This window comes from Alosa sapidissima, chromosome 7 (assembly GCF_018492685.1).
Source record: "Alosa sapidissima isolate fAloSap1 chromosome 7, fAloSap1.pri, whole genome shotgun sequence".
In the NCBI taxonomy this organism is placed as follows: Eukaryota; Metazoa; Chordata; class Actinopteri; order Clupeiformes; family Clupeidae; genus Alosa; species Alosa sapidissima.
In genome coordinates, this window is record NC_055963.1 from 22,713,397 (window position 1) to 22,814,813 (window position 101,417).

A 101,417-nucleotide genomic window follows, 5' to 3' on the forward strand; every position below is an offset into this window, starting at 1 on the left:
CCACATTAAAATGTAGGGTCTGGGCACTCACCGTTCGCAGTGCTCAGTCCGAGGGGCGGGATAATCAGTTGTCTTTCAAATTCCCTCTGCACGCAATAGGACAGCGGCAGTCCCATGCGTTTCCCACCAGCGGAGCTAGTTGGCTAGTTCAAACGTTTGCCAACATAATAAAAGCTTAACTCATGTCACACTGTTCACCAACAGCAACATCCATCTTATTTGTTTTCAAGTAGCAGGGAATTCAAGCCAAACCGTTGCAACTCTGCCATCTATCATTATGTTAAGCCCACCTAACCACTCTATACACGATTTCATTGGCCTGATTGAGTTTCGATTTCTGGAGCTCACAAGCAAACGGAGAGTTGCTAGACTAGCCCTGGCAGCAAATGTAATTTGCTGCCGCTAGGGGGCGCGTCTAGATTTCTAGGCTAATACCGGCCACCATCTAACTAACTCTCTGCGTGTAACCAGTCTAAATGTGTATAGTACTACGCAAGTTGACCTGCTGACAACCTTCTCAGAGTCACAGTGGACAAACAAGCACACACACACACACACACATATATATATAAAAACACACTCAAACACGTGCACACGCACGCACGCACGCACGCACACACACACACACACACACACACACTCACACTCACACTCAAACACATGTACGCACGCACACACAGTTGCTCTGTATGTGGTTGCGGTAGTCATTAAAGGGCTACACAGAGTCACAGATGTCCATCCCAGTGGTCCAATGGCAGTGCATAGTCTTTAATAAAGTTAAATCATCGTACACGGACATGATCTGGTCAGACCCGGTCACCCCCGGTTACCCAGACACGTTTCATTGGAGAGGGACAATCTTGATAGGTCATCACTGGTGTTCTGACCATGTTCCTTTAGGGTTGTCCGGCCCGTTGCCTGTCATTAGCACTCCATAGGCCCTGACCCACACAGAGCACACACTTCACCAAGGAGCGAGAGAGCGAGAGGAGAACCCCCTGCACACTCCTCTACCTCTTTCTCTCCCTCCATCTCTTCTCTCTCTCATTTCCTCTTTCTCGTTCTCCACCCTCATCGCTTGCTTGCTGTCTCCCTCCCTCTCCCCACCCCTCCCTCTCTCCTCTTCTCCTTGTTTCAGTCTTTCAGCAGCTCTCTCCCCCTCTCTCTCACTCCCTCCCTCCCTCCCTCTCTCTCTCACTCTGCTTGCCCTGGGCGCATCTAATTGAAAGCGATCCCTGGCCCGGCCAGTTCCGCTGTACCTCTAATCCTCCACTGGGTCCAGCTCACATGGTCCCAATTACCCAGCCTGCTGGCCCACCTCTCTCTTTTCTCTTTCTCCTTCTCTCTTTCCATTATTTTCTCTCTCTTTCTCTTAGACCGTCTCTCTTTCTCTCCCTTTAACCGTTGTTCTCTTCCCACTCTCTATCCGTCCGTCCATCTTTCACTCTCTTCTTTCCTTCTCCCTCTGTCTTTTTGTCTGTCTATTCGTACCTCTCTCTCTCTCTCTCTCTCTCTCTCTCTGACCTGCTCTGCCAACTCTTTAACATGGAGGGGGGGGGGGGGGTGGAAGGTGGGCAGGGGGGTCTAGGGGTGGAGGGGTTTATACTATTAACTGCACACTGCCGAGATCCTGTCTGTCACGGGGGCCTGGAGATGTTATCGGCACGGCGACGTATACTGTTACCCCGAAAATATTCCATAAATTAGATTGGGATTGGCAATTCAGAATATGGAAGCAGGGAGGCGGCCGAAGGGTCTGGAAATAGGTGGGCTGGGGAGTCAGGTCTGGTGGAGGGATGGGGGGGTGTTTGTAGGGGAGGGGGGCAGATGGAGCTTGAGAGGATCTCCTGGTGTTTTCGTTGGCCCCAACTCCGATGGAGGTATGTCATCGGCGAGTGAGAGCTAGGTAACACAGGAGAGGAGGAAAGTGCTTTAGGGCTTTGAAACGTCTTTTCTTGTCCGGGGAAAACAGGAGAGACAAAATACATTTTTTATTTTGACAGAAAATTCTTATGGCTAAGAGCTGACAGAAGAGACGTGAAGGGCTGTGATCGCAGAGCCTCAGCGCCCATGATAACCGTGCATCCTAGGGGATTGGAAAACACTGGCTCTGGACAAGGAGCTCTTCAGCTTCAAAAATCAAGGCCCCCATTTCCATCTCCCTCTTAGAAGGTCTCGTCACTCATTCTCCATATCCTTCATTTTCTAATTCACTCCTTCCTAGTGTTCTCCCTGTTTGTCTTGCCCACATTCTCCCTTCCAGGCTGCGTGCACTGAGCACAAGGACCTACTGCAGTTCTGGTGGAGGATCAACACCCACACAATTGTATATTTTCTCAATCGATGAAGTGCTTGGTCAAGAAAATGCCAGAAAATGTGAAAAAAAAAAAACATTAATCAGTGTTTCCCAAAGCCCAAGATGGCGTCCTCAAATGTCTTTCAACACCTATTGTTTTTTTCTTCATTCTTCTTCCAATGATCATAAGGGTAAAGGGGGTGTATGTATATCAATATTCATAGGCATACAACACACAAATTATACCACATACACTATAGCCAAGTATGAAAATTGTGCATTTTATGTTTCTGAGCGCTCATGGTGAGATGTTAGCTTACATAAAGATAGCACTGTCAAAAGACTTGAGATCCAAGCGAATATTTGGTGATGGGAGAGCATTGTTTACATGCTGAGTTAAAGCAGATGCATTCTAGGAAGAAAACTGCAAACTGCAAAAATCAGACCACCAACACTTAAATTAGCATGCTAATCAATGGTTCTGGTGCATTGATTCCACCTCATCTCCCCCTACCTATAGCTCTGGTCTTTATTTTCTTCATTTTCAAGAGAAAGCAGACGATCTGTGTCTACTTGGCTGGGTTAACAATGCACTGTACGGTCGTGATGAGAAAAGAGACGAACAAGGCTCCAGCAGTCCAGCACTAACACCTCTAATGCCAGTATCCTCCTACGATCCTGATTAAGTGCCGAGAAGCCCGGGGACTTGCCGTGTGATGAAAACTCCAGCGAAGTCGAGCAAGGGCCAGCAAGCATCTTCCCCTGGTTAATTGGCTCCTGCTCCATCTCCACACATTGGAAGGGGGGGGGGGGGATGGGGTCAAGTAGTCACTCCCCCCACCCCCCCCCCCCCCAGCTCCTGCCAGTGAAGAGCCCCTTATCCCAAACTTCAGGGGTCGTGATTAAGAAAGCCTAGACTTGGCTAGGCCAGCGATTGCCAGGTGGGGAATCTGTGTTTTTCAGGGTGGAACTCTATGCCATCCTGTGGAGCAACTCTGCGACAGCCAGGTACATCATTTCCTCGTTATCTTGACTCATGGCGACTCCCCTACTGTCTGAGTGAAGGCCTCACTGCTGGCGTGAAAGGACAGGTGTGGGGTCATACTCAACCAAAGCCCGCAAATATACAGAGGGTTACTTTCAGTAGTGATTTACCTGCACGACTGTTGAGGTTAGTAAGACTAACTCTAGGCATACCAAACGAATCTATGTTCCTCAAAAATAAGTTGTGACCTGATCTGAAGAAATTAGTCACAAGTAGCACATTCTAATTTCGAGATGCATGCCGATTACTTCAAAAAACAATCGATTTTTCTTTTTTTGGTGTTATATGAAAGGAGAGGCGCTCAAAATGAATTTCCCTAAGTTTCATAGTCAAGACATACCTGTACCTGCCTGTAACCTGTAACTTAAAATTTGATTCTCAGTTTTTCAACTGGAAAAAGATGTCAGGAGGCCATAATTCAAAACGCTGTATCTTGGAAATAATTCAAGATATGACTTTGACCATGATATTGTTTTAAAGCTCATTGTGTCCTCTCTCCCTGTTGATACCAAAATCTCAATTTTGAATTTTTTAGCCAGATCGTATCCAGTGCTATGTCCATTAGCATAAGTACGAATAACTAGTATGCAGACGTAGGCTACACCATCATGCATGCTGCTCTTACAAGAAGGCCTCCACCAGACGACCATGTTTAGCATGCTTTCATGGCACTTTACAAAAAGACAAGACACAAAGAAGACATGTTTAAGGCTCTATACGTTTACAATATGAAATAATTGTGAATTAGAATAATTCCTGTGTGTATTTCTTATTGTTCCTGCTCTGGCACTCAAGACCACCGTTAGAGATGCTGGTGAATCCTTTGGGTGAAGCTTGTGTCCCTTAATGCGCATCAATCAAAGAATAAAGCCTGTTTCCTGATTGACCATCATCATGACTGAGTTTCCAGTTAACTGTGGCACTAGGAAAATTTGCTATCAAATAAAAACAAAATACTGTGTGAATCAACTACATTCTCATGTCATGGATTTTCTTCTTTCAAAAATCTGGTGGAGTTAGTGAAAAAGCCATGACCTCTAAAAAGGTGAAAAAGCCATGACCTCTAAGACACTGCCCAGTGCCCAGCCATTTAAACCCAGGGCAGTAGGGTCTACATAGCATTCATGCTCAGGGCTCTGGGTAGCCTATACATAGCACCACAGAGGCAGACATACATTACCATTTAAGTCAAGGACCAATCAATACGAATTTTAGATTTGACAGAAAAGCATTGATAATTCAGCGTTTGAGTTGCACTGTCAATCCAACATTTTGTAAAACTAAAAGAGGAGGTCCAAACTCAAGACAAAAACACGTGGTCTCTTGAGGTATGACTGTCAGGAAATCACAGAACGATACACACCTTTGAGTGCGTCTCATCTCCAGGTTCCAGGTAAAGGCGGGCACATACTAAGAACTTTCCTCAATTGCATAAGACTTATTAACGTCAAATACATGTCTCAATTGGTTGCAATGGGGAAAGCTCACACTGTGCAAGACAGACATGTACTAGTAGTCAGGAGACTGACATTGATTGTTGCGTCTTTTTAATCAGGCATTGTTGTGACTAAACTCCATCACAAAGAACTACGAATCTTACAGGAATCTGGCCCGATTCTAATATTTGTCAGGTCTGACTGAATCAGGGTGAATATTGAGCCAAAATTATACTGTGTATTTAACGGATTAAAGCATACTACATACCACAATACAGACACAACAACAATAACAAGGTGTCTGAAAACGTTGAACAAGGCACTATATAAAACCTGCACAGCATATTTCCTACGAATCCCACTAACCAAATCTTCCAAATATGCACTCTAAACAAATAAATACATTTCAAAAACACATGTTGCAGTCGTTCTTATGTGTCGTGTTTCGGCATAAATAAGCTACTGTGTGCATGACCTGTGCTGTCGGCTGCTCGTAGTTGTTTATCGTACAACACGGATGCATTTTCCAGGTAATTGAAACCTTCACAGAGAGCAGACCGCTGAAACAAAGTCCATGCAGCAAACCACAAGCTCTCACATGTGGCCCAGAACTGAAGTGGTTTTGCCACCCCTTAACAATCGCAGGACGCTCCAGCCAACCCCCTTTCATCAGGGATCATCTATGGAACACAAGCACAAGACATAGGGCCTCATACATCAACGCTGTGTACACACTGAAATCACAATTTTCTACTCGTGAAAAGGTATTTATGAAAATATACTCGTCAGGAAAACATGATTATCTCTGCGTAATGTCTCGAGATGGCGTATGCATATTGCAGATTGGTGACAACAAGAGGAACTAACATTGGTCTGTGTATCAAATGGTCTGTGTATCAATCATTGTGCATATTGTGACAGACATATGTGACCCTGCAAGGCGAAATCAGTCTTTTTGGTAAAATTTACAAAATTAAGTTAATGTGCTCACATGAACGGCCATTGACTAAGCTTTCCAACGACATGTATATCGAGGGTATTGCAACAAATATCGCTAAGATAACCGCATCCAAAGTTGGCATGGTTCTCCCGTCACGATACGCCAGAAGAGGAGAAAATTAAGTAAATACACGTAAATTGTCACATGCGATAGTGTGAGGACACAGCTATTATTAGTCTTACGGTAGCGTGACTTTGAAGCGGATGACTGACTGTCCAGTTTTATCAACCGACAAACCGAGTGAGTGTCTTTTTCTGCCCCCTAGTTAATACCAGGGACGGTCATAAGGTGTCACTATAGAATATAATTAATGTATTTCGGGGGAAGTAAGTGGAGAATAAGTTCTATGTACACAGATTGTGTAGGCTATAGCAAAGATGGTTGATTACGAAGATACTTCATGAGAGGCCATTTCCTGTCCCTGGACATTTATGCAAATAGGGTAGCAGTACACGCACATGTATGCAGTGATCGGCTCTCTTTTTAACATTGAGGTCTATGGCAGAATCCAAGAATTTCCCAGAATTTGTCAAAGCCTTATTTTTCTGAGCAATGGATGCACATTTCGGACACGGTATCATGATCTCCAAACCCTCCTCCCTATTTCAGTAGAATGTCGTGATAGTATGACCCTCCACGACATTCTTCAACATTAATGAAGGTGTACACCAAGTTTATTTTGTACTCCGGCTTGTCTGGCGTGGAACCGAGCCGTTCAAACGTAAGTCATAAGTCAGTGACACGCCCCTGTGCAGGCAGGAACTGAACCAAAGCCCGTCTCTGACTGAACTCCACTTTGCCCTCATAGATATGAACTAGGACGACCCATCTTGCTACGCATTCATCATCTTTGGCTATAGGCCCACTTTTAAAATGTGCTACTGCTACGTCAATGGAAAACTTCTCCTGGTCCGTAAAATGACGCCAGGATATTTCTAAAAGTTCGTGCTTTTGACCGTTCGTGCCCTGAAAGGCAAGTCTTTCACATTCATATTCGGTTACATCTGCCAAGAACGATAGAGAGCTTACACATTGAGTAACGAGTAGCCTAATGAGTAGGCTACATTTTAGCTCTACCGTAAAACCTTATAGCGGTGTGGACAAATGGAATGACTGCTAATGTGTTTAATCTTCACCTAAATAAAGTCAGGGTTTAACAGTCAAAACGTATGTTTATCCGTGAAATTTGTTCACAATATGAAAGTGTAGACTGTATAGGCTACTGTTGAATTATGCAAAAACGTGAAATTCAACATTTTAACTAGTACGTTTGTTTATTGTGGATTTTCTCAAAAAAGCACTGTGCGCAAGATGACTGGTTTCGCCTTGCAGGGTCACATATACCGTAAGTGAACTTCACAGCTGGCAGTTAAGGGAAGTGACAAAGACGGTTTTTTTTTTTTTTTTTTTACTGTACACTCACTAGGGGATTTACAGTATACTCACTAGGGGATTTACAGTACACTCAGTAGGGGATTGCAGTATACTCACTAGGGGATTACAGTATACTCACTTGGGGATTGCAGTATAGCCTAGGCCTACTCACTAGGGGATTGCAGTATACTCACTAGGGGATTCTGAGGACCTATTTGCTGAGTACCTCCAGCTCCTCCAGTGCCTTTAAGCAAGAGCATGTGCGCATGATTTGATGCTGATTTCATTCACTTTCACATATGAAGAGAAGTGTGTATTTTCACAAGTAGCCTACGTTGTGTTTGAAAAACCTCCATACACAAATCCTGGGATTGTGTGTACACACGGATTCACTGCAAGTTGTACACAAATGTTGACAGGCCTACATGTGGCCCATAGCCTTCAGTCCAATAATGCTGCAAAATATGGGAAGGGAACACTGATGGCTCTATTTGTTGTGAATGACCTCTTACACGAGTGTGGTTATCTTACGTCAGATTAGAACCCTGTAATAAGACTTTAGCCATAGCTAATAACATAATGCTTTGCCTATTTTGGTACCTTTATATTCTTATTACATACAGTACACTTTAAATTTCAGTTTTCAATTTACATGTAATGCAACACATTATCTTTTGTTTATTATTAAATACTTATTATTTACTGAGTCGTCCCTCCAAGGCCTTTGTTTAATTTATTCCCAACTAGCGCAGTAACGTGCAGACACACCATCAAAAGATTGCAAATTTCTCTCAAGGCTAAACTCCATAAACTCTGCTTAGATTAAATGGAAGACCATTCACAAGAGGATTTTGGGAGGCATAGATTTTACGCAGATCTTGTTGAAATGGTCAAATACATCCACACTACTGACATTATTTTAAATAAGTAGCCTACCAAGCTCAAGTACAGTGTTGCCAGGCAACAGACTAAAATTATCGATACAATAATAATATTTTAATCTTTTCACTTATCAGCCAATAATATATTGACTGCTGATTGAAAGTGTTGTGAATCAGCCTCATTTCTGTAAATGTACATACTGTGTACTTCTTATGGTCATCTGTGATTTTTGCACCCATGTGTACCCTGTGTGTGTCTCTGGTCTGTATGCAAGCATCCTTTGTTTATCCTTGAATTCAATGAAAGCTTTAGGCCTTTGCCTATCACCAGGTGTGAAATGTTAATGTTTGTAGAACAGCATGTGTCCAGGCCTCTGAAGGACTTCCCAGGAAAGGGGGTAGTTTTAATTAAAAGACAATCGAAGCTGGCCAAAAGGCCACATCCCCACACACCACACCTTTACCTTGCATATTCATACTAGTAGGTCACTCCTTCTCTTTGTGTGTCACTTAAATTTGGTAGACTGTTTCTGTATAGTCAGAGAAGTCAGAGAATACTGAGAAGTCAGAGAATACAGAGAAGTCAGAGAATACTGAGAAGTCAGAGAATACAGAGAAGTCAGAGAATACAGAGAATCTGGTGAAATCCATGATGGGGTGAAACAAACATGTACTTCTCTCCCTTGAGGGCCACTGGCCCCTCATTGAAAAGAATAAAGCCTGGATCCTGATATTGCATCGTCCTGATTGAGTCTTAAGAGAAATATGGTAGTAAAAATATACTATCATGATATATTGTGCATCCCTAATTATGAGTCCTCTAGCAGAGTCATGCACACTATCAAATGAATAAATGTCAAAAAGTATAATGATAAACATTAGTAGTACCCCTAACCCACAGCCACCGTACTGACGAGACTATCCTCATACCCACACACCCTGCCCAATCACAGGGCCTGCTCAGCTCTATCCTCATACCCACACACCCTGCCCAATCACAGGGCCTGCTCAGCTCTATACCCACACACCCTGCCCAATCACAGGGCCTGCTCAGCTCTATCCTCATACCCACACACCCTGCCCAATCACAGGGCCTTCTCAGCTCTATCCTCATACCCACACACCCTGCCCAATCACAGGGCCTGCTCAGCTCTATACCCACACACCCTGCCCAATCACAGGGCCTGCTCAGCTCTATCCTCATACCCACACACCCTGCCCAATCACAGGGCCTGCTCAGCTCTATCCTCATACCCACACACCCTGCCCAATCACAGGGCCTGCTCAGCTCTATCCTCATACCCACACACACTGCCCAATCACAGGGCCTGCTCAACTCTATCCTCATACCCACACACACTGCCCAATCACAGGGCCTGCTCAGCTCTATACCCACACACCCTGCCCAATCACAGGGCCTGCTCAGCTCTATCCTCAAACGTGACCCCTTTTCCTTCCCCCTCCTCTCCCTTTTCTGCTGTGTGTGTGTCTGCATTCATTAGGGCTAGCGTGTGGAGAGCGGATCATTGTGGGAAGAGTGACTCTGTTTCAGGGTTTGGACGCAGCATCAGGATTGGGGCCGTCTGCCTGTGAGGTCAGCCTGGCTCTCTCTGCGCTGTACTAACAGGCCCTGGGACTGCTGCTAGTGATGGTTTCCCTGTGTGTGTGTGTGTGTGTGTGTGTGTGTGTGTGGAGGGAGTTGGGAGTGTGTGTGTGTGTGTGTGTGTGGAGGGAGTTGTACAGAAAAAGAGTGAAGACAAAGAGAAATAGATCTTCCTCCAGTTAAATACTAAAATACCACATAGCACTGCTCACAGAAAATGTTCTTCCAAGAAGTGGCAAATGATTAAAACTGAAGTGAAGCCTTACTACCCCCCTCCCCTCACTGCATCTGTGTGTGTGTGTGCGTGTGTGTGTGTGTGTGTGTGTGTGTGTGTGTGTGTGTGTGTGTGTGTGTGTGTGTAGAAGCTCTTCTCAACCCTCTGTTTGCTAGGAAATAAGAGACATGGTTTTGCCAACCACTGAGTTTAAGTCACAGTTCAGGGGTTCAGTAGTGGCCCCAGGCAACGGCATCTTAATTCCAAATTCAGTTACCTGCTTGCCTGTAACACAGCGTCCACCTAACAGGACAGAGTGGCTGTCCACGCCTCAATTACCCAGACCCCCTGCTGAGCCCTGCATCTCAAAAGTCACCCTCTTCTGTGGAGTGTGTGTGTTAGCAGCTTACAGTAAGAACTTTTTTTACAGTACGAGTGTTTGTACAACATACTTCTGCAGAGTAGTGTCAGTGGACAAAAGCAGTAAAAGTGTGTGTGTGTGTGTGTGTGTGTGTGTGTGTGTGTGTGTGTGTGTCCGTATGCATATACATACCATATGCAACATCAGCCCAACATTCTCAAACCCTGATCAGTTATAAGAAGGGATTTCCAAACAAGCTAAGCCCTCCTCATGGGTCGTTTCTGTTGCAGTGGTTTAATGGCTGTTAAAGGAGAAAAACACCACTGGCTAACGCTCCCGCTTGTAAAACAGCTGGCATTAAGTAGGCTTGGGAAAGCAGTCACCTCCAGCGCGCTCTGCTTTCTAATAAAAAATCCCCCAAATATGCACAGTCGTCACAGAGGCCGCGCAACACACAAAAAGAAGCTGGCAGGACACACCAGAGCTGCTCATTTGGTGAATCACACACACACACACACACACAGTTTAAACAGCCAAAAGAGATGAGGGAGAAAGAGGGGGGGAGAGAGAGAGAGAGAGAGAGAGCGCAAAGGAGGGCAAGAGGGGAAAATTTGCATTTAATTGCTGGTGACCCCTGTTTGACGGAGGAAGTGAAATGTGGCTGTGGTTCTCTTCCTGGAGGGCATGGGGCCTGCTTCTTGTCCCACAGCGAGCTGCAGGAACGAGCCTGCATGCAAAATAGCTCCACACACACACACACACACACACACACACACACACCAGCACATTCACACTCAGCACTTGGACAGGCTCCCCTATACTCTTAACCACAGAGAACAGCAGTCCCCATCACCACAGGGTCATCATCCACCCGTGCTGTTCCCATACCGGACACTGACTGCGTTCGAATCAGGGATGACCATAAAAACATGGTTGGTGTGTGTGTGTGTGTGTGGGGGGGGGGGGGGGGGTCTGGAGAAAATGTCTGCTTCTTTACAATACCACAATGGGTCAGCTGGTAAAAGCTTTATGGGTCTAATAAGCAGTTTGTGCAGATGCATCACTGAAGCCAGGGGGCCAGGGAACCAGTCTGGGCCAGAGCTACAGATGAGCTGGAGGGCTGAGGGGGAAGGTTTTTTTTGTTAAGAGAATCAAACACTAGAGAATGTGAGGGGGGTGACAAAAAAGGCACTGTGGCGAAATAACACAAGGCTTTTAACACCAAGACACAATACGACTTAAAAGACTTTTTAACACCAGTTTAAAACACAATACATCTTAAACTTGTCAAAACATTCAGTAGAAGAGGATATGTGGTCAATTGTGCTTCATATGAACAGGGCCAACCGTTTCCCCTCCTCCAGTACAACACCCCCCCCCAACACACACACACACACACACACACACACACACACATAGCCCTACACCCCACCCGCCACCAAGTGGTCTGGTCCCCATTTGGGCTTCCTGATCCATATGAAATCACAGCAAGCGCCAAGTACTGAGCATGGGGGTGTGTGGCACAGTTTCTCCAACAGACTGCTGCCTCTGACACGGGAGGCCTCTCCTCCATGGCAAAGAGAAGCCACCCCCCACCCCTCCCCTCTCCTCTGCCTCCCAACTCCCCACTTTGGAACATGTGGTTTGGGTTAGGGAATGTTTTACTGCCGAAACAATGTTACAGCCTCGGAGCACAGAACAGAGAGACGACAAGGTAGATGATGACAAAGGAAAAGAAGAAGAGGAGGAAGAGGAGGAGGAGGTGACTGAATATGGCTAAAAACAGCAGACCACAGACGTGCATCAAGACACGTCTGTTGCCGCTCCCCACATTTCACAATGATTTAGACTGTCTTTAGCCTACTGTGTTCCCGTTTATTAACAACTGCAAAACTGATAGGATATTCATTGTATGGCTCTGACTATCTGACTGTAGGCAGTTATTGTGCTTCATTCGATCAGCAATAGACTTGGTATCTGGACAAAGTCCCATATGGTGTGGACCCACAGTTGTGGGATGCTGCTGTAAACTGCATTGAGTGGACTGTGTGGTTCAGGGCTGGACTCGAACCAGCAAACTTCCCGCACCTCAGGTTGGGAGGCGGCCATGTTAGCCAGGAGGCTAAATCCCACGGGTGCGAGTGTCGGTCACTGGCAGGTGTCAGGAGGGAAGGACACTTACTCACAGCTACTGTGCCCGCAGCTCATGTTATATTGCCCAGTTGATTAGACGAGTGGACATTTCTGAGGGCCAAGATTTCTGATCATCCCTGAAGGACTAGCACACTTAACACCAGCCGTTTAAAACCATCAGTTCCCTTTGTCTCCTATGAAGCTATAAAGCTCAACAGACACGACAGCACCTCCTCTGAGTTACCTCAGCTTCTCTCTTGGAAGAACACCCTGACCTAGTGCTCGGTGGGATATGATGTACATATATGATACGATATTGCTTTCTCTAGATCTTACCAGATGCAGTAAGTCACCTCCTATCTCCTCTCAAACACCTGCATCTCCACCCACTGCCAGCTGGTGTGTGTGAGTGTGTCCTTAGGCGTTCTGCAACCTCTGGCCAGCCAAGGCTTGTTAAAACACAAGAGATGTGAAATGACCAATGATGACCAATCTGACGGCCATGAATGATTCACAGGATCAAATGTGGGTGAGCGAAAACATGAGGGAGAGAGAGAGAGAGAGAGAGAGAGAGAGAGAGAGAGAGAGAGATGCAGTAATCAGTCAAAGGGCAAGAGCGGCGAGCTGAAACTATTAAAGATCAGAGCTGCTGAAGTGCAGGATCATATAAAAAATAATGAAACAAGGAGACTCGGAGGGGGGTGGACTGCAGAGCGAGGTGGACTGGACCGCGTCCAGTGCCATACAGACAGAGCACACCAAATAAAACTTCAAAAGCGCCATGCCACTCCAACAGGCACCCATGCCGCACGCACATGCTGCTGCTGCATCTGAACACTGATGCCAGAGATTTATGGAGATGACAAAATGCGGAGTAACTGTGTGTGTGTGTGTGTGTGAAACCAATATTTACTAGTAATATGATCAAAAAGGAATTGATGCAGTATGTCTGTGTGTGTATGTGTGCATGCTGAATTGATGCTCTTTTTATATGATAACACACTAAGCCAAGGGATCCATTAATTTCAGTCATTTTAAAGGTCCGGGAGAGTCAGCACAGTGTCAGTGCTCCCAGCTGAACGGAGGTTGAGCCACCTCAGGCTAAAGACCTTGCTCGAGGCGGTTAACGCACTCGGGGTTTGAGCTGACAACGCTCCGTCAATAGTCTATTTCCCAAACCAGTGATCCCCATCACCACCTATGACCTCCCGGTGCAAACTACGTAGCCTAAACTACACAAATCTGTCTGAGCATCCCTTTCATTTCACTACTCCCTTCCGGCAGTAGGCCTACATTCACAGACGTCACACCACATATGATGATGCTATATTATGCTGTTCATTTATTTTAGTTCATCTTTGAATGACCACGCGTCAAGAAAATGAAAAACTGTTGGAATTCACTGAAAATATATTTAAGGACTTTGCACTAGGCTACCTTGTGCAAACTTTTTATGGCAGAATGAAGCACTCTTTTCATATCCAAATTCAGACCACCCCTCATATATCTGTGATAGTCATACTTTAGACATAGGCCTACCCCTAAAACACATGATTTATTCAGTGGAGAGAGTATAGGCTACCACATCGGCTAGTTTAATTATTCTTTCAGAATTACCCCTTCGATCTCTGACCAAAAGGAACGCGTTAAAGAAAATGGAATTATCTTTCAATTAAACACCAACTGTTGGTGCAATAAATCCAATTAATGATTAAATAAAATCATTACTCACTGTCTTTACCGTGGCGACCCAGTCTCTAATGTGTGCTTGTTGTCATCGCAGTCGCCCTAATTTAATTGGGGAAAAGAAAAGAATGTGTCTCCGCTTACTCCCAAATCCACCATGTGCGGATTAATCAATTATGTTACCTCAGCCTTTACATTTTAATAATTTAGTCGATTCGTGTCGCTCATGAAGGTAAACAGGATGTCTCACCTGTGCCGCTTACATCACCGCGGCGCGGTAAATCTGAGCAGTCAAGTAGGCTATACTTGGCCAGGGCTGGCTAGAAGTAGTAGACTAGTCGTGGCACCGGATGTTAATTAATCGAAGTAGACCTAACTGTTAATTAAGTGTTTTTGCCATGTTTGTATAGCCTGCCATTGGCAACGGCACGGTTGAAAATTTGGGGTAGGCCTGCTTCCAGGCAAACGTCCTGGTATTTCCGACTAAATGCATTCGCCTTTTCGGTGGTTTCCCGGTTTGAAATGTCAGCAGGACTGGTTGAATCGGGTAGGCTACATCTGGCTGATAAACCAGCTAGGCTACTGAAAATGGTTTTAGGAACTCTAAATTCGATGATTGTAGCCTATGTCTTTCTTAAAACAAGAGTGTTTAATCTTCCTCGGTTATAGTTAAAATTCAGTAGCCTATTGTTGTGGATTTCACAAGGTGATACGGTGTAGCCTACAACCCTAAACACAGGTGCATGCCGTTAACCTGGTAAAAGAGACCTCTACCTGACTAGGCCTATATCTAGCTCTGATCACCATCTGTAAAACTTTGTCGCCCTCTAGTGAGTCTTAGGGCCTTCTTGGTTTCAACATTCAACAAGAGAGGTTTTGTGAAATATCGCCTCTGAGAATTAGGGTTTTCCATTTACGTAGGCTACTCTTGCGTAAAGGTTAGGTTAATTAAAAAACAAAACGCGACGGGATCCAAATGCAAAGTAAATTGTGATCATACGAAGAAAGACACTTTGTGTTTTCCTCCTGGAAAGTAAAAACGACCCTCGTCAAGTAGCCTACCGCGATGGCTTAACATCTTAAGGATGACCGGCTACAAATGAAATAGTTGCGGAATAGACTGCATATAAGCCTATTTGCAATGTTTTAAATATGAATCTGTATGACATCTGTGAATAAGGAACTAATTTAATCTGATTTACAAATAGTTTTGGTGGCGTTATTGCATCCCTTACAGACTGCACAATTATTCCCTCGCGACTGAGATCTGTAAGTGATTCTGCATGCGCATTTCACATGGGCTTAACACATTTCACATTTCATAACACTGTGGTGTGGAATTATACAAACAGATGGTTTAGGCCTATGACTCTTTGTGAATTAGGCTTAGGCCTACTCTTATTAAAATAAATAATAATAAAAACAATAGGAGTCCCAACGTTAAGATTGACACACATGCCGTTTTTAGGATTACATCCTCCATGTAATCCTCCTCAATACATCCTTACATCCTCAAACTTTAGGATAGGCCTACGGTTCTTTGTGAATACGGGCCCACTTCTTCCTCCGTTCGCAGACGGCCGCAAATTCGTTCCAATTAATTCCCACTGGGTGCATGTTGCACCACAATTTCATTGAATTTTGTGAGAGGCTAGGACACATGATACAAAATATTAGTATGCTATATTCAGCCATATTTCATGGGATAAAATCAAAGGAAAATAGCATGATGTTGTAGCCTATTATTCCAGACAAAGTTTTGAAATGCGTTAAACACTTTTCATCATTTAAGCAACAGGGGCAACCATCCGTAGTCTGACTTCATAAATTCCATCGGCCACGGGCATGGCCAATTTGAGAGAGATTTTGTGTAAAAAAATGATTAAGTTGCTAATTTAGCCGCCAAGGTTTGTTTCCCCCTGGCCTCAAATGATAATTAGTATGTAAATGCGTCGAGGGAGAGCAGAGAGGCGCAGCGGTCCTATGTTCATTACGGACTTAATTACTGTTTGAATACTGAAACGTCATGGTTATAAATGGAAGCATTTCAGGTAATAGGCAGGACAATAATTAGGGTTATGACACGCAGAGAAATTAGCTTTGTTTCTCGGCTCTTCACCCAGATCAGCGAATGCCTCAGGGAATGACAACAGCAGTGTGTTCTCGAATTTCCACTTTTTTTTGTTGTTAATTTCTCCGTGCACATGAAGATTGCAGCATAAATACAATGTGCTCAAGAAAATAAAAAGCTAAGTTTTTATTTAGGTACGAAAATAGTTTGAAATCCCAACCAAAGAAATAGAGTAATTTTATGTTTATTATTATTATTATTATTATTATTATTATTATTATTATTATTATTCGCTGATGCTGGAAAAAGATAGCCTACATTCAAACCCTTCACCGGAAATGGTTTTCATTTTTCATTTCATATTTATTATACAGGAAAGTATTAAAAGTAACAAAGTTACAGTTTAAAACGGGCCTGACTCAGTAAAAAAACATACAACACAAAGCAAACATATTGACATCAGACTTAGCACAGACAGTGATATATAGAAGTCAGTGTTTGCAAGTGTATGTATTGAAGAGTAGCAGTTTATAGTTTATTTTTTAAATTGTGTGCTGGATTGTAATTGTCTGATGTGTTGAGGAATGCCATTCCAAACTCTGGTAGCCGTATGTATGAAGGACCTCTGGCCAAAGTCATTGTTGTATGAGGGCACTGGGTGGAGGGCCGTGGAGACTGAGTGACACGCACTTGAGGAATGTTATGTGTTGATAAGAGAGAGATGAGTGTTCATGAAGTGCTGTGTTAGAGTTGAAAATAAAAAGAAATAGCATGACTGTAAATAAAATTTTGAAAAGACAGAGCATGTGATTGAGTGAGCGCAGCGCAGTGCAGTGGTGTGTCCATTTGGGAAGATTACTGTGGATTTTCAAAGCTTGGTAATATAACCGTGCGATGGGTTCAGTAACTTCCTTTGTGGTGAGGGACCATATTGGTAGACAGTATGAGATGGTTGAGAATATGATTGCTTGCAGATAGGTTTTGGAGACAGTAGAGGATAGGTATAATCTGATCTTGTTGTATACATATAGTTTCTGATTTAACTTTTTAGCTAGCTTGGAAGCGTGTTCACGGTATGTAAGGTGTGAGTCAAGTAGTACTCCCAAATACTTATATGATTTGGTGATGACAAGAGTTTGATTTGAAAATATTACAGGACTAGATGGATAGATGCTTTCTGGGTGAGTGGAAATACATGCATTCAGTTTTTTTAACATTGATGGTTAAGTGATTGTCATTTAACCACTTATGTACAAATTGAAGGTCAGATGACAGTTTGGAGTTTATCATATCAGTGTGTGTGTGTGAGAGAGAGAGACAGAGAGAAAGACAGAGATCACAGGATTGGCGAGATCAGTTTCCTCTGCCTGGTGTTAATTGATTCATAATATACCAATAGATTACACTTCCATGCTTTGGGTTTATGTATTTTATTTTGCTCGGTTTATGTTTTACCTGAAACTGCAACACAAGGTTCTTGAAGTGAAAACATTTATCAGGGATACCCTCTGCTAAGGGATATATGTTGTACTTCCAGACTCAGTTTTGCAAAATACAACAACCTGTTTTGTTAATTAATAATACGAAAGCCTACTCTTTTGGGGTAAACAGCTGAATTGCAATGAAGAAATAATGTCTACACATACAGTGCTCTACAATATTTAATGCAGAATGTTTCGGCATGCCCCATTCTTTTCTGAGCTTTGTGTTAGCACCAAGAGGCTTGAATCGAAAAGGATATCTAGAGAAATAAGTGTGTGTGGACTTTATTTTTTTATTGTAACATACTGCTGTAATCCAGCACCTGTATGTGAGACATGCATTCTCTCTAGTCTCTCGCTCCCATGATTGAGTGAGTTCCAGAAGCAGGACGGGTGGGCGGCCCGACCCGCGGAGGCAAACAGGTGGGGCCACTCTGCAGGTCCACCCAGAGGAGTTGGAGACCCGCGGGGTCGCTCTGGAGGACATGGCAAACAGACAGCTATGTGGCGAAGGCAGAAGTCCTCCAAAGACATGACAGGAGGCCTACGGCCAAAATGGACCAACTCAGGTGGCAGGTGTCGGACCACTTGGCAATAGGTGTGGCATTGGACGGTTTGGCAATAACCATCCTACCCTCCAACTGTCCATTGTGGTTTGAACTGCCCCTGGACCAAACGTGGCTTAAGCAATAGAGCAAACTCTGGACTGGACATGACTTTGGATGAAGCAGCTGACTGGGCATGAGCAGAGACTGTTGGGTCCGGCGTGGCAAGAGCTAGATTGGGGACACTTTCAATCTCATTCTCCCCCTCAGAGTCTGCCTCAAAAGACGAGAAGTTGACCGGACCACTGGGTGATTGAGGACTGATTGCAGGGTTACACATCACATACAGAAAACTTATGATCCTAATTTGCTCAATTTGATTGGATCACTTATCACCAAAGTCAGTATCTTTACAAAATCGTATTGCAACAAACCATTTTCTTCAAAACTGTACTACATGTAGTAGGAAAGATTCTTAGTCATTAAGATGATTCCTCATGCATTGACGCATTAAACCCTCTTAAAGTTTGTGTTTGTGTCTCACTGTGGCCTGATCAGCCAGCAGGTGGAGGGAGTCTGAACTTCACACAGGACCAAGGGATACTGAGCAGTAAAACAGGCAGCTCATTACAGCCCTATAGATAGATCACTACAGAGTTGATATTGGTTAGATTTTATTTGATTTATTTAAACTCGATTTATTTAAACTTGTCTTAGCCCTCATTTACAATAATGTTGAGTACTTTTTTTGCAAACACCGCGCTCTCCAGTTTGTTTTTTGTGGGTGCGTGATCCAGGAAACTTACAGAAAATCAAAGATTGGTCGCACTCCAAACTTTTTCGCTGATTTATTGTCATGTAGCAACAGGGGTAACAAGTAACAAACCTGCAGCCTGCAGAGTAAAGCTAAGCTTCTGAGGTAGGAGACACACACAGACACACACACACACACACACACCACACACACATACTGTACATACACACATACAAACACACACACACATACGGCTGCTTGATGAAGTCATTCATAAAAATATGTTTGTTTGCCATAAATTGACTGACACAGCCACTCGACCGACTTGGGTCCAAGCCGGAAAAAACTTTTACATCAAACATTATTTTTTCTTTTTTTGTCAACTAAAACTTTGTTGGGACAGTGGAACCACCTACATTATTTTTTAAAACCATCCTCTATCGCTCTTGTGCACTTTGAGAACTTTTTTTGATAAAACAAAACACAGTTGGTGGTTTCAAAGCTCCCTATCCCAAAATAACCAGCAGGCTTAATCCCCCCCCCCCATACATGCATGTCCTCATTATCGTCACTTTCCATCTCCTCACTTACATGTCCTCATTATCATCACTTTCCATCTCCTCTCCTCGCACGCACCTCACCACCACTATCATCATCATCAGCATCCACCTGTTCTCTGTCAGATCTGACTTTCAATAGTGGGCTCTTTGCTATGTGTCAGACTCGGGTTGGTTGGTTCTGAAAGTATTTACAAAGATTTCCATTTCTTTCAAGAATTGATCAATATATATATATCAATATTAATTTCTCTCTCTCTTGTTCCTTACTAAATTATGCAGATGTGCTGGGATATGACCAGCAGTTTTTCCTGATGGATCTGGAGGGGTTGAATCTCAGTGATGTACCTCCTTTCTATGTGTCTAATTTTAGGGCATGGCGATACATCTTTTCCAAGGTCGGTCGGACTATTACTCGTGCAGAAGAGTGGACAATAAGGGAGACTCTTTTCTACAGTCCCCTAATGTGGATCAGGGTGTTATTGTTTGACAGCGTCCAGAGATGTCTGGTCAGGGCCCATCTGAGGGAAGGTAGCAGCTTGAGAACAGCGGCCTCACTGCATCAACGGACAGGGATTTGACCACAGCCGCTGTTAGAGATAGTGGTCGAAGAGATGCAGACCACACAAGTTTTGGTCGCTGCTGCTGTTGAGCAGAATGTGGAGCATGGGGCCAATTTAGTCTCTAGAGTTGCAATTTCAGAGGCAAGACCCTTGCAGGACATCAGCAATATATGGACGTCTACAAACCCATATATTGCTGCACACTTATATAAGTATAAGTGTATATATACTCTTTTGATCCCGTGAGGGAAATTTGGTCTCTGCATTTATCCCAATCCGTGAATTAGTGAAACACACACAGCACACAGTGAGGTGAAGCACACACTAATCCCGGCGCAGTGAGCTGCCTGCATCAACAGCGGCGCTCGGGGAGCAGTGAGGGGTTAGGTGCCTTGCTCAAGGGCACTTCAGCTGTGCCTACCTACTGGTCGGGGTTCGAACCGGCAACCCTCCGGTTACAGGTCCAAAGTGCTAACCAGTAGGCCACGGCTGCCCCATGGGGTGTTCATGAGCCCCCATGTTCATGCCCCCAGAGTGTATCGCTGTAGCTGCCTGGCTGCTTTAGCTGTTGGCTGCAGCAACACGAGCCAGATAAAACCGATTGTTTTCAGGGTTTTTTTTCCGTACAGACAGCAGTTGGTGACCTTGAAAAACAGAGATCTATCTATGTGAAAAATCACAGAAATTCCCCTTTCAGGAGGGTCACGGCGTGGAGGTGGCCAGAGGTGTCTGGGCTAGACTTCAGAGGTTGTTGGAGGTCCTTTCATAAAGCCCCAATAGAGAAGCGGACAAACAACCTCTTTATCTTTTTAATATATGTTGTATGTCATGTCTGTGTCTTCTGAATGGACCTTCAGTCTGGCAATAAAAGTTGATGATGATGATGATGAACCAACCATCCAATAGATGGGTGTAGAACCTCTTTCACTGGAATTATACATACTGAAAAAAATGTCAACGCGTTCAATACTTATTTCTCCCGCTGTATGTGTGTGTGTCCTTTTCAGGGGAATTATTAAAGTTCAAGGAACCCCACTATCAAAAAGTATTTGCAAAAGTTTCTTTATTAAGTTTTAGTAACTTCTAAAGTAATCATGTTAAATAATTGTCGATTCACAGCCTGGGTGGGGATGGTGGGTTGGGTTGGGTTGAAGGGGCCTGGTGCTGGTGGTATTGCGTTTTGAAGCCACAAACTTGTTTTATAAAAAAATTCCCTTCTTTTAATTAATTTTGCTCTAAAGCGACAGGGGATGGTTTTAAAGATAATGTGGGTGGAAGAAAAAAATATTTCACTCTGTCGGAACAAAGTTTTTATATATATTTTGTGTGTGTGTGTGTGTGTGTGTGTGTGTGTGTGTGGCATAGAGCTTGCCATAAAAGGAGAAGCACCAGATCAGAGATGTGACAGAGGCAGGATGGCCAGTGAAGTCGCATTCTTGATGACTCTGCTCATATCCAGCACTCATGCCTCCCGCAAGAGGCCGGATATCTTTGGACTAAAAGGGGAAGAAGCCACATTCAAGCTTGATATGAGGGATTCAAACAAATTTGATGCTGTTCTCTTAAGAGTAACTAAAAATGGAACTGTCTTCCTTAAGAATTCATCTGATCCATCACAGTCCTTCAACTCAGAGCAGTCTGACAGAGTGAGCTGTTTATTTACCTCATGGGATGCACCCTATTTTGTACTGAAGAACCTCTCTCTATCAGACAGTGGTGAGTACAAGATACAACCCAGGAGAAATGGCCAAATTGAAAATGCCACATCATTGTCCGGAAGAGAGACCAATGCCAGCTGTACAGTGAGAAGGCGTGCGATTCTCTTTCTAAACATCCAACAGTATCATCCATGCACTACATGATACCAGGAGACAGATTTATTCTTGCCTGCAGTCCTAATGTGAAAGGGCCTGTACACTGGACTTTTCGAAAAAGACTGGGCCGGTCTTTCAACATCTCTGAAAAGGGAGAGAGCGATAGATATGTTGATAACAGAAATTACTCTTTAGTCATTGCAGCAGTCACACCAGTGCATTCCCTGGAATATTGCTGCATTACAGAAGGTCATCCGCCGGAAAGAATACTACATGATCTCTCTGTCTGCCGAGCTGAACTCCACATTTAGGATGTACTCACTGGGTGGGACTGCCGAGCTCAAATTTGAGTCAGGGTTTTTACCTCGTCTGTTTCGCCAGAGAGGTCTTGAGCCGGAGGTGCTGATTCTGGCAAGGGAACAACCTGACTTACTGACCATCCACGGAGACCTGAGGGGCAGAGTAGAATTCTCTCCCCTCCTCTGTCACCATATCGGGGCTCACTCCAGAACACAGTGGGGTTTACAGAGGCTGGGTGCAGAATTCCTTTAGAATAGGACAGTATTCTTGCTTTCAACAAAGAATTTGCCTGACATACAAGAATTGTGTGTCCACCCAGTTTACTACAGAGTGTTTCACTGCTGGGCTTAGGGTCGCTGGTGATGACCTGTGCTGTGATCACAGCGAAACTGAGGAGGCCAGACCTTCCAGAAGAGCCGGAGGATGGCAACAGACACACCTGGACATCTGACCTCAGAGGGGGAGCAGAGAAGAGAGCAGGATGAAGATGTGGACACTGATGAACATAGTGTCTGAACACAGGGTCCTTCCAATATCCTTCCAGTGCCACCATTCTCAGATGTGACTTACATTGTCCACCAGAGGGCGACAAGAGACAGGAGAATCTAATCACCCTTGTTATCTGACACAATTATGCCTGAACACTTTCCTGATATGAACTTTTCTTTATTCTTTAGAAAAACTTGGTTCTTGATATGCTATACATGTTGTATCAGGGATATGAGAAACATATAATCTACGTCTTTATGCTATAGTAATTTTGCATTAGTTCTGACTTCTCACTTTAGTTCTGTGGGGAGTCCTCCTGATGGGAGGGGGGCAGACTCTGTCTTTCAGTGTTTAATGGGAGTGTCCCCTAGTGTGACATTTATGTCATTTTCTGGTGTTTCTTCTTAGTGTAAGTGTTTAGTCTTAGTGTAAGACTAAGACTAAATTAAAAATAGGTGACAAAATTAACACTAGTTGACTCAAGAAACATGGTATACTCATCATTTGTCTCCCAAACCTCCTTCTGAACACAAGAGAGAGAAAACGATCGTTCCTTAACTTAGTTGTTTTTATTATTTATTACTTATGGACATTCACAATCAGACAAGACAGGATATGACGAGGAAAAAGCATGCGTGTTTCTACACTACTGCAGCACACCTGAACAGCACTGAGTGTTCCTTCTTTCAACGTCACTTTAAAAAAAAATATACACACACGCTCAAAAATGAGAGGCAAAGAGACAGTGTTTTTAAAAGCAGCACAAATAAAGTGCATATACTCCTTCTGAAGACCTCTTCAGACAACTTTCTTAACATCTTGGCACACAACTGCAAACCACCATCAGAACAGGCACTCGCGCACGCACACAAACACACACACACACACACAGGACACCTCCAACTAATTCAGATCTTTATCCGTGTTGAGAATGTTGGGTAATATGTTCAGTGTTTCCAGGGTGTCAAATTCATATTTTGTTTTTTTACTTTGCACAACTGTATTCTGTTTCTATTGGTCTTTTTCACTTTGCATTTCATTACATCAGGCTATGATGGTGCTTGCATGACAATAATTAAACAAACAAAACAAAACGCTAACAAATGTGTGGCACCAATGTTTTCCCTTAAATAAAAAGAGTACATCTGGTCTACATGCAGAGCCCAACTGAACACGGGACCAAAGAGAGACCGGAATTCTGCATTATCCCACTAAGCCCTCTTTCTCTTTCATTTTTAATGCTCCCTTCTTGATAATCCTTCACCTGGCTTTACCCTAAGTGCACGCTTGAGTTCGGTTAAGACCTCAACCTGGAACAGCAAACAGCAAATCTGACAGCCCCACAATTACCCCGTTTCCCAGTGTCATGCAGTAGCCACACACACCCAAACAAGCATGATGTTGATGAGCCACTATTGGACAAATCATATCACTCACTCACACACACACACACCATGTAGTTGGGTAGAAATACAGGCCACAACTGCGAGTGGGCATATACAGTAATCGGGTGATAAAAGGCCCACGGGCACCTCCAGTGCACAAACAAAAACAAACAAGCATATTACATACTACAAACAAACTTATTACACATCTCTGACAATCTCACATTTGGGTTACCTCTGAATAGACTTGAGCATGCCTACTTGTGTAGACACACACACACCCACACACTTGTATCACCATACCTAACTGTGACTGATCGTAACTTGCTTGATTTCAACCCAGACTTAGGTAACCCTAGTGCAGAGACACCCAGATGTGGCCCTGATGTGGGCCCGAGTCAGCGGCCATCATGATCCAAGACTGTGTGGTGGATGGGATAGAGGGATGAGGGGTGAGAGGACACTTCCTACCCCCCGCACAACACACCAGGTCAACAGATGACCTTTAACCTCTAACTCACACACAAGCCTACTGACCCTGTGAGTTATGCGAGACACCACATCCTAAACACACATACGCATAGCTCAAAGTGACGTGGTGTTACCATAAAATAATAATTAAATAAATTATTACCATTATTATTATTACTACTACAGGTCTTCCATATACAGCTATGGATTTCCGTGTTCTTAACAAGTAACACCAAAGAGGAAGATGCGCTCCACAAAATAAATGGCCAGGTCATCCTACACACTAGGGGGCGCACTCTCCTGCTCGCATCCCAAAGGCAGAACCCAAACACATGAAAAGTGAAGACCATTCATCCAGGCAGAGAGGCAGGCGGAGAGGTGAACAGATGCGTCTCATGGCAGAGTGAGGGTTAACGCCCTCTTCTAAAACAAGCATGGCTAAGAGGAGTCCATCTGATACAGCAGGCGGCTGAGACGTGGCAGAGGGATGAGAGAGAGAGAGGAGAGAGAAGAGGGGAGAGAGAGAGGGCTGGCGGTGGTCATGAGGACCCTGCATTTGGGCATTGTCTTTCTCTCGCTCTCTCTCTCTCTCTCTCTCTCTCCCGAAATCATCTTTCTTCTTCTTCATCCCTCGTTCCATCTTCGGCCTCTTCTTATCGCCCCTGCTGCAGGTACTGCTGGGTAAACATGTTGAGCTCACTGTCCAGCCACCCTGCTTTATTCCTGTTGAGTCATACACAGGGGGGGGGGGGAGAGATATATCAATTCCTGAAAGAAACTGAAATGTTTGTAAATACTTTCAAAACCATAGCTGCCCGAATCTGACACATAGCAAAGGGCCCACTATTGACAGTCAGATCTGACAGAGAACAGATGGACGCTGACGACGACGACGGTGGCGAGGTGCAAGGAGGAGAGATTGAAAGTGATGAGGGGTATATGTGTTTGGAAACCAGTGGAGGGTACAGCTTATCATTGTGTAGATTAAGCCTGCAGTTTTGTTTTCTATATATAAAAAAAGTTATCTTATTTTAAATAATTTTGCTTAAGATGGTTTTAAAAAATAATGTGGGCGGTTTCACTGTCCCAACAAAGTTTTAGTTGGCAAGAATAAAATCATTTTTCTTCAGGTTGGACCCAAGTCTGTCAAGTGACTGCATCAGGGAGGGAGGTTATGGCAAACAAACATTTTTAAGGATGGCCTCATCAAGCACCCCTACGTGTGTGTGTGTGTGTGTGTGTGTGTGTGTGTGAGATACCTCAGCAGCTTGGCTTTGCTCTGCAGGGTGTCCAACTGCTCAATCTTGTTGTTCATGTCCTGAATCTCATCTTCCAGATTCTGCCTCGTCACATCAACCTGCTGGCACAGCTGGGCAAAGGTGCTCGCCAGCTCCCTGAACACACACACACACACACACACACACACACACACACACACACACACACACACACACACACACACACACACATTAGACAATCATAGCAAATTCCATTTGTTCCAAATTCCAAAAGATCTTGCAGTAAGGCAAGTAAAGTAGTGGGAGTATGTGAAAACTACTCTTCTGGTCACTAGGTGGAGCCAGTGAGCAAAGGATTAAAAGGTTCTTTTAAATCTGCATCTATTTATACTGGTCAGTTACATAAGATGATGTGACCAACCAATATTTTCCACTGGCTCTAAATGGAAGCTTTAGTGCTCTTAAATACAGCGGAGAGCACACACACACACACAGACAGATTACACCTGCATACACCAGTGTGCAACCACGCTAAGAGAACTCTTACCGAGATCTCTCTCTTCAAAAGAGATTAGTGTTTCCTGAGGAATAGGATGTGTCCAGGAAAAAAGGTGTGCATCCGTGTGTATGTGCTGTTCGTGTCCACACACTGCTACAACTGATAGCCTTGACCCTTGCTGTGTGTGTGTGTGTGTGTGTGTGTGTGTGTGTGTACTTACTGCTGGACCTGGTGGCTACAGTTGGACCCTGTATAGCTGACGATGAGCTGGAGCTTCTCGCTGGCGTAATCCACAAACTGCCTCTTGAAGGCACGCTCCTTGGCCTTGGTGGTCCAAGTCAGGCGCTCATACACATACAGTAGCCCGTAGAGGCCCACGGACAGAGCGATGAGACGCCAGCCCACTGCCTTCCAGATCTACACACACAAGAACACGTATGAGAACTTGCAGAGAAGAACATGAGCACACACGCCGCGCCCACACACACACACACACACACACGCACAATAGAGCACAACTATCCACAACACCTTGCAGTATGGATAACATGACTGTACTCCATTATGATGTAATGATAAAAGATAAAATCTTCCAATGGCAAATGAGCGGGGGAGGGGGTGGGGTCATCTGGGGGAGGGGTAAACCTATTTGAACTCTATGACATCCCTGGCCAAGACCTCGGAAATGTATTTGGGATTGGGATTGGGATTTTGCAAAGCGGAGAAATTATCAGATATTACGCAAGAGCTAGAGAGATTTAGAGGATATTGTGTCAAACAGTACATCTCTTCCATGAGATACAAAAAATTTATCTGCAACAAGATGTTGTTAGATAAAACAGTCATAAAATCCCACAAAACAGGACTCGTAGCTAAGCCCTTCAGATGGTAATTTAGAGGCTTTTTCCCAGTGTTTAACTTCACATGAAGTTGTGTGTGTGTGTGTGTGTGTGTGTGTGTGTGTGTGTGTGTGTGTGTGTGTGTGTGTGTGTGTGTGTGTGTGTGTGAGAATTTAGATAAGCCTTTGCTAGCCACGGTTCGGGGGTAGGTATTAAAATGTTACGTAAAGTGTGTGTTTGTGTATGAGAGTTTGTTTTTTAATGTTTGAAAGCACAGGAAAGGTTCAAGTACCAAGTGTATGTGTGCTGATCTGCCTGCAAACATCAGCCTGCAATCTATACAGGTGTTTCACTGCATTCCAAGCAAGGTGTGTGTGTGTGTTTGTGTGTGTTCTTACCACGCCTCCAACCACAATGATGCCCATAGAGGTGCGCGAGGTCAGTGATGCCAGGCCGGTTACCATGGAGACCATGAGCTCCTCCTGGGTGACGGAGCCCTGGGGGAAGGGGGGCATGCTGGAGCTGACCGGGGTGATGGCTAGGGGCCGCGGAACCTGAAACATACACACACGCATATCGGTGATGAATTCAGCAAAGTCCAGCCAAGTCATAGTGTGTGTGTGTGTTCACTCTCTGTACCTTTCTTTTAATCAGTTAGGCCAATCCAGTGTGTGTGTTCACTCTCTGTACCTTTCTTTTAATCAGTTAGGCCAATCCAGTGTGTGTGTGTGTTCACTCTCTGTACCTTTCTTTTAATCAGTTAGGCCAATCCAGTGTGTGTGCGCGTGCGTGTGTGTGTGTGTGTGTGTGTGTGTGTGTGTGTCCATCTCTCACCTGGTCGTTGTAACCCATGAGTGCACGGCGTGTGTTCTTGGGCCCGAGGAAGCGGTTGACCAGCATGGTCCAGCCCAGGGAGAAGTGGAAGCCGATGTCCTCCTGGAAGTCCCCGCACAGCTTGTCGCAGTTGAGGTCGTAGCACAGGCTGAAGCACTGGCGTGGGGCCAGCTTGTCCACCTGCTCACGCACCTGCACAGGCAGCAGCGGCTTCAGACCGTCTGCGCAGACCACACAGAGACAGAGAGGGAGAGAGAGAGGGAGAGAGAGAGAGAGAGAGAGAGAGAGAGAGAGAGACAGAGAGAGAGAGAGAAATAGAATGAGAGTGTGTTTTTAATCAGAGTGTGTTTTTAATTATGATTCACACACTGTGGATTTATAGTTTGTGCGTTAAGTGTTTGTGCATTGCTATTAAAATCAGCTGTATTCTCGTCTATTTTGTGTCTGCATGAAGAGAAACTGTCATTTTTAACCTTCATGCTAAGAACACTGTATGCATGTCCCTTTTTGTTTATGTTCTATGTTTGGGCTTTATAGCCTCTACAGGCAGGACTGTGTGCGGCAGAGAGATGAAGACTGGGACCCTTCGGCACTAGACCTGAATGTGGCATTGGACGCCATGCTACCACAACACTACAACTTCCACCTGCATGTGTCTTTCTGTACGGTCTGGGTGTGAGCGGGACAGGTGTGCGTATGTGCATGTGTGCGTGTTGCTCACCTATCATCTCGGTCTGTGTGGTCTGAAGGGCACCGGTGATAGCAGTGGTACATCTCTCTGACATGTTTCTGCCCAGGCCTTCCTCAATGTGCCGATGCAGCTCCTAACACACACACACACACACACACACACACACCGAGTCAGAGTGGATATACACAGACACACAGACTGTGAGAACCACAAGAACAATGGAGACAGAGGGTCTGTGAGAATATCCATGGAAACCGTAATAATCACAAATTCTAGAAAACCAAAATGAGTCAAGTCAGCAGCAAAATACCACAACACAGCGCAAATCACTGTCTGGAGCACAAAGAGTCGTTTGTGTGCCATTTCCACAAGTGGATCAAGCAAAGCCAGGCTAATTCGGACTAATATTGATCCGGATGGAGATGGATCACTCATTCAAATGCAGTTTAATTCTCAAGAACCAAAAGGAACTTTGAGAATGTTTACAGAGAGCTTGTGGAAGAACTAAAAGTTGTTGAGGAATTAACACTTACTTTATAAGTTAAACCAGTTATGATTTCAGTTAGCATGCAAGTCTGAGGACTCCAGGGGCTTTCTGTGAGGCCCAGGGTTATGCAGGGTTCGCAGAAAGCAGGACGCATGTATTTGGACATTTGCAATGTATTTGTGAGGAAGACAAATGTGTTCATATGATCTCATTTATAATAGGTGCTCTTGCGTATAATTCCCTTCTATTGAAGGCTCAGAGGTCACGCTCACATATAAAATGGAACTTCCTCCATCAATGTTGATTTAACAGAACCGGTTTTACCCGTCGAGATTCACCTGAGAGAAAGTTGCCACCGTCACTAACAGTGGTGGTCCAAAGATCTACTGGAGTACATGTCTTTTAAGAGACAGCATGCCTTCTATCTGATTTATAAGTGGCACACCCATCCCAATGCCACTCCCCAACAACTGTAAACAACACACACAAGCGCACGCGCACACACATACACACGATCAGGGAGTTTTCACTACAGACAAACAGTCCCTTATTGTGATGAACATTCCTTCTATTGCCATTTGTTTAACGCAAGTGTGAGCTATTAGAACAGGTGCAACATCTGAGATATGACACTATGTTTCTTCAATTTAACTATACTCTCCCATAAGCTACCTCAAAGGTGGTGAGTGTGAAGCGCTCCGCAAATAGGTGTGTGTGTGTGAGTGTGAGTGTGAGTGTGAGTGTGAGTGTGAGAGTGAGAGTGAGAGAGAGAGAGAGAGAGTGTGAGAGACTGTGTGTTTGTGTGTAAGAGAGTGTGCGTCTGTGTGTGTGTGTGATGTGAGTGTGTGTGTGAGAGAGAGAGTGTGTGTGAGAGAGTGTGTTTTATATTGGGCATCACTGAGCACAGCCTGATCTCAAATAGCCGGAGATGTGAAAGGAGGGAGGGTGGCTGAGGCAGATTACGGATCATGAAGATGTTGTGAACACGCTGTCTCAGTGTGTGGCTGCCTGCATGCGTGTGAGGGTTCAGTCAGAATAGAACAGGAGTGAAGGTGGCAGAAGCTTAATGCTGAGCTGTGTTGTCTGGATGAGAGGCCACTGCAGGACTGATCTCAGGACTGGACAGATCACACACACACACACACACACACACACACACACACACACACACACAGGACAGGGAGACAAGGTGAGGTGTCTGTATTTAGATATGGGTGTTCAGACAGTTTTACTCTCTGCAATTTGTTCCCCCACAGGAAACAAACCCAGAGCCTTAATTTCAGCCACGCTAGACAAATAAAGGATAATCTTGCAGAGAGAGAGACAGACAGAGAGAGGGGGGGGGGGGGGGGGGCACAAAATAGACAGATAAAGTGAGAGAAAGAGACCATCAGAGGCGGTCTTACTCTACTGTGAATGGAATTCAGATTGTCCAATGTCCTAACTAGATGCGGCGTGACAGTGATGCTAAACATTTTGAGCAGAACCTTTGTGAGACATCCTGGTTCTATTTTCTCATGTCGACATGGCTTCATTGATCGAGATATATTCAATAGAGGCATATTTATCGGCTTCAGTGTGGAAAGGGACCATTTAGTGCTACGTGACAGTCAGACACTTGCATGCACACAGCGGAGAGAGAGTGTGTGAGTGAGTTTGTGTGTGTGTGTGTGTGTGTGTGTGTGAGAGAGTGAGAGTGTGTCTGTGTCCAGGAGTCTGGTTGGACTCACGTTCTTGTAGACCTTCAGCACCACAGGAGAGGGATGGAAGTCGATGTGAAACTCGTCCACCAGCACATAGAGACGCCTGATCTCCTCCGCCATGGCGTTGGACACCTGCAGACGGCACCAAATAGACAGCAGCGTCAGTGACGCCGTCAGTGATACCTCCCAGCAACTACCCTTACATTGTACATTTCATATCCATTTTGATTAGTCTGACTACATAAGTGTGTGTGTGTGTGTGTGTGTGTGTGTGTGTGTGTGTGTGTGTGTGTGTGTGTGTGTGTGGTCTTACCTGTTTCTCCACCTCATCAGTGATCTTCTTGATCTTGCTCTTGCAGTCCTGAGTGAGGAGGTCCAGCTGCTTGTCTATAAACTCCAGCCGGTCCTCTCTCTCCTCCTTAGTCTCCAAGCAGTGGATCCTACCAGAGCAGAACACACACATTTAACCACCCAGCCATTCAAGTCACTGGAGGTGGGTTAGACCAGTTAGCCTATAGTTAGCATAACTCACTGGAGGTGGAATAGACTAGTTAGCCTATAGCTAGCACTCACTGGAAGTGGGTTAAATTACAGAAGTGGACATGACCTTCACTAGACATCCACATCCAATTGCACACACACACACAGACAGACCATGTCCATGATGACACACACACACAGTGAGAGTCTATGATGAGACACACACACACACACTCAAATGCACAGGTCTGGCTCACCTCTGCTCCTGGGCTGCCACGTGCACAGAGTCCATGATGAGCCGCAGGGCCTCGGAGATCTGCTTGGCCCGCACTGTGTGCTGCTCAAACTTAGTCTTCACTGCTGACTGGGAGATACACTCCTACACACACACACACACACACACACACACACACGCGACTTTAAATCAACACCAAGCACCTGATTCCCATTTAGCATGACAACATTACAAACACACACACAATAAAAACTGTGGCAGAGTGCTCAGGCAGCCAATTCAAAGTGTGCATCAACAACATCCATTTTTCTCAGACGGAAATTGCCCACTCACCTCAAAGCGCCTTTCAAAGTTCTGGAACTCAAACATCCGGGCCTGGAAGCCTTCTGCAAGAGCACCACCTAAGCGTACACACACAAAAAAAGGAAGCCTCAATAATGTGTCTAACTGTGAGCAATCGTATGCATGTAATGACTGTGTGGAGTTGTATGTGCAGTCTGAATGTGTTGTGGGCACACAGATAGACATAATGATGAGTATTTGTATAATGTGTGTGTGTGTGTGTGTGTGTGTGTGTGTGTGTGTGTGTGTGTGTGTGTGTGTGTGTGTGTGTGTGTGTGTGTTTTACCTGCTTCGGGCATGCCCTGTGCTTTCTGCACTCGGGCCTGTAGGACCTCTTTGGCAGAGACGAAGAAGATGCGATCGCTGGCCTGAGCCCGGTCCACCACCTTCAGCTCATCCACCAGGAAACTGGTGCAGCGCTCCATATGCTGCCTCCGCACCTACACACACACACACACACACACAATATTAGAACATTGATGAACTGTGCAAGTCAGCTGTTCACATAAAGATCAGTAAATACAATTACAATGACTATTTTCTCTCTCTCAGTCACACACACACACACCTGTCAATGTTACTTGTACTATGTCAATGGCAACCCTAAATGAGAGGCCAACATATCCTACTCACCAATTCACTGGCTTAGACTAAGACATTTAACACTACCTCATACAGTTCAGAACACACACACAAATCTCATTAGCTTCCCTCACAGGGTGTGTGTTAATAGTCAAAGAGGGTCACTCAAGTTCCCACACACAAGCCAGATTTGACTTGCGTCGTACAGCCATGAGGATCCACATGCTTGTTTTACATACTGTTAATAGTTCTTCTGGAAATGTAATTCTCTTAAATGTTTTTAACCGACTGCAAAACTATGTTCATCAACAATTGAATCAAACTTTGCCTAATACACATAGCATAGCATGTAAATACATACACAGAAGAGCATACACATAGCGTAGCATGTAAATACTCTATGCGTGTATGACATGGACGAGCATTTTTAAACCAAGGGAGAGCAGGGTCTTAAGAACCTGTATTCTTATTTAGCAAACCTCAGCTCTGTGTGCGTAGGAGAATGCTGATGAGATTAACACACACACACCACAAAAACACACACACACACACACACACCATTGCCAAGTTAACACCCAGGGGTTTACAACAACACACACACTGCCACTCTTAACATGACAAGAACTCCCTGAAAGACCTCTCCTGAATGCTAGGTATTAGTCTATAAATAAACATCCAAGATGCTTCATCCAGACAAGCAAACAGTAAAACAGTAACAGTAAAGGCAACACACACACACAATCCTAGCATGACAAAACCTTCCTGTCCTGCCAGCCAAGCCCAAGAAAGCATTAGCTGTCACATTAATGAACTTAGACACAAATAGAAGCTTAACAAAAGCCAGCAGCACTTTAACTCTTCAATGTGAAGGTGGTGTGTGTGTGTGTCTTTTCTGATCATTACTTCCTGCCATGACCGATCTGGCTCTAGTGTGTATGTTTATGTTGTGATGCACAACTCTTCCATGTGTTCAGATTTTCACACATGGTAGAGCTGAACACAAGTGTGTGTGTGTGTGTGTGTGTGTGTCCTGGTTCAGAAGTCATTTTCAATCAGAACAAACATATTAATAAAGAGAACATTAAATCAATGTTTGCCAGGGGTATGAATCATTTTGTTCTCAACTGTATGTATGTGCATGTGTATGTACACACACACACACACACACACCTCCATGTACAATAGTGCTGGTCTGAAGATATTTTAAACACAGCCCTAAAGGAGGGCTGAGGCCTCCCAGCAGGTGTGTGCGTGTATGTATGTCTCACCTCCTCCATGTACTCTGGTTCAGACGCTGAGGCATCCCAGCGGTTGTTGAGGATGAAGATATTGGGGGTGGACAGCCGCTCATTTACCTTGTGGAAAAAGGACTTTTCCTACAGAAAGAAAGAAAGAGAAAGAGAAAGAGAAAGAGAGAGAAGAGCGCATTAAGAACATGACACCCATGAGTCCTCTACATCCCTCTGTGGCCAGCTGCGTGTATAGACACAGTGGATGCAGCCGTGATCAGACACTGAACAGGATAGTCAAAGACAAGACAGGTTATTCAGAGCCATATAGAGAAGTCCCTAATTCTATTCAGCAATTGTAGCACTCTAAAACCTTTGCCAGCAACTGCCAGAAACCAGGATAAAGTGAGTGCATGCAATAGTACCCCAGCTACCGTATTTTCCGGACTATAAGTCGCACCGGAGTATAAGTCGCACCAGTCAAAAATGTGTCATGAAGAGGAAAAAAACATATATATAAATATCTATATATGTTGCACCCGAGTCGCAGGACCAGCCAAACTAAGAAGAAAAAGAGCGACTTATAGTCCGGAAAATACGGTATACTCCAGCTAGCATAACCAGATTTCGTACCCAGATTTCTGAAGTAGAGATACAGGTTTCTGATGCACAAAATAAGAACACAAAATTGTTGGGAAGGCACACGACACCCCCCGCATGCTGCGTTGATGCAATCCTACACTATCAGCATATGTAGATCATTTCTGCATTTCATGAATAATTTGCCAAGAGAACTAACCAACTGATGGACGGGATTATGATTAACAAACACACTAACACACACACTAACACACACACACACGGCAGTTAGTTTGCTGTCTGATATCTTACGGTCTGCATGAGGGTGGACTCGGAGTTGGCCACCAGCACGAAGACGTCAGCGTCCAGGCAGAACTTGTCTATCCAGCTATCAAGCTCAGTGGTGACGTCAATACCAGGGCTGTCAAAATACAGAGACATGGAGAAATTTGTCCCAGCATGTCCCAGCAACACACACACTAACTAAAACAGGAGAAATATAATAGCAACAGAGGGGTGTGATCTGTGTGTATACATACATATGACGTGTGTGTGTGTGTGTGTGTGTGTGTGTGTGTATATATGTCTCCTCACCTGTCCACCAGCACCAGGTCATCTCTGAGCAGCGCACACTTGCCTTTAGGCCACATCACACACACCAGACTGCCCGCATCCAGATCCTCATCCTGATGCAGCGCATGGGCCAGCTGGTTCACCGTCTACAGACACACACACACACAGACAGTTATCAGTCCACAGCATGAAACTCATCTGTTTGGTTTAGCACGTTAACTTTCTTTAACTAACGCAAGGCTGCAAAAGAGGCCGGTAATAAGGAGTCCCCTTACACTGAGGCATGTTAACAGCAGCAACACTACGGGCCCTAATTCAAATACAGGGCAAAGTGCAGAGTCAGTCTACGAGTAAATTTCTTGTGCATTGTAATGGAACCGAGCGGAAGTTACCATTAACGAATGTGGGTGTGGCCAAAGAAGCAGAGGCAGAAGTGAAGATGGACAGTAATTTATTATTCGGCTTGGCTCGAACAACCAAGCAGAAGAGTCCATAGAAAAATGCACAGAAAAATGTTAATAATAATCTTCCAAAATTGCGATATTGAACCAGTATGAAAAACCTGCTTTAGCTTCTAATCAAAATACAGCAGCATTGTACCAGTCATAGTATTCACAGTACCCTACACATCACATAGGCCAGACAAGACTCGACTAACATCAGACTAGACAGAGGGGAACATATACCTGGCGGCCAGCACCATTTAACATACACAGGTAAACACTAAACAATCAATTAACACACAATAGACAAGACAGACCCTGGGCCACAAGCATAAATATACATCATAGGTCACTAGCAAAATACATAGTTAAATAACAGACTTGGTTACATGTGGTAAGACTGAACATCAATCGGCTTGATCAGGACCGTCTCGGAATCCCCCACAACCAATTGACATAATGGAACGGTCCAATACCGCCCGGAAACAATAAACAGTCCATGGGATCCAGTCGGCCCTCCTCTGCCACCGGACCTTCAGAAGCCGGAACGAGAGCACGATGCCATGAACGCGAATCGGTAGCTATCGGTTGACAAACATTAATACTTGACCCAAGTTCACCCGTCTTAACTCAGACAAACAATAAACGTGCCACCATTGCTAATAGCTCAGTCTTGTGTCGTTTCTTACACATCTTAAAAGTGCTAGCCACATAGCAATGGCCCATGGATGAATGTGTTGTGTGTGAGCGTGTGTGTGCGCAAATATCAGCTGATGTGTAGAGGACGAGTGCCGACACTTCACCAGTCATGTGCGGTCGTAGCTAGACCGTCACATGCATGAAGTGAACTAACGGCATCATGTGGCATGAGACAGCTATTAGCTGACCCACCGCTGTTTGTTTGCGGATCTTTCTCATGGTATTAAAATAGATTTTGCATAGTTATTAGCTATTAAGCAAGCTTGAGTTAGACTTTAAACCTTGCCCAGCCCAATGGGCCAAATGACCTTGCAGCAACCCTAACAGAATGAGTGTGTGTGCATGCGTGTGTGTGTGTGTAAAGAACTTTAACTTCAGCCAGTTTCCATGTAATGCTCTTCCTGTAAGGAACGGGTCTTTCATTAAGAAGTAATTCCAGAGAGGAGGCTCGCAACTCAGGAGCACACACACGCACACACACACACACACACACAGTAGTGAGTCTAGGACGGATCTAGGTCTGCCACAATATTGTTAACCGATATCGTCCCGTGAAAGATTTTATTACAAATTCCCAGAACACAGCACAACATCCAGTGCACAATGTGGCTTTAAGGTCACCAAGCCCTGCATGGGCCTTACTCGACAGCAAAAGCACGCTATGAAGTGTGCACAATGTGGCTTTAAGTCACTAAGCCCTGCATGGGCCTTACTCGACAGCAAAAGCACGCTATGAAGTGTGCAACATGTGCTTTACAATGATAACGTATCACAGGGCATATGCAAACTGCAAACTTGTTTGCATACAGCCATCTTCTGATGTACAATAACCAGCATCTAAAGTTTCATGGAAGCTGAGTAAATGTGTTTACTTTCAAAATAGTTTTCGTTAAATGTGTCTCACCAACCAGCAAATAACCCAGAAAAAAAAATGCAAGAGGGAACTGTATGTATATATGTGACAGGGCAGGAAATGATGTGGCTGAACTTCACATCAACTGCAGAGGAAACACCTCAGGGAGATCAGTCCCAATGGGACTAACAGGAGGATGTTTATGAGGCGGGAGAGAGAGAGAGAGAGAGAGAGAGAGAGAGAGAGAGAGAGAGAGAGAGAGAGAGGGAGAGAGAGAGAGAGAGAGAGAGAGAGATGAGAGAGAGAGAGAGAGGAGAGAGAGAGGAGAGAGAGAGAGAAATCTACAGAGAGAAATGTGTGTTTGTGATATGTTTGTGCATGTCTATGCGTGCGTGCGTGCGTGCGTGCGTGCGTGCGTGCGTGCGTGCGTGCGTGCGTGCGTGCGTGTTGAAAAAGGCCAACATCTGCACTGCTCTGGATCCTGCAGCTCTGGAATGTTAAAACACTGATAAGCCTGACAGAGTTCTGCCTGCACTAACAAGGAGCTCTCGAATTTTGGACACATACATCACCCCCCCCCCCCCCCCACACACACACACACACACACACACACACACACACACACAGCAGAATCTGTGCCAGCGTGTCACTAACTTAGCTCCTTCGGGCCTCCCTACCCCCCACTCACCCACAGACTGCCCCTCTGTAGGGTAAAGGCCAAGACAGGAACCCTGTGGTGACCATGCAGCGTGCAGAGATAATCTGACCGTGCCACAAGGAACAGCGGCAGGAATGAATTCCTCCATCTCCACCTCTAAAGTTGATTTCATCTGATGCACCATTCAGCACCTACTACAACTCGGGAAGACAGGAGTAGATAGACCAGGGATTCCCAAAATGTGGTAGGTGTACCACCGGTGGTACGCAAGCTTCCACTAGGGGGTACGCAAGATGAAAAAGGCAATGTCAGAAAGGTGTTAAAAATGTTGCACATTTTGATTTTGTTATTTGTCATCATGTAGGGCAACTAATTAAACATGATGCCTGGAATGTGTCAATAGCATGTGTTATGTTTTTATGTGTAGGGTGGTGGGGGTACGCGAGCAGAGTCAGGATGTACTGTAGGTGGTGGTACGCAGGGGGAAAAAGGTTTGGGAACCGCTAAGAAAGACCATTCTTGCATTATTCTTAAAGCTGGAAATCCTACAAACATTTGACATCTGATATATATCTGATATATAACATTTGATATATTTGATACAAACACGATTGCTATCTGTTCAATAGACAATGCTGAATGTTGATCTTCTACATAGGTAATCTGTGGAATTTTTTATGGTTCATGATTAAATAAAGCATAAGAATCGTATTTGTGGTTCATAGGTAATCAAATGTATGGTTCATGATTAAATAAAGGATCAGCCAGGCGTATCTTACCTGTACAGGATTAAAGTTCCCTGTACCTTGATTAAAGTTAATAATTAAGGAAAGATAAATGCAATCTCATGTTTATTCTGCCAAGCCTTTGGCTTTGCAATAACCAGGGGCAGAAAACTATGGCTCATGCAGGAACGCACGTCCAACATTGGGATTCAGTCCAATGACACTGAAGACACCAAATCCTAGCCTGGAGATTGCTCAGATGACTGAACGTGTGGAACACAGACACGGACACACACACACACACGGACACACACACAGCTGATGGTCTGGTTACCATTTTAGCTGTGAAGTATTTATAGGCCTGCAGACCACTGGCAACGCTATCACCACGAGACAGGGTACTGGTTTTATATCTGTGTGAGTGTGTGAGTGTGTTACCGCACACATAAACTACAGGTATGCATTGTTTTTTCCTCTTAGCAAAGACGTTCTCACATTCTTCAGTCTTCTAGGAGTTAAGTTGACAGCAGATCTGACAAGGCTTCTAAAGATGTAAAAGTCTGACCAGAGGGCTCACGTCCAGAGACTGTTACATTTTAAAGGGTAGAGCTACTCCTCACCCCCCACCAAAACTCATTAGGGGGATAAAGTCACACCCCAGTTACCGTAATCTCGTTAATTTGGGCTATACTTGGGCCTCTTACGTGATAGCTAATCCAGCCCGGGACTATTGGGATGCCCTTAAACTAGGCTCTGATTTGGTGCCACACAGCAACCACGAAATCATTCCCCACACAGTTACCATAACACAAAACCACTTTGTGGGTAGGTCTTGGCCAAACATACCCAGCTAACAGCAAAGTGTAGGGTATTGTGGGTATTCGGAAGCCATAACCTTGGGATGTCCTCTACCAGTAGTCTTGGAGACTGGCTGGCTTGCCAAACTGGGTTAATTTCAGACACAGCACTCACTGCCAAGTTCACTCAGTAATGAAGGAAACTACACTACCCCTAACCTTATTGAGGCCTCTTGACCTTTGGATGGAAGTTCACCCAGTGACATGTGAGACTATACTACCCAGCCTAAATAAAGTCACCTTTATGTCTGTGTTTAAGCTACAAGACAATTAATGAAGCTATGCCACTCAACAGTTATACCACCTCCCAGAGTTCATGTTAACTCAGTGACATCCAACCAACACTCAATCTAAAAGACGCCAACAGTCATTCATCTGAATGAATGTTTGACCTTCAATCACTAGGATACTCTTCTGAGGCCCGAGTTAGCAGGAAGGCCTTGTTGCATGTCTATTTGAATGTGCGTGTGTTCTCTCCTCACCTTGACACTCTTCTTCTCCTCGGAACCCTCTGTGAGCAGGAAGGACTCATTGCCATCAGTGCCTTCGACCCGGAGGAAGCAGTTGGTGGTGTGACCTATCCCCGAGGGGAGCACCTTATCCCACAGCATGGCGTTTATCACTGAACTCTTACCATTGCTCGTCCTGACACACATACACACACACACACACACACACATATTAATACCTTGTCTCACAATATGGGATTTACAACATTACCGTTACTGGTCTTGAAAGACACATATATAAACAGTAATATGCATGATATGCAGAACACACACAAATTCCATATTCTCAGACACACAAGCACATTAATAAAAGTGCACAAACACGTGCGTCATGATGACAGCCAGCTGTGCTGCTATATTGCCAGCTAAGCCAGTTAAAACCTTCATCTCTAAACTGCTGACTTCTATGCCAGTAAGCACACCCCCCACCCCTACAGTCTCTATGGAGAGGGCAGACGTGCGACGGCATGCTGACCTGCCAAAGAAGGTGACCTTCATGTGCCTGCGGGCCAGCACCTCCCCGATGCCCGCCACCTTGGACAGGTAACCCCGCACCTCTGCCACCTGCTCCTCTGTAGTGACCGGGTCCAGCTCCTCATTTTTGTACGTCTCTGTTTCAAACACCCACACAGATGCAGATGCATACACACACACACAAAAAGAAATAAATAAACATTATATTATATTATATTATATTATATTATATATGTTACACATTATACATCTGGTTGTGCCTACGCTGTTCCTTCTTTTCTGTATGCGTGTGTTTTTTAAGGGAAGAGGGGAGGGCCAACACTGTCCTCAACCCACTTAGCTTATTGACTTAAAAAATCTAATACCCATTATGGCTGCTTCTGGACACAAGGTCAGTGTGGCTGCTCTACGTGCCCTTCCGCGTTCACAGGCACGGCAGCTGTTCACCACTGCTTGACTTGTGGCCTGCCTGCAGTGACAGACCGGTGGACAGGACATTAGCCTGCACACGGCCTGAGAGAGTTAACCCAACGCTACACCAATCGGACTCATTTTTGAGGCGTTTTCACAATCAGATTTGGTAATCAAATTCAGTTTGACAGTACAGTACAGTCATGAGAAGGACAGATAAACACAAATGTCGTTCCCAATAACAATTCAGTATGCAGCCTTTACAGCACACTGGCAAATGCATGGTCACAAGACACCAGTTAGCATGCTAATTACCAACTGGGCTACTCTGTTAAGAGTTCTGAATGCCTTTTAGGGAGCTAGCTCGCTAGGTTTATAAAGGCTCCTTTCTGCAGTTTCAACTTTGCAGACCAGCCACAGGCCATCTGTGTGGGTCTGTCTAAAGCTAAATTCACTTTTTTTTTTTTTACATCAAAAGCTAGTCAGCCAGACAGTAGCACCGCTCTGGATTATACTCAGTCGACCTGACAGCCATGCACTTGGGGAGCGAACATGTGCCTCACATTAAAGAGACAGGAGTGGGAGACAGAGGAAGAGGGAGGGGGGGGGGGGGGAGGGGGGGGGGATGGGGAGAGGGAGAGGGGGCGGGAGAGAAAATAACAAGCAAGAAAGAGAAAGAGAAGGTAAAACAAAAGGGGGAAGAGGGAATACTAAATGACATTGAGGTTCATATGACAGATCAGCTGACGGACAGAGAGGCCTCATGTGAAAGAGGGGACACCAAAGACAGAGCGAGAAAAAAAAAAAAAGAGAACTGCAGAACTACACAAGAGAGGGGGAACATTCCACCAAATTCCACAAGCGGAGTGGCCTACAATGTGCCCATGTGACCATTGGCTCCACCCACCATCCAAGAAGGCGGAGCTCTCTTTGATGTAGGCTCCCAGCTGCTCGAAGATGCCATTGATCTTCTTCTTTGCCGTCACGAAGTGCTTGAGCGGCGACGCGTTCACCTCAGCCATTAATCTCTTGTCCTTCTTGCCAATAGCGTTGCTGTTCGGTCGGGTGAAAACCAAAGACATTGCACTGTGGGCGGAAAACACACAGAGACAAGAGCATTAGAAAGATTAACGTTCACATGGTCAGTGATGAGGCCAAGACAGAATGACCTGGGTACTCGTTACGTATGATACCCACAGGAACAACACATCCATCACCATAGAAACCCACAACCAATGATTCCTACATGTGGCTGCTCCTTCCTGGAGGATAATAAGTAACTACACAAAAGAACGTGCACACACACACACACACACACACACACACCCACACACCTTATTGTGTCTCCTGGGGAACTACAGGAAAGGCCACAAACCCAGAGTGGGGCAGAAACAAGAGCACACATGTTGAGCAGAACAGAAGGTGGAAGTGACTCAGGCCCAAAGACACAGGCCCAAAAATGCCCTAAAATAACTGCTTGTGAAGCTGAGTCACCGCACAAGAGTGTGACCGAGCTCTAATGTCTGGAATGTCAGGGGGAGGGGGAGCGGTAGGTGGGGGACTCGCCCTTTAGGGTCAGAGAGTTCCATGACAAAGAGCTGCTTCCTTCAGGCTCTCTTCTCACACACTGCACGGGACTTGAGGCACAGGCTAGTAGTGTGGACCTAAACATGAGATAATCTTCTCTAGAGAGGAGGATTGTGGTTCTTCATGTCAAAGACGTTATCCCAGATACCCAGACAGCCTACACTAGCAGCAGATGACGAGCTGTTTAAGCAGGTTGAGGTGTGATACACTGCCTGTCATGCTGCCTAGATGTCTGTAAATCTAAATCTATAATAAATATATGATGCCTACCGCCACACATAAATATTCTATGTTTAATTTAATTTAATTTAAATTAAATATAAGATCAAATCCTTGCATTGCCATTGAGCTGCGCTTTTTATGCCTTTCCTTGCCCCGCTCTCTCTCGTAGCCCGCTGCCCCTCCTCTGCATGTGCATTTAACAAAATATTCACGATTGTTGAAGGATTGTTGTTGCCACATAGAAGCATTGCATAGAAGACGTCTGGCTAAATTGCTATTAAATCCGCTTAGCATCGATTCGTGACCATGCTGCGCTAATTTGTTCAAAACTGCTGCATTGAAGTTAACTCTGCTAAGATCTTATCACAACATAGTAGGCTACATTGAAGAGACTAAACTAAGTTAAGTTATGCAATCAAGCAGTATCTCAAAGCTAACGTTAGAATACTGTTTGGATGTCGAATTTAGCATGCTTAGCCTACTTACAGCTGCATGTCAATTTCGTTGAAGGTCTCATTTTATTGACTCTGACACTGAATGTTTGCAAAATCCCAATGTAAATGGAAAAGTGTTTTCCAAAATTCAAAAGTGCTTGTCCCAAGGAGAAGTACGAACCTTTATTTTAACTATGTAGAAAACGTTATGAATTGCATCCACACATCAGCAGCCTTTAAACTGTGTTACAATTGCAATTCGCAAGGGTTCCCTCAAGTGACAGGCACTCAATTAGACCTATACACTACCAAGACCCCCCCCCCCCCGTTGTCCAAGTCAGCTACCGCCACAAATTGAATCCAATTCTGTGGGAAATACTGCTTCAGCAAACATTGTGGTGCTCAGCTAGTCAACAGCAACATAGCTAGTCAACCACTGGACACCGCTATATAAAGTACCTGGGTTAGGACCACCTTGTGTGTCTACTGATCCTGTTTGACCGCATAGACTAGGATATGTAGTCTCTGTGGGTCTAGAAGACAGGCTTCTCTGTGGTGCTTCCACACAACAAACAAGATATTAACAATAATCTGGATCACAGTGTTTAATAAGGATAAACATCCACTGACATTGATGGTGATGGATCATTTGGTCTTCTATAACCCGGAAGGGTTCTGTTTTAAATTCCTGTGAGCATATTGCGCACAAAGGCATAGGCCCATGCTTTCTTTGCCTGGTTGGTCTCTTTCCGTTTTGATGAGTGTGAAACTGAACTTCAGGTCTCAAACTGAACTACAGCTGAGAACAAAGCCTATTGTACCAACACAACCCAACACCCCAGCTCACCCAATGACCCCCAGCAGCCATCACTCCCACAGTGACAGATGGCTTGGAAAAGCAAAACAAACATCACTCTGGCCTAGTTTCTGGGGCCACCCAAACATGAGAGATATGAAGCATGAAGATAAATATTAGTCACAACATAACTCACCCCACCCGTTTGCAGCAGACATGGTTACCATGAACCGAAGGCTACTGTCAGTTTTTACTACTGTTGGACTTTCCCATTTGCTAGTTACTAAACTACCAGAGAGACATCAAAGTCTGTTAAAACCCATCTCACAACCTCAACCTCTACATTATAAAAATCAACAAAAAAAAAGTAACAGAAACACAAACACAGAGGTACTGTACCGCTTTTTGGGGGGGGGGCATATGCCATTTCATGTGACATGCCAAAAGTGCTGCATCACCCAAAAAACAGCTGAAGAATGTAAACAAAGGCCACCGAGCAGAGGCCTACCAGTGGGGCAGGTCCACAACAGACCAAGGCCTGTTCTAGATCCAGCCCGTTGTTGGCACTTTGAGGCTTTGGTGGCTGCTATGGCTCATGAGGTATGAAGGCGATGGTCGTGTGGGCACAGTGACAGCAAACTTTTTTTTTTTTAGCCACCAAGGATTCGGCCAGCTCCTAGAGGTGGACAAATATCTCAGAAATCTGGTCTATTATCTGTGCTAGTGATGTTTATTCTGGAGTAGGCTAAGCCTCAGGCTTTCTTGCTGAGCTCAACCGGACGGTACAGAACCACAGGTTAGGCAGAGAGGGTCTACCCCGATTACCACAACCTGCTAAACTATCAGGCAATCTGCAACGTGAGGATATACTGCCTGACTCCACCAGTGTGTGCATCTTTGATTTCACTTCTAGTTTCTATACCACCAGCATGTTTCATGGCCTATGACCGGACAATCATAGTTATTAAACAGCCTAGCCTCTAAACTAACATAGTCAAGAAAATGAACACTTTGAAAATAAGCACAAGAACAAAGAAAGTGCATGAGTATTACAAATGAACCATAGGACTGCATAATAGTAAAAAAAAAAAAAACTTATAAATATGTATATATATATATATATATATATATATATATATATATATATATATATATATATATATATTATATAATATAATGTGCAGTGGTCTCTGAGTTCACCGTAAGTTATCCAAGACACAAAACGCAAAAGTTGCATTCTTACTCTTTGATCTTATACTTAAATCAGTGTGTAATCATCTTTAGCTTCGTACACACAGCTGGGGATCCGATTCACCTATTGACCTTCGCTAGTCGCCTCAAAAGTTGCGGGCGTTTCACATCGCCAACAGTTGTCTCCTGTAATCGTCAAATTTCACTAAAATTCCATTATCTCTAGTCATTGGTCTCTTCCTGTCTGAATGAGGCTTTAGAAGTCTGATAGATTCCCATACAGTTGCACTGTTTTTGGTCAGCAGCATGAAGATGAGGAGAACTGTTAGAAATCAGAAGGGACGACCGTACAGAAACTACAGTGGATGGTCAACTGGAGCCACTATAACTGGTTTGTCTGTGTGTGTGTGGTGCTGGGAGTGATAGAGTAGATTACCAAACAGCCATTGCTGTGCAAATGGGCATATACTTAAGCCTTTAGGGTACTGACCAGATGGATGTGCAGTCTGTCAGAGCCTCCCCCAACCTCCACACGAACACACACACCAGCATACGCGTGGTCTCTCGCACACGCGCACACACACACACCTCTGACTAACAGAAATGCAGGGGTGTCCGGTGTCTATATCTCCATTGTGACCTCAAAAATAACCCAATCAAAAGTGCACCACAGGAGTATGGGCAGTTGCTTAGCAATGTGACTGTATACACAGTAGAGACTGACGGATGAATTTAACTAGAGGGGACAGGCCAGCGGCAGCCAAAATGTGTGCAGACAAGACGAGACCAACTGTATGAGACAGGGGTCACCTTCAGAGGTGTGTGTGTGTCAAATGAAGAGAGAGAGGGACAAATATAGTATACGTGTGTAGAAAAATCAAGTGAAGTAAAAACTCTCCCTCTTTCTATCTGTCTGATCTATCTGTCTATCTATCTATCTATCTATCTATCTATCTATCTAAGAGAGATGTGCCTCTCTGGTCAGCGGAGATGTAAGGTAACCGTTTAGCTGAAGGTTTCTTTCCTTTGCCTGGTATCTGGCAGGCCATGATCTCAATATCTTTCTACCATATGTCTCAACACTCACACCTGCCATCTTAGGATCTGCGGGCCAAGCCTCATTCCAGGTTGGGCTAAGAGATAACTATCCAGTCAACAAAGGTCTTTCAAGGGAATACCACTACGATGTTGCCTCATCCTGCAAACAGAGCATGAGCTCATTTCTTACCTAATCATTCCATGTTAATGTTTTGGTTCTTGGCAGACACTTTTGTTCAAAGTTACTTACAAGGACATCAATAAACATTGCAAACCATTACCGTGTACAGTTTAAAGTAGTTATATAGCCCACATAGAAAATAAAATAAAAAAATAAACAATATTAGTAATAGACTATGTATGACATTACAAAGAATATGTGAGGATCGTAATACGGACATGAACATCCCATCAGGACAGAAGCTTTGTAGGTTGTTCCAAATGTTGGAGGAAACTCCCTAATATACTGGCCTGCTGAAAATCCCGGCACGCTGACAACCCCCCACCCGACAAATGTCCCGCACTGGCGGCAAAGTACAGGATAAAAGTTACCCAAATGGCAATCTTTGCGGTGCTAAACCCACACATTAACCTCTGCTGATGCAAAGAAAAGAAGTTTAGCGACACCGGCGCATCGATTTTGGCACAAAGTGTGCTCTCTACTGGGTTATCCAGCGTTCATCATGAAACTGGCTCACTATGCTGCTTGACGTATTTGGTATTTCATGTAACGAAATAAATAGATATAAATAATATGCAAGTCTTTTTCGCAAGGTCCTATGAAGGACGCTGCTAGGTTACATGGCATTTCGATGGTTTTCAAGCCCGGCATCCTGACGCTTCTCATCTCAACACCGACCGCATGCATGTCATTGTCCTGAAAAGAACTACGATAGCTCTATTCAGGCAAACCAATTCGCTTCCCAAAACACGAAAAACACGTGCGATTTGTAATCATGTGTCGGTGACGATGAGCTTAGCTGAAAGGGCTTACCTTGATGTTCAGTGACACTCTTAAAGGAAGAAAAGAGTTGTTTTATCGGGCCTCCACGCACTTCACTTCTCGTGACCGTTCACCTACATTCCCAGAGGCAGACTGCCCACTAACCTGTGAAGTCTCTTAGCTTAGACTATCAGTTTAAAGCGCCATGGTAAATCAATCTGTTAAACCGATAGCTCGCGTTAAGCTTTCAAACGAAGCCACGGTCAAACGGGCGACTTGAATGGTTTTAATGAACAAGCCGAGAGAGCACTGGCTACGATGTCGACACGTCCAGCAACACGTTGAAACTCCCATACGACGTTCTTATCAGTATCCCATTTTGGAGGCCCTACCCCCTCACAGACGCTAATGAAACCTAGCATCAACAGTGAAGAGTTAACATGCTACTCCTCCCGCCTCGCTGCTAACAAGTGAAACAAGCTGTGGGTTGAGGCTGCATGGAACCCGGTCGGTCTGGCAGAGAGGTTGGCTACAGTGAATCCGTTGGATTTGCACAGTCAAGCTCAATTCATTATGTAATACCGAGGAGGATATAAAGTCCTGGCGTGAACCTCCACGGCATTGGCAAGGGCAGATCTGTTGCGGTTGCAATCCTAGAAGAGACTAGCATGGTCAGTCGTAACGTAATACTCCCCCGCCTGTATGTGCAGACATGTTCAGCAAATCGTTTAAACATTTAATTGTAATATCATAACGTTGTTATGTGCAATTCCCATTATTTATAAATGACCATGATTTTCTAACAGTTGTATCATAAATTACAATCTCCGCACTTAAGTGAATCTTCAGACTAGACAGCTAACGTTAGACACGTTAGAAGCTAGCTTCCAAAACATTGGAATTCAGCATCGCTAGACATTCTCTGCTATAACTTACCAGAGCCCGTTTACTTACTAAACAATCAGACTGGCTAGCTAGCCAGTTAGCTGCTCTCGGCTAATTAAGGTCAGCACTAAGAAATTATTCAAAATATACAGTTCCAGGACATATTGGGTTCAGACAACACATATATTCACTAAAGTAGCTGGCTGGCTGACAAACTGAACGTTGCATGTCACAATCTCATGTGGTTTCGAAACTAATGGTAACGTTATCTTTGCTTTGAACAGATGTGTAAGCTAATAGGTCTAGCTAACTTGGCTAGCTACTTACCAAGAAAGGGGGTGATATTACTCAAACTCTTCTTGCATCTTGACCGTGACAGTCGGAATCAGACTCGTATCCTTCGTAGTAAGATATTAGGAGCGACAAATGAGTATCATAGCGAAAGTAAGAATGGGCGAGGCAGCTTGCTAGTAGTTAACGTAGTTATTCACTGACAATCAGCCCGCAATAACCTAACGTCAGCTAGCAAGGAAGCTGTTAACTTCACACTAACAACAAACGTTAGCAAGACATTGAACAGTTACCCAATGTCCACAGAAATGGCCAGATATACCAAATACGTTAGTCGACCGTACACACATTTACTGTATAATATAGGTAGTAATTAATTGCCCAGAAACGCCATGATGCTTGAATCTTTCTTTATCATACCTCACTGGTCACTGTCTCCGTTACTATTATACGTCATTTTCAAGCGCCAGTACGCCTCTACAATCTTTGTTTCCTAGGCAATTGATTTTTATTTTGGGCGTTAGAGAAAATCATCTAAAGCTCAACGTGGTGGTTACTGACATGGATAATCTATTCATGTCAACACAGCAGGTTTAATGGTGCACACTGGCTGCTGCACAGTGAGTGATGTCAGAGCCCGTTTAGACATTCTCTGGTGATGTGTTTAGGTTTGTATGTAGCCTGCTGCTCCTGCCCCTGTCCTTCAATGCAGGTGGTCTGCATGGAAGTGTTATGTAGGCTAGGCTACATCAGACGTGAGAGGCCCAGTGTTTTTTAGGATTTTATCATACAGCTGAATAGGACATACTACCACAGTGCCACTGTGCGCTTGATTTAATCGTCTGACTTGTTTTCGATTGTTCAAGTTCAACTCTCAACTTAGACTATCAAACAGTGGTCATGCAATGTGCTTAGGCTAGGCCTATTGTATGAAGATCAACTAATGATGACAATAAGAAATATATAAACAGCACTACAAAGATAAAATAATGTAGCAAATATATATAACAAATATAGCCTAATAAACAAGAACACACCAAGAACATACATAAAACTAAATAGAAAAATAAAATTAAATTAAAAAAAAAATAGCCTAAACGGTCAGTGAGAAACAATCATTTTATAATTTTCATACCAAAAGTCAACAGATTAACCAAAGGCAGTGGAAAATGCCTGATGTAGGCCTAGTTTTTCCATTTCTTTTTAAATAGGCCTACAAGCTACTGTTGGGGCAGAGCTGAACCCTTTGGGAGCTGCTTTGAGCAGTGGGCAGCATAATGTCTAAATGCCATTTCACTCTGTCCAGATCTGAATCTGGGCACTATATCTGATTAGCTGCAATATATCTAAAATCCCAACCAGGTTTATATTGAGCAAACATGTCTACAATATTTTGGGCCCAGACATTTAAGTTTCTTATAGCCTAGACCCGTGTTTCCCAAAGTGTGGGCCGCCAAGGTATTGCGAGTGGGCCGCGGGAGGTAGCCTACTTTTTAAAATTATTTTACATTTTGTAATTAAGGTTGAAATACTGTAGCCTAAAAGTTAATGATTAAATAGTTCAAATTCAAAAGTAGCAAGAGATATTTGAATTAACTATTCTTCAAACTGACGCTCATTTGACGTTGATATGGAACATATTTGATGGGGGTCATCATTGACGGATTATGTAACACTAAACTAAAGTGGGTTATAATCATCAGTTTCAATCATTCTTCTTAGTTCCCAAACAGAACTATTTCAGTCTTGTCTTTATTTAATTGTAAAGTATTTGTTGTTTTACAATATTATTATATGACCTCTCTGATGTAATTAAAATTGCAGCAGCAGGCTAACATGGTGGTGCATTTTGATATTGTAAACATTATCGAGGAAGAGTGAAACGCAGTTTGCAGTAAAGCTACTAATTATTGGGTAAATTTGGGAGCCCCCTCTGTCCTTTGGTGCCCTATGCAGTGTGTGATGTGCGTGATGGAAGCGGCGGCACTGAGCCCACTGAATTTCCATATGACCAGTACAATAAAGAGTTCACATATTTCAGTTAATGAAACAGCTACCATAAAAGACACACAAAGAATGTTTGCATTCTGTCTGTTTGCATTGTGTTTTCAAGAGCTTATGCTGCATTCCTGACACCTCGGAAGTCAGATTTGTCCTAGTTGGATTCTCCCAATTTCATTCCAGACGAACTTGGAAGTTGGGACATTGGAACGCCACTTGAAATCGGAGATCCCACTTCTAAACTCGGGGTAAGTCAATCTACCCCAACTTCAAAGTTGGAACTGAAGTCCGACCTCTGACATCCGAGTTGTATGGAATGCAGCATTACAAGTAGGCTGGAAAGCCTTGCTTTTCAAGGCTTCAACATTTCTTTCGTGAGCTTATAAACTATCTTTGTTACAGCCGTCATTTTCTCACATGCCAATTTGCAATAACAATCAGATACGAATTTTAACAATGTCAACACAATAGTCTCTTTAAATGTGTGCACCAATAGAGCTTTTATGATTCACAATCTTTAGTCCTATTCAAATTCCAGTCAAATAGGAGTTGAACAGCATGGCATCTAAAACTGCACTGGAACAGTTTCATAATGAAATCAAAAGTGCAAAGGAGCATGCAAATTATATAAGATTAGATTAAATTCATCTTTATCGTCATTGTGCAGAGTACAAGTACAGAGACAACGAAATGCCGTTTGCGTCTAACCAGAAGTGGGAAAAAGTAGAAATCTTGTGAATCATTAAAGGAATGATACAACCATTGGATGAATGTTGAACCGAGAAACAGACAAACTCATCATCAGTTGTATGAAGACCATGAAGGCTTCAGTAATGGCTATTCCCTTACTTCTTGCGCTGGCAGGTACGTTGCTCTCATTCATGGCAGAGGAGTCATTTTCTGAAGTAACGTATTTGACTGGAGCATTTATGTTTGGCTCTTATCACATCAACTAGATGGGTAGCCTACTGCATAGATAGATAGATAGATAGATAGATAGATAGATACTTTATTGATCCCCAAGGGGAAATTCAAGATGGTGGGAAGAGGAGTTCAATGCAATGTATGTTTTGCGACATGCCTTAAATGTCAAAGTAGAAGCAAAAATGTGTTGCTAAACCTGTTTTAGATTAGATTAGATTAGATTCAACTTTATTGTCATTGTGCAGAGTACAAGTACACAGACAACGAAACATTAATCAGTTATTCCTACGGGTTTCCTATGGGTTACTGTAAACCTAGGCATGTTGAAAAATCAAGATGACCATCTTGTCGGACAATCTGAAGTAAACTGTACCTGTAATTTTAAGGATAGGCTATGAGAGTGAGCACACACACTCATTCACTCACACACAGACAAGGCAGACCAACAGAACGAACCAATTGAGATGCATTTCGCCCCCTGGTGGAAGGTGAGGGTAGGGTAATTAAATTGTAAATGCATGAACCACAGAAGTGCTTCTGTGTGTCTAGATTCCCTTTTTAGAGATACACTACCCTCTCCAAATTTCCATGTGGAACATATATGAGGACATAAAACAATATTTATTTCATTAAATAAATAATATTAGACATACAATGTTTTTTTTTTTATTTCAGATCAACATCAATGAACCAAAATAACATTATATAATTCAAATATTCAAATGAATTGGGCTTTTTAGATGACAGGAAAAGTGTCAGTTATATTATATTCATACATAACTAATTAAATTGAGTTCACAGGTCCTTTGTGGTTGATTATAGAAAGTTATTAATTCAAAATTCGACACAAATGTCTAAATCATGCTAATGTTGTAGTTGTACTAACTCAAATATATTTATATGTGTATACCATGCCCTGTATGAAGAAATAACTCTTGACACGAGTAGGTTGTGCTCTGGGGTCCTACCTGAAGAGAGGAATCGGATGGGATTGCCAAGACCAACAAGGCTTGCATCGTGGTTCTGACAACCCCCAGGGACGACAAAGGACACTGTGGGGGCTCTCTGCTCAGCTCTGAGTGGATCATCACGGCTCGTCACTGTGATAAGATGTAAGATTCCAAATGTTTTCCTTTAAATTCCTGCTTATACTGGCTTTTACAGGTACAGTACATACTATCACTACCCTCACATATCCCCTAAAACAATGTTTTTCATTGTTTCTTTCTTGTTTCTGACACTATCCAATAGAAACCTGGAGGCCATAGTTGGAAAGCACCCCACTGGGGAAGGCCTTACTATAAGTATTCAAGATGGGGATAAGTACAAGTTTATAAACAAGAGTCAAGGCCTAGAACATGATCTTATGTTGATATAAATAGACAATAAAGACACAAATGACCTCATCACAATACCCTTGCCTAAAGAAAACTGTGCAACTCCACCTCTTTACACCACAGTTGACATTGTTGGCTGGATGACTGCAACTGTAGGCCGTTACACAGAGAAAAAAAGTAAGTTTTAACTCATTAGTTCCTTCATTGGGATACTGGAAAGCATTCAACTAAACACGTTCTCCACTCCATAGATATCTACCATGCAAACAAACTGCAGTGTGGAAATTTGACTGTTGTTGAATGCCATTCCCCAAGTTGCCCATATCTTCAGGACTACCAATATCAGCATCTTCTCTGTGCTATAGGCACAAATACAAAATGTGATAGCTGTCATGTAAGTTTCCACACATTTCTAGCAAAAGAACAATAATGTTTGCTCAAATAATAATTTAAGGTGGATGTTATTAGTACAATTAACTAACATGTGAATTCATTAACATAATTAATTGATAGGACACTGAACTAACCTCTTCATCTCTCTACCTCTGTCTTTTTGTAATGCTCTCTCTTTATTTGACCCAGGGGGACTCCGGTTCTAGTCTGATAAGTGGAGGAAAGCTTCATGGAGTTCTGGTCATGTCTGATGATTATTTTTGTGGTGACACTGTTGACTTCATGGACATCTGCCACACCGAATACAGAAAGTGGATCTTCACCACCACTAGACTGTAGGCGCAGAAACCCAACACATACTTTCCTACAACAGTATGTGATAATAAAGAGAGGGCAGATGTCCCTAAAAGTCCCCCGAGTTCTGACGCCTCCATCACCTTTGTGTCTTATGACTCAGAGGTTAAAACATTTAGTCTGTTCAAGCAGTAAACAGAAGCATACAATGTATTTATTCATGGGGTGGGCAGTAGAGATTGACAGGAAGTGAATGGGAGAGAGAGATGGGAGTAGGGACTTGAATGTGGTGAACGCTGTCGCTTACGCCACAGCTGTTTTTAACCACAGTGGTGGACAGGAGTTGTCTGGACAGGAGTTGTCTCTGCCCACCTGTAGCTCAACTCATTGAGTTATCAGTCTGGGAACACTCAATGGCTTTGTCTCAAAACACATACTTGCACACTTCAAATACTTAGTTTAAGTATAAAGTGCAGATAACGCAAAAACTCAGTGCACTGAAAGTACCCGAATGACGGTCTAATAACGCTCAAAAAGTTCCGCAGTGGAGTTTCCTCAGACCATTTTTCACGAAGTGAATGGGGTTTGACGACACTAATCTAGGGCAGGACCATCTGTTGAGGCTGAGCTATCAAACTTCTGAGGGATGGAAATCATTGATGACACTCTTTGGTCATATAAACTTACAAAAAGTAAGGAAATTTGTGTTTGGTAGATTATTTCTCCACGGTAACAATTTATATAAAATAAATCTTATACCGTTCAAAAGCCTGTTTAGTACCCTTTCAAATGGTACCCCATTTGTAAGGAACATGCACTTGTGTGATAAGCAGCAGCGCTGAGTATGTGGGTTCCACCCATGAAAAATTTGCCAAATCTTCTCTGCCATTGCCAAACAGGTTATTTTGCTGTTGCTATTTGACACTTGTTTTGAGCTTCTGGTACCCACAGGTGCTGCCAATCAAGTGCTTGATTGGCACCTGATTGGCAGCACCTGTGAGCATGCATGGGCCCTACTACTGTAAGTACAGCTACTGTTAGTAAGTGTCTGCTCCAAGAGTCAGCATGCCACGTTTGACTGATCTGGATATGGCCCTTGCGATAGGAAGCTGGTGTTTCACAAAACCAAGTTGCGGCATTATTTGGAGTGAGCCCTAGTACCATCTCCAAACTGAAGGCCAAATCTGTCTTCTACAGATTTTCAGTCAAGGTTTGCAGGACAATATGGCTGACAACTCTCTGCCCAGACAATCCGGAACAGATTGCATGCAGCCAATCTCCGGTCTCATAGGGCAGCCAGGAGTCTTGCCATGATTGCCCTTCACCATCAGGCCCGTTTGCACTGGTGGCGGCAACACGTGCACTGGAACCTGAACATGTGGAGGAATATTATGTTCAGTGATGAGTCCAGATTTGTGGACTCATGGGATGGGGCTCGATGGTGTTTTATGCCCCCAACGTTGTCTTCCAGGCAGCGCTGCCACCGCTGACTTAAAGGCACCTAATCCTAAACCTAACCTTAACCCATGCCTAACCATAGTGCCTTCCAGGCAGCGCTGCCTTAAAGACAACGTTGGGGGCAAAAAACACCAAGAAACTAGCCTAGAAAATCCAGACCCTGATAATCTAGAAAGATTAAGGGTCTGGCAAAGAACAATGTAATGGCCCAACTCGAGGGGCGGCAACAAGCATGCATTTAAAAATCTCACTGCACGCAATTGGATAACACTAGACCATGTTTACTCTGAATTATTTCGGACTTCGACGCAATCGGATAACACTACGACCAATGTGTACTGTCCTCCAACGTTGCAGCGCTGTCTTCATCAGTTTAGCTGGTTTCCCGGAATGTTGGGGTAAAAGTAACGTGCATCATTGCTCTTTGCCAGAGTGTCTCGCAGAGACAATTCCATTGTGCTCTCGCGAGAACTCTGGATTTCCAGGGTACCAAGAAACTGGGATGGGATGCCATCCCACAGCAGTGTGTGAACAGGCTGGTGACCAGCAGGAGAAGGAGGTGTCAGGCTGTTGTGGCTGTATATGGTTCTTCCACACGCTACTGAGGCTCCTGTTTGTGAAATTAATAAATTGTTAAATTGCCAATATGTCTTTTTTCTTCAAACTTCAATCATCCAATCCATCAAACGAGTCAATGGCGGAATAAGCTGTTTGGCATTGACAGAGAAGATTTGGCAAATTTTTCATGGGCGCAACCCACATATTCAGCTCTGCTGCTCATCCCACAAGTGCATGTTCCGTACAAATGGGGCACCATTTAAAAGAGAACAGACTTTCCAACGGTATAAGATGTATTGCCAAAAAGAATTGTTACCACAGAGAAATAATCTACCAAACCTAAATTTCCTTACTTTTTAAGTTTATGTGCATGGCTATAAAATTACTGTAAATGAGTTAGTCTACAATTGTCATTTTCCCACAACTGTCACAGGCAGTCACTAAAAAAAGTGTCGCCAAAATGCAGAATTCTAGAGTTCATGTATGAACAACAGATTTGCACTTCTGGTTAGACGCAAACTGCTTTTCATTGTCTTTTTACTTTTTGTACTCTGCACAATGACAATAAAGTTGAATCTAATTTTCTAGGACCCAGTTCAATAACCTGTCCACTCCAAAACTCTACACTAGTATTAGGGTCGAATTTGTTAAATTCAAGTTCAAGTATTAGGCTATCCAAGAAGGTTTACAAAACCAATGGTTATCATGTGACAGTCTAAAAATATTAAGCCTATGCTCTGGGTCAAATTTGAGAGAAAAGAGAATATTAAAGAGTCTAGGTGGCTACTTAAACTTTAAACTAGCGCCTTACATTTAGCAGCATTTGCACAGACCGGAACTTCCTCACCTGACCCTTTAGAATTCATATCTAGCCTATGTACTTGGCCGAGTGTTGTAATGCAATGCAAACAATAAGGCGTCAACAAGCGAATGGATAACATTACCTTGTAGTCAGCTGATGTAAAGTCAGAATGTCAAAGATAAGCCTACAAATTGTTAGCGTTTTGTGTATTTTCTGCATTCTTAATGCTACTGTCTATGGTAAGACATCTTTTTTCCAATTATGTAGCTATGCCTAGTCAGTTATTTTGGGCATTTCAGTGATCGGCTAGCGGTGACAATCAAAAGTAGGACTCATTATGTGAGTTTGATCTGTTCAAGCAGTCAGATGATCCGCAAACAAACTCACGTTTACTGTATGTCTGGACAGCCGTAAAGTCAGCTGTTACAGATGTGAAAAACAGTTGGCTGGACATGGTAATTTTTGCAAAAGCAGAGCACAGCAGACGAGTCAACGTAGCCTCGCCTCGCCTGTAGCCTACAAAGTAATGATGTGATGTTGGATGAAATTGCCTACGTTTTGATTGGCATCTAAGCCTATAAACACTAAGGTTGTTAAGTTGTTGTATCGCTTTGATGTAGGCTAAATGTCTGAGTAAAATATAGTTCGTTAATACAGCAAAAAAGGTAATTTCAAAATAAGCTTTCGCAGGTAGGCAGTTGATACTTTTTGCTCATCACACAAAATCAAACAAAAAATAAATACTGAAAATAAGTGGTTTTCCACATGAAATTCCACATGCCATTTCCTTAGCTTGTAGACTAGGATATTATCAATAAAAAATAACCATAAGTAGTTTATATTTTCCACAGTTAGCTCATAAACATAAGGTGCATTTTTGTCTCGACTGTGTCTGTACCCATATGGAGTAGGGGAGACCGGGGCTGGTTGGAACAGGGGCAGGTTGAAACACTGTTAATATCCAGGCTACTAGAGGGAGCTGCAACAAAATTCCAACACTAAACTGACGGCCTTATTGAGTAGAGTAAACTCACGTATGTAACTGGTCTCCAGGTCATTAACCCTTTAGGTGAGAACAACTTTTTGATTTTGTAGTGTCAAAACTTAGAATATGCACCTCCCACTAAATACATCCTAGAAGGGTAATAGTTAGGGATATAAAAAAAATATTAATTATAATTGATTGCTAGGGGACTCATCTATAATTTAAAATGAAGTTTAAAAACCTGAGGTGACTGATATTAGTAGGCTAACAGCATTTGTGCAAAAAAGTTTGACCTAATGTGGGCGGGGCAGGTTGGCACACTGATTTTGGGGTTAGTTGGCACATACATTCCCTATGGCTATTTTGTGACAAATCTATAAACTTTGTATTTTACACATAAAAACATCATCAATCTTTATTTTAACATTGTTATTGTAATTACTGAACATAGTTTTACATTTGGAAGCATTTCAGACCTTTTTAAACATTAAAAAATCGGTAGGGACCAAATTGGTCTTGACGGTGAGCCCTATTGAAGAAAAACACACAGAAAATAAATCAGCAAAGCCCTACAGGCAGTGATATAGATGAGCACTTCAAACAAAAGCAAAAGGAGTACTGCAAAGGACTATAACATAGGTGTTCCAACCAACCCCGACTACATGTGCCAACCAACCCCGTGCATGGGGCAGGTTGGCACACGTGCACAACACCACTTTAATCATATATAACTCAAAACAAGTGATCATTTGTTGACATTGAATTTATACATTTTGTAGCCGAGATCCCAAGCTTTCAGTTAATCACAATTTGACCATTTCAACGCATTGTAAGACGGAGAAATATAACCGAGAGTGAAAAGTGTTCCAACCAGCCCCGGTCTCCCCTAGTTGAGACAGGCCTACCTAGAGACACCCATTTTTAAATAAGTATAGTTAACTAACTGTTCATTGCAAAATGTAATAAATAAAAAATAACAATTGGGCAAAGTGTTTTTATTTAAATTCATTCATTTAATTTAAATTAGTGTTGGTTGAAATGAATAAAACAGGAACAAAATATTTGACACGTGAACAGATTTGGCGAACAGTAGCCTACATGGGACAATGGAATGTTCAAGTAATAACTAGAGCTAACAATACATTGTGTCTCAACTGTACCCCGCTGACCACCTCACACATTTCTCTACATTTTGCAGTGACCTTACATGACACAATGTCATGAATGTTTATAAATCACAACATAATGTTTGTAATGATACCAGGTACGTTTAGCAGTCACATAAGGGTAATGAGTTATTCTATGTGGAAGGTACATGGTGAAGTGAAAATTTTACTTAAAAAAAAAAAAACGTTTGCCAATATTTTTGGCAATATCAGAGAAACCTGTGTTTTTAAAATTGTCCATGATAAAAGAGGACACTAATACACATAAGCATAGCAAAAATCACAACTTCGGATTGCTGCACACGTAAGATAAGGTGTATCAACTGTACACATGTCCCAACTCTACTCAGTCTACCCCTAATCAGGGTGTGAACTATTCATATGTTTTGTCATAGATGTATAAAGGATTGCTTCGATTACTTATTAAATCTTTGTTTTGACAGGTGCTCATTCATTGTTGGCTCATTCATGTATTGTCCCAACTCTACTCAGTCTACCCCTAATCAGGGTGTGAACTATTCATATGTTTTGTCATAGATGTATAAAGGATTGCTTCAATTACTTATTAAATCTTTGTTTTGACAGGTGCTCATTCATTGTTGGCCTTTGCCACATATATCAAAGGGCACACGCCTTTTCATGAATTCAGTGCTGTGCTGATGCTGGATGACATTCAGGTTGGGTACTATTCCTCCAAAGAACAAAAGCTTCTCTCAAGAGGACCCATGAATGAGGAAATACTTGAGCCCAGTGACCAGAAAAATGCCTTCACAGTATTTACTATGATGCATGAGCACATGAGAGTTAGAACACATAAACTGATGCATCACTATAATAGCACACATGGTAAACAAACTGACTAAGTATTGTTGTGATATTAAATATTCAAGGGTGCACTGGATGTGTTGGAGTAATTGTTGCCTGTATTGTTTGTATGTTTCCTGACTACCTCCATAGGGGTGCAGTTTCACCAGCGAATATTTGGCTGTGATTTACAAGCCAGGAACAGACCAGGGAGAATGGTGAGTAAGGAGTCTTTCAATGGAGACAGTGGAGATGAAAAGTACCTCAGCATTCCTGACCAGACCCTTCAGACTGAATTCAAATGGCCGGGAGCCTGGGACACCCTCCAGTCGGAGAGTTTCAAATGGGTCATTGCAGACTTTTACCAGCCTATCTGCATCAATGCACTTCATACATTTCTTGAGCAGAACAAAAGACGTGTGAGGAGAAAAGGTAATGTGATGTATTGAGAAGCCACATGATTAAAGCAACATTACACTGTGCCACTTATTTAGTATACGATTTTGTAAGCAACTAATTTTAGTATGGACCTTAAATTCCCTTTGAGTGTATACGGTCATGTGGAAGAGAGATTAATGAATACACAGGACACTCCAACTAGCCATCCAGGCTACTATGTGGTTACTATGTGTTTCTTCTGGACAGAACTAAACACCACACTCAAATGTAAGAAAAGCCGTTTACAGCATGAAATATTGACAAGACAATGTAAGGGCATGTTAGCAGGCTTTTAACTGCTGTTGTTCTTTACTATAATGGTGTCATACCACCCCCTTGAAGTGAAATTTTATCATTCAATTCTGTTATCACTCACGTTCCGTAATGTATCATGTGATCAGTCAAACCCAGAGTCAGGCTCTTCCAAAAGGCACTCCCAGACACTGGAGGGGCCAAAATCACCTGTTTGGCCACTGGTTTCTACCCCCGTCACATCAACCTGACCCTGCTCAGAGACGGCCAGTCTGTGTCTGATCACCAGATAACTGGGGGGGAGCTGCTACCTAATGGTGATGAGACGTACCAGATGAGGAAGAGCCTGGAGGTCAGCGCAGAGGAACTGCAGCAGCACCGTTACACCTGCACAGCTGAACACCTAGGCCTAGACAATAAGCTGGACATACCTTTAGGTAATGATTTTCATCAGACCCCGTCAGATTTAACTAAAGCAAGTGAGATTTTGCATACGCATTTATCTAAAAGACACTCGTAACATCAGGTTTGGGATTTGAACTTGGACCAACCATTTCTCAGGTGGCCATGCACCAGGGCCCTAAACTAATACGGTTATTTAGTTTTAGATTTATATTTTTTCTCCTATTTTTGTCCTAGTTCAGGAAATGCACTTTGTGACATTTTCTGATTTTATTATCCTAGATTATGAGCCTTTTCCAGGCGGAAAATATATTGTGATAGTGGTGGTGGTGTTGCTTGCATGTCTGATTGGATCCATCGTCGCCCTACTCATTTGTAGACGAAAATGTAAAGGTAGGTTATCAATCAAGAACTCATACTGTAAACTCCCTCACATCCTTTTTTGGTTTTGTTTACACTGTGAGAGCAAGGCAAATAGAAATGACCTGCCTTGAAACTGGCTAAGACCCACACAGTGCAGATGACTATTAGTAAGACAACAGTTTCTTCATGACTAAAAGAATCCATTCATCCTTTTTGTTACATTGTAGGTGATTGTTTTGTTTTGTTATTACCAAAGCTATACATTCAAGCCTAAAGGTGCATTACAATTATTAATCAATGTTTTATTGTCTGAACAAAATCAATATTATTTTGAACTACCCTATACATTGAAATTTAATTATGCTAATAATGAATTGAATTCTGTTAATAAAAAAATACAAGCATGAACTCAGGTTTTTTTCCCTGTAGTTGAGTTTTGTGAAAATGTGACTAAATCAGCTGTGAGCATCTCTGATTTCAGATGGAGAACAGAGGAAGGAGCAGAAGGAAGGGGAAGATGAAAGAACTCTTGTCAGGAGTCTGAGACAAGAGTCACATTTATTTTAAAGATACTTTATGCGCCAGTATGTGTATAATATATAGGCTCACGCTACTCATTTCAGTCACTTACGACTCCTGTTATCATACTGCATTTTGGAAATGCCGACCTCACAGTGCTCTGCAAGACAGCTGAGAAATAAATTCATATGCCAGATATCCAACTGGATCAGACCAGCGCTAACCCATTGATTATGACATCTTCTAATCAGGCGCTGTGAGCCTGCTCAAACTCTACGAGAAATCAGATGAAAATTTAATCCATTTCTTAAGTTTGACGGTCCAACTGATTCAGGGGTAAAAATGTATGAGATGCCTTTATCCCAAGCAGCATACTGAGGAACCCTGTAGTGGTTCAGTGGAATCACACCGAGGTCAAGCGCTTAGAAGGTGGCAACACTAAACACTGTACCACCGTGTGTGTGCATGTGTGTATTCACTCAAGCTGCTATAAGGTTGGTATATAAATCTGATATCAACATAACTCGTTTAACACACCATTATAGAAGAAGCTTTGTCAATCCAAGTGGCTATATCTACACCAAGTCTGAGAAGACAGTGACACTGCAGTGTAGCTTTATCTAACCTTTTCAATACTGCTGGTGCTCCCCAGTATGATCACTGGTTACATGTTTAGCTTTTAAAGGTTTAGCAATGTCTAATGTTAATGTTATCATGTCAGTCAGTCAAACAATAGCTGACACTGTCAAACATCGAAGCTGCTCGCTATCTAAACCAGTGGTTCTTAACTGGTCTGTCCTTGGAACCCACAATTTCCCATGCTCTAAGCAATGTTACGCGGTTTCTAAGCTAAAAACCTTTTTTGTCACATACAGCAAATATCACCTCACCATCCGCTAGCTGGCTGTGCCCTGCACTGTAAAAAATGCAGCCTCTGTGGACAGCCCAGGCTCCAAAAATGACAACAAAAACAACTTGGTTCAGCTTGGATCATAAAAACATAACAAACTGTTCCAACCAATCACCGACGAGATGTGCGTTTAGGAGAGTTTCAATTGCACAGGAGGGAGAGGGGAGGAGGAGCGAGCTAGCTCTCCGTTTTGTTTGAATGTCAACAGAAGAGACGTTACCCAACATCACTTAGAGCACCTTTAAAGTCACGACCCATATATTTTAGCATTCAAGCCAACTGATACAGTGAGCTACGTGGTAAGACAAGCAAAGTGCCTGTACTTGTTTGGAACATGCTGATGCTTGGCATTGCATTTGTGAAGTCCTCAACTCCGGATATTGCCTTTCAAAGTATGCTACTCAGCAGGTTTTTGTTTGATATACAGTTTGATATACTTACTATAGGTGCTTTGTTTCCATGTGGCATTTTAGTTTTGATAGTTTCATGCTCTTGTGTGCCAGCAATTCACTGCACACCACACACTGGGATTTCTGTCCCATTTTGTCCTCAACCTAAGTGAATCCATAGTCTACTTCAAATATTCATGGTTGTACTTGCATTTACCGCTAAAATTATATCTAACATGACCTGTCACATACACATTGTATATGTCCATGGCAACGAATGACATATGAATAGTCTATCAAAATAAATGGTCAATATTAGATCTGATAGCTCCGCGACCCACCAGTTAAGAAACACTGATGTAAACTATACCAGCGCTGCACTTTATTTGTACTTTTATTTGAGGTTACCTTTCCATTTCTATTAATGTGTTTTTACTCAGATGATCAATCAAATACAGTATGCACTTAAGTACCCCCTGAAATACACGTAGGTCCAAACTTTAAGCAGCAGGTTACATAGGGCCAGGGATATACTGTATAACTATGCTACAGCTGAGTGCAAAGGGTTGCACCCCTCGATTCGAAAATGACAAAAGGTGTAAAACAAGTAAAGAAATATATCATTGTTAACACAATATTTATTGCATGGTCAGTTTTTTACAAATCGTAGAAATTGTGCCAGTGCAAACATTAGCATCCCTCTCTATGACATGTTCTGTATGTTTGTCCTCCCTTTGCCTTTATAACCTCATCCAATGTATTTTTGTACCGGAGCAATTTTTTGTGCAATGTTGCAGGGGAACTTTAATCATCAGTAGGCAAATTTTCATCCAATCAGAACACATGGAAATGGTTATGTAGTGGCCCAGCAACATTGCTCAAAAAGCTGCGACATGAATTATCCCCTTCAGGTTTTTCATGTTTCTGTACAATTTATGACAATGGGCACCTCCACTGTATACAATTATATACCATTTTATGGTCAGATTTCCACCAGAAAGTTGGAACTTTCTGGTTTCCCCCTGGTGTGGAGTAGCTTTACCAGGGTGTCTTACACTGCGTCTCCCAAATTGTGTCATTATTGTGTTACAATGTCCTATTTCTTTCGGCAAGTTCGTTATGAGGTGCTGAGACACTTCACATTAGCCTACTCTGTGCAAAATTGATTGCACTGTTGCTTTGTGATGTGAATATATAATGAAATAAACACATGTATATTTTAAAAATTTTGGGTTATTGTATCCTCTTTAAACGTTATGACAAATTCCTGATGTGTTTTGTGGTTGAGGCGCATTCAAATTAGGCAAACAGTGGCAAGCGTTTGTGGCGAACACGTTTGCCAAAAACTCAAGGCAAGCAGAAACCCGTTGGCAAACGTTCGCCTATGTTTCCAAATTTGAATGCACCTCTGGTATTGCATTGCATTGCATTGCATTGTAACATTGCTCTTCCAGCTGGGAACATGACCCTTTTTGTTTGTTTTAGACAGTCTACGTACTGCCTTTGCTCTGTTGTGGTGTTGAAAACTCCCTGGAGTGAGAGTGAGAGCGCTGATGGTCCTCGAGGCGATCGCGCCGTGGGAAACCCTTCCCGCACTGCGCGCAGGTGTGCGGACTCCATCCTGTGTGAGTCCACTGATGTGTCCGGAGGTTTTTATAGGCAGCGAACCTTTTCCCACATGTGGCGCACTGGTGCGGCTTCTCCCCGGTGTGGACGCGCAGGTGTTCCAGAAGGGTCAGTCGTCTTGTGAAGCTCTTGTTGCACTGGCCACAGGTGTGCGGACTCTTCCCCGTGTGAGTCCACTGGTGTCTCTTGAGGTTTACCTCAGTGGTGAAGGTTTTGCCACAGGTGGTGCACAGGTACTGCTTCTCCCCAGAGTGGAGGCGCACATGGTCCAGAAGTTCGGTACGTACGGTGAAGTTCTCGCCACATAGGGAGTAGGTGTAAGGCATCCCTGCCATGTTCACGTGCCGGTGCGTCCCAAGCGTTGGGCTGTGCAGAAATGTTTTCTTACACACGTCAGAGACGTGTTCGAACCTCTCCTCAGTCTCGGTGGTGGGAGAGATGGAGGAGGGGGACGTCTGCTGGACACTGCGGATATCCGGTGTCCCGGAGGGTGGTGAAGTTGAGGAGTTGGATGTCCCTTTTCCTGTTTAACCAGAAGGACACACACAGGTATACACATCTTTCTTTACACTTCATGATGGTTGTACCATGCGTACTGTTGTGTGATGTGATTACAGTGACTGTAAAAGCTGTACTGTGAAGGAGTGCCTTTATGGATCCCGGGGACAGTCTGTGGTGCGTGTTGTGGCCATCTTGAGCCACGTGTGCATTGCTGTTGCATCGTTGTATGGTATTAATTTGACTTAGACCAAAAGAGCATGGTGCACTCAGGTATGGTGAGAAATGTCAGCCGACTCTGCTTCAATTGGCTCATTCTGCTTCATTCATTTCTCACCACACTTGAGGGCACCATGCTCTTTTGCAGTTAAGCCAAACACATGACCTTTTCATCCACACCTTAGGTATGGACACTGACCCAATCCCAAGGTCCGGATTCAAAGACTCTGCTGTGCGTTCTCGCGAAATTTGTAAGGGCTTAGGGCTGTCCTAATGTCGCAGGGCGTGAGGGTTAGAGTACACACATACCGAGCCCTTTCCGTTAGTCTGCATCAGTGCAGACTTCACCAAAGGGAATTACCCAAAGTTCAAGGCATTGTGACGTGTACCGCAGAGACCATAGGGAAATCTGGAAATTACAAAGGTAAACAACAGCACGATACACGTGCATGGTGCAAGTGTCAGCAACATCTTTGTTATTAAACATCGCCAAGGTACATGTGATTTCGTGAAGTTCTGTCCCAATCCCATTTATACCTACAGTATCTGAGCCCATGTGGCCTCACACACTCACTCACTTAGCACCTGAGATCAATTAAGTCTGTGAGTCTTTAGTCCTTAGTCATCAGGGCTCACTTTGGAATTCAGCCACTGAAGCAAATTCTGCCCATGCACCACCCAAAGGCTGTTGCACTGCCACTGCAAGGTGAGCATTTATGCTACATGAATTTAAATAGTAACTTTCAGCCACCACTGTGTAGCCCCCACTGTGTGCAACCTCTGGATGCTGGACCATTAAGGACAAATAATATGGAAACTAGTCTATTGCCACTGCAATTTCAAACAAGCAAACAATACTGAAGGAATGCTTTCTGCAGGCAGTCTACAGTAACAACTTACAGGGGCCTGTAAATTCATCAAGGAAAGACAGTGGTAGCAAGAATGGTGAAAGGAGAGAAAGAGAGTGCTTTACTCACTCAGTGCATGTTACAATTTCATGCCTCACATTTCACCCATTCACACACACGTATACACCAATGGTGTAGGCTGCCATGCAAGGTGCCAACCTGCAATTCAGGAGCAGTTTGAGGTTCAGTGTCTAGCTCAAGGACACTTTGAGAAGGTCAGGAGGAGCCAGGCTCCAATGACTCATCTACCTCCCAAGACACCACTGCCCAGAACAAGGAACCAAGTTGGCTCTACACAGCACTTGTCCTATTGTTTGGGGATTTCCCACTGCGGCCTATGGACAACCAAGCTTAATTAATAAGGCAACACGATGCAGGATTCAACAGCAATGCAAATGATCTGTAGGATCCATATGAAACCCTCAGTCACATTTGTTATGAAGCGGGAAGGCCAATAACTCTTCATGGTCTAGGGGTTAGCTAAAATAAAGCCTTCAGCAACATACAACACATAAAACACAAACGTGGACAGAACCTAACTGTTCCCTACACACTAGTTCTACGTGTGGTGCACAACTTTGTTGTAGGTCATTGTGTGAATGCATACGTGTGTGTCAGCTTGGCAGGAGTCTCAGAGAGCGGTCAACATACCTGTTACTTGTGGCGTGCTTGCACTCCCTGCCCAGTGCTCCTCTTAAGCTGGGCCAGCGCAAGCCCGAAGCAAGTCTTTGGTGGTTTTAAGTTCAAGTTTGTATTCCTTTAAGTGGTGTTAAATCCAAACACAATCCAACACAGAAGGTTGTACTAATGCCATAGTTCATGTGGATACAAACAAAAAGGGGAGAACATCGGCCATGCTCCTCCAACAGGCCTTAACTAATTGTGTGCCGATTGAGAGGACAGGTAGTGACATCACTGAATCCCCACCTGTCAGTCAGTACTTTCCCTACCATGTGACCTAACCTATCCTAAGACCACAGATATAGAAACGTAGATACCGCATTGCCCGGTTCTATGTACTCTATGCAGGACTCCATTTTGGATTTGCTTCCTACTGGGCAATTAACTTCCTGTTTACACTGTACACAGTAGGCTGACAGAAAATGACAGATTACTAGCCTGTCAGTTTTAATATAATAGGCTATTTCTAATTGGCCAATAAAGCTAAAGTTATCTAACCAGTTCAGTAACAGTTGCTTGATTAAGGTTAAGAACATTTTAAACCTTTTTCCTGTTTGCTGATGGGAGTAGCACACAACATTTTCACAAAGTCAGTACATTACCATGAGACAAGGTCCTGAAGACAATGATTATAGAAAAAAGCCATATTTGCCAATGTTTTAACATAAACAGGAAGTTGATATGCCAGTACAAGTGAATCCAAAATGGAGTCGTGCATAGAGCCTATTAGGAGGAATATGTCAATGTGACCACCATATTGATAAGAGCAACATCTTATTGACTATATGCAACACCTGCCGGCAATCAGAGACACCTGCTTTTTCATTGGCGTCCAGTCATTTAGCGCTCATTGTTGCCCTCAGCAATGTGGCACGTTGACGTGCGTTCTAGACTCCACTGAGGTATCCACCTATTCATATCTATGCCATTTTTCCACATGCCACATTTCATGATGATGAAGTCTTACGCTGGTCATCGCTTTTGTCCTCTTCATCCGTTCCACGCTGTTCCTGCCTCCAAGAGCAGTCCACCAGCACCACTGACACTTCCTTAAACTGGGCCAGAGACACAGGTTCTGTACTGGACAGGTGCGTTTCAGGGGACACGACTGGATTTCTGTTTGATTTCTTTTGCTCATCCTGAAACACATTGGTCAAGGGAGAAAACTCTGGCAACTAGGACATTTTTAGACAACTTTTCATGACTATGCAACATCTTTTGTGGTAATGTGGGTTCATAGTCTGGTTAAGCAGTATCAAATGGAGAGAAGGGTGACAACTACGCCTCCTTATATGAGTGTTCCTATTGGACATCAATTTTACATATAAAATCCCACATCATATTTGCAAAAAAAATCCCACAAACTCATATTAGTGACATTTTTGTACAATAATAATCTACTACATGAAAATGTCAAGTAATGTCTTGCATGTTCATTGATGGGCACAAACATGACGCATGGCATTCTGTGTAAACCCAGACCAACCTGTTTGCAAATTTAAAATTTGGCCCTGGAAGTGGTACAAGGGGAAGTTCAGAAACAGGTATCAACGGGATCCTTTCAAGGGCGTAGTTTTGGTGTCAGTTTTGGCAGAAACACAACAACCCAACAAAATATTGGTAAGGAACATATGCCTATTAAAACCTATACCCTTGAATTCTTTACAGACGTTCAAATCTGCTAACTGATTCATCGGGTTCACCCAAGCTACCTTTTCCTATCAGAAAAAATTGAAACAAATTCAAAATGTGGTTTAAGCAGGGTTCAAGTCACGGATGCCATTGTATCAACTTTTGATGTGTACATACTGTATAGGATGGTGGTAGCATAGTGGCTAATGAGCTGGGCTAGCATGCAGTAGCCTAAAAAGTTGTGGGTTCAATACCCGGCTTCCACTGTTGAGCTGTTGTGCCCTCCCTTGAGCAAGGCATTTGGGCCCAGAGTTGCTCTGGGCCCTTGTTATATAATTGACTTTATGAAAGTCAAGTGTATGTAAAAAAATGTATGTTAAAAGCGTCTGCTAAATGAATAAATCTTAATGTAAATAAAGAGAGAGATATTGCATATTGTATATGTTGATCATTCTTAATAAGAAATTCTCATATCACAATATGGACAATTTAGTAGCGTGATGATGTTTCTGCATAGCGTTGTGCACAATTTGAAAATATTTCTATATGCAAAAAGGTGCCCATGTGCACTTGCAAGGAGTTTGCAGAGCTGTGAGCTCATATATTCATATTATTATTAATTAACTATTAGATATGTGGTTTTACAGATTTATAAGTATTAGCTTATCTGATTAAATGTTTTTTGAAACAGTTTTCTTACTGTACAGTCAACTGCATCACAAAAATCAGAATCCAAACACTGTACCTGGATAAGTTCCGTCTTCATATCGATATCTGTACAGATGCTGTATTCTGTTCTGGAGTGAGTTTCCTCAGCTATAGGAACAGAAAAAAACAGGCTGATGATACATGGGGCAACTTTGTGGGGCAGTTATTAAATTTCTCCTGGAAAAAGTATTGCTTCTTGTCAAAGGGACAAGGGAAGGTTTACATTTATGTACGTTAAGTCTACCAAGTCATGATAAGCTATTGGCGCTGCGCAGCACAGTTGTGATATTTATCCTACTGAGTGTAATCATAGGTAATGTCATGTATGAAAACTAGTATTGTTAGGCAATACTATAAGTGTGTCAAGTCCAGGGCAGCTGAGGTGTGGCGATAACATCATCAATACGCAAGTATGCGGTTTCACCGTCCAAACAAACTCGCAAGGGCTACGGTTTCAGATTTTTCCACCCTGGGACAAGGTTTCAAAAAAAGTGCGGTTTCGGGCAGTGCGTTTACAGGATTCGTTTGGACGATCGGCCAAGACGATGCAAAACCTGTACGTTTAACCCAAAAAGCGTCTCCGTGTGGACGGAGCCTTAGTCAATTGGAAGATGTTTTTATCTGATGGGGCTTTCATCTACTGATCTCTAAAGAAGTCTTTAGGGATCATTTCTGCACAGTACACATGTATTTCATGTCAATTAAGGAGTAATTGTGTAAACCCCACTGCATGTTAGAGAAGATTCATTCTTCCACCAAGCAATGTAGATCTTCAAAACCATACTGTATAGCAGAATGGTTGTGAAGCAACACACAGACTGATATGACTCAACCAATCATAATCTTTTTTATAATATAGACCACTTATTATTCATAAGTGTGCTACTTGGCCCATACTTATGTCTTTTTCCTTTAGCTGACCCTTTGTTGAAATAGCAGAGATTTGTTACATGCGTGTGTGTTTGTGTGTGTGTAACTCTTTTCCTTTAGCGGTCAGTCCTTACCAGGCTGACGGTACTCTCCACAGCCATCATTCTCAGCTGCTGCTTCCTCTTTAATCTCCACCACGGGACTCTCCAGCCTCTCTGAGTCAGAAAAGTCCAGCGAGCTCTGAGGGTCAAACAAGTCTTGAACTTCTCTTGAACACCAGGAAAGCTTATCAGACTCTGTGTCCAAACATGTATGAAATATCTACATGTGAAAGCCTAAGACTCTGTGTCCAAACATGTGTGTGACATATCTACATGTGTGTGTACCTCAACTTTGAGGTGGCTCTCCCAGTCCTGCAGACATTCATTCACTTTCTGAAATGTCCTAAAGGGGTAAGAGGTCAGAAGTTCAAACAACAGAGTTTGAACAAACAAAAACCACAATAGAAAAACACAATTTGATGTCTTTGAGAACTTTTGTAAATAAGCAATATGGCACTTGTGGTGATTGTGACTTTGGTAGCAAATATCGCCATGGCTGTGATTCCGCTACACAAGGCCTCAAATCACCATCATGGCGATATCTGCTACCAAAGTCGCTCTCATGTAATATTGCTCTAAGCGATGCTGGGTAACGTCACTTCTGTTGACTTTCAAACAAAACAAAGAGCTAGCTTGCTACTTCCTCCTTCTCCCTCCCGTACAATTGAAACTCCTAAACACGCATCTCATCTGTGATTTGCTGGAACAGTTTGTTATGTTTTTTATGGGCTAGGTTTGCCCAGGTTGTTTTTGTTGCCTGGGCTGTCCACAGAGATTGCGTTTTTTTACAGTGTATTCAGGACACAGACAGCTAGCGGTTGGTTAGGTGATGTTTGCAGTAAGTGACATAAAATGTTTTAGCTTAAAAAACGTGTGGCATCGCTTAGAGCACCTTTAAATTAAAATACTTTGTGAATACAGGTCAACAGTTTTGGGGGGAGGGAAAAATACCGATGTGTACTCTCTTGGGTCTGGAACTGTTGATACAGGTCCTTCAGTTCATTTTCCAGCAGAGCCACAGTCTGTATAAACACACATACACACACATAATAATAATCTCTCTCTCTCTCTCTCTCTCTCTCTCTCTCTCTATATATATATCTCTCCTAATGTTACACCCTTAGAAATGCCTTATCTTGGAGGCCATGTTTTGGCACTGGGAAAAAGTGCAAAAAGAATTATATTAAATAGTATAAACTTGTTTTTGTAAGCATTTCCCACCCTACAAAGTTTGGGCTGCCTATGAATAACACTTTTCATTATATTAATGCCCTAACATTGCTTACCAGACAATGTGACAGGGGTCAGCCTGTAAGGATAAAGTAATTTCAAGGGCTGAAAATAATATGAGGACATAGGATTTGAACAGAAATATTTCACAGGCCTTGGTTTTGGAACCCATGGTTTTGGAACTATTGTGCCGTGAGAGATCGTCAGGTGTGCCATGGAAAAAGATCTAATTTCACTTTCACTCGAGGGGCGGCAACAAGCATGCATTTAAAAATCTCACTGCACGCAATTGGATAACACTAGACCATGTTTACTCCGAATGATTTTGGACTTCGACGCAATCGGATAACACTACGACCAAGGTGTACGGTCCTCCAACGTTGCAGCGCTGTCTTCATCAGTTTAGCTGGTTCCCCGGAATGTTGGGGTAAAAGTAACGTGCATCATTGCTCATTGCCAGAGTGTCTCGCAGAGACAATTCCATTGTGCTCTCGCAAGAACTCTGGATTTCCAGGGTACAAAAACATAAGCTTCTATTAAAGAATTGTTTATATTGTACTGGTCTCACTGAGCATATGGCTGTGCTGTTGGTAATATGCTGTCAATGTAATGAAATTAAACTCTTAGTAATAGCACAACTAGTAACAAAGCTAGTTGTTAAGATTCATGGGTAATGTTAACTTCTACTTGAAACAGTGGATGATTTGATACTCAGACAAAGTGCCCTCCTTTTTAATAGCTGAAAGACTACAGGACTACCTTTTCAAAACCGGTGTCTTCATTTATGTCATGGACATAACTGTAAGCATATTATCCCATTGCTCTTTTGTTTCATACTCTCAGATATAGACCCTTTCAACAATAAAAACAAAAACAATGCTTGAACGTTCTATTTGGGCCCCAATCTACTTCCTCTGCATTAAGATAACATATGGAATGTTAAAAAGGAAGTCTTGTGGGGCCAACTATGATGCTGATAATGGAACTCTCTTGAAAGGGTCCATACATATACTTCTCCCTGTGTTTATTTTACTTAAAGGGTCTTGCATAAAGATGATTGTAAGGGACCTGGGTTTGTTGGAGTCTTGAATATAAGAAAGTTTAGACTATGGTACATTTCATTTTAATATTTGGGATGTTGGTGTGCCGAGGGGATTTTTTCAGTGTCAAAAATGGTTGAGGGGGCTTTAATGTTGAGGGCAATCAAAACCAAGTTTTAAGGGGGGAGAAATGGGACGGGCCCTTAGTGTATGTGAATGTGAGCGCAGTGTGTAGTTGCCCTGTATAAGTGAGATATTTTCCATATGTGAGTAACACATACACACCTGGTGGGCTAGTGTGAGTGAGTTGTCTTTTTCCTCCAGGAGTTTCTGTAGTTCTTCAATCTTCAGCGTCAGCTGTCTGTTTGACTGCACATGCTCCGTCAGGCTCCTCTCAGTCTCCACCTTCCTCTCCTCCAGGCGACGAATCAACATGCAAAACTCCCGGTTTCGACCTACTTCATGCTGATAAATACCAACACCAAACATCATAACGTAAATCAAACACACACACACACACACCCCACACATGTTAATATACAGACACAGAACATGCAATCTTCTGTGCTCCATAAAGTTTGAGCTAAGGCTTGCTATACTACTAGATGTTACAAGACAAGATGTTGAGCCTAAAGCCAGAGGAGAATTCAAATTCAGCAAGCAGCAGCATAAGTTTGTGGCTATGCCTTGTTGTTTCAGACTGGTCCAATGATTACAGTGTATGCCTATTAGGGTGCAACTAGATGGATGGATGGATAGATAGATATACTGATCCCCAAAGGGAAATTCAAGATCCCAGTAGCTTAAGACACCACACACAACAACATAAACAGAATGATAAAAAAAATAAATCCACATGACTAAAATGAACAGTAAAAGATACTAAAGATACTAAAACAAAGATCCACATGGATGTACTAAGGATGTGCATGAGGCGCTTGCAGTGACAGGGCAGGGCAGAAAACAAATGTGGCCAATGACCAGGCATGGGTTTATCGCCAGTGATAGCCTAATGAACTAGGATAGCCTACTGATTATATTGGCTTGGTCAGATTACACGATTTCAGTCCAATTTTGCTGTGTCTGAGTAAGAAAGGTCGGGATCAAGGCCAAGCAGGAACTTATGTGACATAGGCCTATTCACTAATGTGACATTCAACTAGGCCTACCAGCGATGTATTGTATACATGGCATAGACTGTATACTGTAGAACTACAGTCTATGGTTTGGGGAATCTCCAACGACTCCCGTGTTGACACTGACACTATGATGACACGCAACGCGTATTAGCAACATGATCTTGCATGAAGGAATCTCCCGACCGAAACGCACCAAGAATGAACGAATTAGGGCTACCAAGAACTAATTGGTTAATCGCATAGTCTGACATGGTCAGTCCTAATGTGTGAATTACACGATTCTGTCTTTTGATTGACCGGTCAGGGTAGGCTAATGCAGTTATTTTTGTTCAGGCTAGGTCAGATGAGTTACAGAAAAGATATTATGTCAGTAAAGCATGAAAAAAAGTATGCCCAGGCTTGTTTCATACCTCTAATGCTTGTGTGATAAATTGAGTGGCCCTTTCCAGATTGATGCAGGCTTGTTTGTGCCTCATGTCCATATTCTGCTGATTGATATCGTCCATCTTCACAATATGTATAGGCCTGCTACACACACCAAGACAAGAGAAAACGACATGTAATAGAAACACTCGCGTTGAGCATATCACAAATTTGATTAAGCGTCAGGGGGAGGAGATCGCCTCATATAGTTGTTTACATTTAGACATTTCGATCAGAAAAACATGCGAACCAGCTGTCTATGGGACCAGCATTTGGCAATTGTACCAACTCAGTAGTGTCTCTCGGTCTACTGCTCTTACCTGGAAACTTCATGCACCTTTGTGCCGTCTCCCCTCCGTGTCGAGTCGTCAGGTAGGTAGCAGCAGTCTTTGGCGTTATGTCTTCCTAGTTTTGCATCAAGTTTGGCAGGAATAATAATAGTGATTAAGTATCTTGAACCTCTTTTATGATACTAGGCATTTGACATAGACAAGCTTGCACCTCTAACTACCTAAGTGCCGCTACTACCAGAGTGGTAGGACCAGACAGCATACAGGTAGGCTACTGTCAGAGCCCGTCTGTGCTGTCAAACTGAGAATAGTAGGTGTGAAACTAGCGACAGTAAAGAAAATTCCAATATGGCCGCCATTCGCGAATCCTCCATTCGCCATTCGCGAATCCGTCTTCTTCTGTTTATTTTGGTAATTCCGATTTGATGCCTTATTGCCACCTACTGTTTCGGGGGTGAACCGCATGTAGAAGAACTGAAAACTCGGCTTGAGCATAGACAGGGATATCTAAAAAATAATATAGCTTCTTTCAATTATTTTCAAAATGCCATGTCGTGCCCTTTATCCAAGTAAAGCCCAATGGTCTGACTATTTGCTGTTTCCACTTTTAACAATCAAGTAGCAAGATATGCACATGGAAAATGTCTATTCTCATTGAGACAAAAGGTTCATAATAAACCTGTTACCCGTCATAGACTACTGAAGACTTTTCTGTAGTAAACAGAGTTTTATTCACTCTCCAAAATATTTTTTACAGTTTCTGTCCTACATACTTTCTCAGGTTACATGTAGATTATGGCATCCTATCCATAATGGAGTCCACTCAGTCTCTCCTCCAAACCCTTCCTATCACTTGTCCAGTGACACACTGGTATTCTACAGTGAGTGGGTGTCTGTGTGTGGGGGGCGTCTTCATACTGTTTTCATAGAGATGACATGTATGTTGTGCAATATATGCGGCCTATGGCACATACATATTTTATATGCACTTGTCATTCATATTGTTATACATTTCTTTGTAAAGCAGCTAAATGTGACAGCACTTGAGTCCAAGACAAATTTCCCTTTGAGGACAATAAACTATCTTATCTTGTCTAGGCTCTGCACCACTTTTCCGGCAACTAATTGTTTAATTAGTCTTTACCTAATTTTTGGAAAAGAAGACATAGAATGGAAACAAAAGTTTTTACCTTGGCATTGTGCCATTGTTGAATAAGCATGGCATGTTTATTTAAATGGAAATGCTTTCTGCTCCTTGCAATTCAATGTGCAATTTAGTTGAAGCAAAATATGAAAATATTTTGGAAATTCTACAGGGAAGGAGGAAGGGCTGTAATTGTATGAACATCAGTGCATGTTTTTGATAGAGCATTTGGTTGCATAACGTTACCTTCAATGTTAATGTAGCACCCCAACCCTCAGGCGCTGGTTAAGAGGAATGCGGGGGACAGAGACCAGCCTAATGGGGTGTTACTGGGTTCCATATGTCTAACTACCTAATAAAATAAGTAAATCGGACCAGTTTAATTAAATAAAGGATTCCTTAATGGTTTATTAGCAACAGGATAAATTGAATGTACAGATAATAGTAATCACAATTTATATCCATTTTAAAAGCTGCTGTGGTCCAATGATTTTCCACTAACAACAGTAGCTGCATTTCATTCATTTTAGTTGCCAAGGCTACTGTATACAAGACTGAGAGTAGTAGTGAGAACCAAATCAAATCTCACAACAATTTCGGGTGCGAGTTAAAAGGTGACAACTTATACAAGACTGAACCAGCCAATTAATAGAGATAGCAGGCGACACATTTTTACCAAAACCAATTGAGATACAAACCACACATTTGGTTAATTTGTACTACATTGATGACAAAATGGATAACAATGATCATTAAATATCATGTCAATGTGTTACATGAGGAGGTGCCCTCTCAGGACTCTTAGAATCATCCTACATTTGTTCAGTGTGTTTCTTCTGGTGTATTTTCAGATATTCAAGAGTGGACAAATTCTTGCCACAATGAGTACAGTGATACAGCCTCTCTCCTGTGTGAGTGCGCTGGTGTCGCCTGAGATGAGATGGCCTGGTGAAACTCTGGTCACACTGAGCGCAGGGGTACGGCCTCTCTCCTGTGTGAATGCGCTGGTGTTTCCTGAGGTCGTTATGGCAAATGAAACTGTTGCCACAGTCAGCACAGTGGTACGGCCTCTGTTTTGTATGGGTGCGCTTATGTACATTGAGATTTCCCTTTGAAGTGAAACTCTTGTCACACAGAGTGCAGTGGTATGGCCTCTCTCCTGTGTGAATGCGCTGATGTTCTTTGAGATGTGCTTCTTGTCGGAAACTATGGCCACACTGAGTGCAGTGGTACGGCTTTTCCCCGGTGTGCTGAAGCTGGTGTCGCTTGAGATTTCCCTTTTCAGTAAAACACTTACCACACAAGGCGCAGGAGTGTGGCCCCTCACCTGTGTGGACATCTTGATGCTTCCTAAGCTGAGACAGTAAGTGGAAGCTTTTACCACACACAGAACAGGTGTGATTTTTGGATTTCTCAGTCTCTGTGCTTGACATGGAGGGGGATGCTGAGGAGGACGAGAGAGATGATCCATTTCCTGTTCCAAAAAGGAATACATAGACAACCACAAATGAAAAGACAGGCCCCTGCGCACCTATAAATACCAACAACCTTCTTACATCATGTTATCCATACCTGGCAACATTAGATTACACAACCGTTTTAACAGAATAAAAACGAGAATGTGAAAGGAAAATGATTAAATAGTCTTAAATCCATAGCTCATAATAAACTACATTAAAGTATACTAATGCATACGGTTAATGTTAAAAAATAAGGTTAATAATAATTTACAAAGAATTGAATTATAGACCTAAAATATTAATATATGTATGCAAACACTGTTTTCATACATATATTCATATATGTAATGTGATCGTTTGTCCTGATGTTTCTGTTATGAGATGACTGTTTTATGTCATTCTGTTCCTGTACAATCTGTACATGTGTTTAGGGGGAATATTGTGGTTTTGCAGTGTTTCACTGTTATACATGGGTGCATCTCTTCTGTCAGTAGCTGCTGCAGTCTGCACCAGATGGCATAAAAGTGCATTGATATTGCAGTTGGGGGTGACAGTTAGTTTATTATTGTCATACTCCTCTCCATTTTGGGGTTTTAAATCAAAATGTCAAGTCTTACCCACCAGTAAAACAACTCTTTATTCATACAAATATACTATATTAAAATCCTAATTTTGTGCATCAGTGTGGAAGAGATGAGTGTATGTGTGTGGACTTAGAATCAACCTCTGCACTATGAAATGTCTGCTGTGGTCTCTGACTTAAAGCTCTCAGGCTCAGTGTGCGTGTGTGTGTGCGTGGGCAGGTCGCTACCTTAGAATAATAAGGTTCTATCTGACATTTTTGTCAAAATGGAGTTATTTACATATTTTTATTCTTTGAAAGTTTCTTAAGTTCAGATAAGGTGTTTCTTAAAGTTGTGTACATATTTGGACTTTATATCAAAAATAACTTGTTCCATTTACTATGTAACTCTATGGAATTCTAAAACTTTGAAGCTCAATCTCAGAACTACTCAAAACGCAGATAGAACCTTATTATTCTAAGGTAGCGATGTGCGCGAGTGTGTGTGTGTGATCTTACGGGTCTCAGGCTGTTCTCCATCTCTATTATCCTTCTTGTTAATCTTTCGCTGTTCTTGTGTTCTACAGCAGTCCTCCACTGATACCCTTCTGAACTCCATTTCGGAGTTGGGGACTGGAGCCATGTTTGACTTTTCCTTCTGATCCTAAACATCATTGAAAAGAAGGAGAAATACAAAATGCAAATACTGACTACTGAATATTTTTGGAGTTAAGAACATGTCAGGAAATGAGCCAGGCCAGACCCAAACCAGGGTCCCCTTGGACACTTGGACCCAAATGTAGTACGGGTGCTGTAGCCAGTTGCGTCATAGCGCTCGAGCATACTAGCTTCTGCTTCACTAAATATCTGGCCAGCATAGATTCTAAAGCATCTTGGCATTTTTAACATTATGTGAAAAACGGTTTATTCTTCACATTTATTGTTTCGATACCGCACAAACACATTATCGAAATCATACACCGGATGCTTTAGTCTTTCTACATGGGTTTAGTTAATGATCGGACACACTTTAATAGTGGTTGGTGTAAACCGGGACATTTTAGCGTCGGGACACACAACTCAAAATCGGGACTGTATTGGTTAAACCAGGACGTCTGGTCACCCTATGCTTGACCTTTCACACACATACACAAACAGACGGGAAAATGATAGCTTGTCATATTTCTATTTCATATATTTTGGAATTCATAACATTTATATGATTATAGTATTTTATGATCTGCATAACTACTAGTAACTATAAATATTTATTCATTCAATACTTAATTGATTTTTAAACTATTACATTTAAGCATATCTTTAATGTGGTGTGTAGGTCTAATTCAGTGTATATTGGTGCTGTGGAATTGTCTAATTGAGTGCCTGTCACTAAGATATACATGAGAGTAATCCCATAGCCTAGGTAGGTTAGCAACACAAAATTGAGAGATGCAAGTAAGTAAATCAACTTAACATTAGCCAATTATTATTTGTTGCTTTGTGGCCACAACATCACTTAAACTAGCAGCCATGTCTCAATGTTTATGGCATGACAGCTGCAGCTTGAAAGATGCGCATGTGTGTGTGAGGGGAGAAAAGACACGCAGGCTAGGGAGGTACTAGAAGCATGCCTTGCGCACACACACATCTTACTGCAAAATGACACGGTCATTCTTAAAAGTATCGATAGTAATAAAATTAGGCATTGTGACATTTTTAATGTCAGGGTATTGCGATACTTTTGTAGTATCGGTGGACTGTACAATACTACTGTGCACCACAAACACCATGACCTGCATTCCAAACTCAGTACCTGCAGCAGTTCCGTTTTAATGTCTGCAGATGAAGAAATGGTCTCTTCTGTTCTGGGGTCAGTTCCTTCCACTTCAGGAGGAAAAAAAAGAATTTCAAAACATATATATACATGCCACAAAGTCCATCCAGAACATCACAAACTATTTTTGTATGACTGAGTGTGAGAGTAAGAGTGTGTGTGTGTGTGTGTGTGTGTGTGTGTGTGTGTGTGTGTGTGTGTGTGTGTGTGCGTGTCTTACAACTCCTTACCAGATTGCTTGTAATCTCCATACCAATCACTGCCCTCTTCTTTTTTAATCCCCGAGACTGGATCCTGAAAGTCAGACCAGACCAACAACTGAGATGGCTGACCATCAAACATGACTACTGTAGCTGACTTTAAGCATTACTGGACAATTGGAAATTATTCATGAGTCAGGAAAGACGGGAAAATGATAGCTTATGTCATATTTCTATTTCATATATTTTGGAATTCATAACATTTATATGTTTATAGTATTGTATAATCTGCATAACTACTAGTAACTATAACTATTTATTCATTTGAATACTTCATTGATTTTTAAACTATTACATTTAAGCATATCTTTAATGTGGTGTGTACGTCTAATTCAGTGTATATTGGTGCTGTGGAATTGTCTAATCGAGTGCCTGTCACTAAGATATACATGAGAGTAATCCCATAGCCTAGGCAGGTTAGCAACACAAAATTGAGAGATGCAAGTAAGCAAATCAACTTAACATTAGCCAATTATTATTTGTTGCTATGTGGCCACAACATCACTTAAACTAGCAGCCATGTCTCAATGTTCTTGGCATGACAGCTGCAGCTTGAAAGATGCGCATGTCTGTGTGAGGGGAGAAAAGACACGCAGGCTAGGGAGGTACTAGAAGCATGCCTTGCGCACACACATCTTACTGCAAAATGACACGGTCATTCTTAAAAGTATCGATAGTAATAAAATTAGCCATTGTGACATTTTTATTGTCAGGGTATTGCGATACTTTTGTAGTATCGGTGGACTGTGCAATACTACTGTGCACCACAAACACCATGACCTGCATTCCGAACTCAGTACCTGCAGCAGTTCCGTTTTAATGTCTGCAGATGAAGGAATGGTCTCTTCTGTTCTGGGGTCAGTTCCCTCCACTTCAGAAGGAAAACAATATATATACATATATGTATACATGCCACAAAGTCCATCCAGAACATCAGAAACTCTTTTTGTATGACTGAGTGTGAGAGTAAGTGTGTGTGTGTGTGTGTGTGTGTGTGTGTGTGCGTGTCTTACAACTCCTTACCAGATTGCTTGTAATCTCCATACCAATCACTGCCCTCTTCTTTTTTAATCCCTGAGACTGGATCCTGAAAGTCAAACCAGACCAACAACTGAGATGGCTGACCATCAAACAAGACTACAAGACTACTGTAGCTGACTTTAAGCATTACTGGACAATTGGAATTTATTCATGAGTCATTCCGTGTCAATTCAGATAAGGTTGAAACCTTGTCTATATCATGGGTCCTAAAACCAAGGCCTGTGAAATATTTCTGTACAAAGCTTGAAATTCTTTTATTTTTACAGCTTTTATGTGCCATGTTTGGGCATTAATATCTTGACAAATATTTTATCTAGCCTCCTCAAATTGTCTAGGGTGGAAGACCTACTCATAAAAAGCACTTGTTACTTGTATAATTAATGTTTTCCAGCAATTTGAAGTCTCCACATCAAAATGACCATGACAATAATAAGGATAAAACAAGGCATGTTTGTATTTTTGTGTAATTTTCAAGCAACTGAAATGGTATGTGGGGTAGCTAGTAGGACCATAAAAATCGAGGTGGAAATAGCTAAGTATATGGATATTTAATGTGTAAAGTACCAATATTGTACCAAGTCCCATTCACAGACTAAATGCATGTACCGTAGTTACAGGTGTTTTGGGAACACCAAAATAAACATCTACAATAGATTTTAGCGGCCCCTCAGGTGAAACACAGCATAGCATTTTGCTCCTTTTATAACTATGTTCCCAAAACACCTGTAACTACATGCATTTATTCTGTGAATGGGATTTTACACATTAAATATCCATATACTTAGCTATTTCCACATAGATTTTTATGGTCCTACTAGCTACCCCACATACCATTTCAGTTGCTTAAAAATGACACAAAAATACAAACCCACCTTGTTTTTATCCTCAGGCGGGGATCACATCAGCCAGCGGCAAGCGTAACGCAACGCTCAGACCATAATAAGTTTTATCTCGTTCCTAAGCAACACAAACGGTTTGTCAATTGAATACACTCGCGTTGCGCTTTGAAAGTTGAACAAAGTTCAACGCTCAGCTTGCTCAACGCTACGCCAGTGTTGCCACTGTTCCGCTGCCGAACCATAGAGAACAATAGGAAACCTGCCGCTTGCCGCTAGCTAATAATGTGAGAGTCGGTGCTGCAAGCATTTTCCTGGGTTTTGTCTGATTTGACACAGAATGACTCATCGGATGGGACCCCTTGTTTATCTCCTTGTCAACTGATGATGTGACTTAAAAGCATTCTGTACAACACTGACCCCCTCTTATTGTGACCAAAAGCAAAGATCCTTGATTACCAACAGATTCAACCCTCTCTGCCAAAAGGCTACAAGCAAAAGCTTGTTCCTCATACAAGCGCAGTGTTCAATGCTCAGCCCAGTTTGGTCATTGAAACTTAGTGGCTTTGCCTTGTTGTTTCAGACTGGTCCAATGATTACCCAGAAGGCTACGCCCATTAAGGTGCAACAACTGGAAACGAATATGTAGCTCCCAATCACCTGGCATGGGTTTATCACACCAGTGGTACTTGATTACTGATTATGGTCAGAATAACAGTTATTTTTGTGAAGGGACAGTCAAATAAGTTGCAGAGAATACAGAAATCAGGCTAATGTTATTTTAGAAAAGTATAAATTAATAGAAGCATAAACACTTCTGCCCAGGCAAATGTGAATGTTTCTTACCTGTAATGCTTGTGTAATACGTTGAGTGGCCTGCTCCACTTTGATGCAGGCTTGTTTGTGCTTAATGTCCATGATGCTGATTAATCTCATCCACCTCCACAAAACATAGACCTACACACACCAAGACAAGACAAAATGACAAAAAAGAAAAAACACTCGCACGAACACAAATGTGGCTACAGATGTTGAGTTTACACTGTCAGTTAAATGTGACCCAATACCGTTTTTTTGCTGTGGCACAAAAGTTCCAGGGCTCGTTCGTATGTGGAAATAAATCAGATATGAGCCAATGAGAATGCAGTGTAACCGGACAGATCGGATATTCCGGTCATTTTCAACTTGCAAATCGTTGAAAATGCCCACAATATTTTACGTTTTCGCATTTACAATAGCCTACACAATGTTGCTTTCACGTGAATGCACGACGGCCTGAGTGGCAGAACGATGATGCAGGCATAGACTACCAAAATGAAAACAGAGATGGAAAAGCTCTCCACTCTCGTTTTTCGCCATAAAATAAAAGCGATAGCCTATTTTGCGGACTTCTCATACTTTGAAAACGAAAGTAAAAAAAAAAATAGTGACGTTGAAAATGAACCACTTCCTGAATCTCTCCAATCCAATTAGCACTCTGATGTCAAAGACCCGAAGCAGACCACCAAGACGAAAGAGTGTCTGTTATAGCCTACAAATCACTGAACCACAAATACTCACAAACGGAGATGTAAACTCTGGTATAGCAGAAAAACAGAACTGTGCAGGCCTGCCCGTAAACGCAGCCTAAAGGACGTCAGGGGGAGAAGCTTCATACAGCTGTTTGACTGGTACGTGATCAGAAAACTATGGGACCACCACCAGCTGGGACCAGCTCAGAAGTGTCTCTCTCTCTGTCTACTGGTCTTACCTGGGAACTTCCTAGTTTACCGAGTTAGGCAGGAAAAAACAGTGCACCAAGTGGCGAGTTTAATCAGAGAATGTCTACTGGTTACTTCCGGTTTCTGGACTGGTTGCAGTTCCTCCTCAGATTCCACTTGAGGGCGCTCGCAGGCGAGTGCAGAATGCATGGAGGTCTATGGAGCTTTACCCCTCAATATCCACTTTTCTTTGGATATAATTTTTTGAGTAGTAATTTGAATGTTGCATTCGATAGGAGAAGCAAAGCTACATAAGTACACGCTCATTCAACTTTTGACCTATAACCCATGTTGAAGTTATACAAACTACAATCAAATCTGAGATTTGTCAACGACAATCAGGTGAAAGAGACAAATTTAGCCGTCTAGCTCGGTTGACTCCCATTCATTTTGCACTCATGGCGATCGCCCCCAGTGGAACTCTGGTGGAACTGCAACCAAAATTCGGTACAATGGGACTTAATACGGAGTGGCAAGGCTCTCCGTAGACGGGCTCTGGTATTGTTTTCCTAGTTTAGCACCGTGTTAGGCAGAAGAAGAAAAAAACAGTGCGCCAAGTGGCGTGTATCTTAAACCTCCCTTGTGACATTAGCCACTAAGATCCTGGCTTATTAATGATAGTCCGCTTCAACCATCTCTGCAAGGCTACTAGTCTTGGCAACCTTCAGTCATCATCACTGATGCCACTTGGATATTTTTGGTCATTCCGGTTCCTTATTGCTACCTACTGTTTCGGGGATGAACCGCACATAGATGAACTGGACCAATTTTTAAAAAAAGAACAATTATCATGCTTCCCTCCCCGTTTATGAATATGGAATTTCCCCAAGATTAAGAGCTGATTTATTGTAAAAATATAGTTTTTATTTTATTATTTTGAAAAGTGACATTGTACAACCACAAAGCACCACACATGGTTTCTAGTTCTATCCAAAAAAAGTAAATGATCATAAAATAAAAAACAGTTTCAAACATACAACCACAAAACAAAACACATTTCAGATATATCATGATCTCTGTATCTTTTGAGCAGAGATTTAGTGGGGTAAATAAATGTATTATCTAAGAATACATTTCTTTGATGTTGTTATTTAGCACATATTTATTATTACCGCTGCTAGCGTAGCTCCGTAATCTCGTTTGGTCCCCGGGGACCACTACCCCCCCACCCCCTCTTATTTTAAAAGCTGTGCCAGACGCTTGAAAAACTTCTAACATTGTCTGAGTGTCATCAGATGTATCAGGCATATCTTTTAGCTGGGTAAGAATGCAGTAAGCTACTACAAGTCAAGGACAGCTGTGCGTTTTCTCTCAACCTCTACAGTGACACTATTAAACATCAGAAAGCAATACCACAGTCACCACAGACATTCCAGAGTATATGGAGTTTGGTGAACTTCTACTCATCTTGATTCAGAATGACAGATCTGTGTATGTTTCGATGGATATCCACAAAGGCTATCTGTATTCTGTGACAAAGGACAGTCTTGGGTTGCAGTGTATGAACATTAATGACCTGCCCGATTTCTATCCTTTGGTATCATACATTCTTGATGGATACCAAGTCATTCCATTAAAACACAGTATTGTGGCAAAATAAAGTGCAATGAAAGCTCATTTAATTCTCACTGTAAATAGTTTGACATTAATATAAGTGTTAATAATATGTACTTAATATGTATATTTTTTCTGTTCTGTTTGATGGTGGCATGTCTTCTTCAGTGGAAATATGAGTGACTCAGAGCGAACCTTCCTTCAAGCAGTGAACAAAAACATCCTGGAAAAGCACTTGCAGTCCATTGGAGTCGAGACCTCTGAGGATCTACGTTTTGTATCGGAGGCTGATTTGATGACCGCATTAAGACCTGTACAAAAAGCTTATTTCTGTTTGGAAACAGAAATGTAAGTAAAAATACCACACAACAATTCAAAATCAAAAGCAGTCATGGACATTGTGTAATATTGTACAGTGTGATTCATAATCTTATTGTTTTGTCATTTAAAGACCAAACTCCCAAGAACAGCTCAGAACAGCTATCATCTGTGGAATCGCTGTCATCGCTCTCTCTTTCACCCAGAAGTTCAACATCAACCTCCTCCAGCAGCCTTGACACACAGTGGGACGACAGCTTTGAAATTCCATGGAGTAAAATTCCTGAGGAAGTGATGCATTCTCTGGAGAGGGGGAAAAGACCAGGCCCAAAACTGAGGAGGCAAATTATCTGGATTGTTGTGACTGAGATGATGGAAAAATGCCCTCATGTAGGTAAAAAGCATTCAACTGACGTTGCAAAAATATGGTGGCAAAATATCACAGTTCTCTGCAAGATGTAATAGAGGGCGATATTGTTGGAACAGGCTACCATTCGATTGTCAAACAGTTGCAAAACAGAATTGAAAATGTGAGGCACACTTCAACACCCAAAATAAGAAAAAGAACACATCAGACTGATGTTTCAGACCACAAAGACGAGATCCCATTAGAAGAGAGAGCGGCAATGCAGGACACTTATGGATGCATTAAATGGAATGTAAAATTCCTGCCCCTTGAGGAAATTCAAGAGAGCCAGCAGCAAAAGATGGAAAAACTCAAAGTGATGTTCCAACACTCTGATGCCAATCCGGAGGAGGTAAAATGTCTAATGAAGTCCACTTTTTACACACAGCGTCAACATGTCAACCAGGGAAAAAGTATCAAATGCCTTAGAGAGGACTGGCCATTTTGGTTTGATGAACTTGGCATGTCAATCCACTTCAAGGAACTCACTGGGATTGACCTCAAAGAGACAGTCACACGAAATTTGGATTTGAAGGGAAAAAGGCTGCTCGACTACATGACCACAGTTTGTGTCAACAAGAGCAAGAAGTTCCTTCAGAATTATGCAAGGCTTCAGAGGATGCAGGGACCGCAGAGTGGCTGCTCAGATGATGTGATAAGAGATGCTCCTGCTTCTGCTAAGAGTCCATGTCCTTCCATGTAGAAGATACTTGTCTGGCAGAAGAGGTCCAACTGTGGCAAGTCTGTTACATGTCTCACTATTTTTAATTGCACTGTTTATAGAATTTGTCATGTGAGTGCAACGCTTATTAATGTAACCTATTAAATAATTTGCTCATAGGACTGTCCTGTTATTCCTCAACAAGGTACATGCTGAGTCTGGATCGGAATCTTATCAACACAAAAATCTCCTCCTTCATTTCTGCATTGTGCCTCATGTTGGGGAACTACTACTGTTTTAACATCCATTATCCATCTGAGCTGGCTTCAACCCCGGAGTTTCTTCAAAAGGTGAGTAAACATGGCTTATTCATTTCTCAGACCTGGAGTCTGGCTCTGAGGTCCCGGTCTTAATCCAGACCTTAAAGGGATATTCCACCATTTGGGGAATCATTTTCCACCTCCCCTTGAGTTAAATAATTGATTTTTTTTCCCTCAAGTTCATCCAGCCGTTCTCCGAGTCTGGCGATACCACTTTTAGCTCCAGCCTAGCATAGATCATTGAATCAGAGTAGACCATTAGCATCTTGCCTGCTAGCATCATGTTTAAAAGTGACTAAGATTTCCGGTAATTTTCCTATTTAAAACTTCTTCTTCTTCTTCTCAAGTTTGAAAGTGTAATAAGACTAATAGAAAATGAATGCGATTTTCTAGGCTGATTTGACATGGAACTATACTCTCATTCAGGCGTAATAATCAAGTCACTAACCAATTTGTCTGCTGCAGCTCAACCTTGTTGTTGGAAGGTGCTGCATGATATCATTGGCACTAGCTAGCACACACAGACTGCTCGGAGCTTGGAGTTCATCTTTCACCAGTCATGATGGACCAGGATTGCTGGTCAGCAGGATGTAGTTGTAGAGAGCACATGGAAGAGGAGCATTTCATGAGAGCCATGGACCCTGACCAGGGAGGCAGGAAAATACCGTCCGTCCAGTCTCTTTTCAATCTGTGCACATCACAAACTCCCCAGCAGCTCCTCCTCCGACAATTCCGTTCCGGCGTAACCTGAAGCAACTCTCAAGCGACCATTTTGCAACATTAGTAACATCTGCTTTACCTACTCCTAGCTCATCCTCGGCACTTGAGGTTAATGACGCTACAGAGAGACTCTGCTCTACACTGGCATCTTGTCTGAATGCAGCATGTCCTCTTTCGTCAAGACCCACTCGCTCCTCGTCATCATGGCTAACAAACAGTATAGTCTTAGTACAGTGTTTTCACTAGATTTTTTTTAACAGTGGCAGCAGGTCGTTGCCCCCCCCCCCAGAAATGAAAGATGTTTTGTTTTTATTCTAGTTGCTAATCACACCATTTAGCCTAACGTGACTTGAGAGGGACAGGATTCAGGAACTAAAGACAGGCCCATCCTCTGTCTGACTCACGTCACGTTAACCCATGCATTAAACAACATGTCACTTGAACGCTTGAAGATACCACGTTGACAATGGAGAAACGCTTAGCTTACTTTGTTTATGACAGAAATTAAGTTTTGTGCTAACATGTTGTAGAAACACAACCCACAACACTGCCTTTATTTGGTGCAAATCTCCTTTACTTTATAGTCCGCGATTTACATTAGGCCATCCCGTGAGTGCATGCAAAATGTTTTTGGCCAAGAAAAAGTAACAAAAACCGAGAAAACAGTAAGAAAATTGCCAATACGGCATAGTTTACCTTTAATTCTACTAGATTTATCTGCAGCCTTTGATACTGTTAACCATGACATTCTCCTTTCTATACTATATGAACTGGGAATTTCTGGAAAAGCTCTTGACTGGTTTGAATCTATTTTAGCCTGGATGAAAGATCGGCACCTTCAGCTTAATCTCTCAAAAGATCAAAATCTTTCCAGCTAAAACAGCTATCCCCAACAGATCAACATCCAGCTTGACTCAACTTCACTGACCCCAACTAGATCGGCACTTAACTTGGGCGTTGTAATTGATGACCGACTTCATAGTGCTGGGCGGTATGACCAAAAATGTATATCACGGTATTTTTCAAAATTCTTGCGGTTTCACGGTATATGACGGTATTTTTTTACCATGCATAATCAGATGTTCACAGCATTTTCTACAGGTTGAGAGAGGAATTGCTGCAGTACATTGACTAAGGATGGTCTATTTTACTGTCATGATGTAGAATAACTCCACACTAGTGGTAATGCAGTTTTGCATGGCCCCAGAAAATGATGCTGTTTACAAAGAGCCACTCATGATTCTAATGAAGAATCTAATAAGAATGCAAAGACAATTGCAGTCAAAATACAGAACTTTTACTGTGCAAATTTCACAAACATCTTGTATAAAACCAATACAAAAAGTAGTGCAACTTGCAATAATTATACTTTTTTGAAAATGATACAATTTAAAATAAAACCTCTCTGTTAATATGCTTACTCTGTCAAATAGGCCTATCAGAAATGTATTGTTATTGTGTGGTTTACATGACGTTAGTGGTAGGCTGACGTTAACTTCATGTGGATGGATGTCTTGTTAGCCTGCCATGAGCTTCGGTTCGGTTCGCTAGGCAAAACATTAACAAAAAAGTTCGTTTTGGTGCACTGATGACAGTCAGGATCATTTCTAACTAGCCAGCTAGTATTGCTCAGTGCACGTCTATAACATGCTTTACTTGCTACCTGGATAATTTCAGCGAATATTCTTAAGGTGAGATGAATGATAAGATCATTAAACTTCACTGTGTTCGGTGGGTTGCTAACTAACGACATCACCTACTAGCCAGCTAGTTACAGCTGTTGAACAATCTCAATAGAATTGTCGTGACGGTAGAAACAAGTTAAGGTATTATTCTGTGCAACACCCTTAAATAAACCCCTTACCTAAGGAGAAATTAAGCCTTAAGGGTCATACTTCAGGGGAAAAACTTAAGGTGTTTTGTGTTTACCCTCGATGCCTCGCAGTGGCACCATGCGTGTGTGTGAAAAAAGTCCCGTCTGAAACACTGTCGCGCAGCGCAGCGTTCCAAACGTTGTGTAATCAAATACACCGGGGCGGTATATTAAAAATTCATATCATAACGAAAATATACACCGGTATACCGCCCAGCACTACGACTGAACTTCTCTGAGCATGTAGCTTCTATTGCAAAATCATGTCGGTTTATGCTTTACAACATTAGGAAGATCATACCTTATCTGACAGAAGATTCCGCTCAAACCATGGTCATCTCCAAGTAGGGCTGAAACGATTCATCGAGTTACTCTAATAACTCGATTACAAAAATTACTCGAGGCAAAAACCCTGCCTCGAAGCCTCGTTAAATTCCTATGACGCGCACTATAAATATATATTCACACTCTTGAATTTCCCCTGGGGATCAATAAAGTATCTATCTATCTATCTACGCGCAGTTGTTCAGGAAGCACACCACTAGCGCGTGAATCGTGATACATTCTGAATTTAGCTGGCGCGATTGCGAAGTCAAGATGTCCATAAATGGCAGAGAATGTCTAAAGTTTTCAAGTAAAGTTTTGGGATCATTACATACTCATAAAGGTAAAGAACGAGCATCTGAACCGAAAACATCCACTCCATGCTGTTTCACCAAGCGTCAATAAAGTAGGCTCTCTATCTATCTACGTAGATAGCCTTCATTGATGTTGGCTGATTTTAATCACAAACTGTATTTGTAGCGATGTCGTGATATAATCAATGTTTAGCTTTGATGTTTTTAAGTAGTAAACTTATTCACGTTCAATTGCAAGACAGTATGCCTAAAAAAGAACCCCTTCTTATACACATGCATGCACCCTCATCTTTCCTCACGCACAGCACGCCTGTACACACACACACACACAGGTTGCTACAGTAGGTTACCATAGCAAATAGGCTCACCCCAGAAATTATTTTTTAGTAGCCTAATGGTAGGCTATTTTTTAATAATGGTAAAATTATTTGTTAGTAGCCTAATGCCAAATGCTGCAGGTGTAGAAATCTACATAAAACAGATATTTCCTTTGATGTCAGGTCTAGATTACAGCATGAAACTCATTGTGCATATTAATACATTAAATTGCTTTCCCTCTTCTTCCTCCCAGCACTTCACAACATAGCTGGGCGAACAAAGCTGTCCATACTAAGTCATGCACAAGAGGTTGCAATTTTATAGAGAGCAATATTATTGTTGGCACTGGCACTTATAAACACTAAATGGGTAAATTGCAATAAATGGGCTTAGTTTTGGAGCCAAATGTTGGAGTTAGAATAAATACCTCTGTGCCAATTGCTTGATCATTTTACAGCAATGTCATTTTTGTTATGCATTATTTGTTTTGGTTGTTTAAAAATGCAAATAAAAATTATCTGATTAATCGATTAATCGATCGATAAAGTGCTAGATTAATCGATTACAAAAAGAATCGATAGCTGCAGCCCTATCTCCAAGCTGAACTATTGTAATTCACTATTAGCTGGCTTACCCGCTTGTGTAAGATCATTACAGCCGATTCAGAATGCTGGAGCACGCCTTGTTTTCAATCAGCCAAAGAGAACACATGTAACTCCTCTCCTTGTTACTCTCCCAGTGTTTCCCACAGAATTTGATTGAATTTGTGGCCGGGTGGGGGTTAAGATTGTCTTGGTAGTGTATAGGTCTAATTGAGTGCCTGTCACTTTAAGACATTCGTAAGGGTGTGCATAAAGTTCAGCCGAGTCCAACTTCTTGACGCACCGCCTCTGTTCGAATGGCCGCGCCGTCTTCCCAAGGTGCATTGCGGAAGCGTAAACCACGCCTTGCCGCTCTCCATAGGAAATCAATGGGCTATGTGCGGTGCGGTGGGCTTTGCCGCGATAATGGACACAAGCCATCGCGGCCATTCGAACAGAGGCGGCGCGTCAAGAAGTTGGGCTCGGCTGAACTTTATGCAAATGAGAGCGGTTAACGCAAAGCAGTTAGCCAATGAAAGTACATCTTCGGTAAACAAGTTCTGTCCTTTGCTCTAGTCTTCCGGTCCGGAACAATAGCCTGCCAGAAATATTTGTTCCGCCTGATAATCGTGTAGGTTTTATGAAAATATATTAAGCTATATAGTGGCGAAGAAGTTAAGTTTAGAACAAGTTCGCCACTGCACCCTATCAAAAAGACCTTGTTGGCGACTTGAAACAAGACAGAATGTGCTTTGGAGGAACATGTCAGTGATATTTGTGAGTGTTTCGATAAAATATGTTAACAGTAGTAGGCTACCTCCACTTTAGTAGCCTACGTTAGCTGACATTGTGTAATTACAAAAAATAAAACGTTACACCATACACTTTAGCCTATACACGCCCACAAGCGGCGACAGGGAGAGAGGGCTAGGCGTCTACGCGCCGCAATAATGGACACGAGCCGCCAGGCATCTTGTTACTCGGACCAACTCATCCACATAGTATTCTTACAGGTCTGTTGTTCCACTTCGAACTCACCATATACATATGCTTACAGGCCTGTTGTTTGTCGAACTCAGCCACACTCGTTAAATTATTACTATTTACACTGCATCTTGTTCCCAGACCAAACTCAGCCACATAGTATGCTTACAGGTCTGTTGTTCCACATCGAACTCACCACATACATGCTTACAGGCATCTCGTTTGTTGAACTCAGCCTCTTTTCACTGGCTAACGTTAACAACTCCTTCACGTCGAGTTTAGCCAAACTATTTACCAGGCGTCAATTTGAAGAACACAGCATATACCAACTCCAATGTCTTACTTTAATGGTGGAAACGCCATTCGACGCCCAACTATTAATATTACGCTTTCAGTTCAACATCTTTATAGGCTACTTCAAACTGTGATCAGACTGATCAAACTGTGAACCCACACACTTAAACCAACTTCCTTCAAACGTTGAAATGGGCACAACACATAGACACAACAAAAAAAAACAGGTTTGCTCTCTAAGAACAAAACCAAGGCCTTATCTGGATTATCAAAGCAATTACAAACGTAATCCAGCTTCTTTACCACACATCAGCCGTTCTGTTCCACTGGGGTTCGGGAGTCCCGTTGTCTGGAACACGAGAGGAGATTGGAGCCGTCTCAAGTCGGGTGCCTGATGCAAAACTGTTTCGTTGCGTCGTTGGCCTTCTCCCGGATTGCAGAAATTTGACCCTCTTCTTACCGCGGTTATGCGTAGAGCCTTGAAATGACGTCCTTACTCCAATTTTGCGTCCAGAGATAGGGACCCTGCTCGCAGCGCCAATGTGTGAGAATTACAAATGACGTGGAAGCAAAACCGGACTGAGATGTGAAGAAAGGGAAACGTTCCCAGGTTTATTACCAGCCGGCTCGGAGGAGAAACATGAAACAAGTTGCCTCAAGTCACCTCCCAATTGTAGTTTCTCACAGCCTTATATTCAGTTAGCAGGGCCTTTGTCTCTGCCAGTGGAAAAGTTCAGACACGCCCCGGACATATGCGTGCTTAATTGGTGGCGACCACCTATGGTGAAGTCTGGCATAAGACAAAAGCTGGGCCGTTATACATGACAAAGGACTTGATCAGAACGTTTTGGGACTTGAAATATTGGTGGAAAACCCCTCTCATCTGCACATTAAAAAAATGTGTGTTGCTAGGCAGAATACATGTAGCCAGGTTCTTTGTGTAATTTGTTGTCAGGCAGGGTATGTGTTTGCTTGGTTCTATGTGTAGCAGGGACTTTCCCTTCCGAAATGTCCCTGTACGAAAGTCCGTGCATCTCCTCTGTTTTTCTGCCCTTCCGGAAAGTAGGGGAGAACCGGGACGAATGAAACACTTCTTAATTAAACGTAATTTACAAAGACATCGTAAAACACTGAAAGTTAATATTTTGTCACTAGCAACCTACTGTACTTCTATCCTCTGTCAAATACAGTTACATTTACAGCTCTGAACAAAACCGTTCAAGAGTTATTTAAGTAGAAGTCGAACATGCATTTTGTTTCATTCGTCCCTCCTGGCTGGGACGAATGAAACAGCATGGGGGACAAATGAAACATACAGCTTAAATTATGTAAACTTCCCACAATTTCAATATTTGACAACATATCATGAATGGTACTTCAAGTATGTGTTATTTTAGATAGATTGCTGCTGGGCTATATGTCTTGGTTCATGTCTGTTAACAACATTTTAAAGGTGTGGGTTAATGACTCCAACCCTGACGTCATTGTCATTTCAGAAACTTGGTTGAATACCAATGTTAATGACTCAGATATTTCCCTTTTTGGTTACAATATTTGCAGAGCTGATAGAGTTAAACAGGGTGGTGGCGTAGCTATTTATGTTAGAAACAGTTTGAGCTTCTCTATACGTGTATCCACCTCTGTCCCGGGTCAGTTTGATTTATTAGCCATTAACGTAAAACTCGGTGGCTGTTCTCTGGTTATTGTGGGCGTTTACCGTCCACCATCTGCCAATCCTGATGCTCTACATAGTCTCTCAGAGCAATTTACTTCTCTAGTTAATTCTGAAGCTGTCATTTTAGGGGACCTTAACCTAGATTGGATGTCTCCAGCAGCTGATGACTTAAAACATGTGTGTAATGAGTTAAATCTTACCCAAATAGTCACAGAACCCACACGACCTAATATGAAAATTCCCAGTCGTTCATCCCTGTTAGATCTCATTCTTACAAATAAGCCTCATAATTATATGCATAGCTGTGTATTCCCAATGGATTTCAGTGATCATTGTCCCGTGGGCTGCATTAGAGATGGCAGAAGACAAAGGTCAGGGCCTTTGTATATAAATAAGAGATCTTTTAAAAGATTTGATGAGCAGGCATTTTTACAAGATCTACATGACAGTGACCTTACTTCTTTAAATCTTATTCCAGATGCTGAACTTGCATTGGAATACTTCCAAACTATTTTTAACACCTTAGCAGATAAACATGCCCCTTTTAAGAGATTTAGGATAAAAAATAGATGTAACCCTTGGTTTAGTCATGATCTAGGTGAGATTATTTCCCAAAGAAACAAAGCTTGGGCATTGGCAAGATCCACTGGTAGTGATGGAGATTGGCAAACATTCAGACATCTTAGAAATACATGTACTTACCTTGTGAAAAGGGCTAAATGTACCTATTATTTGAACAATCTGTCTGACTGTGGGAGCAATCCAGGAAATTCTGGAAAGTGATTAAGTCACTTAAAGGTGTTTCTTCTACCACTCTTCCTCAACAAATTATGTTGGATTCTAAAGTGGTAAATGAGAAAATTGAGATTTGTAATGCTTTAAATGATCACTTTATCAAATGTGGTACTCTATTTGATCAATTGAATAATGTGGATATGGCACCAGAGACACAAGTCCATTTCAGTGTCACTAGGCCTGAAGAAGAGAGGTTTTTATTTTCAAATAGTCCTAATGACCCTTCCTTCTCATTTAGACCAGTAAACCAATCTGAGGTTCTCTATGGACTGTGTAATTCCAAGTGTATGAAAAGCTCTCTGGGTGCAGATCAGTTAGACCCACATCTCTTAAAGATTGCAGCCCCTGTCATTGCTGAACCTTTAACTCACATTTTTAATTTAACATTCTGCTCTGGTTCTATTCCAGAAGTCTGGAAATCAGCCCTAGTGACCCCTCTACATAAAGGAGGAGACCCAAGTGATTTGAATAACTATAGGCCAATCTCCAAGCTTTCCATGTTTAGCTAAGATGTTAGAATCCTTTGTAAATGAACAGTTTTGTTCCTTTTTGTCATCATATTCTATGTTAAGTCCTTATCAATCTGGTTTCAGAGCTGGCCACAGCACAATTACAGCAGCAACTGCTGTAGTAAATGATATAGCTACTGTTGTTGACAGTAAGAAACAGTGTGCAGCTTTGTTTATTGACTTGTCAAAGGCTTTTGACACTGTAAATCACAGGTTACTTCTTGAAAAACTAACCTCTTTTGGTCTAGATGAAGTTTCCTTTAAATGGTTTAAAAACTACCTCTCTAATAGAACACAGTGGGTAGATGTGACAGGATCAACCTCAGAGCCATTGAGACTAAAAAATGGTGTAAAATTGTAAAGTGCATTTCTATGCAGATGACACAATCCTTTATGCCTATGCACTATCTGTAGAGCAAGCCGTGTCATATCTTCAATGTGCATTTGATTGTGTGCAGAAATCCTTGAAAGATCTTAAACTGGTTCTAAATGAAGCAAAAACAAAATATATGATCTTTACTGGACAGAGAAAGTGTGACCTTGATGCCTATAACATTTGTTCCCTAAATGGGGCACAAATTGAGCAAGTTTCTCAATACAAATATCTGGGCATTTGGCTAGATAACAAACTAACATTTAGAACACATGTGCTTGATCTCACCACAATTAAATTAGGTGCACTTTACAGGATTAGGTCTTGCTTCTCTTTAGAAAACAGAATGACTATTATTCAAGCAACTATAATGTCAGTCCTAGACTATGGTGACATTGTGTATATGCATGCAGCCCCTTCCACTCTGAAATCACTTGATGCAGTTTATCACAGTTCACTACGTTTTATAACTGGAGATGGGTTTAAAACTCATCACTGTAAATTATACCAAAATGTAGGATGGTCTTCCCTCTATGATAGGAGGGAAAGGCACTGCCTCCTTTTTGTTTATAAGGCATTACTGGGAAAGTTACCTTTATACCTAACTTCTCTTCTGAACATAAAATCAATCTGCCACAATACACGCTCACAGGGTTTTATATCTCTTCAAACTCCTCAAATTAAATCTGAATTTGGTAAATTAGCTTTTACATTTTTTGCATCAAATAAATGGAACAAATTGCAAGAGTTATTGAAATTAGATAGGTTTGTGTCACTAGACCAATTCAAGGGTATGATTGATGATATGGCTGTTGCACAATGTTCTTGCTTTGACTGATATTTTAGACCTTTTATATCATTATTATTATTTATACATTCCCCTTCTTTTCTTTCTATTTATTATTATTATTTTGATTTGATTTTTGTTATTATTACTATTATTATTATTTGCCTTTTGTATCTTTTATTGTTCTTGTTTTGTTGTTTTGATTATTGTTGTTGTTTTGTAACTCAGGGCATTGCTGTAAAAGAGCTTGATGCTCAGTCAATTTCTCCCTGAATAAAAAACGGTTGATGATGAACTCATTGCCGTCATGGTGAAGCGCATATCTCGTGGTTATGGAAATAGCATGCACTATGCCATTAATATAGCTAGAATAATGCATGTTTCGAATTATATAATGTTTCTATAGTACAAAATGTTATTTAACTCTGTTTTACGTGGTTAAAGCCACCACACATCCAAATAAGTGCCCTTCATGACCCACAGGCCGTCAGTCTCCATAGGTTAACATGGCAAAACTCGACCCCCTACCTGATAGCCCCAAATATATTTGCATTAATATATTTGACCGTTCAGCTCATTCGTGGTAGTCCTTGAGCAAGGCAGTTGTTCTGGGGAGATATAAAATAAATAAATGAATAAAAAGGGATTCGAGATTCATCTTATTTTTGTTAGAGTGAATTACATGTGAATAATACAGTGTTGGGCAAGCTACTTGGGAATTGTAGTTAGCTAAACTATCAGTTACTCTGCCATGAATAAAACTTCACAACACAAAACTACCACCCCAGTCAAATGTAGCAAGCTTAGTAACACAAACACAGCAGTAGGCTAGTTCACTACATAGGAAGCTGCTTTAAATTGTGCTAATTTCACATGACAAAAGTGTAGCTTGTTTGGCCAAGCTACTTCATATAAAGAAGTGAAGCTATTGAAAAGTTACTTTATTCAGGAAATAGTGAAGCTACCACCAACACACTTATTACTAGCTAAGCTACAAGTAGCAACTGCCCGATAATAGACTACAGTCTGTGCCACTTGTGTAAAATTCGCCGGCCAATGTTATATTAGTAATATTTGATTCATTTCTACAATAGCATTCTTGTGTCAGTTGTAATGTAAGTCAGTGTCATGGAATATGGAATCTCAGTTCATAGCCGGGTGAACACCTGAACACCTAGCAAGTAACCTAGCTAGCTGGCTACGATTTACATACAATAACAAAGATCCTTGCTCCTTTTCAACTCTCTGGTAATATTGCATTCACAAAATACAACCAATAGTACGATGATGTTAAATCTTACTTGTGAAAAGTAATCCCCCGAGCCCTGTTTGCGATGGTCCGCCAATTTGAGCAGGAATATGCTGCACATTGCTCTCAAAGTCAAAGTCAAAGTCAGCTTTATTGTCAATTTCTTCACATGTTCCAGACATACAAAGAGATCGAAATTACGTTTCTCACTATCCCACGGTGAAGACAAGACATATTTTACCAATTTAAGTCCACAGACAAACATAACATTCAAGTAAACAAAAAAAGTAAGTAAATAAGAGGGCACATATAATAATGAAAAAAATAAGAGCAGCAAAATTTGGTTGAAATTGTGCATAGACAGTCAATAAAATACTAGTGCAAAGTCAGGCCAATAAAAGGCTTGTGTAGTTCTGTTTGACCTAAGTAAGAAAGAAAGTGACATAGTGGTGCAAGTTATGTAAGAGCAGCAGATGTGTTGTGTTTTCAGGACAACAACAACAAGTTGTAAAGTGTACAAGTGTGCAAGTGTGCAAGTGGAGTAGTGCACGCGGCCATTGTGGGTCCAATGTCCAGGATGTTATGTAGCTGAGGGTGGAGGGGGGAGAGGAGGGAGAGAGTTCAGCATCCTTACAGCTTGGTGTATGAAGCTGTTGGTGAGTCTGGTAGTGCGGGAGCGCAGGCTTCTGTACCTCTTCCCAGAGGGCAGTAGATCGAACAGATTGTGAGCGGGGTGACTTGCATCACTCACAATTTTGGTCGCCTTGCGGGTGAGGTGGGTGGTGTAAATGTCCTTCAGGGAGGGGAGTGAAGCACCAATAATCCTTCCAGCTGTGTTCACTATGCGCTGCAGGGCTTTCCTGTTGTATTCAGTGCAGCTTCCGCCCCACACAGCGATACAGCTGGAGAGGATGCTCTCAATGGTGCCTCGGTAGAATGTGGTCATGATGGCTGGTGGAGCACTTGCTCGCCTGAGTTTCCGCAGGAAGTACAGGCGGCGCTGAGCTCTCTTCGCCAGTGATGCAGTGTTGGTGGTCCAGGAGAGGTCTTCGCTGATGTGCACCCCCAGGAATTTGGTGCTGCTCGCTCTCTCCACCACAGCACCGTCAATGGTCAGTGGCAGGTGTTGGGTGTGACCTCTCCGGAAGTCAACAACAATCTCTTTGGTCTTGCTGACGTTCAGCAGGAGGTTGTTGTCCCTGCACCACGTGGTCAGATGGTCGACCTCCAACCTGTATTGAGTCTCGTCGCCCTTGGTGATGAGACCCACCAGAGTTGTGTCGTCAGCAAATTTCACTATGTGATTGTTGCTGTAGGTTGCAGTGCAGTCATGTGTCAGCAGGGTGAAGAGCAGCGGACTGAGCACGCAGCCTTGGGGGGCCCCTGTGCTCAGTGTGATGCTGCTTGAGGTATTGTTGCCAACACGTACTACTTGAGGCCTCTGACAGAGGAAGTCCAGTAGCCAGTTGCAGAGGTAGGTACTGAGTCCCAGTTTGTCAAGTTTGCTGATGAGTTGTTGTGGTATTATGGTGTTGAATGCAGAACTGAAGTCTATAAACAGCAATCTCACATATGAGTCTCTTTTTTCCAGGTGGGTGAGGGCTGGGTGGAGGGCAGAGCAGATTGCATCCTCTGTAGACCGCTTGGCTCGGTATGCAAACTGGAAGGGGTCCAGGGTGGGGGGGAGAATGGATTTGATATGTGACATGACAAGCCGCTCAAAGCACTTCATGATGATGGGTGTCAGTGCCACAGGGCGGTAGTCATTGAAGCAGGATGGAGCAGTTTTCTTCGGCACAGGTATGATGGTGGCAGCTTTGAAACATGATGGAACGATGGCTTGCTTCAGGGAAGTGTTAAAGATGTCTGTGAAGACATCCTTAAGCTCCCCTGCGCAGTCCTTCAGCGCACGACCTGGAATGTTGTCTGGACCTGTTGCCTTACGGGTGTTGATAGCAGCAAGTGTCCTCTTCACGCTGTCGGCTGCTATCAACACCCGTAAGGCAACAGGTCCAGACAACATTCCAGGTGCTCTGGCATCTTGTTTCTTCTGCTGCAACTATAGCGGCTGCATTTCCTGTTTCCAGCAGCCAATGCTGTGTCTACTCTGGCACAAAGGCTCTGGCATTGCAGCAAATCACCCAGACGTCATTTTTTTACCTGTGACGTCAGACGCAAAGTTTTTGCGCGTGGCACACGTAAAAATCATTCACTCCTGAAGAGGTAAAAAATCTACACGTGGAGGCGTTATTTTGACAGACGTTTTGTCTTGAACGGCTTGCCATACGTTGGTGACGTTTCATGAGTGATGACGTTTCTTTGACAGATGTGGCCGCTTGTAGATTTGTCACTTTCTGATGGAAACTGGAGACGAACAAATACAAATATGCATGACATATTTAAATGTCAAAATTGTCTGTAGTAGGCCTACACTACATGCACTGGACCATGAATATGCCACCAAAAAAATAAATAACTAAATGGCTGATGGTGTTGTCTTGCTACAGCAGTTGCCCAAGCCAGTAGGTCTTCAAAGTATCATGGTTAACTTTGACTGCTGGTCAGGCTCTCTGTGTCCACCTAGTCTATCTGTAGCCTAAATTGAGGAAGCGTTGCTGGTCTAAAAATAAATAAATAATAATAATAAAACGTGTGATGGGAAGGATTGAACCCATGTCGTGAAAAAGCAATTTACAGGCATGAACCTGTTGCGCCACAGGAGAAGCATCAGCTTACAAATTGGGAAATAAAGTATAAAAAAAACATCAAACCCATGTTTACATGTCAGCAACATTAACGTTAATAGCCTATAAGCCTATAAGAGTTTTGACTCTCCCTGTGCGCAAATTTTGTGTAAAATATGGACACGTTATAGACTTCTCCTGCCCATTGCAGTGTGTGTTTCAATGCCTGTGATTCATGAACTGAATTCTTAAAAGAATAGGCTGGACAAAAGGATACACAATTAGGCAACACATTTTTATTTGATTTATTTGCTGACGTTCATGTGCCTCTACAGACACTTCAGGTAGGGGCGGGCGGCCACAGCCTAACCTCAGTGAAACGTTTGTAAAACTTAACCATGATACTTTGAATCATTAAATCAATTTATTCATGGTTCGATCCCCACATAGTGTTTATTTATGCTATTTAGATGTTTGTTTTTTGGGTGGCATATTCATGGTCCAGTGCATGTAGTACTACATACAATTTTGACTTTTAGTCATGCATATTTGTGTGCGTCTCTAGTATATCAGAAAGTGACAAATCTGCAAGCGGCCACATCTGTCAAAGACTCGTTATCAATCATGAAACGTCATCAACGCAGCCAGTTGGGAGCGTGGGAGCCAGTTGCCATGTAACACCTGCGTGCACCTTCTGAGAGTTCACTGAATGTATGACGTCACGGATTGGTGGCCCCAATTCATTTCAATTAAGGAGGATCATTATGACACCCTCTGAATGCACGCCAAGTTTCGTGGAATTCCGTTCATGGGGGGCCATACAATAAATTAATTTATGTTACTGGACACCAACTGGCCTGTAGGTGGCCGGACACAGTTTTCTGTGAATATCTCGAGAACCATAGGGCCTAGGAGGACCACCTTTTTTTTGTATGTTGGTCTTAAGGGGCCATGTCAACCCATCCCATTACCACTTATTTCATGTATAGCGCCACCTAGTTAAAAATTAAAAAGCAAAAAATTTGGTGTTTTAATCACAATATCTCTGGCTGACATGGTCAAAACTGCACGAAATTGAAAATGTAGGATCATTTTGACACACTCCGAATGCATGCCAAGTTTCGTGAACTTTCGTTCATGGGGGGCCATACAATAAAATAATTTTAGTGCATTTAGTGACCGTACACCAACAGAGTTTTCTGTGAATATCTTGAGAACCGTAGGGCCTAGGATGACCAATTTTGCGTATGTTTGCCTCCAGGGGTCATGTAAACCCATTCCATATGCACACATGAAAGAGGGAGGCCGTGGAGGTGCCATGCGCACCTTTGGTGCTAAGGGTCTTGGGGTACTAAAAATACGCACAGTTGAAGGTCTTGGTCTACTAACAAGGTGGGATGTTGATGGGTATACAGTTGAAGGTCTTGGGCTACTAACAAGCTGCAAGGCTACTGGCAGCAGTCCTTCCATTCTTGCAGGGAAAATCATGTGCTGGGGGGGAGGTGATGGGTATACAGGGGATCCTGGGGAGTTTGAGCGGGTGGGGGAGTGTTGGAATGAGGATGGATATACAGGGGGGTTTGGGTGGCCTGGGGAGTTTGATAGGGTGGGGACGTGATTGGGTGTAGGTGGTGATGGGAAAACAAGGAAGATGGGGCTGAATATTGGTTCAGAGTCTCCATCTGCCTGCTGAGGCCCTGGGGAGTTTGTTGCAGACGCTCCGCTTTCAGCAAGTATTCCAGTAGTGTATTCCATGTTGTTGTGTCTTTGTGGTGACAAGGAGTCGACGGAGGTGGGGAGGGGTATTGGTACTGGTGTTACAACATGACCCTTCCTTTCTGATAGCCCCTCCGCAGCTTTGAGAGGTGCTATATCCTCATGCTCATCACATCCATTTGTTTGCTGAGATTCCAGGGAGTTTGACGCCAGTGATTGACTTTGAGTCATTTTAGCAGCACCCATCTTATCTTGTCCAGTGGACATGGCTGGGCATTGTTGAGCTGGTTGTTTATGTTTCTCCAAGGTCTGCATTTCAGTGGAGGCTACCGGTTGGTTACCAGAGGGCCCCACAGCAGGGAGGGTTGGGCATATCTCTGTTTCAGCCTGTACAGAGTGTTTTGGTTTAGCTGAGTTGTTGATGTCATCCGCTTGTTCCGTCTATATGGCCACTGAGCGCTTATCAGAGGCTCGGCTCAAGGTTGGCAGAAAAAATGTTGGGTGCAGGAGAGAGAGGTGATAGTATTCGGTTAAGATCTTGGCCCCAGTCCAACTCAGCCCTGTGCTATTTGGCCTGAAGTATTCCCTGCGATTCCAAAAAAGGTTAAAATTGTCAATAAAATTCATCCCAACTGAAAAGTCTGGAAAATACAAAGCTTCCCTCTGCTGGGAGTGGGCCACTAATGAAAATTTGTATTCCAAGCTCATATAGGGGAGAGGATGATTGTATGTTGTTTCCCAAATGCACTGGATATAGGGCTGAGAAAAGTTCCTTGAAATCTTCTTTGACATACAGCTGTTCTCTGTAGATGTCATTTGCTCCAACATGCACAATGATGCGCTTGATAGTTGCATATTTTGACACCAGTTCTGCAAGCTTGTTTTTTGTGTCAGACACTGAAGCATTTGGGAAACAACA

At 42.6% G+C, this 101,417-nt stretch overlaps 4 protein-coding genes and 2 long non-coding RNA genes across 16 annotated transcripts in view; 2 read left to right on the plus strand and 4 right to left on the minus strand.

Annotated features, from left to right (window-relative positions):
* LOC121713687 overlaps positions 1-14,772 on the minus strand; it is a 72,684-nt gene extending 57,912 nt beyond the window's left edge. The window contains exons 1-2 of the long non-coding RNA XR_006032915.1: positions 14,280-14,772; positions 14,076-14,131 (exon numbers count right to left, since the gene is read on the minus strand). This is a non-coding gene — a long non-coding RNA (uncharacterized LOC121713687). The remainder of the gene's footprint in view (positions 1-14,075; positions 14,132-14,279) is intronic.
* An 8,381-nt stretch (positions 14,773-23,153) lies between these two features.
* Positions 23,154-51,698, minus strand: mfn2 (mitofusin 2). Of its 3 annotated transcripts, none has more exons than XM_042097514.1 (18): positions 51,680-51,698; positions 41,307-41,485; positions 39,990-40,125; positions 39,488-39,650; positions 34,792-34,916; positions 34,510-34,618; positions 33,658-33,765; positions 32,094-32,247; positions 31,799-31,866; positions 31,488-31,609; positions 31,064-31,190; positions 30,778-30,882; positions 28,591-28,693; positions 27,870-28,090; positions 27,434-27,589; positions 26,417-26,613; positions 25,719-25,853; positions 23,154-25,182 (listed from the first exon to the last, which is right to left on the minus strand). In XM_042097514.1, exons 2-18 carry the CDS (start codon positions 41,479-41,481, stop codon positions 25,113-25,115), a joined length of 2,274 nt encoding a protein of 757 aa, XP_041953448.1. In that variant the 5' UTR covers positions 41,482-41,485; positions 51,680-51,698; the 3' UTR covers positions 23,154-25,112. The 3 variants fall into 3 exon arrangements, with proteins under 3 accessions (XP_041953448.1, XP_041953447.1, XP_041953446.1); XM_042097513.1 differs by lacking the exon at positions 51,680-51,698 and adding an exon at positions 47,823-48,160; XM_042097512.1 differs by lacking the exon at positions 51,680-51,698 and adding an exon at positions 46,662-46,931.
* LOC121713149 lies at positions 47,061-52,856 on the plus strand. Of its 6 annotated transcripts, none has more exons than XR_006032753.1 (6): positions 47,061-47,281; positions 49,900-50,651; positions 51,660-51,823; positions 51,963-52,225; positions 52,300-52,442; positions 52,631-52,856. It is a non-coding gene; the product is annotated as an uncharacterized LOC121713149 (long non-coding RNA). The 6 variants fall into 6 exon arrangements; XR_006032754.1 differs by having other exon boundaries at positions 49,900-50,035; positions 50,455-51,823; XR_006032755.1 differs by having other exon boundaries at positions 49,900-50,035.
* Positions 52,857-55,631: 2,775 nt separating this feature from the next.
* Positions 55,632-61,341, plus strand: LOC121713053 (major histocompatibility complex class I-related gene protein-like). Of its 2 annotated transcripts, none has more exons than XM_042097322.1 (7): positions 55,632-55,792; positions 58,290-58,550; positions 58,662-58,940; positions 59,348-59,635; positions 59,883-59,993; positions 60,393-61,145; positions 61,208-61,341. In XM_042097322.1, exons 1-6 carry the CDS (start codon positions 55,723-55,725, stop codon positions 60,482-60,484), a joined length of 1,101 nt encoding a protein of 366 aa, XP_041953256.1. In that variant the 5' UTR covers positions 55,632-55,722; the 3' UTR covers positions 60,485-61,145; positions 61,208-61,341. The 2 variants fall into 2 exon arrangements, with proteins under 2 accessions (XP_041953256.1, XP_041953257.1); XM_042097323.1 differs by having other exon boundaries at positions 55,633-55,792; positions 60,445-61,145.
* A 1,060-nt stretch (positions 61,342-62,401) lies between these two features.
* On the minus strand, positions 62,402-74,585 carry LOC121713051 (zinc finger and SCAN domain-containing protein 2-like). Of its 3 annotated transcripts, none has more exons than XM_042097319.1 (11): positions 74,537-74,585; positions 73,177-73,261; positions 72,844-72,961; positions 71,580-71,759; positions 69,976-70,046; positions 69,310-69,367; positions 69,058-69,163; positions 68,091-68,161; positions 67,426-67,431; positions 66,681-66,852; positions 62,402-63,930 (listed from the first exon to the last, which is right to left on the minus strand). In XM_042097319.1, exons 3-11 carry the CDS (start codon positions 72,937-72,939, stop codon positions 63,272-63,274), a joined length of 1,419 nt encoding a protein of 472 aa, XP_041953253.1. In that variant the 5' UTR covers positions 72,940-72,961; positions 73,177-73,261; positions 74,537-74,585; the 3' UTR covers positions 62,402-63,271. The 3 variants fall into 3 exon arrangements, with proteins under 3 accessions (XP_041953253.1, XP_041953252.1, XP_041953254.1); XM_042097318.1 differs by lacking the exon at positions 74,537-74,585 and adding an exon at positions 73,368-73,456; XM_042097320.1 differs by lacking the exons at positions 67,426-67,431; positions 74,537-74,585 and having other exon boundaries at positions 73,177-73,463.
* An 88-nt stretch (positions 74,586-74,673) lies between these two features.
* On the minus strand, positions 74,674-88,215 carry LOC121713052 (zinc finger protein 239-like). Its single transcript, XM_042097321.1, has 8 exons — positions 88,197-88,215; positions 81,130-81,240; positions 79,430-79,493; positions 79,207-79,277; positions 78,377-78,440; positions 78,126-78,196; positions 76,832-76,976; positions 74,674-75,764 (listed from the first exon to the last, which is right to left on the minus strand). The coding sequence occupies exons 2-8, from the start codon at positions 81,217-81,219 to the stop codon at positions 75,103-75,105; spliced, it is 1,167 nt and encodes a 388-aa protein (XP_041953255.1). The 5' UTR covers positions 81,220-81,240; positions 88,197-88,215; the 3' UTR covers positions 74,674-75,102.
* Positions 88,216-101,417: the final 13,202 nt, after the last annotated feature.

Coding starts and splice junctions, on each gene's coding strand:
- LOC121713051 (XM_042097319.1), bottom strand. CDS start 72,939: ATGGACGATATCAATCAGCAGAATATGGACATGAGGCACAAACAAGCC. Junction 69,368..69,975: donor ACCCAAGAGAGTACACATCG/GTATTTTTCCCT, acceptor TTACCCCTTTAG/GACATTTCAGAAAGTGAATG. Junction 68,162..69,057: donor TGGAGAGTACCGTCAGCCTG/GTAAGGACTGAC, acceptor CTGTTCCTATAG/CTGAGGAAACTCACTCCAGA.
- LOC121713052 (XM_042097321.1), bottom strand. CDS start 81,219: ATGAGATTAATCAGCATCATGGACATTAAGCACAAACAAGCCTGCATC. Junction 79,278..79,429: donor TGGAGATTACAAGCAATCTG/GTAAGGAGTTGT, acceptor TTCCTTCTGAAG/TGGAGGGAACTGACCCCAGA. Junction 75,765..76,831: donor TGGAGAACAGCCTGAGACCC/GTAAGATCACAC, acceptor TTTTTGGAACAG/GAAATGGATCATCTCTCTCG.
- LOC121713053 (XM_042097322.1), top strand. CDS start 55,723: ATGTCAAAGATAAGCCTACAAATTGTTAGCGTTTTGTGTATTTTCTGC. Junction 59,636..59,882: donor TAAGCTGGACATACCTTTAG/GTAATGATTTTC, acceptor TTATTATCCTAG/ATTATGAGCCTTTTCCAGGC. Junction 59,994..60,392: donor TTGTAGACGAAAATGTAAAG/GTAGGTTATCAA, acceptor TTTTCCCTGTAG/TTGAGTTTTGTGAAAATGTG.
- mfn2 (XM_042097514.1), bottom strand. CDS start 41,481: ATGTCTTTGGTTTTCACCCGACCGAACAGCAACGCTATTGGCAAGAAG. Junction 34,917..39,487: donor AGGAGAAGAAGAGTGTCAAG/GTGAGGAGAGAA, acceptor GTGTGTCTGTAG/ACGGTGAACCAGCTGGCCCA. Junction 31,867..32,093: donor ACAGGGCATGCCCGAAGCAG/GTAAAACACACA, acceptor GTGTACGCTTAG/GTGGTGCTCTTGCAGAAGGC.